At 35.6% G+C, this 144,179-nt stretch overlaps 1 long non-coding RNA gene across 1 annotated transcript; it reads right to left on the reverse strand.

The window, feature by feature from the left end:
* Positions 1 to 25,043: 25,043 nt before the first annotated feature.
* Positions 25,044 to 71,413, reverse strand: LOC119528768. Its single transcript, XR_005215763.1, has 4 exons — positions 71,328 to 71,413; positions 30,831 to 30,925; positions 30,517 to 30,623; positions 25,044 to 25,268 (listed from the first exon to the last, which is right to left on the reverse strand). It is a non-coding gene; the product is annotated as an uncharacterized LOC119528768 (long non-coding RNA).
* Between the last annotated feature and the right edge of the window lie 72,766 nt (positions 71,414 to 144,179).

The following is a 144,179-nucleotide window of genomic DNA, read 5'->3' on the forward strand; positions in this document are numbered from 1 at the left end:
TATACCAAATATAGTGGGCACTCTCCTACGTGATAGAGATACTAAACCAAACCAAACCAAACAAAACAAAAAACAAACAAACAAAAAACATACACATTGTGCATGTTTTTTGAAGATCTCACTATATGGCAATGGGTTATAGTCTTTGATCCTGTAGTGAATCAAACAAAGATGAGATCCTACTATGATGGTCTCATTAATTTGCAACTACCTTAATCTGAACCCTGGCCACAGTCCATTTAACCATGTCTGATTAAAACAATACCTTGGAATATTGAATGAACAGGAAAATTTTAATTCATAGAAGAGGAGCTTTTCTGACTTCAAAGTATAACTTCTAGTTTAATTCAACAAGCCATGATAATGCTACATGACACATGACCCCAAAACTCATTAATAATCCAATTATTATTGTTCACAAGATTGTAATCAACTAGAAGATTCTTCTAGTCTTAGCTAGGCTCCCCATTATCAGCTTGGTTGGGCAGGCAGCTCTGCTGATTTTGGGTAGGCTTTCTTACATATTTGGCAGTCATTTGGTTGATGGCTGGTCTAGAATAGCCTCAGCTCTTCTTCACATGTTCCCATGAAGAAACAGATGTGTAAGAGTGACAAGGCCCAACTGTTAAGAGTACAGCAGAAATACACATGTATTGTTTTAAGCCTTTGCTAACATACTGTTGGCCAAAGTAACTTACATGGTCAATCCCTGAGTCGGAATGGGAGGGACTATTAAATCACAGGCTGAAGGGTTTGGATTCAGGGGGGCCATTAATTACAAATATTATGTAATTAGTGTACCACAATGTATAATGTACTTTGATGAAAAGAGCTCATAATCTTCTGGGTAAAATGCTGAAGACAGATAATTGTGATGCAGTTAGAACATTCCATTGAATAAGAAATACTGACCAAAGGAAGAATATTGGAAGAGTGTAAGGGATAGAGATTAGCTAGTAAAAACAGGAATCAAATTGTAGATTTAGAAGAAATTTTGCATATCAGCAACTTTGAAGGAGAGAACTAAAATAAGGAGAGCAAACAAGCAGAATAGTGGGATGGTTTGCATTCTTTTAATCCCAAGAATTAAAATAGCCAAGAGCATCATGAGTCTCCAAATCAGTAGATTTAAATGTCCCTGTAATGAGGTTCACTCTAAGACTTTTTTTCAATTCAATTTTATTGAGATATGTTCACACACCATACAATCATCCAAAGTATACAATCAGTTTTTCACAGTACCATTATAAAGTTGTGCATTCATCACCACAATTTTTGAACATTTTCATTACCACAAAAAAAAGAATAAAAATTAAAGTAAAAAAGAATATCCCAAATATCCCAACCCCCATCCCTCCCTATTACTCATTTACATTTTGCACTGATTTTTCTACTCATCTGTCCATACACTGGATAAAGGGAGTATGAGCCACAAGGTTTTCAGCAACACATAGTCACACAATGTAAGCTATATAGTTATACAACTGTCTTCAGAATCAAGGTTGTAGTTCAACAGTTTCAAGTATTTCCTTCTAGCTATTCCAATACACTAAAAATTAAAAAGGTGTGTCTACATAATGCATAAAAATAACCTCCAGAGAAACCTCTCAACTCCTTTTGAAATCCTTCAGCCTCTGAAACTTAATTTTATGTCTTTCTCTTCCCGCTTTGGTCCAGAAGGCTTTCTCAATCCCTCGATGCCAGGTCCAGGCTCATCCACAGGAGTAATGTTTCATGTTGCCAGGGAGATTTACACCCCTGGAAGTCATTCCCACGTAGAGGGTAGGGCAGTGAGTTTACCTGCCAAATGGGCTTAGAGAGAAAGACCACATCTGAGCAACAAAAGAGTTTCTTTGGGGGTAACTCAGGCACAATTATAAGTAGGTTTAGCCTTTTCTTTGCAGTAAGAAGCTTCATAAGGGCTAACCCCAAGATAGAGGCCTCAGTCTTCTAAATTAGTAGTCTCCAGTGCTTGTGAGAATATCAGTAATTCCCCAGGTAGAGAAGTTTAATATTTCCACATTTCCTCCAATCCCTCAAGGGGGCTTTGCAAATACTGTTTTGTTCTCTGCCCACATTACTCTGGGATGTAATTGGGCATCACGCTAAACCATACAAACCAACCAGGTCTCACTCCCTCTTCAAAGTTCCATGTAATTCTGGTGTTTGAATAAACTGACCATAGAAGTTAAATTATATAATGTGCTACAGAAGCTATAGATTTTTCACCAAATAAACATCTCTTTCTTTTGGCTCACACAGAAGTTCATGTTTTAAAACACAGTAAATATCATCCTTTACCCTTTAATCTAACTCACTGTGCCAGTTTGAGTGTATTATGTCCCCCCAAATGCCACTATCTTTGATGTAATCTTGTGTGGGCAGACATTATCAGTGTTGATTAGATTTCTTTGAGTGTTTCTTTGGAGATGTGCTGCACCCAGCTGTGGGTGATGACTCTGATTAGATATTTCCATGGAGGTGTGGCCCCACCCATTCTGGGTGGGCCTTGATCAGTGGAGTCATATAAATAAATAATGGGCAGAGGGAACTCAGTGCAGCTGTGAGTGACATTTTGAAGAGGAGCAAGCTTGCTAGAGAGGAATGTCCTGGGAGAAAGCCATTTTGAAACCAGAACCTTGGAGCAGACACCAGCCACGTGCCTTCCCAGCTAACAGAGGTTTTCCAGACGCCATTGGCCATCCTCCAGCGAAGGTACCCAATTACTGATATGCTACCTTGGACACTTTATGGCCTTAAGACTGTAACTGTGTAGCCAAATAAACCTCCTTTTTATAAAAGCCAATCCATCTCTGGTGTTTTGCATTCCGCAGCATTAGCAAACTAGAACACTTACCAAATCCATTTCATTCATATCTCTAATTGAAGGCTGATCTCTTTTTCAACCTCTTTTTGCTGTATGGGGTAATGCTGACATTCATAGCTGCTGAATTCTGGCTCTGAGTCTTAGGTGTCACACAGATACCCAAAGTTCCAGGGACTGACCAGATTAAACACAAAGAGCTTAGCATTTCAGAATTTAGAAATAGCCATTACAACTCAGAAATAGATGTAACTGCTGTAAGAGCTTACAATCTAGGAAACTTTACCATAATGCTTCCCCTAATAACCCATGCTCTCAGATTCAATTCTCAGAATTTTCACATTACAACTAGTCCATATTAGTGAGTCATTATAATGGTTGTCTTTTCATTTCTTGTTTATTTCACTCAACATACCGTCCTCAAGGTCCATTTACCTAGTTGCATAACTCACAACTTCATTCCTTCTTGTAGACACTCAATATTCCATTGTATGAATACACCACAATTCACCATTCTGTTCATCAGTCAATGTACACTTAGGCCACCTCCATCCTTTGTGAATTGTGAATACTGTCACCATAGACCCTACTGTGCAAATGACGATTCATGTCCCTGTTCTCAGTTCTTCCAAGTTTATCTTCAATAATAGGGTTGCAGAACCATATGGCTACCCCATACTTAGCTTCTTGTGGAACCACCACACTGCCCTCCAGATGGGCTATACCTTTCTACTTCCCTACCAAGAGTGATTAGTTACATCCCTCTCTCCACCTTTTCTACAGCACTTGTATCTCTCTGTTTATTTATTTTTAATCATATTTTTATTGTAGAATATGACATATGTACATAGAAGTGATAACTTTCCAAATGCAATTTAACTAGTAGTTAGAAAGCAAATTTCAAAGAATATTATAGATTGCATTTCCATAGTTTCAGTTATTTCCTTAATGTGAAATATAAAATAAATTTAAAAAAGTAATATCTTTCAAAGTATGATTTAACAAGTAGTTATATAGGAAATTTCCAAAGTTATTATGAGATATATTACCAGTTTCAGTTATTTCCTTATTGTGAAGTATAACATATAAATAAAAATGTGGTAGCTTTCAACTTATGATTTAACAAGTAGCTATAGAACAAATTTCAAAGGATGCTGTGTGTTACAATTCCACCATTTCAATTCTTTAAACAGTTTTATTCACACACCATACATTCCCTCCTAAGTAAACAATCAAAGGTTCCTAGTATAATCACATAGTTATGCATTCACCACTACAATCTATATGAAGGCATTTCTATTTCTTCTGAAAAGACAGGGGAAGAGGAGTTAAAAAAAAAAAAGAAAAAGAAGAAAATGATGACTAAAAATAATAAAATAAAAAATAAAATAAAAATAAAATAAAATAAAAAGGTCAGAGAACAACACCAATACCAAAAATCCTATACCCCTCCCTTATATCCCCCTCTTACAGACATTTAGCTTTGATATATTGCCTTTATTATAAGCATATTACAATGTTACTGCTAACTATAGACTCCAGTTTGCATTGATTATATTTTTCCCAGTACCATCCCATTTTTAGTACCTTGTAAAGTTGACAATCATTTGTTCTCCATCATGTAAAAAGATTCTTATATTTGTACACTTAATCCAATCATTGACCACTCTAAGTTTCACTAAGTTATACAGTTCCAGTCTTTATCTTCTATCTTTCCTCCTCCTGTCATACATACCCCTAACCACCTTCTTTCAATCATACTTACAGTCATCTTTGTTCAGTGTACTTTCAATATTGTGCTGCCATCACACAGTATTGTAATATCACTTTTTGGATCTGTACAATCAATCCTCTTGAACATTCTCTACTCCTTCACCATTAAATGCCCAATTTGTACCTTCTCTCTGTCTCCTGATGTCTTCATTTATACACTCTTCTCCAAACTTGTCTCCTGTCTTTTCCTATCTCTCTATAGTACTCCCTTTAGTATTTCTTATAGAGGAGGTCTCCTGTTCACAAACTCTCTCAGCATCTGTTTATCTGCAAATATTTTAAACTCTCCCTCATATTTGAAGGACAGTTTTGCCAGATATAGGATTCTTGTTTGGCAGTTTTTCTCTTTCAGTTTCTTGAATATATTGTACCACTGCCTTCTCACTTCCATGGTTTCTGCTGAGAGATCTGCACGTAGTCTTTTTGAGCTTCCCTTGTATGTGATAGATTGTTTCTTGCTGCTTTCATATTTCTCTCTTTGTCTTTGACACTTGAAAATTTGATTAGTAAATGTCTTGGATTATGTCTATTTAGATCAATTCTGTTTGGGGTATGCTGCACTTCTTGGACCTGTAATTTTATGTCTTTGATAAGAGTTGAGAAATTTTCATTAATTATTCCCTCTATTAATTTTTCTGCCTCTTTTCCCTTCTCTTCTCTTTCTGGGACACCTATAACATGTATATTTGTTTGCTTCATGTTTTCATTCAGTTTCCTGAGACCCTGCTCATGTTTTCCCATTCTTTTCCCCATTTGTTCTTTTCTGTTTAGGATTTCAGGTGTACTATCCTCTAGCTCACTAATACTTTCTTCTGCCTCTCCAGTTCTGGTGTTGTGTGTCTCCATTGTGCTTTCCATTTCTTCATTTGTGACTGTCATTCCCATAAGTCCTACCATTTGTTTTTTCAGACTTACAAATTATTCCTTTTGGTCACCCATTGTCTTCTTTTTATCCTTCATATCTTTTGTCATATTTTCTTTCAACTCATTGATTTGATTTAGATTTATTTGAACATCTATAATCAGTTGTTTCAAAGTGTTAGCTTTTTCCTTTGACTGGGTCATATCTTTGTGCTTCCTGGTGTGGCTCATGATTTTTTGCTGTCTAGGCATCTGGTTTTCTTGATCAGTGTATTCTCTAGATTGTTTTCTCTCTTTTGCCAAGGGTTTTCTTGTTGGTTGTCTTTACTCGCTATCTTTTCTTCATTTCTCTTGCTGGTCAGTTGTCAGATTGGCTCTGCCCCCAAGTCTTCCCCCAAAGCTCAGGAGCCGACCATGGCCTGCTACAGGGATGGGAGGTAGACACTGGGCACCCCAGGATGTTCATTGTGGGGTAGTACAAATCTGCTGGTGTCCAGTGGTGCTCTGTTTTCCACTGGCCAGCAAGACCTATGTTTGTTTTAGAGCCCTGTTTTAACAGTTGGATCTTCCGTATTTCTCAGCCAAAACAGGACCAGGTTTCCATACAGGGCATGTAGACCAGCTCCTGTGATCCTAAGAAAGGGTCTGAAGCATCTTTTTAAGAGGGTTTCAATTCCCTTGCACCTTCTGGACTGTCCAACTGATGGCACTGTTTGGTAACTTAATTGTCCTCAGAAGCTGCTTTGCCTCCAAGAACAGGGTGTGTCTACACAAGTGAGCTGAAAGAGTGGGATTCCTATGCCCTCACTTTGCTGGCTAAAATTTGGCTCAATGTGGGGCTTTATCTGTGGCAAAGTACTCCCTCAGCTGACCCAGTACTCCAGCCATCCCCAAGGCAAGGAAATGGCTGCTAGTGGCTGCTTCCTTCAAGGGTGGGGGAAGGGCTTTCAGACCCAGGGCTGGAAACATAGTCTTTGTCCACTTTTTCTCAGTCTCTTTGTTCCTCACTGACCTTAGCCTTGAAATGTCCTCCCCTGTCCCCTGGGTCTTGAAACAATGGGGTATGTCTCACTGCTGTGACAGATTTTATAGTCTGTGTCCCTGGTGTGAGGGATCCCATCTGCTGATTCTGTGCCTTTACCACACTGATACCAAGTGAGGGGGGGAGGGCCAGCTGTCTAGGATGGAAGATTCCTACCTGATATTCCTCCCCTTCTTCAATTCAGCATTTGCAGGGTCACTCTACAGTCTGTATCCTCCTCCAGAGTTTCAAACAATTCAGAATTGTCCTTTTTATCACTGAATCTCTGGAGAGAAGTTTTCAGTAGTTGTTTATATCACCATGTTGGTAACATCACTTACTGCTAAGACTTTGTTTTCATTCATCCTGGTTTTAAAATTCCCATTTTACGTTAACAGAATTTGATGAATACAAACCACATGCAAAGGAGGCATTAAATACTGGTTAAGCCACAAATGGTTAGCCCTACTTTGGGCAAACTATATGGAAGGGTTTGAGAAATTTGTGCCACTGACAAGAATAAGTTCAGAAATATGATTCATGTATAAAAGGATCAATTTGAGCTTGACATTTTGAAAAAGAATGCAATATTCTCTGTATATTGCTGACAACTGCTTCTGAGGACTCAGAAATATTGGTAACTAAAATTATATAGGTCTATATTTTGTTTTTTCTCCCATCTTCTTCACAATGCTACTTGAAAGGACATCACAGAAATTAGGGGCCCAGGATAGGTAAAAGATGGACACTTACCCCCCAAGTTGCTCTATTTAGGAACGAGAGAAATCTTGTCATTCCCCTGGATACTTGGATCTTTCCAGAGTGGAAAAGGAGCAAACAGGGAGCCAATTGTCTCCTCAATACTAAAGTCATTTCTAAATCATTTGCTTTTTATGTTGTGTAAAAACGCCTCTTTGTGTGAAGTCCTTGCTCTCTTTCCATATATTTTTTACACCCCCCTGCCTCAGTCACTGCTAATTCCTCCACAGTGACCTTAGAATTTCACCCCAGGATTTGCCTTTCTCTCTAACCTCAGGGCTTTCATCATTAGTGTTTGCTTGAATGACCTACAAACATAATGACCTTAAAGTTTTTTGACTTGCTTTATTCTGATGACCTCCATTTCTATCTCTTTTAGCTATCCACATTCATCACCATGTTTTCAATCATGTTATTACCTGGAACAATTCGAACTCAAGAATTTTTCTTCTTAATATTCAACCCTTTGACCATAAATTCCTGGCCTTCTAGCTTGCTCACATCCTTAAAACCATCGTAATCTCAACTTTTTAAAATACACCATTCAGCAGACATTCATCAAGTGCCAAATATGTCCAGGCACTATGCTGGGCTTGAGAAATATATAGAAATATGACACAATGCAATGTGTAGAATTGTGTCCCCCAGAAAGATATGTCCAAATCCTAATCCATAGGATCCGTGATTGCAACTTATTTGGAAATAGGATCTTTGCAGATATAATTAAGCTAAGGAGCTCGAGATAAGATCATCATGGATTTAGGTTAGGTTCAATACCCCATGACTGGTGTTCTTATAAGAAAAAGGAGAGGAATATTTGTGACACAGAGACATAAAGAGGGAAGAAGGCTGTTTGAAGACCAAAGCAGAGACTGGAGTTATGCAGCCCCAAGGCAAGTACCAGAAACTAGGAGGGAAGAATGGTACAGATTCTTTCTCAGAACCTCCAGAAAGAACTACCCTCCTGATTCCTTGATTTCAGACTTCTGGCCTCTAGAACTGTGAAAGTGTAAATTTCTGTTGTTTTACCCCATAAAATTTATAATTTGTCTGGCAGCCCTAGGGAAATAATATGCACATCTTCGCCATTAAGAAGTTTGCAATCTCGTAGCAAAGAGAGAAAAGTACACACAATTCATTATGATAAGGACAGATAGATATGATCATAGGACACTAAGAGAACACCTTTAAAGGTAATGTAATTAATTTTGTGAGATGTAATTAAAATAAAGCTTCTTGGAGCAGATGATATGTTAACTGGAACTTGAAACACAAATAGGAAAAAAAAGTAAAAGGAGTAAGGGAGATTATTCTAGGGAACGAGAGCAATGTGTTCTAATGCATAGAAGACCAGCAATCCATTTTATAAGCAGGGAATAATAAATAACCTGATATGACTGAAGTTGAGAGAGCTAGATGATGGGATTGACAGAGAAGACAAAAGAGGTTGACAAGGGCCAGATCATGAATAGCTGTGTATGCTGTACTGAGGAACTTACACTAAAACGGTGGAATATTATTGAAGGAGTTTATAAAAGGGTGTAACATGATATGGTTGCATTTTACCTATTCTCTTAGTAGGTTAAAGTATGGTTTAGTGCCAGAGGGCAGGATGACTAGTTTAGAGGCTGTTGTCATAATTCAAACAAAATCAATGAGAATTTGACCAAAGTAGTGGCAGAGGGAGGGAGAGAAAAGTGTCAGATTTAATAAATATTAAGCAGGTGGGATCCACAGGTCTTGATGGTTGATTAGATTTAAAGAATGCAGAAGGGAAAATAGTTGATATTCACAGGTTTCTGGTAATTCGTTAGCTGGGAGAAAATGCATTCAGTTTGTGGGAAATATGAATGAATATATCCAAGAGGCAGTTAGCACATGGCTTTAAAGATCAGAAAATAGCTGGATAAGAAATTTCTTCCTACACCCTTCTGTGTGACTTGCCAGCAAAAGCCCAACCTGGGGCAATCACCAACTTACCAACCATATCTATTCCTACTGCAAGAGTAGCAAGCACTGCCAAGAAAAATAAAACAAAACAAAAGAATTTGCAGAATTGTGTGACTCAGTGATGCTGTTAATTCATGGTCTGAATCTCAGCTGGTCCCTAAATACCACTTGACCCATTCATTTATGTTTCTTGGGAAGCTCCTTCTCTTTTCCCCATCATCAAACAAGCTACCATCCAGCCAGCGGTCAAATGCCTTGTTATTAGAAGATAACCTCTCTTATTTTAGTAAACTAAACACAAACACAAATAAGAAAACTGGGAAGTAAGTCCTTCAAATCTATTGTGCTCCCCTTTCTGCTACTTACCAGCCAGTCCTATTTAACTTCATTTTTTACTTTCTTTGGGTTCCTTTTCCCCAGACCACGAGCATGGTCAAATCTCTCCCAGTTCTCCCCTTGATATTGACTGTCCTTTTAATTAACTCCTATGTAATGTGAAACTTCCTACCTGCTCTATGAAATCCACCTGTCCTTTCTAGGCAGTAACATCATACTATTGATTATCTCCTCTTGTTCTTGTATATTCCACTTCTCCCTGTTAACTAGATCCTATACATTAGCTTTTTGTAGAAGAATATTTTTATCGTGAAGTTTAACATATGTACACAACAATGACAACTTTCAAAGTACAATTTAACAGGTAGTTAGAGAGCAGATTTCAAAGAATATTATGGGATACAATTCCACAATTTCAGTTATTTCCTTACTGTGATATATAACATATATATAGAAAGGTGATAACTTTCAAAGTAAGATATAACAAACAGTTATGTAGGTAATTTCAAAGAAAGTTATGGGTTAAAGTCCCATAGTTTCATTATTTCCTTATTGTGAAATATATGATGTATACAGAAAGGTGATAACTTTCCAAGTACAGTTTAATTAGTAGCTGTAGAGCAAATTTCAAAGAATGTTAAGGGTTACATTTCCACCATTTCAGTTATTTCCTTCTAGCTATTTTAATACCTTAGCATCTAAAAATATTTATATAAAGATTCAGTATTTGTCATCCTTTGTAAATCCTATCTTGTCTGTTGCTACACCTTCCTCTTGTTTAATCACTTTCTAAATCTTCAGGGATGTCTAGACAATGACCACCCTAATTTGTTCATGTTGAAAAGGGATGTCAACATTATGTGGAAGGGGGCTGCATCTAGTTGTTGTCTTAAAGGTTTTAGGACTGTTGCCTCTGGGTTTTAGGACTTGTCTGGTAGGAACACTCTGGTGGATTTAAGTTTCTGAAAAATATACATAGTGAAACTTTTATAAAGTCACAGATAGGGACCTAGATACTTTGGGACTATTTGGTTAGGGATTGCATACTGTGGCCATTTGGAATATCTAGCTGGCACTTGCATAAGAGTAATATCCAGGTTAGCCTCTCAACTCTATTTGAAATCCCTTAACCACTGTAAGCTTATTTTTCACTTTCTTTTCCCCCTTTTGGTCAAGAAGGCATTTTCAATCCTTTAATGTCAGGACCAGGCCTCCATTTTACAGCCATAAGTTTCACAAGAGCATGCCTCAAGATCAAGTTCTCGGTTTATTAAGTAGGGGGTTCCTAATTTCACATAGCATATATTCTGTCCGAGATAAACAATCTGTACCTCACATTTTCTTCACTTAGTTGTACAATCATCATCGCTCTCAAATTTTAAGTAATTATCTTAACACAAAATATCCCAAAGCTCTTATCATCCCCTAATTATTCATCCCTAGAATTAGAGTAGTACTGGTAAGGTATTCCTATTTAATATAGTTTATAATATGTAATGAGTAGTTTTTCCATATACCACTCTGTTGTTAACTCTTTGTACCAGTGTCATATCTTATATCATATAAACACTTATTTATATTTGTAGTACTAATTGGTGTGATACATGCATTTAGACAACCACTTTCAGTCATGTTTGCATTCAATGCATCACTGATACTTCTAATCCCATTAACAAACAGTCATCACCCCTGTACATTCCCATACCTTTAAATTCCTCGTTATCATGTCTGTATAGATTAGGTCATCATTCACCCTTCACTAGCTTCTATCTATCTCTAGGCCCCCTAAATTCTACATTATAAGACCCTTATTTTACACTGTTTGCTGTGTTCATCTTAGTGGTAGCATACAATATCTCTCTTTTTGTGTCTAACTTATTTCAATCAGCATTATGTCTTCAAGCTTCATCCATGTTGTCATATGTTTCAGGACCTCATTCCTTCTTACTGCTGCGTAGTATTCCATTGTATGTATATAGAACATTTTGTTTATGCAGTCATCTGTTGAAGGACACATGGATTGTTTCCATCTCTTGGCAATTGTGAATAATTCTGCTATGAATATTGGTATGCAATTGTCTGCTCATGTTATTGCTTTCAGATATTCTGGGTATATACCAAGAAGTCAAATTACCACACCATAGGGTAATTCAATGTCTAGTTTTCTGATGAACTGCCAAACTGTCTTCCACAGTATCTGTATCATTATATTTTTCTAGCAACAATGAATAAGAATTCCAATTTCTCCACATCCTCTCCAGCATTTGTAGTTTCCTGTTTGTTTAATGGCAGCCATTCTTATTGGTGTGAAATGATATCACATTATGGTTTTGATTTGCATTTCCCTAATAGCCAGTGAAGATGAACTACTTTTTATGTGTTTTTAGTCATTTATATTTTGTCTTTGGAAAAATGTCTTTTCACATCGTTTGCCCATTTTAAAAATGGGCTGTTTGTACTATTTTCATTTAGTTGTAGGGCTTCTTTATATATGCAGGACATCAGCCTCTTATCAAACATATGGTTTCCAAATAATTTCTCCATGGCATTGACTGCCTCCTCACCTTTTTGACAAATTCCTTTGAGGTACAGAAGCTATTGATTTTGAGTAGTTCCCATTTAGCTATTTTTTCTTTCTTTGCTTTTGCTTCAGGTAAAAGGTCTTGAAGATGTTTCCTACATTCTTTTCTAGGAGTTTTGTAGTACTGTCTCTTATATTGAAGTCTTTGATTCACTTTGAGTTAGTTTTTGTATAGGGTTTGAGGTAGGGGCCCTCTTTCATTCTTTTGGATATGGATATCCAGTTTTCTCAGCCCCATTTGTTGAAGAGACTGTTCTGTCCCAGCTCTGTGGATTTGGATGCTTTATCAAAAATCAGTCAACCATAGATCTGGGGGTCTATTTGCAAACTCTTGATTTGATTCTGTTGATCAATATGCCTTTAGAGTCAGGAAGTGTACCTGACTTTACACTTTATCCACTCCATTAGTTTTGTATAGAATGTTTTTAGCAATTTGAGGCCCCTTTCCCTTCCAAATAAATTTGATAACTAGCTTTTCCAAGTTTGCAAAACAGGTTGTTGGAATTTTGATTGGAATTGCATTGAATCTGTAGATCAGTTTGGGTAGACGTGACATCTTAATGAGGTTTAACCTTCCTATTCAAAAACACAGAATATCTTTCCACCTCTTTGGTCCCTTTTGATTTCTTTTATTAAAGTTACATAATTTCCTGTGAAGAGATCTTTTACATCATTGATTAAGTTTATTCCTAGGTACTTGACTTTTTTAGTTTCTATTGTGAATGGAATTTTTTTTTCTTGAGTGTCTCCAACTAGGTCATTTCTATAGGAATATTGTTGACTTATGCACATTAATTTTGTATCTTGCCACTTTGCCAAATTTGTTTATTAGCTTAAGTAGCTGTGTCATCACTTTCTCAGGATTTTCCAATTATACAATCATATCATTTACAAATAATGACAGTTTTATTTCTTCCTTTCCAATTTGGATGCCTTTTATTTCTTTGTCTTACTGGATTGCTCTGGCTAGAAATTCCAGCACAATGTTGAATAATAATGGTGACAGTGGGGATCCATGTTTCATTCCCAATCTTAGCAGGAAGGCTTTCAGTCTCTCATCATTGAGTACCTTTTGAAGTGATTTTACCAAAAAAATGATGCTGAATTTTGTTGAATACTTTTTCAGCATCTATTGAGATGATAATTTGATTTTTCCCTTTTGATTTGTTTATGTGTTGCATTACATTTATTGATTTTCTTGTGTTGACACATCCTTGCATGCCTGGAATGAACCCCACTTGTTTGTGGTGTATGATTCTTTTAATATGTCTTTGGATTCAATTTGCCAATATTTTGTTGAGAATTTTTGTATCTATATTCATTAGGGAGATTGGCCTGTAATTTTCATTGTGTCTTTATCTGGTTTTGTTATTAAAGTGATGTTGGCCTCATAAAATGAGGTAGGTAGTATTCATTTTCTTCAATTTTTTGAAAGAGTTTGAGCAAGACTGGTGCCAGTTCTTTTTGGAAAGTTTGGTAAAATTCCCTTGTGAAGCCAATCTGGCCCTGGCCTTTTATTTGTAGGAAGCTTTTTGATGACTGATTGGATCTCTTTACTTGTGGTTAGTTTGTTGAGGTCTTCTATTTCTCCTTGGGTCAGTCTAGGCTGTTCACGTGTTTCCAGAAAATTATCCATTCCCTCTAAATTTTCTAGTTTGTTGGTGTACAGTTATTCATAGTATCTTCTTATGTTTTTTTTTTTTTTTTTTAATGTCTTCAGGGTGCACAGTAATGTCACTCCTCTCATTTTTTATTTTGTTTATTTGGGTCTTCTCTTTTTTATGACTTTGTCAATCTAGCTAAGGGTTTGTCAATCTTGTTGATCTTCTCAAAGAACCAACTTTTGGTTTTATTTATTCTCTATTATTTTTTGTTCTTCATATCCTTTATTTCTGCTTTAATCCTTGTTATTTCTTTTCTTCTACTTGCTTTCAAGTTAGTTTGCTGATCATTCTCTAGCTTCTTCAGTTATTCAGTTACATCTTTGATTTTAGCTTTCTTCCCTCAGCACTGCCTTCAGTAAATCCCACAGGTTTTGATATGTTGTGTTCTCATTTTCATTCATCTCTAGATATTTAACAATTTCTCTTGCAATTTCTTCTTTGACCCACTGATTGTTTAGGAGTGTGTTGTTTAACCCAACATATTTGTGAATGTTCTGATTCTTTGTTGGTTATTGACTTCTAGTTGCGTTGCATTATGCTCAGAGAATGTGTTTTAAATAATTTCAAACTTTTAAAATTTATTGAAGCTTGTTTTGTGCCCTGGCATATTATCTATCCTCAAGAATGTTCCATGAGTACTAGCGAAGAATGTGTATCCTGGTAATTTGGGATGTAATACTCTATATATGTCTATAAAGTCTTATTCATTTATCACATTGTTTAGGTTCTCAATTTCCTTATTGGTCCTGTGTCTGGCTGTTTTATCTATAGAAGAGAGTAGTGAATTGAAGTCTCCCACTATTATTGTAGAAATGTCTATTACTTCCTTCAGTTTTGCTAGTGTTTGTCTCATGTACTTTGTAGCACCTTGACTGAGTGCATAAGCATTTATTATTATTTCTTCTTGATGAATTGTCCCTTTTATTAATTTATAGTGCCCTTCTTTGTCTCTTAGGACATCTTTGCATTTAAAGTCTATTTTGTCTGATGTGAGTATTGCTACCCCTGCTTTCTTTTGGTTGTAGCTTGTGTGGAATATTTTTTTCCATCCTTTCACTTTCAGTCTCTTTGTGTTGCTGGGTCTAAGATGAGTCTCTTGTAATCAGCATAATAATGGTTCATACTTTTTAATCCATTCTGCCAATCTGTATCTTTTAACTGGGGAATTTCATCCATTCACATTCAGTGTTATTACTGTAAAGGCAGTTCCTGAATAAACCATCTTATTCTTCAGTTTTATTTTTAATCAGATCTGTTTTTTCCACCTCTCTCTCTTTTTTTCCCCTTTAAGTTACCCTTACTAATACTCCTCAGTTCTGTGCCCTTCTCCAGACCTCTCTCTCCTTTCTTTTTTTCTCAGCCAGTAGAACTCCCTTTAGTATTTCTTGCAGGTCTGGTGTCTTGTTAACAAATTCTCTCAGCATTTGTTTGTCTGTGAAAATTTTAAACTCTCCCTCAATTTTGAAGGAGAGCTTTGCTGGATAAAGAATTCTTGGCTGGTGATTTTTCTCTTTCAGAGTCTTAATTATGCCATACCACTGCCTTCTCACCATGCTCAATTTTCACATCTCTTTCCAGCTACTGTTGTATCTTTTCCGCCTTACAGCATTAATTATCATTGCTTCTAGCCCCTTCTTTCATGCTTCAATAATACAGAAATATACTGCTATTTGTGTGAATTAAATATGTCTTACTTCCTTGTCTTTACCCATGTTGTATCTGTAATGCCTGTCCTCCTTCAGTGGCCAAATTCCTAGTCTTTCAGACTCCAGTCAGGCAATATTTCCTCTGACCCTTGATTCCAGGCTAAGCTAAGTGTCTTTGTTCCCATAATTATGGTATACGGTTAATTACTTAAGCCTTGAGGTAAAAAATATATACATGAATATGGACAGAAACATTAATAGTTTTTACCAAATGCAGAAGACTGTTATGAAAATTAAATTAGTTAATATAAGTTCTTCTAATCTGTGCTTTCTAGAAAGCAGACCCTGATGGAAAATTTTACTTGTGAATGTTTTATTTGGAGGTACAGTCCTACGGAGGCAAGAGTGAGGGAAACAAAGAAAAGAAGAGGGCATGAGGCAGTCAAGGAGAGAAAGTGAAAATGAAACAGTGTAATGAGGTAACAACAGCTTTGCAATTACAGCCAGTAGCTCAGTCATGCAAGGTGAAACTGCTCTTCCATAAAACAGGGAGACAGGAAAAGACGAGTGAGAAATTTTCTTCTGGTTTCTTCTATATACTTGTCTTTTATTGGTGAAGGTATTTACTCCCTCACATAAAAGTGTTTTGTTACCCCTCCTTTATGCTAAAGGGAAAGCTGGAACCTCTGTGGGTTTAGTCTGAACCCCACACTGGTGGGATGGTCTCTTCTTGCCAGTTGGCAACCCTGTGGGGGAACTACTTGGTCTATTGCAGCACAGCCAGCAGGGTTTTATGACCATAGGAATGAAGAGCAGCTTTGAGTGCCACTCTGATCATGAGGCAGGGGAAATGATCAAGAAGGAAGCAAGAGTGGTATGTATCTGAGGAGGCACATACCAGCGTGCTTGGAAAGTACAAAGCCCAGTGCTTGACATATAAGGGTATCCAGTGAGACAGCCAACATTATGCAATTAATATTAAATAAAAATGATCTATTTACTTTTATCTCTCTATTCTACTCATCTGTAAATTTCTAGAGGGCATTTCTTTTTCATCTTTGTATCTCCAATTTCTATTCTATCACATATCAGGCACTAGTATATGTTGATCAGTTAATCTAAGTGCTATAAGGAAACTGGGTTCATTGGAGAAATGCTTTGTCCCCAGGGTTGAAGCACAGAAAAGAAAGATGAGGCTAGAGCATCTTGTGGTGCTGCAAGAATGATGTGGATATGCCAAAGAACTCAGAAGCCCAAATGAAGGGACCCCTACTGGATAAATAGGAGACAGTTTTAGTGTCAAAATAAATAATAATAACAGTAAATTATGTAATACATCAAATAAAACAGGAATCCATGAGTTTAAAAATAAGAAATTGAATGAATGAATGAATAAATAAGTTCCATTAAAATTTCAATGAGGAACAGGAATTAACACAGTTTCAAAATATCACCCCACAAAATACATGTTAATTACAAAAGGAAAACAGAATGTTTAGAGTGGCGACACCTAGCAGACGCAACAGTAATCAACTGAATGAAGTAAACATGCTTCGTATGGGACAAATTGAAATTGTGCACCACCTGATGGGTGGAAGGAAGAAGAATACAGTGCCACTTCTGTGATATTTCTGCCCAAGATGCATAACCTAAATATAAGCATGAGATAATATTAGACAAACCCCAAATCACTGGCCTGTTATCCTCAGAAGTGTCGAGGTTATGAAAGTCAAAAAAGAATGAGGGATTGTTGCATTTGAAGGAGAATAAGAGACATGACTAAGTGCCATGTGTTATTCTGAACTAAGTTGTTTCACTATAAAGGACATTACTGTAACAATGATGAAGTTTGAATAGGGTCTGAGAGTTTGAAGGTTGTAATGAATCAATATTATCTTCTTTCTTTTGATGGTTTGTTGTAGTTATGCTAAAAATGTATTTATTTTTAGGAATTGCAAATCAGTGTTTTGGGGGCTGGTGAAACTGAATTCCAAATGGTTCATCAAAAGTTCTTTGTACTAGGCATCCAACTTACTGCAATTATTTTGCAATTTAAACCCTCTCCCTCCAAAAATGCATAGATCTTAAAATCAGTGGTGCTTAATACTGCTACAAGCCCAAAATTGGGCTGATAATGAATATTTTCCTTGATTTTAATCTTAATGATTAAAATTGTATCTCTTTATTGAGAATTTGCTTTATGCCCATCAATGAACATATATTGTTACTAATCTTTACTAGTATTCACCACTAAAGTCTAGGAAAGTGTATTTCAGGAAAGTTAAGTCAAATTCTAGTAAACGGTACAGCTATGATTTAAAACTCCATCTGTCTGTCACCCTCTTCCTACTCAGCCTCTTCCTACTGTCATGCTGCCACCACTGTCTACAGGAATCTACAGCTTTCAGATGTCATAGATCTATATAGATGTTCCAAATTATTTCTTTTTAGTGCAAATATTTCCCCCATTAGTCTGACATATAACTGCATTTCCAGTGATAGAGTCAAGTCTTTGAAATAAGGTATTTTTTTTCCTAAAGCCCCTGGAGAGGTAACCACTAACAAATGGGATATATTTTGATGGAGAAATGTGGTAGAAGATCAGTAGTATTTTGGGTTTCTGGAAAAAACTAGGTCAAGGGGGCAGACTGAGGGCCTGGGAGTTAGAAGAATTGGAAGAGTGGGAGTAAATGTCCATAAGGGAAAGGACTTTGTGGTTAGAATAATGTCTAGCACATAATAGATACACTATAAGTAAATTTTGAATGAATGAATGGGTAAAATGGAAACGAGAGACTTCCAAAGACAAAATTTGGCCCCCTCTACAATTATGCCTAAAACTAATTTTACTTCCTGTCAATATATGTTACAGATATTTGGGAGAGTACAATGGGTACAATTAACTCCTCTTCTTAAGTATATACATATATATAATCATATATGTATATACATGTACATGTATGAATATATATATATATCCCATGATGTATGTGTATGTGTGTGTGTGTGTGTGTGTGTATATGTATCCCATGATGTGTATTAATCCTAATGTAAATTTTTGTGATGCTTCTCAATGAATGCTAATCATGGATAAAACATAGATAATGACTGTTAATTGCCCTATAATTTAATTTGGCATATCTAAAATATTTTGCCCTCTAAGAAACCTCTTATAATAAATGTCAAGATGTTCTGGCCAGAAGATAGCAACATGACAAATACAGAAAACTATCTAATGCAGGTCAAGAACAACTAAGTATGAAACAATTCCCAAGTGTCTCTGGGTAATGCAGCAGCAAAACAAGGTTCATCTCAGTGATCAGTATTCGTAAATCCGGTTATTGATGACAACAGGAAATATCACCATCAGTTTTTATGGATGGAGCCCAGCTTGCAAGTTTGCCCAGAATTTTGTGGGAATTAATTCTTTCTAGACACCATGTGTCAACCTAATTTGTGGATTCCTTCCCTCCTGAGTTATTGGCAGAGGAAATAATAGTGTCAGTTGCATTGTTTTCTCACCTGAGCTATGATTATTTCATGCTCACATTAATATTTTTAGTGAACAATGTGGAAATGGAGAAATGTTGATTAAAGTAAGCTAAAAATTTCAGAAATTTTGAAATCCTTCATTTAAAACTTTCTGCTAATGTGATAATACCTTTTTATTTATGAGTGAAAATAGAAGTGTTCTGATTCGGAAATTCTATTGTTGTATCATTAAGTGCTTCCTTTTTCTCTAGCACACTGAAGCTGCACAGCTGTATGTCCATACTTACTATAATCCTACAGGTAAGTGTAATTTATGTTTTTATAAATATATGCTATATATTTTGCCATGCTTTTTATATAGCAGTCATGTATAAGATTTACTCCTTTTTATGTGTTATTCATTTCAGTTGGTACGGTCACCATCCACTCAATAACCTAAAGTAGGAATAGAAAGTAGAAACCTAAAAAAGTCTTATCTTTTTGCTTCCCTCACGTCCACCAAGCTCCAATAATCATGTCCATTGTTTTTTCTGGAATTCATCTCTTCTGTCTGTTCCTGCTACCACTGTCAGTCTTTAGACCCTCCCAGATTTTCCTAGGTTACTTTAAGAGCCCCCTGACTTGTCTCTCTGCATCTAGTCTTGGCTGCATCAACTCCATCCTTCACATAACACCCACATGGTTTTTTGATCCTAATTAGATTCTCAAATTGTCCACCATCAATTTCTTCACAAAGAGAGATACCTTGATTCACTTGTTCAATCTTGTATCCTCAGTGACTAGAACACTGCCTGGCATACAGTAATCATTCAACAAATATTTGTTGAAAGAATTAATATTTGGTTCTGAACCACATATTGGGGCTCTTCTTCATACTGCACAGACCAGTCCTCAACTGGAGTCCCTAATAAATTCTTGACTTAGAGAACAGCATCCACATGTCTTAGCATTCTATGTCAGGACCTTCCTGATCTGATCACTGCCTAGGGCCCCAGTATCAGCACCTGCCACACTACTTAATTCTATATAGTCAAGTAATGACAATCTATAGCACTGACACACTGCCACCATTCTATGACCTGTCCATCTGATATATATTTTACCTCCTGTTGTCTTTTACCAGGAAACATTCCCTGATCAGCCCCCTTTCAGTACTCGCAGCCACACCAACATACACACTTCTTAGACTTAGGCAGAAACTCAGAACAATCTATGCATTTAACTGTTGTTGCCTTTATTACCTGTTTTGTGATTTTGTGACCATCTCTTCAAGCATCATTTACTCTCCAAGAATGATATTTTGTGGAATAAAGATCACTACATCTTCAACTTTGTATCTTTAACACAAAGCACCAGGCTTGGTACACTCAATATCACTGAATATTGAGTGAATACCTGCTATCCATATGAGAGAAAAAATTAGCAAAAGTAGGAACTATATTGCTAATTATGCTTCTATTGTGTTTATCCTTTTAAAATTAAGATGTTCTGTTGATTAAATCTTTTCTTCCAGTAAGCAGTGATACAACATATATTAAAATTTTAGCAGTCAGATCACATTTTAACATTTTTTGCCTCGCTCAGCAGGAACCCAGGCTTTTCTAACACTTTCTTTTCTGGCATCTGTAATCAAGATATTACCTCTCACTCATACCAATAAAATATTACCAATTATAATAGAAATGTAATGAGATCATTGCTTAAATTGTTGACTTTACCCTTATTTGCTAAGACTATTTCTATCTTTAGTGAACAGAGTTCATACAAGCATCTTTTGACCAAGTTGCTAACACTACATTTGAAAAGACTTGAACGAAGCTGCTTTCTGTGAGGCTGTGAAGTCTGTCCTGTAATTAACATTCCTATCTGTTGTTTGCAAAGCAGACTGTTTAATCCAATTTCTGTATTAAAAGTACACCTAAAAATAGTAGTACTCTTTGCACAAAGAGACAGTGACAAAAAAGCATGTTTGAATGTTTTCAACATTCAGTGGAATGTGAAATGCTTAGACTTGGACATTTATTGTCCGTGCAAGAGTTCCTATGGGCATAAGATCCAAGAGCAGTGAGGCTTGGGTGACATGTACTAAGGCTGGGGATGAAGATCCATCTGGATGTAGAGTGTCTTTCTGTGAAGCATGGTTGCTGTTTTTGTTGGAGGTAATTGATGGTCAATCAGGACAGGCTTTGTCACTTTCACTCTATTGAACTAAGCCTGATGGGTATCTTGTTATTCATGAAGAGGCAACCTCTACCCCCCACAGCACATTTCAATTAATTATTCCCTTTGGACAAGTGATTGAGTTCCCCTGTAATAGCTTTAACGGAAGCTGTGATGCTAGACCAAGAAAGCTTAGGATGGAAGAGACAGGTGTTTATTTTTAATGGGGCTTCCCTGTATCAGGTGAACCTCTGTGTTTATGGGTCAAATGCAAGTGTCAGACTAGGTGAATTTCCATGAGAGCAGCTGGGAGAGGAGCTTGCTTATGCTGTGGTTCCTTAGCCACCTGTCTTTGAAAGTATGTGCTGTTAACAGACTTGTAAGGATCCTTTTTGACAACTAGTGTCATAGAATAGTTAGACTCAAGGAAAGAAGTTTGGCAGTTTTTCAGATTACATATAAAGATTTTGTTTTTATGATATTTCAGACACTGATAATTCTATCAACTCAAGCCCTTGTTTGTCCACCATGGAGAAAGGACCTGGTAAAATGCTGGATTGCTCCTTCCACTTCTGAATAGGATTGAGCTAGTTTCTATGACAAGAAATCACTGTGTTGTGGAATTTATATCTTGTGAATCTTCTTACCCATCCTCAAGCTTTTCCCCTTCAAGATTTTGAAAAATATTATTAGTAAATTGAATCAAGGAAACCAATATTGCTATTCTACCTTTGATGTTGGAAGTGAGCATTGGAAATTAAAAACATAAAACTGTACTTTAGTAAGGTTTTATTCTGTCTTAGAAAAAAGTACAAGTAGCTCATATTGTACACTGATGCTTTCTTAATGTTCCTCATTGTTCTGTTCTATTTGTAACATTCAAAAAGAATCATTAAATTTTATATGTTTCAGTAAATATGAGTTTTGATCATGGTTCTGCTACTACCTAGCTGGATAAAGTGTGGGTAAGGTTTCTCTAATTTAGAAATAAAATAATGAGTTTAGATGCTAGTTTTTAAATATCCATTCCAGTTTTATGGGTTTATGATATTATGTTCTTTTGGAGCCCAGAAGATTTAGTATTTTGGGAGATTGAATGGTGCCCTCTACAGAAGATGTGTTCAGGTCTCAATCCCTGGTCCTGTGGATGTGAACCCAATTTTAAATAGGATCTTTGAATATATTATTACTGAAGGTGTGCCTATAAGGTGTGGCTGAAGTCCTTATAAACAAAGGAAATTGGACACAGAGGGAGAAACCATGGGAGAAGCAAGAAGCCAGAAGTCAATGTAACCTAGAAAAGAAAGGAGAGGATATCATGCTAGGATGGAAAAGTCAAGGAGCCCCAAGAATCGCTGGCAGCCAGCCCCAGAAGGCCACAGTCTTCAGAGAGAAAGCATAGCTTTACTGACACCTCGATTTTGGACTTCTAGCCTCAGAACCGTGAACCAATAAATTCCCATCCCTTAAGGCAATCCATTGATTGGTATTTGTTTTAGCAACTAGTTAAAAGAAGTCTCTATCATATCATGCCTACAATGTCTCTCTGCAGTAGCTGAATTTTTAATTGGTGTGAAATTTGGGCCTGCTTTTTCTGTTTTCTTAAACAGCTTCTTCTTAAAAAATAGTAAAATAAGGTAACTAACAAGGTTTTAAAAAACATCCAGGTTGTTAGCATCATTGTGACTATAATACATTTTCCCATCAAGTAGAGGTAATAATAAAAGAACTCATTCAACATACATTTATTGAATGCCTACAATGCACAGAACTTTTTAGAAGCAAGTAAAACAATCATACTCCTTGTGTTCACATTGAGCTTACAGTCTAGTACAACAATCTGCAAAGATGGTGATCTAGTTCTTAAAAATGCAGATTACCTAGTCCTTCTGAAATCTCTTAATCAATTTGAGGTGCAGGTCTCCAATGTTTTTCACATGTTCGCATCAGTCAAATTTCAAAAACATTAATTACTTGGAAATTAATAATTACAACAATGTTTCAAATTAAAGTAACATTATTGGATATTTAGTTTGTTTTGTGTTTCATCTATAATAAATAATTATAATAAAATGCACTTTGATCATTTCCAATAAAATCCTCCAACATAGATAGGATAGCAATACAGATGAAAAATAACGGCCTGATGGAGAGATCCACACATAAATCGAATTCATGAAAACAAATTACATTTGGTTTAAATAAACCATTCAGTATCTAACAGCAACATTTAGAAATTAAATAACTGTTTATTTTCATGACTCACTTAGATGAATAGTATGAATGAAACTGATATTGTTTTCTTGAGAATGTCTTAGCAATTTCAAAATGTTGGAGCTACGTGGGAAGAGGAATAAAACACGTTGATGTAACCATATAATAGGAAAGTACAGAACTTCTCAGCCAAGCAAATGGCAAATCTTTTCAATGAAAATTGTAGCCCCAGCAGTATACTATGTTTAGTTTTCTGAGTTTGTAATTCTATTTACTCTCAGGGATGGGAGAGCAGAATACCCAGGAGAGTGGACAAAAGGCACATGGTTATTGTGATTGGGTCCAACTATGAAGAGTTGGAATAACACATTAATACAAACCCATTCCCTTCATTAACATCACTACTACCTCAGCCTTTCCCAACTTAGTACATTTGTGACCTGGCTATCTGCATCCTGAAACTTGAAATGCCTTAATTGGCTTAAAAGAATATATACCCACAGAGAAAAAGGCAAATTTTATTTGAGTAAGACATAGTTGATCTCTTATCTCACATGAATATGCAAAGCTAGTCTTTTTAGAAAAAAATGAACAATTTCCAGAACTTAAGAATTAATGAAATAAAATATTCAAATAAATGTCGTGTACGTATAAGTATCTTGTTTCTTTTTACTATAAACTTTAAAAAGGTATGAAAGTGAGGAGTGGTAGGTTTACAAAATGTATACATTTTATCATAAAAATAAATTCAATATCTGGTTTCATATCACAATTACTAGATACTATAGGATACAACTTTTTAAATAATTATTTTCACCAGTTTCTAAGAACTTCATTCAAATATGTGAGCTCAACACTTCAGAAAGCACAAAAATATTTCCAGGCTTCTGCCTGCCAATTTTAATCCTTATTTGCCCCTTTGTCAGGACTAAAGAACAGCCCCATTTATCCATCACATTTCCACTGGTTCTTAAAAATATAAAGCTGTTCAACTAACCAGAAGGAAAGGAGAGAGCAGCTAACCACACTATATGCGGGGTACAAGCAGTTTTGCATGGTTCCTCTTATTTGATCCATTTGAGATAAGCATAAACATTATTTTAGGAATGATGGAAATGGGTAGCGTAATCCCAAAGTCACCCTTTTTACTTGATATCACATCGCCTCCCAAGATAACGCAAAAACTGATTCTGTTTTCATGGCGTGAGATCGGATGATCTCATGAATGTGTTATTAATTGATGTCAGAAATAAAATTATAAGAACATGCCACATCATTACAATACTCCTAGTCAACCTTTGAAAGATACTAAAATAATGAATATGATAATACATTCGCAAGATGAATGTATCTAGATGGTTGCTCATACCTCTTTAGAAAAAAACATGATCTCCTTATTACTTCAAGCATTTGTCCACAAATTAATCAATCTCTCTTTCTCTCTGAACACTTATCAGGCAAATATTATGCAACAGGCACTTTAATTCACATTATCGTTCTTTTAAACCAAACAGGATTTTGTGATTCCTGATTTACAAAAGGCATAAGATGTGAATTTGACACAGGCAGTCTGAAGATTGGAGGAAAGGAAGAATTTTATTTAGATCAGCTTGAGTCAAAATCCTTGACTTTGTGCAATTTCTTATCTAGATGGTTACCTACTTGCTCAATCTGCAACATATGCTTACACTTTCCACCATAAATTCTTACATTTTACCTCAAATTGATCATCCCAGAAATCCCACCCAAGGTTTACCTTTTCTTTTTATACCTGGCTCATCATTTTTCCTCCCCAAGCTGGTATCTGATTAAATCTCCCAGTTTTTCTTTAATTGGCATTGGCAACATGTGGTCTCTGATAAAAAGCATATTTTCTTTCGAGATTGCAATCATCAGTTGGGCTAATTTTTCTTGGCCCCTCCACCAAACTGACTTCTTCAAGAAAAGGAACAGCAGCTTGTGGTTTACTAAATGCCAGGGAGCTGAACTTAAAAAAAGAGAGAGAAAAAAGTCACACAGGAAAACAGCTTAGAAATACATTTAGAAAGCATGTGTGTGTATGCATAGACTGATCTGTGATGCAGAACTGATCTGTGTATGCAGAATTCTTAAAGGGCATGATTTTTTACCCATAGCCTATTTATTCCAAACATAGCTAAATGAGGAGGCCAAATATAGAAAGCGCTGCTCCAGGGGCCCTACGGCCTATATAAAATTTAAACTCAAATGATTTGCAAAATCACTACTAAGACAGCTTGCTCATACTGTCAGCGTGCCAGCACCAGAAGCTTGTCGTGTATTTTTGTCTTGGCAGATGCACATTCTGTTATAAAGGTCTGTTCATCTGATGCCTTCCTTGTTTTCAGGTATTGCTCAGGACCTTCTTGCAGAGGAAAGAGTGTTTTGAACCCATGTCGCTTCTCCATGTCCTGTAGGTGACACAGTCTCTGCATTCTGACTCTGATGGTGGGGCTGATGTCCTGGATTACCTCCTTTAAGAGTTCACTTCTGCTCCATGAAACCTTAGGTTATGGGTTTTCTTCATTCCTTCCTCTTTATATGATTTAATTTTTATTTCCAATGTTTGCCAAGGCAGAGGGAAGCAAGCTAGTGTTAAATAGATTATATGTCATTAAAAGTCACCTTAGGTTTGAGGAGAAGTTTTTTTGTTTTGTTTTTTTTTTAATAAGGATTAAAACATGGTTTCCTAAAATGATTAGCATAGTTTTTAAGCCACTCTGAAGTGTTTGTTAGGCTTTGCATGCTGGTCTCCATATGCCTCTTTTCAATTACATGTGCCGCCACAAGTATGGCTAAACGAAACGCTTCTTTAAAAACAGAAAGCAAACTGTTAGGCTTTGTGCAGTGTAACTAGTTAAGAGTGTGACATCTCAAACTGCCCTGATTTCATCACTAAACTACTAAATGTTCTGTTTGCAAAAATAGCCATTAAAATATATCTTTAAAATTAGATACTCTGTGGAATTAAAGGAAAGGTATAGGAATTAAAAGGAAGTAAAATAACCTGAAATGGAGTTTAAAACACCATTGTCCTGGACGCTATCTCTGAAGATGAGTTAAATGTTTGATGGTAGTAATAGTAATAATAATAATAATAATAACAACAACAACAACGAGAATACTATCTAGCCTTTATGGAGCACTTCTTACACGTCAAGCATAAATCTAAAATCTTTGTTATACATTATACTAAATTAGTAACACGGTTACTCATCAATACAACTCTATAGGATAGGAACTGTAATTTTGCATATTAGGAAACTGAGGCAGAGAACTTTAGTAATTTTCCTGAGAGCAAGCAGCTAGAAGGTGGCATGATTGAGATCAAGACCAGGTAGTCTGAGAGCTTGCATTTTAAGATCACCTGGAGAAACACATGCAAGGATTACACTAGGAAGCCCTTTGTTCATCTGTGCATGTGTTGCTATTATACTGGGTCATATTAGTAGATTGCAAATTTTTATCACCTATCAGAGTGCCTGTCACATATCTAGTACTCAGGAAATGTTTGTGGAATGAATGAATCATATCTTACTTTTTGGGACATGCTATAAAGAAACCAGTTAGAGCCCCAAACTAAGATATCCATTGGATAAAACGAAAAAGTAAACAAAACAACTTGGGAAAAATGTATTCAGTTTTTCATTTACTCATATAGTAGATTAAGAGGCATTGCGATATGGTAGGAAACACACACACACACACACACACACACACACACACACACACATACACACACACTCATTTGAGAATCAGAAACTCAAGTTCTAACCCTAGCTCCAGGGCAGCCACAAAGTTACCATCTGATTTTATTTGATCACTTCAGTTTGGGTATTAGTTTTCCACTTGTTAAATAAGGGCATTTGTTTAGAAGGCAACCACTTCTAATTCTGAAGTCCTGTGATGTTTTCAATCAATTGCAACAGAACTTGCAGTTCATTTTCCTTTCTTGAGAACAGCAGTTGCTGAGTGTTCATGGAATAGATCTGATTTACCTATTCATGAGCTTTGAAATGCTACTCTTATCAGTGTTAAAAAGGAAGATGACCTCTAAAAAAGAAGGACAGATGTTATCTTTTTTTTTGTAAATAAAAGTGGAGGAAGCTCCTTAGTGAATAGCAGAAGTCTTCAGCTCAATAGTTTCTAGGGCATTATAGAAGCTCTACAAAAATAGGTAGACAAAAGTTATTAATTTTGCACACCACAATATAATGCTTTAAAATCACCATCAAATTCAGTTGTCCTTCTCTTTATACATGATTGTGTTTCTGAAAACATTGTATATATTTAACTAATTATAAAATGAATGATATTTTGAACACATTAGGAATATTGATCATTTAATGGAAATATTAGATAATAATAATATAGAGAAGTCACTTTTGATAAATGCATTCTCAGACTTTAAGGGTTCATTTAAGTGAATTTCTACATAGCAAATAAACTGGGGTTCAGAATAATACAAAGTAAAATCCATAGGTTCTATATCTACAGAAAACATGGAAAGCAGCCCGAAGGTGGTTTTACCGATCTCTGGAACAAGATTTTGAGTTACAGGTATACCTGGCCACAGGAAATCCAGACACATGGAAAACCAGATTTATACATATGATAAATTATTTTAGGGATTCTCTGAACACCAATGCCTTCATCCATCAACCTGAAGCTGCTTCTACAAATGTGCACACATTTCATGAAAGGATTTATAATCCAGCCAATACGGTACATTTTGAATGTGTTACAGAAAGGACAGATTTACAGGAGACAATCTGCCTTCATGATGATTGCATATTGTGGCATTTCTAGTCCATATGGATCAGTAAGACTTGGATAGCAGGCATTTGACCTTCAAAATCATGCAAATGTGAAACCAGAATTCTACTCTTACAGCTGGGAACGTCAGTGGGACTTCTTCAGCTTATTCAGGAGGCATTGATTAAAACACAATTTGTCTTCTAAAATTATTGCATTCTTTTAAATGCTATTTTTCCCCTCGTGGAGAGTGAGTTAGTCTCTTGTTCCCCTCATTCATATTCCCTCTGGCTAACCTTTGCTCATTAGCACCCAGAACTCAAATACTGATCATTTAAGAGAGAACTTGCTAACTCAGAGCCACTGGCTAACTTTAAGCAAGACTTCAAACCTTTTTGTTCATGCCATACTCAATCTCATGTAATAACTTCTGAAAACCTTTGAAAAGGTCTGAGAGTGGCTTTCTGTCAGATGCCTAAGGATACTGTACATTTTCTTACTGTGAAACCTTGAGCATGCTGGATATAATCAGTCTGTTTATCTAGCAATGCTAATTTTCTGGGTTTACAGTATAACAATTCTCCAAGATTATTGGAACAGAATCACAAGAAGTTATATTTGTCTATCGGCCAATTTTTTTTTTCATTTAAGAATTCAGTGCAAAATGGTATCACATTTCCTTGAGTGCAGACGAGACTGTGCTTGAATAAATGCATTTTGCCAAATCAAAAGTAATATAAAAGAAGTAAAGATTGAGAGAAATAATTTCAACAGTTTCCCTCTTTTTGATGTAAGGCTCTGAGCATCCTGCAGGGAGAGGCAGACTGGAAGCAGCTATAGGCATCCTGCGACCATATTCTGCCAAGTTGAAAATAACAAGCTAAGCTCAATCGTAAAAGGGGGAAGAAACAGATCTGGGCAAAATCTCTTATTCTAAAGAAGCAAAATGGGATTTTCCTTCTCATCCTTGTACCTCCAACCACCTCAGTTATTCCAATACCATCCACAAAAGGATGGCTTATAAGATTCTGGTCTCCATATACTTTTGGCTTTTGGCTACAATCCTTAAATAATCTGTTTGCTATTTTGCTTATCCCTGCTTTGAGATAGTGCTTCTGTCATTTTAAACTTATTATGAACTCTTCATTGATAAAAAATCAATCTCCTCATATGACCCAGCTCTTGTCCCATAACTCAATTTAACCACTTCTAATATGTAAATTTCTTCCTGTCTAGCTTTCATCAGCTGTAAACTTTAGCAGTTCCAAAGTTTAGAGTCTCCATTTGCTTATGATTAGGGCAGTGTTTTTCAGTTTCACTTTTGAAGGGTATGAGTCTCCAGTATACTCAGATTCCAAAGCATAATAGCTAATATTTTTTAAGAACTTTATTATGTGCCATTTGCAAGTTTAAGTCCTTTACATGCATTTCTGCTCATTTAATCATCACAGCAACCCCATGATGAAGTAGATGCTATCGATCATTTTACAGCTGAAGAAACTGATGCCAAAAGAAGCTAAGCAATTGCCAAATATCCATCTTTAGTTACATTTGAGCCTGATGAGCTGGAGTTTGAACCCAAGCAGTCTTTCCCAAGAGCTGGCAATTTTTATCATTAAGCTTGTCCAGAGGGAAAAGAGACAATGCATCGATGGATGCTTACTCTCATTGTTTATGAACTTGCTGAATTGGTATCTTCATTTAAAAGGTACTAGTAGAGAATGGAAAATCCTTGTCAATTATAAATTCACCTTAATGAACAGGTAAATGATGGCCCAGCATCTTCATTTTCTAAGTATAGATACCAGCAACTGGAAATGTGATAAATGGAAGTGACTCCTAGTAGGCAAGTCATATTCTGTCATGAAGTCTCAGTTCCCCAATATGTAAAATAAGAGGTGGAATAGATAAATTCTAAGGTCCCTTCCAGAGCTGACATTTTGTGACCTTATGATGAATCTTTGGTGGTAGGGATCACAATTGTGGTTTAGAAAATTGTTTTTATTTATAAAATTTTGTATGTACAATCATAACTCAGGAAAAGAATATAGCTGCTCACTGTGTTTCATTTTAGATAGAGGATCCGTACTGGGAAGCTTTACTTTTAGCACCAGGTAATACAGTAGAGAAGCCAAGAGGCATGGCATATTAAAAAGGGCCATATAAAAGAAGTAGGAGATTCATTCCTGTAAGTTTTTTCCTACCTTTAGTAAACTCCTCTTTGTATACTTTATCAACCTAAAATTGTCTTGCCCATCACACATACACATTTTTGCACCCCCCAGGACAAATTGTTGTCTTAAGAGTTTTAATATCTAGGGCACTCACTATCTCTAAATATTTTGGGGTCTTGAACATTCACTTAAGAAACATACACCTGAACACATGCACACAACATTTAGCATGCAATTTTACTGTGTTCCAGGACCTTGTATTTGAAGTTTGATCAAACTATCACTTACTTGGAGACTTTTGAATGGCTTCTTCACTTAGCAAAGAATCAGGCATGACGAGAGCAAGGGTCGTTCCCATAGAGGTACATCATCATGCATGAGTGGGTGAGGGCATCCTGGAAAGAATATTCAAGATTTTTTTTTGCATGTGTATACTGAAAATAACCATCAGATTCGCAAAGGGATCTCTAACACAAAATGAAAGAAAAGTGTCCACTAAAATGAAAAGAGTCAGATGACCACTGACAAGCCAGGATCCAGGAAGGGCAACTACTTGCTAATGGTAAAAATATTTGTTCTAGAAAACATGTGTTACCCCTTACCTTTACTTCCAATAGCACTGGATTCCCAAAGGTTCTGGCCTTCTTCTGTCATTGGTAAACAGAGTCCTACCAATGCACTTAGGTTGGGAAAAGACCTAAAAATAAGTAAAAATTAAGGTCAATTCCTCTTCATGGGAAGGAAATTAAAATTTTTTTAATATACATAATTTTGTGTTAGGCAGAATCCTTTATTGGATGAGGTAAATAGTTGCTCAACTACCTGTTTGTTCTCAGATTCATCTTCTCCCTTCCTCTACTCTGTATTTAAGAAAACTATGTTTTCCAGATGGTTTTGCTTTCTAGCAAGGTGAGGCCCTGATGTAAGATGACAGTATGAGAAAGGGACGTCAAAACATATCCTCTCCAACCCCATCTCCTGTGGCATTTCCAGAAGTGGCTGTCCTCCTCATGGTGCCGACTTCTACTGGAAATATGCTCTTTGTGGCCAGCTGCCACAAAGCCCCTCACACAATTCTAGCTCCCATTAGATGGACCTGGCATCTGGGTTCTGGAAATAGCCCTTCCTTCTTGTGCTTCTTGCTGTAGGGTTGATACTTTCTGCTGTTACTGATCTCTCATTTGTCTTACCATCTCTTCCTTGATTTTAAGCACTTCCATAATCTGTGTAACCTTGAATTAAATTCCTTTATTGGAGAGACCTAAGATGGCTTTTATTTTCCTGGTGGGAACCTGATTCATACAGGTAAATTGGATGTAGGCTACTGCTGTTTCTGGGGCAGGAGACAAAGGGGGTCAGGACAAGTATCCTGGAAAGCGAATAGATCTGAAATGTTAGATGGAAAAGAGATACGTCATTTCTGATTAAAGACACAAATGTGAATTTTCTTAGGACAACCTGGAGAGTTTCTATGACAGTTTCAACAGAGCATGTAGAATATCTCATATCTTTTTATTGCTGTTCTCATGTTCAAAGTATTTTCTTGCTGCATTTTGCACTATGGACTCTACAGGTCTCTCTTTGTCAAGTTAAATAATCTCAGAATAATTCAAAAACATGAATTGCATGGGGGTGAGTAAAATTCTTTTTAACTGCTTTGAAATGAATGGACCATGACATGAGTGCAGATATCACTTTATATATGCACAGTTTCAGCCACAGAAAATATGTAGATAAATAGTTCTGCAGGTTTTCTTCATTTTCCTCTGCAAGGTTCAATGGGTAAGCAACAGCCTGGAACTCAAAAGCTTTTGAAATATCCTCTACTCTGCCCCCTCATGCTCAGTGACCTTGAGTAAGTCACCTAAATTGGAGGCAACTCAGGCTTTGGAGGAAATGATCTAGTGGCTAGGACAGAAATCCAGTTTGCAGATAAAACAGGCTGCAGAGATGATTTAGAGTAAAACTCAACAAACAAAAATAACATTTGGATGCATCATGTGCACAGAACCACCAGAGAGTTTTTCTATTATAATTGTTCATGTTTCTTTATCTCTGTTTATGTTGATGCATGGGAATTTATATTTCTAACACCCATTCCCATTAGCCTAGTAGGTTTCCTTGAGAGAAATTCATTTATAAATTAAAAACAATTGCTTGGTTTTAATTTGAATTAAATTTCCCATCATTTCCCTTTGCAATAAATGTCAGCTAGTTAATGCAGAAAACTCAGAAACTTAGGTTAAAACTGTTAGCAGGCTTTCAATTAGAAATTGACAAAAACAGTTTTCTAATTCTGAGTCTGATTAAAGCATCAAATACCATCGTCAGCACTTCATGATGATTTCTTAGCAAAAAGTTATTCTTTACCTAAAAGGGTCACTTCCCCCTGGGCCTGCCCTTGTTCCTTAAGAATGCTGAACAATGCAGTACTCACTCAGGAAATCTCATAACCTGAACCCAGCATAATCTGATTCAAAGTTCTATTAGAACAAGAATGGTAAAACACTCAGCACCAGTCCCAATCCTACTTCTCCTGTATTCATGGCACATACTGACTATCGTTCATAGCACTTTTTCCCACTGAACCAAGACACAGCCTCAAAATCCTTCTTAACCCAGTATGTCAGGGAGCCTGTACTATTCGATTGGCGCTCTCATAATTGACATATATTATTCTTCAGACCTGATTGGAAATACAATGCAAGCCCTTTAAAACAGCCTTGACATCAGTTATTTACCCTAATGTGAGGGTTTTAGGCAATTCTAGCAAATCCTGTCTGTAGGAAGTTATCACTGTGGAATTTTTAACATGACAGAGCCGGAATAGAATACTGCGAATTTTGTTGGAAGTAGCTAGTACTCAAAATTCACTGTGCATAAATTTCCTCTAGGAATAGGAAAAATGAAAGCTGAAAGCAATGGGAGAACAACTGAGAAGATTGTTTTTATTTGATAATGGTAGGTTTCTGAAAACTGGAAAGGACGTGCCTTGGGCATAATACCTAAATTGGAGCTGGGGTAGGGTGAGGATAGGATATGATTAGTGATGATGGGAAGATGATAAAGAATGTTTAGGTTTGACATGACTAAAGTACATATCATCTCACTTGATATTTATTTTCTCAACTTTAGAAGAGGTTTCTTTGTGGGGAAGATGTTTAAATTTAAAAAAATACAACATGCACATTCAAGAAAGCTTTAAAAATCACTTGTTTCTGGAATTCAGTCCATAAACATTTATTGAGTACTTATTGAACATGGCACTTTGTTTGGTACTTTCATTCCTTATCTATGGAACAGAGATAACGATGCTTGTCTTCTCTACCTCATAGGATTGCCAGGATGATTAATGAATAAATGTTCATGAAAGCATTATTTAAGTATCAAGTACTATTTTTATTATAGAAATATTTAATGATAATTATTATCACACAATAATGGAAAAGCTTATGGGAATATGAGGAAAGTAGAAAGTCAACAAGGGATTGTATGAGGTTACTGAAAACAGTCTCAAATTTAGGACCATCATACATGTTTGAAGATTAACGAAATGCCTGGCTATAGAGATACTCAGTAAATGTTGAAAGAATGAATAAATGCCATAAATTAAAGCTTCATGTGAACAAGACTCTCTCCTTTACTGACTCCCCTCCCTTCACCAAGTCATTACATTCCCATAAGCATTTTGCAAAGTCTCAAACTCCAGCATCTGTTCATGATATGAACATCTTCATGAGTGTTCTCTTTTCCCACAGCTTCAAGTCCCATTCCTATTTGAGAGACACTCAATCTCTATTTCTAGCCCTGACCCTAATCTCATGACCCACATTTCCAATGAGCTCTGGGTATATCCTCATATAGCTATTCTTTTGGTTTCCTCTTGTTTGCTTGTTCCTTGCTTCTTACTACCTCTGTTTTTTTCCTCTCTTTCTCCCCTTCTCCTTCTCTCATCAATATGAAGCCAATGATCCTAGCTAAGAATCTTGCAGTTATCATCATTTTGTTGTTCTCTTTTCCCCACCATCCTTCACTTATCCTTACTATCCAGTTCCTCACCATATAGAATTCTACATCTCCACTCCTGCAAACACCCCTCACCTTCTATCCCTGTTCCAACTCAGCTTAGCCCCAAGACTGAAGAACATGCCAGGCACGGAGTTAGACATGAGTTTAATGGGACTTACAGACAGGAGAAATGGTTCCATAGTGACAGCCAGCTGGGAAAGATGGCAGTTAGCACTTTGCAAAGAGAGGGGAGTGCCACGGGGTGGTTTTTAAGGTTTAGAACAAGGACATTCCATAGTGTGTGAGAACATTTCGGCAAGGTCTTGTGATACAGGAGTGTGGAGATTTGTTATCAACAGTGATCAGGGGAGGGGAGTTTCAGTGCTTTGTTTATGATACCATTTGTATATTCTTTCCCCCCTGGGGAGGTCTGATGACCTTTAATGGCTGTCCCAGTCAAGGGTCAAGTAGGTGGCTATGTGAAAAAATTCACTTTGACAACGGAGGTGAGGGGCCAGGCCCTGGGTCCCCACAATGCCTATTGCTTCTTCTTTGGGGCTGGTAATACCTCTTAGGATTTTTGTCATAGTTCTCTAATTGCTTTCCCCAACATCCCATCCCCAGGCTTTCCCTATTTCAGTATATCAAACCTGCTGGTACCAGGAGTAGCTCTCTGAAACATAGTCTGCTCAAGCCACATCTCTCTTGTCACCATACCCAGATCCATGTCCATCTTAGTCCTGTTCAAGTTTTCATAGTTGTGCCAGTTTGAATGTATTATGTCCCCCAAAATGCATCTTTGATGCAATCTTGTGTGGGCAGACATATTAGTGCTGATTAGATTGTAATTCTTTGATTGAGTGTTTCCGTGGAGATGCGACCCACCCAACTGTGGGTGATAACTCTGATTAGATAATTTCCATGGAGGTGTGGCCCTGTCCATTAGCTTGGGCCTTGATTAGTTTACTAGAGCACTATATAAGCTCAGACAGAAGTAGCAAGCTTGTTACAGCCAAGAGGGACACTTTGAAGAATGCACAGGAGCTGCAGATGAGAGAGAGTTTGAAGATGGCTGTTGAAAGCAGATTCTTGCTCTGGGGAAGCTAACAGAAGACAAACACCCCAAGAGCAACTGAGAGTGACATTTTGAAGAGGAGCTGCGGCCTAGAGAGGAACTTCCTGGGAGAAAGCCGTTTTGAAACCAGAACTTGGAGCAGACTCCAGCCATAAGCCTTCCCAGTTAACAGAGGTTTTCTGGATGCCATTGACCATCCTCAAGTGAAGCATTAGCAAACCAGAACAATAGTTTTAAGTCATCTACAGCATAAAAAGTGCAAATTCCTGAGTGTGTCTTTAGAGCCTTCCTCAATCTGATTCCTGCCTACTTTGAAGTGCCATCTTTGTTTCACTTTTAATTGCGCTATGTTCCAATAGCAGAACAACTTATATTTCCCAGCACATGCCTCATACCTTTGTGCTTTGTTCATGGTATTCCATCCATCTGGAATGCCTCTCTTCCTTTTAGACTTTAAAAATAACTACAGTAAATTACTCACTTCTTGGGGTTCTCGTTAAATTTGCTTATTTCAGTTGTAGTACCTATATCATGCTCTGTATTATAAGGAATTATTTATATGCCACCCCCAACTAGACTTTAAGCTCTTGAATAATAGGGATCATACTTTATTAATCTGTGATCATTGTCCCATCCCCAAATATCTGGTACTTGTATAATAATGGCTCATTAAATTTTTGTTTAGTTGAATTGAATTTTTGTAGGAAAAATTTTTGAAATTTTAACACTTAAATTAATAATACCTGAGGAAAGTGAGTATTGATATATTTGCTGTGGGGTCAAAATAAATTAATTAGTTGAGGAAATAAATTATCCCATTAAGATATAAAGAAGATTTATTAAATTCTGCTATTCATTTCAGTTTCATGTTAGTCTATATATCTGTGTGAGAAAATGTGTTATCTGTACACATGGCCCTGTGTGACTGATATGGATCAAGTGAAGGTGGTAAAATTAACTAACACCGAGCAGTAGGTAGTTGGAAAACAAATGATATTGCTAAATGGTTATGTCGACTATGCTTAATACCAAATAAGAATTTTGTAAGAGTAACAGCTTTGGATGAACTTCTTATAGGTGGACTTCTGTTTTTCTAAGTAATAAAATAATTCATAATTAAGGCTTGAACAATATTTTCACAATTAAGGTGAAAAGGAAAGAAAAAAATAAAACAATTTTTTTTTGTATATTCAGTATAGAGAAGAGAAAGTGAATTCTATTTTTCCAGGTGTTTGCCAAATAAGTGAGAATCATTAATTGAGAATATTTCTAATATTTGGCTTAAAATCCTGGGTAATCTGAATTTAAAAGTAGACAGTTCTTACCTAGCCTGCATATATATCTATATATATATATATATAGATATGTTTATATATATATGTATATATATATACCTATATGCAATATTAGACATGAAAATGGAAACTAGTCCACTTATTTAAAGATAAGCAAAATAACAAAAATAAACAACCTCTAAAATGGTTAAAGAAACACATTTGAGGTATCAATTTATCACAGTTTGCTTAACAAAAATTGAGAACTGCAGTATAGAAAACTTTAGAAACTATTAAAATCTTACTACTGATGGTGATATTTAAATGTTCTTTAATTCATTAGAACCTGGACATATTTTTATTGACTTTTCAAAAATACTCCTTGACACAACACAAATATCAGGAACCAATTTTCCAGAAGAGCAGTTAAAATAAAATGGAGTAGCCATAACTAGTATAAAAAGGCCAAGAAAATAACTTAGCTTATTTGGACCATAAGGTAGAATAAGACTATTCAAAATTTATATTGTTTTATATTGATTTTAGTAAAACCTATTCCGTGAGGGTGACAGTGGAACACGTTCCATGTCCCTGTGGCTCCAGCTTCCTAAGTATTCTAATAACTCAAGTAAACTGCCGGGACAAACAACTCAGCTATGAATGTGTCTGGAGATTCTGCATCTGCCTTCCTTAATCAACTTCCTTTCCTGAATATGAATTGCAATAACGAGTCAATTAACGTCCTCAAATGTCAATGAGATGCAAAAGAGATTGGTAGTGGTGGTGGTGGCTGTGCGTTTGCAGGAGCTGTTCCAGTGTCTGGATTTTAACGAGAATCACACACTGAGCTCACGACTGATTATTTATCTCGTGCAAACGTGACTGGCTGGCACTTTTCCCTTCAGCTTTCCTCATGACTCCCCCAGGAAAGTAGGGAAGACATATCTAACCTTGTTCCAAGAAAATCTCTTCAGTTTGGAGCCATCACTGCTAAGGCTTCACTTCTAACCATTTATCTCAGATGGAAACACAAGCTTTTGATAATTTTTCCTATCAAGGTTTCTTCATTGATGTTTTACAGATGTTCAGAAATTATGACCCTTTTTGGTATTTGATAACAAGCAACAATCAGTCTATTATTAACCCTCAGCCTCTAGGTGCTATTCCTTCAAGGTTCATTGAAACAGTTTTATTATTATTACCAGTTATTGCCTTCCATCTGCCAGGTGATTTGATTATAGTAGTGTAAATTAAAACACATGTTTTTCAAGAAAGGTGTTATTATTACCATTATTATTCCCATCTCACAGATTATAAAACTGAGGCTCAGAGAGCAGGTTATGCAACCTCTATGAACTTTGAAATTAGGCCTATTTGTCTTCTTTCTCATACTTTTTGCACCATGTAATAAGAGCTGTGGGAGATTAGATTTCCTACTTAGTAGTTTACATGGAACATTAGAGAATATTTACAAAAACTCCACATTTCAAAATGGGAATTCGCTATCTTTAAGATTTATTAAAAATCCTTCAGGTTTAATGAATATTAAATGTTCCAGTGCAATTTACCACTCAGGTTTTTCAGTTTTCTGATTTTAAAAGCCTGGACAGCTGGCTGACCACTTGGCAAACACAAGACCCCTAAAGTAAAATGATAACTCTGGCCGCATGGCCACTTTTCCCTGACAGATTGGGACCCCTAACTGGCCATATTTTAATGTAAAAACTGAACTACTGAAATTCAGTCATATGCTTTCTTCCCAGGGAGCTGAGAAGTGACTTTCTGAGGAGCACGTGGCATCTGTAATGAAATCTGCCTTGCCAGAGTGACCAATTTGAAGCTGTTCTTCTGAAAACTCTTTCCCAATTGTAGCACTAAGCACAGTAGACAGAAAGAGATAACAGTGAATTTCTATGAAACTCAATTTATTCCTAAGTAGGATGGGAAAAAATATGTAGAAAACCACTGTTAATGGCTTTGTTTACATCAATTATTGATGCTATGTTATCAATGCCTTTTATGGACTCATTCCAGTTTAATTTTACATCCAAGTTATGAAAAAATTCTATATTTTGGAATGAGAATCCTTTTATCCTAAACAATCTTTTTTTCTAAATGCTGATGCTTGTCTGTTTAGCAGCAGTTCTAGAATGAGTCTTTCTCATTAAGATGCATCCAGTAAAATAAAACAAAAAAAGGGAATATGAAATGTAGTTAAAAATGTGTATCTGTCATTATCTGTGCTGCTTTCACACATTTGATTACGAAAAAGAGTAAAGTGCAATGACCTTTCATTCACTAAGTGTTTTCTCTATCATACAAAAACCAAAAGTAACAATAAATTGTGGCCTTACCATCTTTCCTCTACCAAACAGAGGGATGTGCTAATACATGCACAGTGATTGTTAACCTCTCTGCAGTGTAACAGTTTAGGGGCTAAAGATATATTTTTATTTTTTTAATGTTGAAATTATTTGATACTTTTTCCCTCAAAAATTAGGTACCTAATGGGATTTTAGTGTAAATGCTTTATGAATGAAATTCTGCAGAGAAAAGAATGGCTTGCCATATTTAATTTACTTATGGAAACCCCTGAAGAAGAATTCTAAAACAAGATTATGTATGGGTAGTTCTTAAGGAAAACTATCATTATGGCCTTGGAATCTAGCATAAAACAAATGATTCACCTATTACCTGGTCTTGCAAAATCGCACACACAGAAAAGTAAATCCACAATGGAATTCCACAAGAACTCATTGCCACAAACAAATCACACTTTCACACGGTTCAGTTACTTTCAAGATTATTTTTTAAATTATGGAGCACAAAGTAAACTGAGAAATGGTCGTCTTGTATTTCAGTGATGTGGCTTGGAGGTGGAGGCTAAATAAGCTCTTTCTTCACGTTACTGAATAATCTATACACTCGAATAATTAAAAGCAACAATCCCAGTTTACTCATAAAAAGTTCTTCCAGAGTCCCCTTCAGAGTAGTTACAGATGTTCCTCAGCTTCCAATCTAAATGAGCTTCAATAAAATTTATTTTACAACCCTCCTTGGTACATTTAGTTTTCTAATGAATGTAAAAAGAAAAAAACTTCCCTTTCCTTCAACCTCATTTAAAAAAATTGGAAGCTTGGTTCTTTACCTTTTCTAGAAGTAACCTAATAATTTCATCTAAGAAAAACTTTTTATAAAAACTCTGTGGCCCAGCTTAGTTGCCTACAACCCTTAAAGCTTGGCTCCATTAAATAAGAGTTTAAGCAAGGTTCTTATTTTATGAGCCCACATGAAAATTGGCTCTGAGAGACTGAGGAATGAGTGGGACAGGGGAGTGGGTGGCTGGCAAAATGGATTTAAACTACTTTGTGATGTTTAACCTAATATCTCTGAGAGAACTCTTTCTTATCACATTTTGAATTTCTGATTTCTGAATTTCTTTGGGATTTTTGAAGCTCAAAGAATAAACTCAAGTGAGAAGACATGCTCACTAAACTAAAGACAGAGGTTTACAAAATCTCTGATTTAAGGACGAGTGGTTAAACTCAAGTTGCAGCAGTTAACTATCACAGACATCTCTGTGTGCTCAAAAAAGTTCAATATGGGACCTTTTGATAATATATTCAGTAGAATCTCACATTCTGCAAATTGGCTTTTTCCCAAATTCTGCCATCTGATCTGTTTTCTGCTGGTGCTGTTCATTCTCTCCTAAGGCAGGTGGTCAGAATTGAGCGGGCAAGTAGTCACCTCATGATCATAAAGATTCTATATCATGCTAAAGTGACCCCATGACTGCCAAGTGTGTTTTACTGTTCCTGGAGCACAATCAGTAGGATTTTTTTATTGTGCACTAAATTAACAATTAAAATAATGATTTATTTACTTAAGAAATATATGCACATGGGTTCTGTTATTAAGCTTAGCATGAAAGAAAACAAACACACAACAGAAAAGATTGCAAATTTCCATTCTTTCAGGAATCTTCATTTTTCTCAGTAAGATAAGGCCCAATACATACCACTTTTCAAAGAACTTGAATTAGCAAGCATTGAGGAAATGAGGCAAGAACTATGATGACCTCTGAGAGTTTGTAACGGCACTTTCTTGACTTATAAAAACAAAAACTTCTCTAATGAATTAGGAAGATCACTCATGGTTCACGGACAGTCAATTGAAATGCTATTTTATTCCTTGTTTTACAAATCACAGAAAGAATTGGCCATTAACTGAAACAAGTTCAGAATCGAAATGCATCTTTGAGTCTGTATGAACATACTGTAAACTAACCCAAATATCAATCTAAGTGTATTGTTTGAAAACATCTCAAGACAAACATTTTTTTCTTGATGGCGTTATTATTACTACTTTTGCTGTCACATGCAATTGAAGCATAAGGTCTTATTCACAAATGTATAATCATTCAGAATTATTGCTTAAAATTATTAAAATATTTAAATTTCAGCACTGTAACTAAAATGTAGCTATAATTGCTTGCCAATTAATTGCCAGATAATGACTTTTCTAGCCAGTACTTCATCACTAGTTCAGACTCCTTAATGATAGAAGAAGGGAGAAGAAAAATTTTGATAAAAGTAAAGGTCTCCTGAAATGCATTTACCTTTGGGATTAGCAGTATTCATGCTTTCATTTCAGATGGTAACTTCCTAAGAAGACCAGTGATAGTCTAGATGTGTCTAAAAAGGATATTTTCTATAGAACAAATTTCAAAGGATGCTATTGGTTACAGCTCTACCATTTCAATTCTTTCCTTCTAGCTATTCTAATACCCTAATAACTAAGAAAAAGAAAATTACATAGGGATTCAGTATTCATAATCCTTTGTTAAATACCATCTTTTCTGTTGCTAACCCTTCCTCTAGTTTAATCACTTTCCCGATCTTCAGGGATGTCTAGGCAGTGACCACTCTAACCTGTTCACGTTGAAAAGGTGTATCGACTTTATGAGAAATTTGAAATTTGTTCTATAGTTAAATCATACTTTGAAAGATATCTTTTTGTATACGTTATATTTCACAATGGTGAAGTGACTGAAACTGTGGAACTTAACTCATTCTTTGAAGTTTGCTCTTTAACTGCTTGTTAAATTGCCATTGGAAAGTTATTACTTTTATGTATATGTGTTATATTCTACAAGAAAAAATGATTTTAAAAAAGGGATATTTTCTGATTCTCTCGTCTTATACTCTGTTCCAGTCACTCTGGAATTCCTGTGTTTTGGACACACCAAGAGCATATGGCCTTGGATCCTTTGCCCTTGCTGCCCTTCTGATTACTTGCTCTTCCCTTTGATATCTGTATGCCTAACTCCCTCACTTTTTTTGCATTCCAGATCAAAAGTCTTCTCATCAGAAAGGCCTTTCCTGAGCATTTTATTAAAATGGCAAATACTCCTCTTCTAAAACCCATCCTCTTTAGCCATTTACCCTGTTTAGTTTCCCCCCATCCCCAGGCCCTTAATATCACGTTGCATATTATATCTTCATTGATTTATTGGTTTACTGTTTCTTCCACTAAAATTTAAGTTCCACAAAAGCAGGGGCTTTCTCTACTTTGTTTCTTATTGTAACCCAGCACCTATAACTCTGCTTGGTATCTGATTAGTGCTCAATAAATATTTTACCAAATGAATAAGTAAAATCAACATCACCTACTGTGAGTAGCTATCAATTATGGGTTGCCCATTTGAATCTCACTCCAGAGGGACCACTACGTGTTCTCAATTTTTAAAATGATGTGTGTACTTTAATACTTTAATTTTCAATTCCAATGGCTGCTTTGAGGATTCATTTTATTGTAAGGTGAGCTTCTGTTTGTGTGGGTGAATAGAGAGATGTGTTCTTCTGGAGTATAACCACATGACTCCCATAAGATTATTTGAACAACCCTTGGTTGCCAGGATGATAATCTCATTATCAATGCTCCATCTGTTGTCTTTGGATAATTGGACTTCCATTATAAAAAAATCAAAAGATTCCACATTTTTACCATTTTCCACCTTGTACATATGGGTCCTAAACCTACTGAGAGATACAACAACAGTAATAACAGATCCTTGCCAAGATTTTACAGGTTGTCTATACATACTAGATGCCTCCTTATTCTATTTGAGGAAATTAGGCAGTTTCCAAAAGATCTTTAATTTGTATGATTTGGAAAGAGTGGCTATGTTGGAAAAATCATTAGTATTCTCCTGCTTGTGTGATCATGGTTTATCTTCCTATTGTTGCTTCCCATAAACTTCCTCCTTCTTGTTTCACATTCACACAAGTTCGTGGGAGAATGCTTGAGATTACTGCCTCTATTTTTCAAATAATTCAAGACATACAATCTCAAGAAATGGTGAATTCTTTGGTCAGTTAGTAAACACTAACTGAGGTATTTAGTGCAATACTTGAAATTTTATAGTTTAGCCAAATTTGTGTTTGAATATTGCAATTGTGCAACCAGCTGTATGACTGAGTGAGTTCAATAATTTCTCTGTAGTGTGGATATAATAACTACTTCACAAGCCAGTTGTGAGAATTCAATGAGATAATATTTTTAAAAATTCAGTATGAGATGCAAATTACACACAAGTAATCTTTTAACATATGTTAATTACTTTCCATTTCCTTTGAAGAATTATTTGGAAAACCTTCAAACATCCACTTTTTTATTGATGATAAAAATACTAAGATTAGCATTTTTAATATTAATTGTAATATTAGTTAATATTTATTTGGTGCAAGGTACTATGCTAAGTACTTTATCTCCTTTAAACCACAAAACAACAGAAGGATATAGATAATTTATTATTGTCATGTTAAAGGTGAAGAAACTGATATTTAGAAAGGCTAAGTAACTTATCCAAGGTCACACAGATCCTAAATGACAGAGCAGGGATCTGAGTCAAGGTCTTTCTGATATTAAATCACATGCTTTTAACCACTACGCTATACTACCTATCTTATGAGTCTTTATGCCAATACAGTATTTGAGGGCACAAAGAGAGTTGTGGACATATATATATATATATATACACACACACACGTGTGTGCATACTCCATTAAAAAAGAACATTTACCGATGACTTATCATATGCCAGTTATTGTTAGATGCTGTCATATATACAACTATGGATGTAATATAACCCTTGTCTTCAAGGGTTTTATAAATATGTGTGTGTATACTTATACATATAATTAATAAATAATATTAAAATACTTATATATAAGAATGTAAAACATATTCTGTGGTGCCTGTAAATATCAGAATAAATAGTTGAACTGAGATTTTTAGATGTTTTAGCAAATATATTAATCATACAAAATTTGTAAATGGGGAACACTTCCTAGAAGTCAATTTGATGCCATCAAAAAAATGTTATTCTTTATGAAGTAGAGGACAAGTGTATAAAAAGTACATCAAATAGAAAACTTGGAAGCTAAAGAATGTTTGCAACTACAATGATTTCCATATGTAGACTCTTGATTCCTAGAATATTACAGTGGAAAGGAGGGGAGGTGCAATCTATGTGGGCTTTTTGCACTTTAACATGGAACTCTTTCGATTAACAAAGAATGAAATATCTATTCCAATCTTTCATTTAATAGATAAGGCAAAGGTGCACTAGAGTCATGAAGGAATCTGGCTGTATTCACACATTAAGTTAGAACAAAAACGCAGTGTATTGATTTTTCTCTCTTGCAATTTTCTTAGTATCTGTGTATTATTTCCATAGTTATAGAGAAGGGAATTAATTTCTGGTTAAACTCATAACTTTTGCAAAGGGTAGTATTACTCATGCCAATTAACTTATTTATTCCTCTTAGCAATCCTAGTAAAGACCTATATTACAGAGAGGAAAACTGAGGCCTGGAGCTGCTAAATAAAAATGTCTTAAATCCATGGTTTTCAACCTATGCTTTGGTTTTTCAGGGATGAGGTTGAGAGAGAGTGGTGAGGGCTCCAGGACCTTCACATTTTCCTATTTATATATTGGGGTCCCATGAAAGACCATATTTGAATAAGAAATTTAGTTACTACAAAAAAACAAACAAGTGAACAGTCAATTCACTATTTTAGGCCTTTACCATTCTAATTAATTCCATCTCTGGATTGCGTATCTCTTACTGGGCTAAGGAATGTGGAGGCCAGTTTTCATAATGCAGTCTACTGGGATTTGTGACAGTGACGTATGTAAACATGTATATTAAAGGCATACAGTTAAACTTGTGTATATAACCTACATAGGTGATATATTTATTTGTTCAATCTACTTTTCACCTGAGAAAACTGGACACATGAGGATCTGCTTCCTCTAAAATCTCATACTCCAAAATTACTGCTTCTGGAACCATTTTATTAGTACAGACATGGGTGAAAAGAACATTTAAACACAATCTGGTCAATTAGATTTTGTTTCTGCAAGAGAAGAAAATTGTAGTGGAGTAAGGGCAAACAGTGGCTTAAACTAAATCACTCCATCCTCTGTTCTTTAGAGCAATTAAATGACTCGACATTATCATTTTTGGGTTTTCAATAAAGAACCCTTAGAAGTGACCAGAATTAGATATTGCAAAGTTTTCATACCTATTGTTTACTTTGGGCACCCCACACTTTCCTCTACCAGCCTATTTTTAATGCTGTCTGCCCTGTCACTATTGCCCCTACCACTATGTTCAGAGCAGACATTACTAATTTATCATGATGTTCTTTGTTATTGGACTTACAAAATGCATCAAAATTCTTTTTAGCATGACATTCCTTAAGGATAAATGAGATTTGGTTGTGATCATCCTTGAAAGAAAATAAAATTTCCAAGAATACCTACACCAATGCAATGTATTATGATTATCTATGTATGGAAAATTCCCCCCAACAATATCTAAGTCCAAACTTCTTCTCTTTTTTGCTTCCTTTACCTCTAAAGTTCCCATTTCCCTTATCTATAAAATGTCAAAGGTAACACTTATGCAGTTATTATTGGGATTGAATGAAAAAAACATGCACAAGATGAACTTACTGCCCTCCCCCCATGTGGGACCTGACTCCCTGGCAATGCAGGATATGACTCCCAGGGATGAATCTGGACCAGGCATCGTGGGATTAAGAACATCTTCTTGAGCAAAAGGGGGATGCGAAATGTAACAAAATAAAGCTTCAGTGGCTGAGATTTCGAATGGAGTCGAGAGGTCACTCTGGTGGACATTCTTATGCACTATACAGGTAACACCTCTTACGTTTTAATGTATTGGAATAGCTAGAAGTAAATACCTGAAACTATCAAACTCCAATCCAGTAGTCTGGACTCCTGAAGATGATTGTATAACAATGTAGATTACAAGGGGTGACAATGTGATTGCGAAAACCTTGTGGATTGCACTCCCTTTATCTAGTGTATGGATGGATGAGTAGAAAAATGGGGACAAAAACTAAATGAAAAATGGGGTGGGATGGGGGGGTGATTTGGGTGTTCTTTTTTGCTTTTATTTTTTATTCTTATTCTGATTCTTTCTGATGAAAGGAAAATTTTCAGAAATCGATTGTGGTGATGAATACATGACTATATGATCGTATTGTGAACAGTTGGTCGTACACCATGGATGATTGTATGGTATGTGAATATATTTCAATAAAACTGAATCTAATTTAAAAAAAAAAGAATAATAAAAAAAAAACATGCACAAAAGAACCTTGTCCCGGCCCGCAGGACGTTCAACCGAAGCTCCGAGTCCTATGAGGGAGGAATGGTATGGGACAAGAGATATGAGGAATGACAGCAAGACAAAGATTCTGATCAAGCTGCAAATCTTTATTGAGGGGGCAGAGCATATATACTCTAGGAGAGAGGGGGAGTGGCTAGCAAGGACGGGTGGCGGTCTAGGATTGGTTGCTGCTGTTGCTAGGGCGGATGGCAGATGTAAGGCTAGCACAGGATTGGTGGCTACTGTTGCTGGGGTAGAAGGCAGATTGTAAAACTAGCACTCTAGGCGCGAATCTTAGGCGCGAACGGCTATCACTTCCGTAGAAGGCTGAGGGCAACTTAAGCTGTTATTGCATCAGCCCTAGTGGCCATGTTGCATATCTCCGGCATCGCTGAGGGTGGATTTTATACATGCTACCTTAATCGTCCCCAACAGAACCTAGCATAGTTTTTGGCAGAATTAAGACTCAATGAAGGGTCATTATTATCTTCCTCACTAGCCAGTTTTTCTAGCCACCGCTAACAATATTATGAGTATGCTTTGGCCACATCAACATTAAAAAAACAGGAAAAAAATTCTGGTGAAGATTTGGTGAGGTATGGGATTGGTTATATCAGTTTTGATGATTCATTCCAGAAAGGGTGGATGAAGCCATAAAGGTGATGGATTGTACACAGAAATGGAGGGTTAGATGAGGTCCATGATAAGTCAGAGAGCTACAATTTTACATAAATGAAAGCAACATCATCATCACCACCATCATTACCACCACCACCACAGCGAACACTTATTGCAAGCTTACAAATTGGTAGGCACTATACTAACTGTTTTGCATGTATTATCTTATTTACTCCTCCTAGCAATCCTTATCAGGTCTATTTTATAGAAAAGAAAGCTGAGGCCTCAAGAAGTTAAATGACTTTCACAAAGTCATAACTAGAAACTGAGAGCTGGGATTGAATTCAAACATAGCTGACTCTTATTCACATAATATAAAAGCCAATTAACCCAATATACTCCTCATGTTCGTTAACCCATTATACCCCTGCCAAATGAGAAGAAAAAGAAGATGGAAGAATGAGGAAAGAAGGCCTTTAGAAGAAGGTCTGCCAGGTAAAGTGCAGAATGCCTGGTTAAATTTGAATTTCTTTTAAAAATAATTTTTTAGAAAAAATATGTCCCAAATATTGTTTGCCTGATATTCAAATTTAACAAATATCCTGTATTCTTATTTGCTAAATCTGGCAACACTGTTTAAGAAGAAATGAGTAAATGAAGAAGTTTTAGCCAAAATATGTAGATAAGGAACATTTTCTGAAATGCATTTGGAGGACAAAATTTAAGATTATCTTGTCTAATGCAGCCTACTTGATCTCTTTATTTCAGAAGAAAAGAATGCCTACAGAAGATAAAGAATTTTTCATATAGAAATCTTGTCATTTTTAAGCATTTCTTTTGGATCATGGATCCTCTGAGAATCTAATAGAAGCTCTGGACTATCTCTCCAGAAAAAAAAAAAAAGCTTACATACATCCTCAAAGACCCTCTCCCAAAGCCAGTGGAGCCCATTTAAAAACTCATGCTTCAAACAATTCAAAAGGAGATAGTATGGCCTACAGAACAGGGTGCCTTGAAAGAAATATATGTGTTTCACACCGTGGTGTGCTGGTAGTTGTTGAACAACCACCTCCTGGGGCAGGAGAGTCCTGATTAACAGTATTTGCCAATTTCTATGGTATAAATACTCCCACTATGGCAAATTTCAATATATCTACATGGCATCAATGAACACAGAGTTGGGAAGAAATGTACAGTAGAACATTGTTATATGGTAATTCCACCATACACATACAATACAGATAAAAAAAAATCCCTCAAGAACATATATAATAGTGAAATGTAATAATTTGGATGTAATGAGTTTTTAGTAGTTATTACCTTTGTTTTTAGTACAATGTATATAATTGTAAGTTTATATCATTTAGTTTTTAATAATGGCCATGTTGAACAAACAGGTCACAAAATTACTGAAATTTTAACAACCAGTTCTTGCTGGCTCAGCATGCAATTGGCTTGCATCCTCTTTTTCTTCACTATGACTAGAATGGTAAATTAACCTCTGGTCCTCAGTTTTCTACTACAGAATATATAAAAAAGCTCCTCATAGTTGTCATAAAAATTGAAGAGAGGTACTGTATAAAAAGCAAGTAACAGTTGGTAGCATAAACTAAGTAATTATTTACAATAACTAATTTTTATTATTATTAATGAACAACTTTGCTTAAAGGAACTGTTTCTTATTTTAATCAGTGCAAGAGAGAATTAATACGCTTGTGTGATTTTCTATGTTACCCTTCAATAAGTGGAGAGGGGTGTACCCTCTTCCTTCCAGGGCCTCAGGCATTTTCTGATAGTACATTAAATTTTGAAAGGTACACTCACTTACTCACTAACTGATAAATGAGTCCAACAATAACACAGTAGAAACAGAACTTGGCAATTTCAATATGATATACTTTCATAAGGGATAGTATATTGTCAAACTTCTCTTGGAATAGCATCTTATTTTCTTCTAAGTATTTTAGGGGTTCACCCGGACACTGAAGATTACTTTTTTTCTTTTAACTGCACTAACTGCCAATTTTAGATGCTTATATAATAACTGGATCTCAATTTATGTCTAAATGCATTCGTAAGAAAAATATTTCTTTTTTTTTAGTTCATTAGTATATTTTCTTGTCTGATTCTGCTTCCCTTTGCTCTTCCTAAATGTAACAAGTCTATTAAAATAGCATTGTTACTGTATCTATAGGCTTCCTAATCATTCTGGCACAAGCAGAGAGCAGCAATATCAGTAAATGTATTTTCTTAAATTTCATAAATTGCTCCTTTGTTTCTATCATATGTTAGGATGGGTTGATAGACTGCAGAGACTGTGCATTTCTCTGTATCATTTTCCTACAGCAGGGTGAAATGGCCATGGCCCTTCTATAAGGTCATCATTTATGGAATAACTGCAAACGTGATCAATCAAGTCATTCCAATGGAGCAACAGCCAGTGACCTCAACAGACTTTGACTTTTGGAGCCAGATCACTTTAGTGACAGACATAACCCTTGTGGGTCGGCAGCATCCTTCACTGCTCACTCTGCCATCTGCCACTGTGGAAACTTCATCATTAAAAGCAGAGTTGGTGCTGGACAAATTTGCAAATGGTTTTGGGAGCATTATTATTGCACAGAATTTTACCATCTGTAAGTAGGAAAATCTGAATTACAATGTATGTCTACCTAACTCTCTTTCTCTATGTATATCTTAATAGAAAATATACATGCATTAGTTTCAAAACTGGGAACATTTTCCCTTTGCATTATGGAATTACAGCCTTGCAAAGGGCCTCCAGAATTTAAATTTCTGCTTTTAAGCACATCTGCATTGAAATCCTCACAGACCAAAGAATATCTATTTTATTTTAAGATATGGCATTCAGTTTTCTGTCCTTATTCACAAAGTATTTTAATTGTTTGATTTTACTCACATTATTATATTATATTATTATAATATATGCACATTTACCTGTATCTAGCTTTTTTTAGAATTGCAATTATGTCTGTGACATAGTACCATCTGACCTCTGGCAGCTTTCAATACCATAGCATACATTTTAAAGATCATAGAAACCACACAATGAAAACATTAAATCAGAATTTCCAATTTTGAAGCCAGGCATTGTTAACATATATGTCTGTGTGTGTATTTATGTGTATATATACACATATATTTGTATGTGTGTGTATGTATATACATATGCATGTGTATATGTGTGTGATTACTACTGCATAAGATTATTGCTATAATTGTAGTTATATAATATAATTAGTATTTTATAATTATTACTATTTTATAGACAAGTTAACTAAGTCACAAAGATACAAACTGCTCAAGTTTATATAGTTTGCTAAGCGGTAGATCAGGAATTCTGAATTTAACCAGTCAGGATCCTGAAACTGTGCTCTTACCTGGCTGTATCTGAGAATCGTTAGTGCTCAAGAAGATCTTAATGGTGGTGATGGGTGGTGATGGGGGCTATTCCATGGACAAAATGACTGGAGGATGGCATTATAGGGTTTTTCAGGGTCAAAGTTTTGATGCCCAAATATGATGTCCAAAGACATTACTCATTTCTCTCTGCTGAGTTTTAAAGACAGAAGGGAAATATCAAACAGGACACAAAGGACTGATTCATTTATTAATATAAGGGTAAATTCCTGACACTGCCCTAAGATGTCTGCATTGGAGAAAGGCCTTTGTAAATCTATTCTGTCAACTAATTTCTCTGGGGTTGATTTCTCATCCTCTACTCTAATCTGTTGGGTGCTTTATCCACCTAGTCTCAGGCACAGGAGCTTGAGCAGAGAGCCAAGAGGATGGCCTGGCCCACATAGAGGCCAGGAAGTAATAAATTAGGTGTGGAGTACAGAATCCTGTCTTTAGTCACAGTAAGCCTCCCCATTTGAAAATCTGACCCAATGACTGTCTCAGGGTCTAACAAATCAGATGATCCCCCTGCTTTTTTGGGGAGAGTTGCTGGTAAAGGGACATGGGCAAAAGCAGAAGCTTTGGCAGATGGTTCCCATGTAAGGGATAATGAAAAAGCTTGAGCAGATATAAAAAAAAAATCTCTCTTCAAAACTCACTATAGCCTCTCTCTAATATAAGAAACATCTTACCAAATTAAATTCTCAGCGATACTCTCTTGTAAAGTTATACCAATAAGACTAATATATGAATAATGGTAAAATTATATGAATAATGGTAAAATATGATCAATTCCAAATTATCTGTGCATTGAAGGTGATGGCACATCATTACTATGCCAAAATATAGTATGATAACATTTGACAATGATAAAAAAGGATGACTAATACAAATACTTTTCCATTTATCTTATAATGAAACCGTATATCATTGCTTAAAGATGTTTAAGCTCAGTAAATGTGAAAACATTTAAGGTTCTATCAGAGTGTATACTTATGTAACTTGGAGTTATATAAAAACTAGTTTGTATCTAATCTTGAAGATGTGGTTGTTGCTAAGGAGGTTGTTCTGAAGCAAATCAGAATTAAGCATAGTCGTTGTGCTGTCAAAGGTGGCAATGCACTGTAGTTCCTAAACTGCTTTTTGTTGTTGTTGCTTAGCTTCTTCTTCTGCTGTGATGGAAAAGGCTGAAGTCCAGGAGGGTCAAGAGTAAACCAGCCCATGGCAAAAATTTCTTCAGACAGAAACAATACAGGCCTGCCCTTGAATTGTTCCAAAATAGATAATTCTTTCACACTTTCTACATGAGGTAAAATAAAGCTATTAGGTTTTGACAACTTAAGAATTTTCTGAAAAAATACTCATTAGTAAAATAGGCAGACATAATTCCTAAAGCTATGGGTTTTCTTTTTTTATTATTATTATTATTAAATTCAGTTTTATTGAAATACATTCACACACCATACAATCATCCATGGTATGCAATCTACTGTCCACAGTATGATAACATAGTTATGCGTTCATCACCACAATCTATCTCTGAACATTTTCCTTACATCAGAAAGAACCAGAGAAAGAATAAAAAATAAAAATGAAAAAAGAACACCCAAATCATCCCCCCATCCCACCCCATTTGTCCTTTAGTTTTTATCCCCATTTTTCTACTCATCCATACACTAGATAAAGGGGGTGTGATCCACAAGGTCTTCACAATCACCTGTCACCCCTTGTAATCTACATTATTATATAATTGTCTTCAGGAGTCCAGACTGCTGGGTTGGAGTTTGGTAGTTTCAGGTATTTACTTCTAGCTATTCCAATACATTAAAACCTAGGATGTGTTCTATATAGTGCATAAGAATGTCCACCAGAGTGACCTCTCGACTCCATTTGAAATCTCTCAGCCACTGAAACTATTTCATCTCATTTTGCATCCCCCTTTTGGTCAAGAAGATACTCTCAGTCCCACGATGCCGGGTCCACATTCATCCCCGGGAGTCATATTCTGCATTGCCAGGGAGATTTGCAACCCAGGGAGTCGGGTCCCACGTAGGGGGGTGGGCAGCGAGTTCACCTGTCAAGATGGCTCAGTTAGAGAGAGAGAGGGCCACATCTGAGCAACAAAGAGATACTCAGGGGGAGACTCTTAGGCACAATTATATGCAAGTTTAGCCTCTCCTTTGCAATAACGAGCTTCCTAAGGGCAAGTCCCATGCTCGAGGGCTCAGCACATCAAACCACCAGTCCCAATGTTTGTGACAACATCAACACCAGTCCATGTGAGGATGTCCAACACATCCACACCTTCCCCCAGATCCTCGGGGCTGGGGAGGGGGAGGCTGTAAATATGTTTTTTATTATCTGCCCAAATTACTCTGGGATGTGGCACTATTTCATTCCAGCCTATGCTAACCTACCGTATCTCACTTCCTATTCAAAGTATGCTATGGGTATTCTTAAGTGAAGTATTTTATTTAGATATGGCAGTGAGTGAATAATATTGAAGGTTGCTTAAGGGACTACATGCTCTAATATGATGATCCAGGAAGAGGAGGAAGTATTTGCAAACATTCTGGTTGTACTGTCTATACAATATACAGTGAGATACTATTATGCTAAGAGTAGATCAGGGCCCCCCAGGTTATAGGGGCACATTAAAATGAAAAAGTATGAACTATAATAGTTTTGATTAATTCTTCTTTAAAATTAAGTTGAAAATATTATTCAGTTATCAAAGGTAATATGGAAATTTCTATACAGTGAAATGGAATGATCTTCTGGATATATTAAGTTACAAAATCAAGGTGCAAAATAGTCTTATATAGTAAGCTATCTTATGTAAAATGGTACTAAATATCAATATAGATGATACCTGCAAAAAAAAAATCTTGGAGAGATAAATTTATATTATAAACATGGTTACATACAATGAGAAAGAAGGTATAGGATGAAGGGGACAGCTAAGTTACCAAATAAGACTTCTCTAAATGTGCCTTTTTATTCAAAAAATAAATAAACAAATAAAACTAAATTAAAAAGAAAAATAAATAGCTAATCTTAAAAAAACTGAACCAAACAATTGAAAGAACCAACAGTAAATCAAGTTGGTGATGTAAACAGAGAGGACATGCTTATTTTAATTGATTTTAGATCCAGTATTTTGATTTTATATATTTGATGGAATATATTCTTTTAAAAAAATAGAGCTACAGAAAAGACTTACACTTTACTCAGTATTCCAATTGTTGGTAATATTACTGAAATTATTAATTTTAATATTTATGCGTGTGTACATCTTGTGAATGTTAGGATAACGCAAATAGTATGTTGTGTAGGAAACAATTTATGGGGTTCCCAGATTGTCTCTTCAAAAAAGATAATACTGTTACTTTTCCTTCCATTCATCTTATAATGAGACCATATAGCTTGGCTTAAAGATCTAAATTCAGTTTAAAATGTGATACCATTTGGGGTTCTATCAGAGCATACTCTTAGTCCTTGGTTCCTTGCTCAACAGAGAGCCCCAGCTCCTGCTGCCACTGCCTCATCTCCTAATCCTGCCCTTGGACACCTGTGAGGGAGGGCTTGGTCACTATCTTCCCTCCCATGGCAGGAGCCACCTCAGCTACCAGGCTCGCACCTCACCGACTAGACCAACAGAAAGAAGCTCTGGGTCTGCTCACTACTTAGTGCCTCAGGTGGTGCACAGTCTTATGGAGTGTAGGATTTCTTTTCCTTAGTGGTTTCTGGGAAGGTCCAGGTAGCACAATATGAAAGTGCAGGGCCATTAATAACTTTGGGGGAGAACTTTGATCAAAGATCTAGGAGTCAGAAGGAAGCCTGAAAATACCTTCCTTTCACTTGGTTCCCCACAAAGGACTGTTCTGAGGAATGGTGGTTTTTGAAAGCCTGATAGGAAATTACTTACATGCCTCTCTCCCTGCCTCAATTCTCTGTTACCCTTACTTTTCCTGCCTTGGGATTGTACCTGCCAATAAAGCTTTAACAAATAATCTTTGCCTCAAACTCTGTTTTCTAGACATTAGGGTTAAGAAAACACTTATGTTAATGATGTTAAGAATAAAGATTTTTAGTGTAAGAGCAAAAAAGGATACACCTATGAAAGGAAATAAGATAAGTAAAAAATCTTGGAATTCACTTTGAACTGCAAGTATCTGAATGAACCAACAATAAACACAACACATACATACACACACATGCACACACACACACACACACACACTTAATTTCCTAGTTTTGTCCACTGAAAAACAATAATAATCCAATTGCAGTTAGCATATTGATTACCTGGATTAGGTCTATAATTATTATTTCTCCATGAAAGCACCCAAGGAGTGCTAATTATAAGTCTGGGATAGAAAATATATCAGATGAGTCAGAGATATTTTGTTGGGAAAAAATACAAATTATCAAAGAATAAAATTTATATGAAAGGCCTTAGAAGCCAAAATTAAGATGCCAAAGATAGTAAAATTTGAGTATCAAAAAGAATAATACAATTTATTGGAACTCATGTATTAGGTAAAAATCCAGGAGTTTATAGTATATGAGAGAAAGAGAGAAAACCAATAAAACAAAACAAATCTCAACTCAGCCACCTTATTAAAAACAAAGTACTGAGAATAAAAATTTATTCTGCTTTTCCTTTATGAACTTAACTTGAAGATAATGAAATAGCCCTGGCTGATGAGGAAAATTCTTTGAGAATAATTCTTTCTAACAGATGTTGAAGGAATGATAACATTAGAAAACCACAGTTTTGCATCCTTTAATAAAATAATTGATTCTTATTCTGGATCTTATCATCAGAAAGTAAATTTCAAAGTTATTTCATTAAGAAGAGAAAAGAACCTTTCTATAATAATGAAAGGATTTTTAAATAGATCAAAAAATACTGATTTATAACCTTGAGACTAGGATGTTTCTAATAACAAATTATATTTATGAGAATAGTTCTTATATAAAATATTGTTCACATACACTTCTAAATTTTTTTCATAGAAGATTGATTTTATTCACCAGATTTGTTGTAATTTAACCACTGGCCATGACCTCATTGATCAAGTTCTCAATAATTGTAGTAGTCAAAAAGGAAAATGCAAAATCTTTTAGCAGTGGAACATTGCTAAAATAATTTCTCCTCACAAAATGTTGTTATAAAAGTAAAATAAAAAGTAGTTCTGGCAGATTAAATAAAAACCTAGAGCAGAAGCTTGATTGATTAGGTCAATATTCAGTGTTTCAGAAGTAACTCTAGCAGCCATGTGAAGGATAGATTGCAGATGGGTGACCAGTTAGGTGATATTTTAAACACATGAGCTCAGTCAGGAGCAGAGAAAGTGGGCATGATAATCTGAATTTAGGGGTGTATCAGAAGTAGAACCAACAGACTTGATCATTAATCAGAATAGGAGAGGGGAAGGGTTTAGGGGAAAGGGAAGTTTAATATAAAAGTCAAAGTATGAATTGTTCTCAATTCAGTGGCTTGGGCGAATGCTTACGTAGCTTTCCAATAAAAGACAACACTACTCAACCTTTAAGTATTAAAGAACTAAAGGGGGAAGAAAGATTCAAATAGGAGTATTCAACAAAGTCAGAGGCCAAGAAAACTGTATTTTATAAGATTAAGGAAGATTTGATAAGTGGCAGGTTGTTCCCAACGTTTGAGAGAGTTGTAGAATAGTGGGGTTGAATACAGATTATACTGTATTCAACTATGCCTAAGAGATGGGGAAATATTTTCTATAAGCTCTGCATTATTACATAATACATAAGTTTTTTTAAACATAATATTTAAAAGTCTAAACTTAACCCATCTTTACATTCTCATAAGTTTTTTTAAACATAATATTTAAAAGTCTAAATTTAACCCATCTTTACATTCTCATTTCTCATTACTTCTTAATAACTACTTCTTTACCCTAAGTACACCCTCCATGATCTAATAAGACTGGAATACTTTCAGTAGCACAAACAGATTATGTAGTTTCCCATCTTGTGTTTTTATTCATACTATTATTTTCTTTGTGAAATAACCATTCTTTCATATCTCTGCCAGTTTAAATCCCCCTGGTTCTTCATGGCTCAACTTCATCCCCCAGGTAAGATTAATTACATACTTTTCTATGTCACCATAAAACTTAGTTCATAACTTTATTACAGCCTTTGTAACATCAAATTATATTAACTTGCATGTGGCAGTCTATTCTACTAAAATAGAAGTGCTTAGAGGTTTGAGTTGCTTTGTTGCATGAACGACAGTCCCCTTATGTAAATTGCTATATGCTGTTGAACATTAATTTTTAAAAATTTGCCCACTCTTGTCGATCACTGTGCTAAGCGGGGTGAAGCAGCAATGAGACAGACTGTTATGGTCCTTGGCATCCCAAAGCTCTGACCTAGTAGAGGACACAGATAATCAAACAGACTATTTTAACAGTGGTATGAGCTTAGTAATCATGATGATGGTGGTGGTGATGATGTTAGCTACTCGTTATTGAGTACTTTTATGTGCCAGGCATGGTTCGAAGCACAGTTCATGTATTATCTAATCTAACCCTCCCAACAATTCTGTGACAGAGGAAGTACTGGATAATTTTAGAGTTGTGTAGGAGTCACCTAACCAAAACTCCAGCAGTCAAGGGAAGCTACCCTAACAAAGTACTCCTAAATTCATATTGAGACATTAAAAATGACTAAGGAATAGGCAAGTAGAAAAGATAGAGATAGAGAGAAGGTGTGTGTGTGTGTGTTGGGGTGAAAGGAAGAGAGTTTCTAACAAGAAACAAAGAACAATATATGTATTTAGCAGGTATTGGGCTTTCTACTTCTAAAGTCAGACTATCAGTATCATGGACCTTAATTCTGTTGGAAGCAATCACAAAAGCTAAAATCTGAAACAGATCCCTCATCCTTAGTTTGCAGATAGAAACACTGAATCCCAGTTAAAGGATATGAGTTGGCAAGAGTCAAGGTTTCCAAGCCAGGCTCTTTCCTTGACACCAGGCTGCTGTCTCTGTGGATTGTTAAATGGTTTCCACTTCAGCCAGTCAGCAGTAAATGCACTCAGACAAATAACATGTTTTATAATCCCTAACTACCACATTCTGGCTCACATGCATCTCTTGATTATAAATTTATAAGAAAAATATAAATTATGGAATAAAATAGTACATATCTGCACTTAATCTCTAGACAGATGTGATCTAAAAATGATTTATTTCTATCTTCCCCTCAAAGCACGAGCTCCACATTGAAAATATGCCCTGACTTTTTGTCTTGTAGGTTATAATTCCATCATAATCATATCTCTGAAGGGCAGCATCATGGTAAGAGCATGGCCTTGGGAGGCAGACTGGGTCCCCAGACCAGGTCCTGGGTCTGCCACTTACCAGCTCTGTGACCTTGGACCAGTTATATAACTTCTCTAGGTCAGTGCCTAACCTCATAGTGCTCCTGCAGGGATTAGGGGAGAACATGCATGAAAAGTGTGATGCACAACGCCCGGTATGTGACACATTTTGAAAACATTTGACCTCTGATACATATATATATATTTTTTTTAAAATAAAATCATAGAAAATTAAACTAAAAGCTCAGCTGCTCCAGCCCTTTCATCTTGCTGATAGGTTAAAGAGACCGATAAAATTCTCACTTGCCAAAAACGCACTATCCATTTAGTTCCCACCACGAGGTTGTAGACTTTGTGAAAGCAGGGATGATGAATTTCCTCTATATTCCAGCAGTTTTGCACTGTGACAAGCACATGGTAAACACATAAATATAGATTGATTTATAAAATTATTTAATGGCTGAGCCAAGGCCAAAACCGCAGACTTCCTAAAATCCAGTTCTGCATTTCTTTTCCTGCACCAAAAATAAAGGTAAATTTAAAATTCCCAATCCTTTATTTTGTAAAACCTATTCTGGGGAAAGTCTGGTCTTAGAAATTTTATTCTACGATTTTTTAATATGTTGCTTTTCATTCTGTCTGGATGACCTTACTGGTACAAATTCACATGAATATTAATAGTTGGGAAGGGAGTGAGAGCTTCGCTTGAGCAGTTAGGAAGTGAGGCCATGCATCCATGCTTTAATGTGAATACCCTGCTGGGTGGTGCCTGGCATGACTCAGGCATTGCGTTTATGCATTTTAAATTGCTTTCTTTATGACTTCAGTCTAGAGGAAATATACTCTTCGAGCCAAACTGGGGCAGGGCATTCCAAACCCATGGAGTGGTATTGAGAAAACTCAGTCGTGCACCATATCCCTTGAACTTGGCTACAGCTAAATATGTAGAAATAAATCCCAAAATGATCTCCTCTAACATACTGTAGTTACAAAAACAATAACCTTATAAAGAGAGAATGAACAAATGTTATATCCAAGTCCACTTAAGTTGCTTAAATTGTGAAGCTCCTGGCCCTAATTTTGGTAGCTGCATTAACAGCTGATGGAAATAATACTGTGGCTTGCAGATGTGAAATGCCATAGAAACCTGACCGGTTTCTTTTAGTGAGATGACATTGGAACCTGTCAATCAGTGAATGCAAGATTTCTTTTTTATTCACCTACTTAAATTTTTTAAAAAAATCCATTATTGCCTGTCAAAAATGTGAGCAGTAGTTTCCCCTGCCCCCTTTGCTTTTCCCTCTCAGGTCAATGATAAATATATGTGGAATACAGTACCTCTGTCTGCCAGTTGTAATTGGAAGTATAACATTATCCTTTAACTTAACATTTATGAAGCAATTTGCTATACAAATGGGGGACCTGATGGTTTTCAGATGGTAAACTGTGCTAACTGCTTGGAAATGCACACAATTTAGGAGCTGACAGGTTCAATTCTGAAGTAGAGGAGGTGCATTGTGATGTTTTGGCACTTGTTAAATATTCAATCATTCCACTACTCTGTCTGTGGGAAATATGTTAATAGCTTATTGTCACAGCCTTTGAACTCCCAGGGCAAGGGAAGCCCAGAATTCCATAGCCCTGATGCCAGTGGTTCTGATTGCTTTTGATGGATGCAGATAACCTTGGCTTTAATATCTTGATTGATCTGGAATGTATTAACAAGAAATTTTTATCATGCAAACAAAATCCTGCAGAATCTAATCTAACTCCAGGAGTCCATTCAATTTACTCTTACTGACACCTAGTCTCCTCTGTTACAAAAATGGTCTCCAAACTTTTCACAGTCCATGTTAACAGTGAATGTTTTAGCTCCAGCCATCACCCAACAAATTAAAATGAGTCCTTCTTAAAAAGCAGTATGTTACCATAATATCTCATTTTTCAACAAAGAAAACAAAAACCAAGTAAGAATAACAAGCCTCTCATTGAGGAAAATTTAAAAATCCCTTAATACTAGGAAAGCTTGTATTTTTAAAGAAAGGACAGGCAAAGATACGGTTTGGCATAGCTAATAAAAATGCAAGTTAAGCAATGGAAACTGACTATTTTTTCCCAATTACAAAAGTGAGAAAGAAATCGATGGCATGTGGTAAGGTGTCCATGTATCTAGTTTAAGAGGTTCATGACCCAGATGGGAAAGCTCAGTGAGGTACAAAAGTCATGTTTTGCTGGATGAGCCTTCTGGATATGTCTGGATGTGTGAACTGAATAAATATTTAAAACTATTCACATTGATTTTGGTACATTTAACACAATTGAAATTTGAACTTTATTACAGGGATTCCTAACAGAAAGGGATTTTCTCTTTCCTGTTCTGGAGTGTGCCCATGTTGCCTTTTTTTCTTCTTGGGTGGGATGGAAAACAAGAGGAAGGGAGGGTAGAAAAATTAGATCGAGAGAATGTACAAAATTTCTTTCATTAAATACAAGGAATGGCCTTTTCTGTTGTCATTTTTGTCAAATGGTGAATTTTTTGGCCACATGAGGATTTTGCTCATTTTCTCACTCTATTGCAATTTTACGGTACCACTGGATGCAAGGGATTTACCTTCTATAGATATAGATTGTCTTTCTCAGTCAGACAACGGAGGTGGATAAATATGTACATGCTGCTATACTGATAGATATCTACTATGACAGCCCATCTCTTGTTTGGATGGTTTTTGGTTGGTCTTCATTTGGGGTAATGTACCAAGCCAGTGCACAGGTATAAACATTAACCCTGGAACTGTAAACTTGTTGACTTGTACTGTGCCAAAAATGTATGCAGCACCTTCATACAATTAAGAACCCAGTAGTGATTTAACTAGATTAATGAAATTGGTCATATTATTTCAGTCCAACTGGTCAGTGATGCATTCACCAGAAATTAAAATGCGTACAAGAATATATATTGTTTTCTTGCTGACGGGCAAAACTAGTGTGACATAATTTAATTATCAAATTATTTGGAGTTTTAAACCAACCCTTAAATATTTAAAATATGTTTTGTAGTTAAGGTGCCAGAGCCTAGTTAAAAATATATACACAACATAAAGCAATTAATATTTATAAAAATATAGATACCTAAAAATTATTAATCATCTTTTTATTAAATATATTTTAAAGTACTTTGAAAATGATTTTTTACCCACAACTGGTAATTATTATGCAAACTAAATTATTCTCCTTTGTATTCTTCAAAACATCCAGCATAGGGATTAGTTTTTTATTAGAGAAATTATAGGTTTACAGAAAAATCATGCATAAAATACCATATACCACCCTATTATTAATATCATGTATTAGTGTGGTATATGTAGTAGAATTCATGAAAGAACATTTTTATAATTGTACTATCATTAACAATTCTATTGTTAACAATAGGGCTCACTGCTTGTGTTGTACAGTTCTGTTTTTTGTTCTTTGTTTCTTGTTTTAATTTTTATTCTAGTAACACATACATAACCTAAAATTTTTCCTTTTAAATACATAATATATAATCCAATGTTGTTAATTGAGATCACAATTGTTTTTATTTGGGTTGATGGAAAAGTTTTGGTAATGGCTGGTGCTGATTGTAGCACAACATTGTGAATGTAATTAACAGCACTGAATTATACATGTGAATGTGGTTAAAAGGGGAAGTTTTCAGTCATACATAGGTTACTAGAATAAACATTAAAAGAAAATACATAAGACTGTGCAACAAAATGGACCCTAATGGAAATGACAGACTATAGTGAATAGGACATTTATTAAAATGTTCTTCCATGAGTTACAATAAATATTCCTCACTAATGTGAGGTGTTAATAATAGGATGGTATATGGGAACAATTTAAGCATTAACTACCCCTTCCTTACCCCCACGACAGACCCCAGTAACCTATATTCTAGTTTCTGACTCCATGAATTTTCTTGTTCTAATTATTCCGTATCAGTGAGATCATACAATCTTTGTCCTTTTGTGTCTGGCTTATTTCACTCCATATCATGTCTTCTAGGTTCATCCTTGTATCAGAACTTCATTCCTTTTTCAACTAATTAACATTCCATCATATGTATACACAACATTTTATTTATCCATTCATTTGTTGATGGACACTAGGGTTGCTTCCATCTTTTGGCAACTGTGAATAATACCATTATGAATATTTGTGTGCAAATATCTGCTGAAGTCCCTGCTTTCTATTCTTTTGGGTACATACCTAAAGTGGCATTGCTGGGTCGTATGGTAATTCTATACTTAACTTTCTTAGGAACTGCCAAACTGCTCCACAGCAGCTACAAAGTTTTACATTCCCACAAACAAGTAATGACTGTTCCTATTTTTCCACATCCTCTCCAACACTTGTAACTTTCCATTTTTCTTAAATAGTAAAAGCCATTCTAGTGGGTTTTAAAGAGTATCTCATTTTGGTTTTGATTTGAATTTCCCTATTAGTTAATGATGTTGAGCATCATTTCATGACCTTTTTGAATATTTGTATATCTTCTTTGGAGATATACCTTTTGCCTATTTTTTAATTGGGTTGTTTTTTTTATTATTGAGTTGTAGAGTTTCTCTGTCTATATATATTCTGGATATTAAACGCTTATTGGATATGTGATTTCCAAATATTTTCTCAACTTGATTAGGTTTTTTGACTTTTATAATAAAGTGTTTTGATGAGCAAAAGTTTTTAATTTTGTGAGGTCTCATTTATCTATTTTTTTTTTCTTCTGTTGTTTGTGCCTTGGGTATAAAGCTTAAGAAACTATTTTCTAACACAAGGTCCTGAAGATGCTTCCCTCCATTTTCTTCTAGGAATTTTATAGTTCTGGTCCTTATATTTAGGTCTTTGATTCATTTTGTGTTGATGTTTGTATATGGTGTGAGGTACCTTTATTTTTTGCATAGGGTCATCTAATTTAACCAGTCCATTTGCATGCAACTTGGCACTCCTGTCAAAAATTACTTGGCAATAGCATGAAGGTTAATATTTGAGCACTCAATTCTATTTCATTGGTTTATATGTCTGCCCTTGCACCAGTACCATGCTGTTTTGATTATTATGGCTTTGTAACAAGTTTTCAGATCAGGAAGTGTGAGTCCTTCAAATTCATTCTTCTTTTTGAAGGTGGCTTTTGCTATTCAGGGCCACTTACCCTTCCACATAAATGTGATGATTATCTTTTCCAGTTCTGCAAAGAAAGCTGTTGGAATTTTGATTGGAATTGAATTGAATATATAGATCACTTGGGTGCAATTGACATCTAAACAATATTTAATCTTCCAATAAATGAAAACAGAATGAACCTCCATTTATTTAGGTCTTCTTTGATTTCTTTTAGCAATGTTTTGTAGTTTTCTGCATACAAGTCCTTTACATCCTTGGTTAGATTTTTTCCTAGTTATTTCCTTCTTTCAGCTATTATTATAAATGGAATTTTCTTTATTTCTTCTTCAGATTTTTCTTTACTCCTGTATAGAAACACTACTGATTTTTGCATGTTGATCTTGTACCTGTCCACTTTGCTGAATTCATTTATTAGTTCCAGGTAGCTTTGTTGTGGATTTTTCAGGATTTTTTTGTGTATAGGATCATGTCACCTATAATTATGGAAAGTGTCACTCCTTCCTTTCCAAATTGGATATCTTTTGTTTCTTTTCCTTGCCTAATTGCTCTGGCTAGAACTTGCAGTACAATGCTGAATAACAGTGGTGAGTGGACATCTTTGTCTTGTTCCTGAACTTACAGAGAAATTAGCTGTGTGTTTTTCATATATGCTCTTTATCATGTTGAGGAAATGTCCTTTTATTCATAGTTTTCTAAGTTTTTTTTTTTTTTTCAAGAAGGTATGCTGGATTTTGTCAAATGCCTTTTCTGCATCAGTTGAGATGATCATGCATTTTTCCTTTGTTCAGTTAATGTGGTGTATTACATTAATTAATTTTCTTATGTTGAACCAACCTTGTATACCTGGGATATATCCCTCTTGATCATGGTTTATAATTATTTTGATGTGTTGCTGGATTTGGTTTGCTAGCATTTTGTTTAGGAATTTTTTTTTGCTAGCATTTTGTTTAGGATTTTTTGCATTTAATTTCATAAGTTGTTTTATCTTCTTGTATCTTCATCTGGCTTTAGTAGGAAGGTGATGCTGGCATCTTAGAATGAGTTAGGAGGAGCATTCTTTCCTCTTCAATTTTTCAGAAGAGTTTGAGCAGGATTGGTGTTAATTATTCTTAGAATGTTTGTTAGAAATCTCCTGTGAAGCCATCTGGTCCTGGGCTTTTCTTAGAAGGTTTTTGATTGCTGATTCAATTTCTTTACTAGTTATTGATTTGGTGACAACTTCTAATCCTCCTTTAATCAGTGTAGATTGTTTGTGTATTTCTAGGAATTCTGTCCCATTTAGTTTATCTAATTTGTTGGTGTACAGTTGTTTGTAGTATCCTCTTATAGTCCATTTTGTTTTATGGGGTTAGGGTAATGTCCCCTTCTCATTTCTGATTTTTGTTATTTGCATATTCTTTCTTTTTATCTTTGGCAGTCTAGCTAAAGTTTGTAGATTTTATTGATCTTTTCAAAGATCCAATCTTGGTTTCATTGATTCTCTCCATTGATTTTCTATTATCTGTTTCATTTGTTTCTACTCCAATCTTTGTTATTTTCTTCCTTCTGCTCATTTGGTTTCTGATTTGAGATCTTTCTTCTTTTCAATGTAAGCATTTAGAGCTATAAATTTCCCTCTCAGCCCTGCCTTTGCTGCACCCCATAAGTTTTGATATGTTGTGTTTTAATTTTCCTTTGCCTCAAGATATTTCCTAATTTCCATTGTGATTTCTTTTTTTACTTATTTGTTGTTTACAGGTATGTTGCTTAATTTCCTCATATTGTGAATATTCCATTTCTCCCTTTGTTATTTATTTCTAACTTCATTCCATTGTGGTCTGAGAAGATACACTATATAATTTCAATGTTTCAATATTTTAAAATTTATTGGTATTTGTTTTGTGACCTAGCATATGTCTATACTGGGGAATGACACATGTGTACAAGAAAAGAATGTGTGTTCTGCTGCTGTTGGGTGCAGTGTTCTATACATGTCTGTTAGGTCTAACTGATTTGTATTAAAGTTTGTTCAGGTCTTCTGTTTCCTTATTGATCTTCTCTCTAAATTTTCTGTCCATTATTGAAAGTGAGGTATTGAAATCTCGTACTATTAATGTAGAACCATCTATTTTAAAGTATCTGTCCAGTAAGTCCAAAGCCTGGTCCTCTTTATTGATGATTTGAATTTTTATCTTGTTCCTTTGGATGCACCATCATTTCTTTTTTCTTTGTCTTGTAATCTTTTACTGCACACTATACATTTTAGTATTTTAAAGTTTTAACTCTGGGATTTAGTCCCTGATCTGTCTGTTGCTTAAGTTGGTTCCACCTACTGGATTTGACAGGGATTTTCTTGAATGCCAGGAGCTAATCAAAACAGAGATACCAAGTCAAAAAAACACCTTTTACTGCCTTTGCAAATTAGCTCTGCTTTGCCTAGTGGTCTTCAGAGCTTAGCCCTCCTATCGAGAAGATCAGCCCAAGGAAAATGGGAAGTGCAGTGTCCCCTCTGTCTTATCTGAGCCTTAGTGGAGCTGTAGTCCTGGACCCTGCTTCTTTTCCTGGGCTTGTGATTTCTAGAAGCCTTCGGAATTCCCCATTTACAGTTAACAGAAGTTCCGGTGAATGTCCCTCTACTTCCTTTGAAATAGACCTCCTCAAACTCCTGAGTGCTCTCTTAAGCGATTTAATGCAGGTAGTCCTTGGCTTCAGATGCTTCAACTTAATTGTTTCTCACACTGTCCCAGCTGCTTGTAAGCCCCCTCTCTGCCTTCATGAGAAACTCTGGTAGGGAACCTGAGATGCACTCCAGGCTCAGGCTCTCAGACTTTCACCAAGTAGATTGGCAGTAACATACGGCAGTAACATACATTCACTCCAGTAGCACACAAGGGCCAGTCTCCTCCCTCTGTAAGAGGGCCAGGGACCCACAGTGGGTGTGTTACCTGGCTCTACCCTGTGTTGTTGAGGTGTGGAGGTGGGGCCAGTAAGTGTGCCAGAAGCTTCTTGTATGGCTTTAGAAGCTGCATTTTCATGATTCAGCACTTGTCCAGTTAATGAAGCCCTTAACTCTTTTCTGTTTTGAGAAAGATTACTGGCTTTAAGACACCTCTGCCACATTGCCCTAGGGGGCTTGAAACAATGAGCTCCCTCAGCTTTGGCCTCCAGTGATCTGAAGTAGCTAATCAAAGGTAAAAATCTGTGATCAGACCACAGACACCCCAGCGTTCTTTATGACTTAACCTGGCACCAGCAAGCTGTACCAGGAGCCAAAGTTTTGGTCCCCACTGCTGCCTGCCATGATGCTTGGGGAAGAGGGATGGTAGCCTCTGTGGAGAGGGTGAAACTCATGGGTAAATATCACAATTTTCCTCCCGCTCCTCCTGGACGTTTAAAGTGTTACAGTAGACTTTGGAGTTTCAATGCAGCTGATTCAGACAGTTCCTATCAGTTCAAGAGTTGTTTTTGTGGGGGGACTGATTCCTGGAGCGTCCTAATCCACCATCTTCCCACAATCCTTTCCCAAGATAGAGACTTCTAATATTCGTACAAGGATAGATGACAATAGAGCTATTGGATTAAAACCATTTTAATCTAGATTTTAGCTTCCGTATCTGACAATTATTGCCACAGTAATGCTGTTTAACAAACCATCCCCAAAGTTAGTGACTTAAAACAACCATCATTTATTCCTGCTCACTGGTAAGTTCTTTTTTGACCCTATCTATTTTGGTACTTTATCAAATGTAGCTAGTAAAAATCAGTATATTTTCAACTTTTTGCCTCAAAATCTATACCCCTAATGCTAGGTATTAAATAGGTACTTTTAAATTTTTTTTTTTTTTGAGTTTCCAATGTTCACAGTTTTACCAAATATTTTACCACTGCATAACCTTTCTAAAGACTTGTCTAAAAGTTTCTTTGATGTTTGCTACCCAATCTCAAAGCTAATACCATATGTTTAAGTATTTGTTATGACAGCACCCTACTTCTACCTAGGTACCAATTTCTGTATTAATCAATATTGCCACAATAATATCAATAAACAAATCATTTCACAATCCAGTGGCTTAAAATAACAATCATTTATTCTCTTTTATGTGTTTGCAGTTTAGCTGCAGCTTGGCTAACTAGACTGGGCTCAAGTGTTCTTGGCTCCATACTCCAGGTTGGGTCTGGGTCTGCTCCAGTCTCTGCTACAGACTGGGCTCAGGTCTGCTACATCTGCTATAATTCTGGGGTCCAGGCAGAGGGGGCAATAGCTAACTCTTCTCATGGTAAATGCTGAAGAGGCATGTTCAAACACACAAGAACATTTCAGATCCCTGCTTGTGTCACATCAGCAAACATCTCTTTGGCCAAAGTGTTACATGGCAAAAGGACAGGAATGTATACTTTATCTACCCCAAGGCCATGGCAAAGTATACATGTATAATATCACTAGAGAGGACTAAACAATTGTGACCAATAATTTAATCTCCAACAGCACCCTCCCCCCGCCGTTGAAGTTTCATAGAAGTAACCCACGTTGTCATTACCATAGATTATGGAAAGTAATACTTAGTCTATTTTTCAATTCTACATTCAAAATTATTTTTATATTGTCTAAAAAATCATGTCCATATTAGTTCATATGAAGCCAGTTTAAGGTAATCCTATAATTGATCAGAGAGTTGAAAAGATTACCAAAACAAGGGAAGCAATAATGTCTTTTCTCATGTATTTTTGAGTTATGTGTTTTATGAAGCTAAATAATTTTCTTACAAAATAATGTTATAGAAGCCAAAGAAAATCATTGGATCTGACTTTACTCTCTTACTTATTTCACAAGATTCTTCTCAATACCATTAGAGAATATATGTTGTTAATTCCTCCTCTCAGATACACCAGACAAGCTTATATTAACGATAATTTTCTTAACTGGAATCTAATTCTTTATCCTATCATAGACTACCCAGATTCTTCTGGATCCTCAATGGGGAACTGGCAGTGAGACTAGAAAGTGGCCACAGCTCCAAATCACATTGTCCAAAGTGGAAAAAGGTACTCAGTCCAAATCCAAGTTGGATGGGCAGAACAATGGGACACTTTAGGCAGGGTTTAACTACAGGGAGTCAGATAAGGCAGCTTTGTTCCTAGGTGTGGAGGGAATGTGTCCATGTTAGAGCAGCCAGGCACAGAGGTGTAGAGGCATTTTCCCTTAGGCATGAGAGAGAAGAAAAATTGGACTCTGTATGCCAGGTTGAGGGCAACAGCAACAACTTCAGATCTCATTATTGACATGTAAGAAAGTTCTAAGAATCTGCCATCTTGTTAAGCATTGTCTTAAAACACTAGTCAGTGCGAAAACTGCAACTGCAATAACTGACCCTGGCGTGAGAAGAAGATAAGATAGCCAACACAGACTTTCTTGGGAAATCATCTTGTCTCCCTAGATAAAAAGAATTTTATTCTATTTTCTAATTACATATTATTTATGTGTATGCTTGTAATCAAAATTTCCTGTTACATGATACACTAGCCACAAGAATCAAATAATTATTTATGTTACTAATAAATGATATTACAGGTATAATTATTGTTTTAACTTTTATGTCTTTAAAGCATTTGGAAAACAAATAAAATAGTTACCTCTTCTATATATAAGATTGTGACATCATTTATTTGTTTCTTCTTCACTCTATTCCTAGCTTTCTGTGCTCTGTTCTGTGTGTTGGGAGCTAGAATCCTGGAAACTTTCACAGATCCCCTTGCTAGCTGGCTTCCTATTATCTATTATGTTCTACCAGGAGGGGGTGGGGAGAGCAGTGGCAAGAGCTTAGAAGGTTAAAGGAAAGGAGAAGGCATTTTTCTTTTCCTTTGACTTTTTAGGCTGCAACTCTGGCAGTGGTAGAAGCAACAGGGAAGGTGCAGCTTCCTCCCCAGGAGTAGACTCCAGGTCTCTGCTCAGGTTCCTGTTGTAGAGCGGGTGGAGGCAGTGGGTGCTCCAGGAGCCCCATCATACAGCGCTCTTGGGCTCTGGCTCCAGCAGCTATAGCCACAGGCCTTGGGGTTCTGCAGGGTTAGTTTTGTGGTTTCCTTCAACTGGTTCCAATGGCAGAAGTTACAGCAGTCTCAGCTGCACAGTGATAGTGATGTTGGGTAATTTCCCTCCTCTGTCCTAGGGGTTACAGCAGCTTTGTGCAGTTACTAAACTCTGAGTAACCTCACTATCCCCCTTTTTCTCCTCAAGGCATTCCATCACTTTTTTGTCCAATTCCTTATTACATTTTTCTGTTTGAAATATCAATATTTTCCTGAAAAGACACTGACTGATACAGAGGACATATATTCCTGAACAATTATGTCAAATGGAAATTTTACAGATCAAATAATATTTTAATTGTAGAGAGAAAAGCTTCTCTTTCATAGAAAAAATGAACCATTCTTTCTAATTCAAACACTCATTAAATAATTTATCTGCTATATAAAATCTTATTTTTATATTCTTTTTTTTCTTTTAAAAGTTGGTTTTATTTGTAACTTTATTTCTAATTTCTTCTGCTCCCATACAATTTGTAAATAATTTTGATATTTTTAGAGCAAAGTATACTGTGACTATGAAAATGTACTGTTGTCAAATTTAAGAACTACCTCAACCAGCCTGAGTGACAATGCGGTTTGACTTACTTTGTTTACTTTCTTTTAGAGTTTTGGTCTATACCATAAGAGCTGCATATGGGGTGATATAAAAAAGACCAAATGTCAATTTTCCTGAACAAGGATATACAAAATGAAGAGAATGATATGGGAATTTAATTACATAGGTAACTACTTGGCTTTTATTCTAAAATTGGCAGTGGCCTTGAAACTAAGATTACTTTTGAAGGTAAATTCCAGATGATGCCAAATGTATTCTGAAGGTGTGCATGTGTTGTGATACTACATCTCCTCAAGAATAAACTGGAAACAAGGCACAGAAAGTTCTGATCACATATAAGTAATTTACAGTTACTGTAATCAAATAATTGCATATTCAGGTGGCCATTATAATGCAAGCAATATGATTAATTATAATTAATATAGTACAAATATGATTAATTTCATATTTGTCTGAAACTGGATCCAAGAAGAGCTAGAATGATATTTTGATGTTTAAATTCAAGTCATAGACTTTAAAAAAGGATTCGTGGCTTTGTAAAACACAATTGAATAAAGAATTCCTGGAAATTTTTAGTTGCTGTTAGAAAATAATTTCCAATACTTTATTTTCTTCCTTTTTTTCATAGTCTTCCTAAAATAATAAAATTGGAATCATCATTTTTATGTTGATCTCAATGTTAGTTGGCATATTTATTTCAAATTTAATTTGTTTTAAGTTATGTAAACATCACAGGATGCTAGTCCCTATTTGGCAATTTACATTCTAGTTAAGAGTAAGGTATATTTTGCATAGTTTCAGAACATCAGGATGAAACATAAAAAAAAAAAAAACCTTTTCAGAAAAACCATTTGTCTACATCTATATATCCAGATGTTTGTATTATATGAAGTAACTACTTTTTAATCCAGATGTTTGGTAACACATGAACACAACCAAATTCCTTACATTGCTTTACACCTCAGTTTGCTTGTGTATACAATTAGAGTTTGTTTGGTGTTTAGCAGTAAGATAAGACCAGAATATACATATGATTTTGAAATTTGGGGAAGAAACCTCAACTGCAAATTACTATCACAATGTCATCTTTAGGGATGTGATTTTACATTTTATCTTCTGTTAGAACAAAATTAGAAAAAATCTAAATGTTTAAAATAGGAAATAATTTGGTAAAGTACAGCACATAGCAGAATGATTATTGTTATACTTATGAGGCTTATGTAAAAACACAGAAAGACAAACTTGATATAACATGGAAAGAAACTAAAAGCAGAATATATACACTATACAAAATCAGATGGCAGCTATGCAAAGATATATGCTTTTGGTTGAGTCAATGTGTAAAATGAAAATGAGGTTTGGATGACAGGGTTATGTTTTTGTTATGAAAATATTTGATTTTGTAGATACTTCATTCTAATTTAAATTAAAATGCTCCCTTTATTTTACAGTTCTCCATTTGGTAGGACCCCAAAGCTACAGGTAAGTGTGGAAGACCAGAGATGACGTTACTGTTCGTTAGAGCTAAAATAAGTAATTGAAACAAAAGGATCTTTCTGACTGGACTGAAATACCAAACCTGAGAAAAAATTTTAGGATTAAGATCAATAAAGAATACCTGTTACTTTCCATCTCGTGTTTAGAACTAGCTGAGATAAGGCACAGATGGTAGATAAGTGGAGATAAAAATATTAACTTTGCTCCTGAAAAGCTGACCAAAGGGCCTGGCTTTAGATTTTGGCCATAAGGTCTTGCTTTGTGTTAACACTCACTGCGTCCCTTGATATGGAAACTCAGAGATGGACCACTATAATGGAAGGTCAGACGAGATGTACTTACTTACCAAGAGTGTAGTCTACATCCATCCAAAATGGAAAAGGAAGGAAAAAGAACAGATCCCCGGACTTGAAGTTGTTCCTCAGACTATCTCCATTCACTGTGAAACATTGAGCAATGGTTGTCACCTGCTATGCAGGTCACTATTTGCCTCATCTGAAACCAAAGCTATCAAATGCAATCAGATGAAAATCAAATATGCTACAAATCTTTATTTCATTGCAAACTTGCAAATAAGATCTTGAAGGAAAAGAACACCAGAATGATTTTTTTCTCTGAAGCTTTATTTTACATAATTTCAGTGAAAGAAAAATATCTTTAAAATATCTGAGTTGTGCAGGACTGGTACTAGGTAAGGTAAGTACAGCACTTGCCTGTCAGGCAAAATTTAAGGGTCCAACAAAAAATCTCAGTAATCAACATAAACAATATTTTAATGCACTATTTCGAAAATAATAACGTTGCAAAAAATCCATGATGAACAAAATATAAAAAGGTTAAGTAAAGGCAGGCTCAATATTACTGATTTTTCCTTTTGCTTCATGTTCCAATATGGCTTACATGGCACTAGTTTGCTAACTAAAATTGATATATTTTAAAAGAGCATTTTTCAAGGTCCTCTTTTCAAATTCCAAAGTTTAGAACTGAGAAGTCATACAAAAGTGTTTATAAACTCCCAACGTCCAAGTTTGCTTACATTGTTATGCAGATTAGTCATTTTCCTTAGCAACAGTTGAAAGCAAAAGGCAATAATTTATTAACTCATTGCCCAGAAATATTTTCAGGCTCAAAAACTTAGAGCAAATAAGGTATTTTTGCAAAGGTCAAATTCGTCTCAAAGGCCTGTAAAACATCCTTGTTATTCAAAAAAAAGTATTGACTACAACACATCAGTGCTACTAGGTTCTAAGGATACAGAGATGCCTACGGTGATTCTTCTTAGTCCTCCATGGCACCACATTCAGTCCAGGGCTGTTATATCATAGACAAAACCCTGAAAAATAAATAGGAAAATGGTGCTCTTGTCTTATCAGCTTCTCAAACAACACATTTAGCAAACTGAAAGGAACCACCTTAACAATCTTAAAGTAGTTTCCTACCTTGTAAGATGGAAGCAACCTAACAGTTCTCTTCTATATGCCTAAGAAGCACTTGGTATCTAAAGTCTAGGAAGTGAGTTGAGCTACTAAACTCTTATGATTGTAAACCTCTTAGAGGCAGGAAATAAACCTGTCTTCCTCTCTGTTGCATCCCAGGGCCTGGTTTAGCACAATGATGGTTGCCCAATAAAGAGAGACACTGTACTAGGTCAGAAGATTAGTCTTTTATACCAACTTTGTCTTTTGGCAGCTGTGTGATTTTGGTCAGGGCACTTAACTTCTCTGGGCCTCAGCTACTCATTGATAAACACAGTGGGGTGTTATAAGGATTCACTGAGGTATAAAAAGTAAAATAGTCAGCTATTTTTTTCTGTAAAGGACCAGATAGTAAATATTTTAGGCTTTACAAGCCACATAGACACTGTCACAGCTACTCAATTCTGCTGTTGTACACAGACAGTTAAGTAAATGGGCATGGCTGTGCTCCAATAAAACTTAAACACACACACACATGAACAAAACAGGTGGCATATCTTATTTGGCTCTTAGGCCACAGTTTGCTAATCCCTGACCTAGTACCACATGTCATATATTTAGACATTTAGAATGTTTTCTCATGCTAAACATCACTAGACTAAACTCCCTAAGAACAGGAACTGTTTTTGTTTAATTCATCATTGGATCTCTAGAAGAGCCTAATCAGAGGTTTCTACTCTTTCCAGAAGTGTTAGTTTCTAAACTCAAGAGAAGTGCCTGGAACTTTTAGTGACACTGAATAACTGAAAGAAAAATGAGATAGATATTGTCTCAATCTAAAAACTCTGCAGAAACTCTACTCTTCCTTTGGTGTCTTCACATTTTTATTCTTTTAGAAGTCTTTTATAGGTAACATTGTTAGAAAGCCTTGTGTCTTTCCCTATAGATTAACGACCCACTGAATGCAGAATTGTCAGTGAATGGCAACTCTATTCAGAGACAACACTAACCTTGTAATTTGGTGCAGGTGTTTTGATACAATCCCTTCTGAACACATATAATAACTTCAGAAAAACTGTACCTAGAAAGAAACCACTCATAGAAAGAATGCAAGGAATGAAAAGGCAGGATGTTCAAGAAAAAAAGAAAGAAAAAATAATCTATGCCATTTTCCATTAAAATTATATATTAAGCCCTGTGCATATGTACAAGTTGCACAACATTCAGTGTATTCCCTGTAATACTGCTGTGGTTAGGCACTAGTACAAAAGTGAATCACAATCCCTTTGTTTCTAATAAACATAATGATATGTGTGTGGGGGGTGTGTGTGTACATTTTATATAAATCGAATCATACAATATGTAAAACTTTGTGTCTGGTTTCTTTAACTTAGCCTAATGTTTTATAAAATTTATTTTTAATTAAAGAAGTTGTACAGAATGGTTTCTGTAAACCATTAAGCCAGGTTTACAGAAAAGTCATATAAAAAGTACAGAGTTCCCTTATACCCTATTGTTGACACTTTGCATTATTGTGGTAACTTTGTTACAATTGATGAAAGAATATAAAAATAATACTGTTGATTATAGTCCATAGTTTACATTAGATGTATTTTTCCCTATATATGATCCTATTATTAACAACTTGTATTGGTGTCATACATTTGTTATAATTCATGAAAGGACATTTTATACTCATACTATCAACCCCAGTCCATTTTCTGCAACAGGGTTCACTGTGTTATACAATCCCATGCTTTATCTTCCTTCCAGTAACATACATGACCCAAAACTTCCCCTTTCAGCCACATCCACCAACATAATTTATCACAGTTATTTATACTTACAATTAATGTGCTACCATCCCCACTATCCATTGCCAAACCTTTACAATCAGTGTAAATAGAAATTGTGCATAAATCAATAATCAACTTCCCATTCTCTATCCACAATCTATCCCCTGGTAACCTATATTCTAGATTCTAACTCTATAAGTTTGCTTGTTATAATTAGTTCATAGTTCATATGAGATTATACAATATATTTCTTTTTGCACCTGGCTTATTTCACTCAGCATAATGTCCTCAAGTTTCTTCCATTTTGCTGCATGCATCAGGACTTCATTCCTTTTTACAGCTGAATAATAGTCCATCATTCCACATTGTGTTTATCCATTCATCAGTTGATGGACACTTGGGTTGCTTCCATCATTGGGCAATTGTGAATAATTCCACTATGGACATCAGTGTGAAAATATCTGTTTGAGTTCCTGCTTTCAATCCTCCTCGGTATATACCTAGCAGCCAGATTGTCAGGTCATATGGCAATTCTATATTTAGCTTCCTGAGGTACTGCCAAACTGTCTTCCTCAGCGGCCACACCATTTTATATTTCCACCAGCAAAGAATGAGTGTTCTTATTTCTTCACATCCTCTCCAACACTTGCAATTTTCTGTTTTTTTTTTTTTTCTTTTTAATAGTAGCCATCCTAGTGGGCTATTATTTTTTTTTAAGTGGAAAATAACAAGTGTGGAAGAAGAGAAATTGTATCCTGTCTTAGTTTGCTAATGTTGCCGGAATGCAAAACACCAGAGATGGACTGGCTTTTATAAAAGGGGGTTTATTTGGTTACACAGTTACAGTCTTAAGGCCATAAAGTGTCCAAGGTAACACATCAGCAATCAGCTACCTTCGCTGGAGGATGGCCAATGGTGTCTGGAAAACCTCTGTTAGCTGGGAAGGCACGTGACTGGCATCTGCTCCAAAGTTCTGGGTTCAAAATGGCTTTCTCCTGGTATGTTCCTCTCTAGGCTGCAGTTCCTCAAAAATGTCACTCTCAGTTGCTCTTGGGGCGTTTGTCCTCTCATAGCTTCTCTGAAGCAAAAATCTGCTTTCCACAGCCATCTTCAAACTGTTTCTCATCTGGAGCTACTCTCTCAGCTTCTGTGCATTCTTCAAAGCATCCCTCTTGGCTATAGCAAGCTCACTCCTTCTGTCTGAGCTTATATAGTGATCCAGTAAACTCATTATGGCCCATGCTGAATGGGCAGGGCCACACCTCCATGGTAATTATACAATGAAAGACCTTGCCCACAGTTCAGTGATTACATCTCCACGGAAACATCCAATCAAAAGTCTCCAACCCAATCAACACCAATATGTTTCCTGCCCACACAAGACTGCATCAAAGATGATGTTTTGGGGGAACAGAATACATCCAAACCAGCACATATCCGCAGTGCATTTTTTGGTGGAAATGTTAAATGGTGCAGTCAGTGTGGAATGTAATATGACAGATCCTCAAAAAATTAAATATAGAATTACCATTTGATCCAGCAACCCCACTTCTAAGTATATAACTAAAGAGAATGAATACAAGGTCAAGAACAGATACATGTATATCAATGTTTATTGCAGCATTATTCACAATAGCAAAAGCTGGAAACAACTTAAATGCCCATGAACAAATGAATAGATAAACAAAATGTGGTACATACACACAATGGAATATAATTTGTACATAAGAACAAAATGAAGTTATGAGAACTGCTGCATCATGCACAAACCTTGGAAACATGCTCAGTGAAATAAGCAAGACATATAGGACAAAAATTGTATGGTATCACTTATAAGAGATGACTAGAAATATAAATTTTGAAGAAATAGAAAACAGAAGAAGGGAGTGTAGGGGGAGGAGGGAAGAGAGAGTGTTTGAAAAAAGGAAAACAAAACTATTGCAAGGAATTCAGCAAGCAAGAATGAATAAGGTAAGAAAGAAGCAGCTATGCTGAAAGTCGCTAGATTAGGGCTAAGTGCAAAGGTGCCCAGCCTCAAGATTTCAGATGGAAATGATTCTATTTTAGAAAGAGCCCCCCCTTTCAAATCCCATCCAAACACACGGTTAATGGTAAAGAACCCCAGTGGGACATTAGCCAGAAGATCAGGTTAATTGAAGAGACTGCTCTTAGTTATTAATGATGAGAAAGGAGATCTATCAGCAAACATACTAACAGCCAGATTGGAATTAGAATTCAAAAGGTATTGCCTTTCCATTTCCTGATGTTTCTTATCTACATTGTAATAAAATCAAATCCAATATGTTACTATCTACAGGTGATACCATTTGAACTGCTCATTTTCTAATACCCATCTGTATTTCACTTGAAAACAAATTTGCCACCATTCTTATGGTGACTGTAGAGTATGGAAATCAAAGAAGGAACAGGAACTGAATTCCTAAATGAAGATTTCAAACAGAATATGAAAATGTCAAAAATGCACACCTGAAGTTAACCTCTCTTAAAAGTGCCCCAGCATTTTGTGACCAGAGTTTGAAAGTCCTATTTTCCTTTCTAAAAGGCTTGGATATTTCCTAAGCTGCTAGTTCAAGGCTTGGGAGTCCACAAATTTAAGGACCCTCCAGGGTACAATCCCTATGTCCTAATAATGTTCACAAAGAGAGAACCTACCAGTTAATTTTCACTTTGAGTACAAATACTGCACAGTTAAGACTGTCTGAGCTTCTAAAACACTCAAATGCTACTAGGGTAATAAAGTTCAGTGCTGTCTCTAGTTCAAGGTCATTTCAAAACCATATCCTATGTGGGTCAGTGACCACGTAAGTACAGAGTAAGGAGATGTTACACTGGACTGTAAATGGCTCTGCTCGCCTGAGACCAGAAGGGTGGGGGTGATTTTACTGCACAATAAAAGAAAAACCAAATATACACAGAATCTGAGCATTAGGAGAACATAAAGCAAGTTATGTGCCAGTTGGCAGTATCCTGAATAATGATGATGAATCTTTAAACAGTTTTTGGTGATAATGCATTTAATACTGATTGCAGGGGTCACATTGAAGAAACAGATTGTCTTTTTATTTTGGCTGAAGTTACCTATCCTTTCCCTGGATTGCCAGGTTGGGGCTGTTCATGCAAGTACAAGACCAGAAAGATAATAAAAACAAAATGAGTGCTTGGCACATTTCTCAGACTGTAATGAAACCAGAGTAATCAAGAGAGTCAGCAAATCAGTTATCAATCAAATGGTGAATGTGGTGGGCACAGATGCCAGGTCTGATTTGCTGTTGTGGTCTAGAGAACCTGTTTTGTTTTAGTTCTTGATTATTTTTTGTTTGGTGTTCATGTTATTTTTTTTACAACCAGAACATACGGACTGCCCTGGTCGGTCATACTTACACTTCAACTTGAGAATGTGGGTCAAAAGCTTCAATTTTTAAAAGGGATCTAGATGCCTAACAAACCCCGACTTAAAAGTCTAAAGGAAGCAGATGAGATAATTGCAAATATAAACAAAAGGAAAACAGGCACTTCAATTAGTGCATCAGTTAATCTGGATAGGTTGAAAACTCACCTCCCACTCAACCCTAAAATTAATCCTCTTTGATAATGGAAGGGATGTTATCGTTGCAGTTTTCAGAAATAAGGAATTTACCAAGAAAAGGTAACCAAAGGAAAAGGTAAATCCAAGAACTCTTGATTTAAGGAAAATGTTGTGCCTCTTGAATTTTCATTCACCTCCACTTTCCTCTGTATGTCTCTTTTTTATCTAGCAGACAAATTAAATTTTCTGTCTTTCTTCCTTTATTTCTAAATAAGAAATTGTTCCATGTAGTCAGACTGGATTCAGAACAAAGTAATCCTCCCCCTTGTTCTGACTTTTTTAAAATATGAAACTCAAAGGTTTTGGCATATTTGGTCCCAAACGTTGTACTAAATATAAATGTTCACAGAAGAATCATCCAACTCTCATTTTTTATCGTTTAGTTCCTAATGAAAAAAAGAAAAAAAAAAGAAGAAGAACTGGCTTTAACCACAATTCAATTGAAAGAACAGTTGCTTCTCTCCTAGTGATAAAAATTGCAGCACTATAGGGAAGTTCCCTGGTTGCTAATATAGATATGGTGGGCCCAACAGACAGGTGGAGTTGGCAAATAAATGTTCATTTCTTCCTTTTATGACTCGATGTTATCATGAGGGAAATTGAGAACATTTCCACAACACAGCTGTGTGGGTTTCTCCAGCTCGTCTATCAAGTTAACACAAAGTCTCTTACTTCCCTGCTGTTTGGCAACCAGTGGAGATTTGAGTAGGAGAAATAAGATTACCTGTAGTTCTTGGCTCTGCTGGAAATGCAGGTTGTGTTTCAGAGTTTGCTATGTATATCTATCAATTCTAAGAGTCTCTGGAGTTATGTGTAGGATACTCTGGTTCATAGATGCATATAAATGTAGGACCGGATAGGATTTTAGAAGTCATTTAGTCAATGTTTGAATCCCCTCTCTAGCTCCCTGACAAGTTATTTTCCAGCAGGTGCTTATAAACCACTAGTGACAGGAAACTCACTACTTTTCAGAGAGGCTTTTCTATTTTTGAAGACCTCTAAGTTTTAGAAGATTCTTTATTATGTTTATTCCTAAATCTGCCAAAATACACATTTTACCTATTATTCCTGATTTTGTACTCTGAGATCACCTATATTAAATAGATTCCATTTTATACAGAAACCTATTTAAATTCTTGGAAACAGTCACTCAAACTCAGGTTTTTGAGGCAGACACCCTAATCACTCTAATTCTTTTCATAATTCCTTCTCTGATAGGGTTTTAAGTCTTTTCTCCTTTGAATATCGTGCAGTTTGTCAACTTTCCTCTTAAGAAACATGGGCCCCAGCTCAATAGGTAAAATGTGATTAGATCATTGAGGAGTAAAGTGGGTCTCTCACCTTTGCTGAGCTGACCACTAGGCTTTGTAAAATACACTTCAGTTTTCCTCTGATCTCAGTCAAACATCAGAAAGAGAAATCAAAGATATTGCTAGCCATTCTTAGGAACCATACTCATTTCAGGAACAACATAGCTAATGCAAACAAATAGTAATAATTTACACTTTAAATTCCCTCCAAAATAAAGGATTTCAGAGGAAAAAAATTCGTTAATGAAAAGCCAAATTTATCATCTTCCCTCATCAGTCAGCGGCCTTTGCACTTTTCCACTTAACCAGACTCAGTAATTTATAAGCATCCTTACTCTCCTCCTTTTTTGCTATATTCAATGAGTTGTCTAATTTCACTTCATTCCTTTCACTCCTGCTATCCACCATTCTTGTACTTGGGACTTCTTGGCTAAATTAAAACCTTAGACTGTCATGTCATGTGGCCTTAGTGGCATCTAGCTCAATACCCCAGTTGCCTTAAATCCCCTCCATGTCTCCTTGATTCTCAAATCCACTTAAATTGAGTGGGAGCAACAGGGTGGTGGAGATTATAACAAAGAGAAAAACTCACACCCAGTTCAAAGTGGACTCAACTATCTCTCCAAAGATTCCTAGAGAGTAGAATTCAGGTTCAATATTGCCAAAGTCAGGTTTTTAAGAGAAGCACAGATCCATATATTTTTAAATAAACTCCGTTGAATTTTTTAAGGTTGGCTTTTTTGTTTTAATTTGTCTTTCCTACCTAATCTATCCCATGGGCCACCAGAATGGGACCTTTGTTCTACTTTCACATTTTCTGTTATTTCAGTAATTCTTGTATTAGCCTGAAAAGCATTAAAGACTCCAAAATGGTGTTCTACTTTACTTAGAACCTAAAAATGGTGTTTATAATAGAGTAAGCAACAATTTTGCAAATGCTTATGATACAATATTAAATAAAAAGATAATTATATGCATAATATGATTAACAGCTATATCTTTAAAACACTGATTTAGAGAAAAGAGACAGTGAAAATGGAATGGTGAGTTTGGATGGAAAGACTATAGGTGATTTAAAGTTTTTCTCCTTTTTCCTGTTCAACATTTTCTTAATGCTATTCTATGAGCCTATACAATTTCTAAAAAAGAAGAAGGTCATAAATATATCTCATTGATTTCAAGTAAGTAAAAGGCAAATAAGGACACAGGATGTATTGAGACTTGAGGAATTTCTTGATATGTTAACCTTCCCTTGTAGCATGTCTGTACTTTTTAGTCTTCTTAGGTTCTTTTTAAATGTTAACACATGCTCAAATTTTCTTTTTTTTTTTTCTGAAGCTATTTTGGTAGAAATGTGGTTACATCGAGTTGAAGGGAATAGAAATGGAAAATGAAAATGCTGTATTTGTTAATAAAAGTATGAAATAAGAAGGGAAATCATATACTATATTCAAGACTAATCAAATTTTCTCATGCTGGCTCTTTCTAATGGGGTTTGACTTACTGAAACCTAACATTTTTTAAGCACTTACCAAGGCGCTATTATTATCTCCATATTAATGATAAAGAAACTTAGGCCCGGTAAAGTCAAGTCAACATCATAGAGTTACTAAGTTCCAGAGCCAAGTCCAAGACTGGGTCTTTCAGCCTCCAAAACTGTCATGACTGCCTATTGCTTAGAAGTCAAATAATCTTAAGTCAAAATTGGGGAAAAAAAAACCCAAAAAAAACCCAAAAAACTCCCTGCTCCCTGAACACTCTCTCCCAACAAAGCAAAACAAAGCCAAATTAGGAGTTGGTGCTTTTCTAGTTTTCTAGTATTTCTCTTCTCTCCTCAGATTTGCAGCATGCTAAGTGATCCAGTCACCATGAAACACAGTGCTTCTGCTGAACAATTATGTTTCTGTAGTTTTTTTCTTTTTTTCTTTCATTATTTCCTTCCTTTTCCTTCCTCCCTCCCTCCCTCCCTCCCTTGCTTCCTTCCTTCCTTTTTCTTTTCTTCCTGTTCCTCTTCCTCCTCCTCCTCTTCTTCTTCTTCTCTCTCTCCTTCTTCCTCTACCTCTCTCTCTCCCTCCCTCCCCCATCTCTCTCTCTCTCTCTCTTTCCCTGTCTCTCTCTCTCCTTTTCCCTCCTCTCTCTGCACACTGCTGTGCAGACTGTGGCTGGCAACTTTGAACAACACAGGTCTCCATGCCCTTCCCAGCTGTACCTCAGTTATCAGAAAACTCAAAGGACTATTTGATTTGAGATTTCCTCAGTGAAGACCCTATATAAAAAGCAAATAAGCTTCAATCCTATTATAGCAAACCAGTGCAGCCTGATATTCTTCAGGCTGACTCACTCCAGAAAGACTCTCTCATAGCATGACTGACACTTCCTGAGATTCTTTGTTATGATGATTCTGTATATGCTGGGCAGTGGGAGCCCAGACTGGGCTAGGACTCCAGATGGGGCTGGTTTGGACAATAGCTCATAAATAGCTCTGAACTTTTAAAGAAACGATTGTTGAGGGTATTGACGATACATACCATGGCCTTTTATTTGTCAGACATATGGTTAAATGTATCAATAAATTGTTAGTGCTTAAAGCACTGGACTGGGTGAGGGCCCTGCCACTAGAAACCACTGTGACCCCACACAGCTTTGACCCTTCACATGCTAAGTAGGAAAGTCTAAGTTCTAGGCAAGAACTAAAAAGTAAAACCAAAAGAATGAAGAATTGCAAGACTATAGTATAAATGTTTAATTGCAATCTTATCTGAGGAAAGTTCTGAATGCCTAAAATGTATTCACACTAGATAGAGAATGCTCACAGCTACCTCATAAAGTGTTGTTTATTTTCTCTTATAAAGGCTCGCTCCCTCGGCATCTTTTTCTTGCCAACACATGACGTTCTGTGGGGCAATTTCCAACCACTGCTGCCGCCAGCCAGCTGATCACCGTAGTAGTCAACACAGTGACCCTGGAGAGCACTAAGATGCCCCACTGTCAGCTGGTTTGCATGACGCATCCTCAGCAATGTGAACCTCTGAATACCCCTCTGCTCTCTGGCTCGAACTTGGCAGTTTGCGGAGGTTACCAGGACAATGCCGGGAGGAGAGCCAGGGGAACTGCGTGCCAGAGCCAGCAGGTAGCAATAGCCAACAGCAGCTCAGAGAGGCAGACCAGTCTTTCCAGCATTAAGACAGCCAACAGAGATGGGAGCCAACGCCGCCCTTATTTTCCAATATATAGGCATTTTTATAAATGATATCGGAGCCCCCTGTACATTTCTCATTGGGCTTGTTAGCCAGGTGGCAGCTTTACCAGAGTCATCCTTGCTGCAAGCAAAGCGTATGCTATATCGTTTAACTTACATTTGAGGCTAGGGAATTACATTTCTTGCAATAATGTCTTGGAGACAAAAATAATAATGATTTCTGGTATTTATATTGTACTATCTTGTAAGGAGGTCAATGTACTTGAGAGACAGCACCTAAATCAGAATTAAAACACTGCTCCCAAGTAGATAAGAAAGAGCTAGCTATACAGCCATTTTAAAAATTAGAAGCCTAAGATGTATTTTGGGATTAGGGTGAGATACAATTTGAGACAGACTCAAGATGAAAATTTGGGAGTCCTGAATGACATTTTCATACAAAATTCAACATACAAGTTGAGGCAGTCAGTAAAATTCTGAGCAATGTCAGAGTTCATTTGTGTCAATTATATAATCACCGCAACTGACCAGGCTGAAAGACAATTAGAACACAGGCTTTTTTTCCTCTTAATTTTGATCTAGAATAGGATTAAATATATATTAGAGAAATGAAAATTGTTCCTTAAAAACCTGTTCTGAATCTTTTCAAGAACAGAGGTAATATGGAAAGCAGATGTTATAAGTGATGTTTTCCAAGTTGGAATATGTTTCAAAAACTTATAATGTTTCTGAAATGACCAAGGCCTATCAATCTGCAAATATTTATTGCTTGCACCTATTGGATTCAGCACTATTTTTGTACTTCAGTATTTCAGAAATACATAAAAAGTCGAAGACCAAGACTGTGTTTTTATGGGTACTATGATCTAGTTGACAAATCAAAACTAACAAAGAATTGCCAGCTAACATTAAAGGAGCCTATGCATTTGAGTACAGACTCTTCCTGCAATCAGACTAGGAGGAGGGGAGAGATTAGTGAGGCCAGGAGCAGGGCAGGGAAGCTGTGCAGAGGAGGGATTAACTGGTTTGGCATTAGCGTAAGTAAGATTGAGCTCCAAAGGCTTCATGATTTAAAGCCCTAGCCTAGGAGTCAGAGTTTATTTTGCCACAAGATGATGGTGGTTACCACACAAGTTTTAATCGCTGAGAATCAATGACATGCCAGGAGACATATCAGGGTACTGCTGAACAAGGAACTTCGTGACGGTTTTTAGAGTAGAGAAAGGAGTCTTGTAAATAGCTTCTAAATATGGCTAGGTCCACTCAGATCCACTGAGTCTTGCTAACCATGTATGTCCACCACATCAATTGCACTCAGAGGGAGAAGCCAACCATATTGCCTCACTTAAAACTTCCTTCTACCTCCTGTCTCTAGAAAGTCAATGCTCATTTTTATAGGTTTTTTAAACAGCAGACACTACTAGAAATAGGATGGGGAGCCCAATGTTTTTTCTCACCCTTTCAGTACACTTAGTTCCCAAGGGATAAATACCTAAAGCCTGAGAACTCACTCAGGTAATAGTGTATGAAAATCACTGTATGGGAAAATTTATCAAGAACTTTCTGAATCTACGACCCTGAGAACAAAGCTAAGAATATCAGGTGCTAATTTTAACTTCACGAGAGGTTAAAGATGCGTTGTCCCTAAAATACGGTACTAAACAACTGATACGCAAATTGTGGATCTGGATATAGGACCACTCCTTTTCCCACCACCATATCTAAGCCCCTTCCTCATCCCTTACATTGATTTATTTTTTCACATTTGCGTGGGCATTTTATAATTATGTTAACATACCCTACTTCCTTTTCTTTCTCTGTTATCAACTTTAAGTTGCTAACATAGGGACTGTTCACACTTTTATTCCAGGGTTGCGATGAAGGTAGGCTCCAGCCATTTCCTCTCTTGCAAAAAAGCAGAGAACATTTCAAAATGACAGTCATTTCACACATCTCCTTGCTGTTTCTAAGCAGCATCTAGCACAACTTGTTTAGAACTGCAACTTCCTGGCTTTGAATTTGTTTCATGTTAGTTTGGGGGAAAAAAAAGAACATTTTGAGCCGATTTCCTCTCTGATACCATTCTCAGCTTATTTTGTTTCATTCAGTTCTGAGGCATCTGGGCAAATTGGAAGGCTTTGCTTACAGCTTTCCCCTGACATTTGCTGGACCCATGTAAAATTCCCCATCACGGTTCATATTTCAATATACAACTGTTGTTGTTGGGAGGACAGTAAACCTGATGTGTCTGGACTGAGGTATTCACACTTCCTTGCCTCTCCCCCTCTGGAGATTGACATCAGTTTTGAGGATGCAGCCTCGAGTTGGGCAGGTGACGCCGACTATAGAGCACAGTCATGTAAGCAACCACTACTCAAGGGATCCCCAGGAGCTCACTGGCTCAACGGGGCCAAAGTTACAGTTCCTTCAGTATCCCCTCTTCCTCCAACTCTCTGCTTCAGGTAAGTCAACAAGGGAAATTTTTAACATACTATCGAGGCTTCTGTCTCCCGAGCACAATGTCTTCATTTGCCAGGGCTGCTATGATACATACCACAGACTGGTTGGCTTCAGTAACAGGAATTTATGGTCTCCCAATTTGAGAGGCTAGAAGTCCAAAATCAAGACACCAACAGGCCATACGTTCTCGGAAGTCTGTAGTGTTCTGCTGGTGGCTGACTGGTATCAGTCTTTACCTCCATCACATAGGAATGTCTCCTTCAGGCTCCTATGGCTTCTATTTCACTGTCCAGATTTCCTTTGCTTATAAGGACTCCAGTCAAATAGGATTAAGGCCCACTCTGATTTAATTTTGCCTCATCTTAATAGGGTCTTCGATGACTCTATTCACAAATCAGTCCACACTCGCAGGACTGGGAGTTAGGACTTAAACATGTCTTGGGGAAGACATGAGTCAATCCCTAACACAGAGCCAACTAAAATACTTTCTTTGTATTCCTCAAAGAGACCCAGCTTTTTTCAGCCACAGAAACCTTACCCTGATTGTCCTTCACCTGGGACCCTCATGCCTCCCATCTTCCCAGAGATAACTTCTTCTCAAAATTTAGCTCTCAGGACTCAAGTAGCTTCTCCTCAGAGAAACCTTCCCTTACCACTCTGTCTAAAGTGGCTTTCTATCCTGCAGGTATTCTCTAATACATTATCCCGTATTATTGTCTTTATAGCACTTACTAAAACCTAAAGTGACCTGATGTATTAATTGGTTTAAGTTTTTGTTTCATTTGTTTATTCATCAGTCATCCTGTATTAAAATGTAAGCTTCATGAGATCATGGATCTAATCAATATCTCTAACAGTGTTCTTGGAATAATGCTTAGCACATAGTATGTGTCTGGCAAACAAAACAAAACAAAACAAAACAAAATTTGTGAAATAAATAAATGAAATGCTTCTTGTTTTCCTATATCAAATTCCAGATGTGGCTCCAGTTACTTTCTCCCTTACCTACCTCTTCCTTTTCTTTTTTCTCTGTCCTGAAGTTGAAGCAGAGAACTTAGATGGTATAATATGCTGTAGCATAGTTATGATTAGGAAACATTTTCTTCTGAGAATCCATAAAAACTATTTCTATCCAACACCTCTCCCACTTCAGCTCAACTTGAAGGAATTATTCACTTGCTGGAGATCAATGTGTAAGTTCTTTAAGCATTAATTACCCAGGTGGCTCTAGTCTGTGTGGGGGAATTGGAAAGGCAAGAGTGCAAATCAGCCTGAGAAAAAGCAAGCTCAAATCACTGACTGCTTCTTTTCCCTTCAAAGGTGCAAATGCCATCTATGTAGTCTCTGCATTGCAAGAAATTAGAGGATCTGCTAATTTTGATCATGAACAAATTATAGTTATCACCCATAATGTTTGACATTTTGCTTTGCAGTCCTAAATTTCAGATTGTTCCAATGAACACAGAAAAAAAAACTGGAAGCCCTTATGTGTGTCAAACTGGCAATTGTAGACTCAGAAGCACCAAGTCTGATCCTATTGAATTAGGCAAGCAGAGGCGCAAGTTTGACATACTGGGATCTCAACTTATCCCAGGCCCAGAGACACATAATTCTATATATGTCATGCACAAACACACCATATCACAAGGTGAGAAAAGAAGGAACAAGTCACACGCTAGCACTGGCACAGTATCAATATCAAAATAGAGTAGACTAAAAGACATATGGAAATACATAGTATATCTACAAAAAGACTTGACAATTGACCATAGACACATCTTTTTTATGGGTAGACAATTTTGCATTAGAATCTTTTCATAAGATGGAGGCACTGCTTCACAGGGGCAACACTACTCCAAGGGGCCATCATTCTGCCCATCTGCTAAAGAACTGCGGGGAATAACGTCTGCCCTACCGGCCTCAGCAATCCACTGCATTAATAGAACATAAGTGCTTATGCAATGGCACTGGATCTGTGGCAGCTGTTTGTTCAATGTTTCATGATTTTAGCCACATCTGCTCCAAATGAGTGTTAATATTGCAGTGGCATCCACTAAGGATGGGCTCTGTCAGCTTTGCTGAGGATCAGCGTGACCCCAGTGAAAATGGAAAAGCACTTTGTCCCAAAGTACCGTCTTTTAAAAAATCCTTAGCTTCTTAACCTACAGGTTACACCATCTCTCCCCCTCTCCCTTCAGCTTTCTCCCCTTCCATTCCCCAACACCCCCACCCACCCAAATAAAAATCCAAGTCAGTGAATCTCAAGGAGAAAAATTGCATTTATTTCTGGCACCCTGTCCAGCAATGTCAGATAACAGTTTATTCATCCCCCGGCCCCTGGATGACATTGAAGCATATCAACAGTGACAAAAGTATATTGAATAATTATCTTGAAATTAATACATTATCCCAAACTTAAATAAATGTCAGCTGATCAATATATCTTGGAATGAAAAGGGAAGAGAATGTGAAGGGCATCGCTTCATTATTCATTAATTTTAGAGTAATGTAGGCAGATGAAATGGTTATTTCAGAGCACTGCTATTATACTCACTGGCATTTTAAATAACTCCCAATATTTAATGGTATATATTCTCTTGTTGAAGCAGCTTATAGAGTTAACACTTTGGCTTCCAGATTCTGCTGGTCTACAGAGTCAAGTGACATTATTCAAAGACCATTACTTTTATTTCTCTCTTTAAAAAATGCCTTTCCATTTTCATTGGTAACTGGTCACTATGGATATATTCATCTTAAGTCTTCATGAAATAGCCTATTAATGTAGCAGTCTTCAGGATTCTAATTGTTCCATTAATCATATTCCCAAGGATAAAATAAATAACTCAATTATATTTCTTGTTGTCTAGTATGTAAATAAGATGTATAAGATAATACCTCCCAGAATTTATATAAACTTACTGGGGGAACTTTTAAAGGAAAGTGTATATATACCATGAAGAAGTCAGTAGCTAAATTCAGTAGCTAAGTTACGAACATGGAAAATAGTTAATGCAAATGTATACTTTGAAATTTAAATAAATATTCTATTATAATTTTGTTGTCCCATTTAAAATTAGAAATCAGCATTTTTCCATATGATTTTTGTCATATATTATAAATATAGTATGGTAGTTATATTTGAACAGATTCCCCCTCAAAAATAAAAACACTGAAGAAATTACAAAAAATCTTAGAAATATGTCAATGTAAAGATAGCATATGTTAAACATTTTTTTAATTCAGCTCTATTAGTTAATTCTGAAATGATTTAATGATAGAATTCTTCATTTGTGATTAATAAAAAGGAATATCAGTAATCATAAAATCTACCAAAATAAAATTATCACTCTTTCTAACAAATTATTATTGGTAAAGTTATTTATTGATAGGTGGTAAAATTTGTAGAAAACAAACAAGCAATCATTCAAAAAAAGTTTTTGCCTTTTCAGACCATATTTTAAAGACAATAATTACTAGTGTTGCCCAAGCTCCCAAATATATGTGGAAGATAAATGGGAGAACACATTCGTTATTATGCTGCTTTGTAATTTCTGCCTTATATGAAGTCTTTGTTTTATGTCAATTCTCAAGCAGATGCCATGAGGGAGCTCTTCAGTTTGCCAGTGATCACCAATGTTCTATGACTTACCTTTCTGTTTTACAGGCTTAGTCGTGTCACACAGAGACTGGCCACCTGTGCTGAGATTCATGGCAGTTTATGACCTCAAAACAAAAAAAGAAACACAATTTTTAAAACCTCAGTTGTTCGATGACTTGATGGAAGTGAATTGAAAACACAGGGCTGATATTCTCTTATAGTACTAGTAACATGATTGTTATATATACTGGAATGTGGAACATTTTACACAACAGCTCAAGGGCGATATATCGTATGTGAGTAGTTCTGAAATTTTTCATGTTCTTTTAATGGTTTGCATATCCTTAATATTTTTTTCTTATTGATCTGCTGGCCATTATATTATGAAAGTCCTTACTCCCATGCTGTCCATTTGAAATAATATTCCTTTTTATTCATATCTCTCCATATTACCGCATCAAACTACCCCCAAAATCCCAGATTATAGAATTTCTCTTCCATGAAGCATTTCCTGCCCATTCAGCCATCATGGTCCTCCTCTTTTGAATGCCTAATGCCATATTTTTCAAAGCACAGTCCATGGATGATCTGCATCAGAATCACCAAAAGTAAATTAAATTAAAATTAATATTAAAATTAGAAATACCCTGACCAGCCTCAAGAACTACTGAGTCAAAATTTAATAACCATCACCAATAGTTATTTATTTTTGGCTTTCTTATACTGTTGTTATTCTATCCCAGGAACTTACTTTTTGTGTTATTTCTTCTACTAGATTATAAAATCTTGAATGTAGGGACACTGTCTTTTATTTTTATATGTTTTCACTCCCTGCTACACAGACAATCACACATACACAAAGATACCACACAGAGCCTTGCACAAGATATGCTCAATAAACATTCTGATTAATTATCTGAATGTATGAAGTAGAGATGTGAAGCTTTAAACATGAGAAGGTACTTTAATGAAATTTGGCTTAGAATGTGTGATCTTTCACCATATCATTAAAAAAAATACTTTGGCTACCCCTTTGAGAATCTTCAAACACCTACATCAGCCAGGAGCCCCACACAACACAGATGACACTCTCCAAATAAGGTAATTGGAGGAAGTTTTGTCTACAAAGGACCTATTTACAGAGGTGTGAGTATAGGGGAGGCTTGAGAGAGAGTGTGGTAATCTAAAGCTTAGTAAAGAGAAAAGGGGCAGGATTAGTTGCTAGAATATGTGGAGTCCATTAACCAGAGAAGAACAATAACCAGGATAAAGCCATCTTATTCTGCAGGGAGAGAACTAGGGAAATCTAAACCCTGACATCATTCTCCAATTTTCCTCTGACCTTCTCTGGGGCTCCCCATTGGCTGAACCCACAGGAAGTCAGAGGACATGACAAATGTAAAAATCCATTCAGGTCAGATTCCCAGGAAAGGTAGCAGGATAAAGAAGGGTAGAAAGGTGATCTAAAGGAGCCAGTGGATGGTGTCCAACAAAATATTCTTATTCAGCAATGATACAGAGATTTGAAATAAAGTATCTAATAAATGTTGCAAAAATTAGGATGATAAATGACAATCATCAGTCAACTGTAATGCTCATTATTTTATACAGACTTGGACAAAAAAACAAGGTAGAGAAACGTGTGTGTGTGTGTGTGTGTGTGTGTGTGTGTGTGTATGCATGTGTTTGACTTTGTTAAATAAGAAGAGGTTTAAAAAAATCAGATCATACCAAAGAGTATATAGGCACCATGTCTTAAAATATATTGTCAAATGTATTTTTCCTTATTTTATCTTGCTTTAATTTTCATTGGCTTTTTTGGTTATGGAGTGGACCCTTTGTACTAAGAGTAGAGACATAAGTTTATCCACCAAGAATAATGGAAAGCCCAAATAGGGTAAGAATTATTAAGTGGGAGACTTCTAGAGAAGATGATGGAGTAGGGAGCACCAGGACACAGTCCTTCCACCACTATTAAGAAGGCAGAAATAGTCTGAAACAACTATTTTGAAAGTCCAGAGGCCAGAAGAACACTGAACAGCACTCGGGGAAGAGTGATAGGAAGAGGCAGACAAATTAAAGAACTGTAAGTTGCTCTCCCAACACAGTGGGTACCAGCACCCATCCCCACTCTCTCAGCAGATTCCTGTGGGGGTCCAGTCCCTAGCTATCTGGGAGTCCCACAGCAGAAGAGATACAGAAAGAGGAAGAGCAATATAAAAGAAATACTAACAGAGAGTTTCCCAAACTTAGCACATGAATATGCACATCCAAGAAGCTCAGAGAATGCCAAACAGGATAAACAAGAAGAAAAATACACACCATCATATGTTGATTACACTATCAAATGCAATGGACAAGGAGAAAGTTCTGAAAGTTGCAAGAGGAAAGCAGTGTGTTATGTACAAGGAAGTCCCAATTAGATTGAGTGCAAATTTCTCATCAGAAACATGGAGGCAGGAAGGCAGTGAGTTGAAAATGTGAAGTGCTGAAGGAAAACAACTGCCAGCCAAAAGTTTAATATCAGATGAGATTCTTTTTCAAAAATGAGGGGAAGTTTAATACATTCTCAGATAAACAAAAGCTAAGGGAGTTCATCACCACTAGGCTGGCCCTACAAACAATAGTAACAGGAGTTCTCCAAACTGAAAGGAAAGAACAATGGCAGTGGTTCCAAGCAGCATAAAGAAATAAAGACATGCAGCAAAGGTAACCATTTGGGTAATTATAAACACCAGTATTGTATTGTATTGTTTGGTATGTAACTCCGCTTCTTTATTCCTACGGGTGCTAAAATGCAAATGCACAACACTAATTATAAATCTAGGTTTTTGGAATACAATGCACAGAGATATAAGTGATAACAAGTACAAAAAGAAGCATAAATATGCATACTATTTAAGTTAAGTAGGTATCAAGCCAAATACAATTGTTATATATTTGGGATGTTAAATTTTAACCCCATGGTAACCACAAGAAAAAAAAGGTAAAAATTATCTAGATAGAATTGAGAAGGCACACAATAGGTACAACACAAAAAAAGCGAATAAATATAAAATAGGCTTTCATGGAAGTGGGGGATAAAAAAAGATAGAAGACTTACAAAGGCTAAAGCAAAACAACAAAAGAAATTCCTTTATTATCAGTAGTGACTTTAAATGTAAATGGATTAAACTCTCCAGTCAAAAGGTAGAGATTGGCAGAATGCATGCACAAGCATGACCCAAATATATGCTGTCTGAAGGAGACATGTTAAAGTTGAAGATACAAGTAAGTTGATGGTGAAAGGATGGAAAAAAATATACCAAAAGAAAGCTGGGGTGGCTATACTAATATCAGATAAAATAGGCTTGAAGTCAAAAACAGTTATGAGAACAAAAGATGGTCATTATATATGGATAAGGGGATAATTCAACAGGAAGATAAGATAATTCAACAGGAAGATAAGAAAATTCTAAATATGTATGCGCCTATCAGCAGAACTACAAAATACATGAAGCAAATACAGATTTGAAGGAAGAAACTGATGATTCTACATTAATAATAGGAGACCTTAACACATGACTCTCAACAGAGGATAGAACATCATGTCAAAAATCAATAAGGAAGTACAGGACTTGAATGATACACTAAAGCAACCAGACTTAACAGACATATATGGAACACTGCACACAACAAAAAGAGAATGCACATTCTTCTCTAGTGGACACAGATCATTCTCCAGGATAGAAATTATGTTCAGTCATAAAACAATTCTTAAAAATTCAAAAATATTGAAATACTGCAGTGTATATTCTCCAACCATAATGCAATGAAGCTAGAAATCAATAACAAGGAGAAACAGAAAATTCACAATTATGTAGAAATTAAACAATATCTCTTAACCAAAGAGTTAAAGAGGAAATCAGAAGTAAAATTAGGAAATTTCTTGTGGCAAATGAAAATGAAAATACAGCATACCAAAACTTATGGAATACAGTGAAAGCAGTGCTGAGAAGGGAATTTATAGCTCTAAAGCTTACATTTAAGAAGAAGAAAGACTTCAAATCAGAAAGCTCATCTTAAAACTGGAAGAACTAGGAAAAGAAGAGCAGACTAAGCCAAAGTGAGTAGAAGGAAGGAAATAACAAAAGTTAAAGTGGAGATAAAAGAAATAGAAAAAAAAATAGAAAAAAATCAACACAACCAAAAGTTGGTTCTTGGAAAAGATTGATAAAATTGACAAATGTTCCCCTAGACTGACAAAGAAAAAAAAAAAGAGCGGATACAAATAACAAAAATCAGAAATGTAACAGGGGGCATTATTAATGACCCCACTGAAATAAAAAGGACTGTAAAAGGATATTACTACATGCTGATAAATTAGATAACCTTGATGAAATGGGAAAATTCTTAGCAACACACAGACTACCTATATTGACTCAAGAAGAAAGAGAAGATCCCAACAAACAAATTACTAATAAAGAGATTGAATCAGTCATCAAAAGCCTCCCAACAAAGAAAAGCCAAAGACAGGTAATTTCACAGGTAAATTCTACCAAACATTCCAAGACTTAATTCCAATTCTGCTCAAACACTTACAAAAACTTGAAGAAGAGGGAACACATCCTAACTCATTCTACCAGGCCAACATCACCCTCATACCAAGGCCAGATAAAGATACTTCAAGAAAAAACTACAGATTAGTGTCTCTTATGAATATAGATGCAAGAATCCTTAACAGAATGTTATCAAACCAAGACAAACAACATATTAAAAGAATTATATACCATGGTCAAGTGGGATTTATCCCTGGTATGCAAAGTTGATTCAACATAAGAAAATCAATTACCATAAAATACCACATTTACAGATGAAAGGAAAAAAAAACACATGATCACCTCAATTGATGGAGAGGAAGCATTTGACAAAATATAGCACCATTTCTTGATAAGAATACTTAGAACACTTGGAATACAAGGAAACTACCTCAACAGGCTAAAGGGCATGTATGAAAAGACCACGGCTAACATCCTACTTAATGGTGAAAGAATGAAAGCATTCTCTTTTAAGATCAGGGAGAAGACAACAATGTCCAATGTCACTACTGTTATTCAACATTATACTGGAAGTTCTTGCCAGAGCAACTAGGCAAGAAAAAAAAAATATCCAAACTGGAAAGGAAGAAGTAAAACTTTCTCTATTTGTAGATGGTATGATCCTATATGCAGAAAAATCCTGAACAATCTATAATAAAGCTCCTAGAGTTAAAAATAAATTCAGCAAAATGCTGGGATACAAGATCAACACCCAAAAATCAGTAGTGTTTCTATATACAAGCAATAAACAATTGGAAGAAGAAATCAAGAAAAAAATTCCATTTACAATAGCACATAAAAAATCAAGTTAAGGCTTAAAATGTACAAGTCTGCTATTTGGAATGACGGAAATGTTTAGGTAATGGATGGTGATCATATCACAATGTGAATGCAATTAACAGCATTAAAATATATGTCTGAATATGATTAAAGGGGGAAAATGTTAGATTGTATATATGGTAACAGAATAAATTTTTTAAAAATCCATGGAACTGCACCACACAAACAGTGAATCCTAAGTTAAAACGTGGACTTTAATTAACAGTACAAGTATAAAAATGTACTATCATCAATTGTAACAAATGTTCCACACCAATGGAAGGCATTGGCGTGGGATGATAAAAAACAAACAAAAAAGGAGTTATTAAGAGAAATATGTATAAGGTACATAGGAATAAATCTAAAAAAAATCCAAAAGAACTGTTTGCAAACATTATTAAATTATGAGGGAGGTATTAAAATATTTAAAATGAAGAGGTGTATCAAATTCATGTTTAGGAAAATTCAGGATGACAAAACTGCCAGTTATCCCCCCAAAAATGTAAAATCTCAGTATAATTACAATGACTCTCTCAAAGGATTTTTCATGAAAATTGAAAAGCTAAAAGGAGAAGGAGAGAGCTGTCATTCAAAACATTTCTGAAATGACAATCGAGGTGGGGGATTTCCTTAAAAGATGACAAGACTTACTGTAAAGCTATAGTCATTAAGAAGTCTAACCAATGGAAATGAGAAAAAAATAATGAATAAAAAGGATAGAAAGTCTATAAACAAGCCACAAAGACCTGGACATGTGATTGCTACAGACTAGAAAAAGTATTGCCACTGGGATAACCGCACTTCCAGTATGGCTGGTAGGGACAATTCAAAAATGGTGCTAGAGCAATCAATAACAATACAGAACAATTTAATTGGATCTCTACCTCATACTACACATAAGAATCAACTATAGGTGTATTAAGCACATAAATATGAAAAGTAAAATTTAAAGTATTAGAGGACAATGTAGAAGTATATCATTTTGAGCTTAGATTGGGGGAAGATTTGTTAAATAAATAAAAAGAAATGCTAACCATTACAGAAAAGACTATTTGAAATTTAACAAAACTATTCATTAAAAGATGCCATTCAAGTCCAGTCAACTAAGATGGTGGCATAAGGTGCTTCAGGGTGACATCCCCCCATCGAATCTGTGAACAACTAACAAAAACTGGCAGTCATCTTGCTCAAAACTCCAGAAAACAGTTAAAGGGTTGCAGTAACTGAGCAAGTGCTGAATGAAGAAAATGCAGCATTGAAAATGATAGGAGAAGTTCATGGCACCCTTGCCAGTCCCTTCCCCACCACTTCACCATAATTATGCAGAGCCAGCCTGTGCTCCAATAGTGGGTCCCTAGCACTGTCCCAGAAGAAGCAGAGTATACTCTCTTTGCATACTGGAATGCCTGTATGTCAGTGCTAATCTATCAGTGGCAGCCTGAAAGATAACCAAGAAAGTCTTCTTTGGCTTCCTTTCCCAGAATCTGCCCTGCATGCATAAGCAGCATGCAGACAGCTAAAGTAGTAGAAGAAACTATTGTCAAAGTGGCCTGGGACAAAAGATTACCTGCTTTGAGTCATATAATAGAACATCTGGGAGGGGAGAAGTCTATTATATAGGGAATAGAGAAGGCATTCATGTTCCTGTAAATGGGGGAATTCCTAAGGCCACAAGCCCAGGGCAAGACTCAGGTTCAGAAATGACAGAGAGGACCCTGAACTTCACTTTCACCTTGGGCTGATCTTTTTGATAGGAGAGCTGAACTCTGAAGGAGAGCAACAGTCAACACAGAGCCAATTTGCAATGACTGTGAAAGTGGTTGTGTGTGTGTGTGTGTGTGTGTTGGTTTGCTTGTTTTTGTTAGCTTTAGACACTCAAGGAAATCTCTGTCAGGTCACTAGCTTGATACAAATTAAGGAACAGACAGCTCAAGGACTAAGTCCCAGAGTTAACACTACAACATATTAAAATGTATAGTGTGTAACAAAATACTACAAGACAAAGAAACAGGAAATTGTGACCCATCCAAAGGAACAAAATATAAATTAAGAAGCCATCAAGGAAGAAGACCAGACTTTGGAAATACTGGACAAAGACATTAGGAAAATGAACTTCCACATGGTCAAGGAGATAAAAGATGACACAGAGAAAGAACTAAAGGATATTATGAAAATAATGAATGAACAATATGAGACTCTCAGTAAAGAGATAGACATTTTTAAAGGGACCAACTAGAAATACTGGAATTGAAGAGCAAAATAACTTAAGGGAATATTTCCTGTGGGGTTCTGAAGCTGGCAGAAGGAAGACTCAGTAAGCTCAAATACAGGACAGTTGAAGTGATTCAGGCAGAAAGAAAAAGTTAATAGAGCCTGAGAGATCTGTGGGATATCATCAAGCATAGCAATGTTGGAGTTCCAGAAGGAAAAGATAGAATGGAACAGAAAGAAAATTCAAAGAAATTATGCCAGACAACATCCCAAATTTAACAAAATAGATGAATATGCACATTCAGGAAGCTCAAAGCACCCCAAACAGAATAAACTCCAAGAAAACCACACCCAGATACAAAGTAATCAAAATTTCTAATGTCAAGGACAAGGACGGACTTATGCAAGTAGCAAGAGAAAAGCAACATGGTACATACAAGAGAATCCCAATAAGATAAAGTACTGACTTCTCATCAAAAACCTTGCAGGCAAGAAGCAATGGTATGAAATATTTAAAGTGCTTAAAGAAAACAATTGCCAACCAAGAATTTTATATCTAGTGAGACTTTCTTTCAAAAATGAGGGAGAAATTAAGAAATTCCCAGTTAAACAAAAGCTGAGGGAATTTATCACCACTAAATCTGCCCTTCAAGCAATGCTGAAGGGATTTCTTCAGACAGAAAGCAAAGGATACTAGATCAGACCACTAATGCTCCTCAATTAAGCCTAAAGACTCCAAATTACTTACATTGCATCCTTTGTGCAGACGCTTGAGAGTAATGAGTTATATATCTGCAATGTGTTCCAATGACCATTTTCCACTTTCTGTTGAATAACCAATTGATTAGATCAGGAACAAAATACAATGTGCCTTGTACTATATATAGTTAATGCAATATGGTTAATTTAAGCAAGGGTTTATAATTGTCACTTCTGACTGTTCTTTTACCAGCTGATCATATATTATTAGTACACATCATAACAAAGCCTATTTCAGGTATATTAAAAACACAAGAATTTGTGTTTGTATGTATGAATATATAATCATTTATTTTGCTTTGTTTCCAAATTATTTTTTTATAATTAAACATTTTTATTTTCAGATAATTGTAGTTCACATGCAGTCGCAAGAAGTACTAACCCTTACCCAGTAACCTGCAATGGTAACATCTTGAAAAACTGGAATACCATATCACAACCAGGATATTGACATTATTACAGTCAAGATACAGAACATTTCAATCACCACAAAGGGTCCCCAATGTTGCTATTTTATAGTCACACCCACTACCTTCCATCCTATCCTTTTCTTACCTCTAGCAAATGGTTATCCATTTCTATATTTTTATCATTTCAAGAATTTTATGTATATAGAATCATATCATATATAACATTTTGGGAATTTTTTTTCAATCAGTATAATTCTCTGAAGATCCATATAGTTGTTGCATATGTCAGTACTTTGGTCCCTTCTTTTGCTGAATAGTACTCCATAGTATGGAGGTACCACAATTTGTTCACAATTTGTTCCCTGAAGGACATCTGAATTGTTTCCAAGTTCTACCCATTACAAATATGGCTGCAAAAAATATTTGTGTACAAGTATTTTTATAAATATAAGTCTTCATTCTTCTGGGATACATGTGCATGAGTGTAACTCCTAAGCTGGATGGTAGCTGTATGTTTAAGAAACTGCCAACTGTTTTCCAAAATGACCACACGTTTTACATTCACACCATCAATGTATGAGCGATCCAGCATTTACATCCTCAGTTGCATTTGGTGTTGCCACCATTTTTCTTAGCCAATCTTATAAGTATGTGGTACATCACATTGTGATTTTAATTTGCATTTCCCTAATGGCTGATGATATAAAACATCACTTCATGTCCACATTTTCCAACTGTATATCTTCTTCCGTGAAATGTCTCTTCATATTTTTGTCCATACTCTAATTGGATTGTTTGCTCTTTTACTGTTGGATTTTGAGAGTTCTTAATATAGTCTGGACGTTAGCTTTTTGTCAGATATGTAGTTTGCAAATATTTTCTCCCACTCTATACTGCATCTGTAGCTCAAAAGACTCTTAACAGGGTCTTTTGCAGAGCAAAACTATTTTTTTCATTTTGGTGAAATTCAATTTATCAAATTTTCCTTTTATGGACTGTGCTTTTATCATCAAGTTTAATAATTCTTGGCCTACCCATATCAAGATTTTCTCTTATTTTTTTCTAAAAGTTTTATAGTTTTACATTTTACATTATGCCTGTAGTCATTTTGAAATAACTTTTGTATAAGGTGTAAGACAGGTTAGAGTTCACATTTCACCTATTCATTGCTGTAACACCATTTTTTATAAAGGTTATCTTTCCCCCACTGAATTTCTTTTGTATCTTTGTAAAAACTCAGTAATACTTGTTTGAGTCTATTTCTTGGTTGTCTACTTTGTTACACTGATGTCATGATTTTACATGTTTGAATGAAGTATAGACAGCTTATCTCCCTTTTTGTCCCTTTACCCTCTCCTATTTATAATTGTCTTAAATATTTCCCCTACGTACACTTAGAACACATCAGAAATTGTTATAAATTTTGCTTCAAACATCAAACATAATTTAGAAGATTCAAAAGGAGAAAGCTATTGTATTTACCCATATTTTTGCTTATTCTGTTCTTCCTTCCTTCCTGATATTCCTAATTTCTTTATTTTTTAAAAAATTTCCATTTTGTTTAGAGAAATTAGCCATCCCATCACTTTACAGTAGGACTGTGTCAAATTCTCTTAATTTCCCCTCATCTGAAAATGTCTTGATTTCCCCCTCCTTCCTGACAGATATTGTTTTGCTGGGTATAGGATTCTGGGTTGACAGTTTTTTTCTTTTAGCACTTGAAAAATGCTGTTCCACTTTTCCACAATTTCTTAAGAGAAATCCTCTCCCTTTCTAAAATTGTTTTTCACCTATAAGGTATCATTTCTATCTTGCTGCTTTTAAGAATTTTTTTGTCTTTAGTTTTCAAAATTTTAATTATGTCTTAATTTGGATTTCTTTGGGTTTATCCTGTTTGGGTGCACTCAACCTCTTGAATCTGTAAATTTATGTGTCTTGCCAATTTGGGAAGTTTTCAGCCAATTTTTTTTTCACAATTTTTTCTACCCCATCCTCTTTTCCATTCCTTCTGGAACACTGTTGATGTTCATGTTATAGTCCCACAGGTCCCTGAGACACTGTTAAATTTTTTGGTCTATTTTCTTTCTGTTGTTTAGATCAGATAATTTCTATGTTCTGTCTTCCAGTTCACTGATTCTTCCTTCTTTGTACTCCATTCTGCTATTGTGCCTATACAATGAGCTTTTCATTTTGGATATTATATTTTTTCAGTTCTAAAATTTCCACTTGGTTCTTCTTTATATCTTCTATTTCTTTGCTGAGAATTTATATATATTTTCTGAGGCTTTAAATTTTTCTATTTGTTTCAAGCGTGTTCATAATTGCTCATTGAAGCATGTTTATCATGGATGCTTTAAAACCTTTGTCAGAGAATTATAAAATCTCTGTCATCTCAGTATTGTCATATATTTACTGATATTTTTAGTTTGGGATTTTCCTAGTTATTGATATTATAAGTTATTTTCAATTAAATATGGACATTTTAGTATGGTTGTGATAATCTGGATCATATTTAAACTTTTTGTTTTAACTGGTTTTCTTTGACACCACTCTGGCAGAGGAATGGGAAAGGCTTGCTGCCTCACTACTGCTAGGTGGAGATAGAACTACAGGTTTCCCACTTGTTCTTCTCTGATGGTGGTAAGAGGAGGCGGTGAGGCTGAGGGAGAACTCCTCATTACTTCTCTGTGGAAGTGGGCGTTCCAGCACTCCATGTGATCCCCTTGACACAGCAGTGGCCTCATTGCCTCTTGGAGATGATGAAAGTCATGATTCTCCATTAGACTTTCTATGATACCACCCCATGGGGTTAGGGGGGAAGTATCTTATTACTGCCAGGTGGGCATGGAAGGTCAGGCTCCTCACAAGGTCTCCACTGGGGTTGGGTTGGGGTGGAGAATGCTCATTACCAGTTGGAGGGCTGAACATTCCAGCTCCCTGCTTTGCTTCTGTTACAAAACCCTGGCAGCAGATTTTGCCTCATTACAGTATTGTAAAGGTGGAAGTCTATCCATCCAAGCTGGGTTTTGGCTAGACAGAGCAGGCTTTTGTTGTAGTGGTTTGGGTCTGTGCCTACTGGCATTTCTGAATTTCCAGTTTCTTCAGCTCAACTCCAGAATGTTTGAAGCAAAAAGAAAACCAAGAAAACTCACTGTCTTGTTATTGCTTGGGTCCTGAGGCCCCTGGACAGTCTTACTTTTATTTCCACCTCTCAGAGTCTTCTAATGTTTGTTTTCTATACAATGTGCACAGATTTTTACATGTACTTAGCAGGAAGAATGGGGAAAATTTGTCTAGTCTATCTTTCCAGAACTGGAAATCCCCTATGCTTATTTTTATATTATATTTAAATTTTCTATTGAAAGAAAAGTCATAAAGCTTTTTCAAGAAAATATAACCAGTTTTAATATATCCTTTGTGGTGGGTCTGAAAATGCTTCATGTCTCTATTTTTAAAGACCCAAAGTAACAATAATTTAATGCTAAACTAATTTAGTTTGGATTTTAGGGATTTAGGGACATTGTGGAATCCAAATATTTGAATGAGTTCTAGATTTATTGCCTGTCAGCTTTGTGACTGTGGCCAACTGATTTGACCTCTCTAATCCAGATTTCCTCAACAGAAACTTGGTAAAATAACAGCCCTCATCCCATAGGTCTGTTACAATGATTAAATGAGATAATATTTAGCATAAAAACTATCATATTGAGTGCTTACCAAGAGGCAGGCTGTGCTGGTTTGGATGTATTAGGTCCCCCAAAATGCCATGTTCTTTGATGCAATCTCGTGGAGGCAGACATATTAGTGTTGATTAGGTTGGAATACTTTGAGTGTTTCCATGGAGATGTGACTTAACTGTGAGTGAAATGTTTGATTGGATAATTTCCATGGAAATGTGGCCCCGCCTATCAACATGCCCTTTAAAAGTTCAGACAGAAGGAACTCAGCAGCTGCAGCTTAAAGAAACATTTTGAAGACAGCTGTTGAAAGCTAAGGTTGACATTTTGGGAAACGCCATTTTGAAACACAACCTGGGAGCAAGCAGACACCAGCCATGTGCCTTCCCAGCTAACAGAGGTTTCCCAGACACCATTAGTCACCTTTCAGCGAAGGTACCCTATTGTTGATGCCTTAGCTTGGACACTATTATGGCCTTAAGACTGTAATTTTGTAACCAAATAAAAATTCCCCTTTTTAAAAGCCGATCCATTTCTGGTGTTTTGCAAAATGGAAGCATTAGCAAACTGGAACACAGGCACTCTGCTATGTGCTTTCATGTTGCATTGTTAAGGTAAAAAGTGCTGATATCATAGTTCTTAGCATTCACCATTTTAGTTGATTTCTAGTTTGTGTTATTTTGGTTCTATCAAATATATAAGAAAAACAAATTCTGTAGAATTTTATGAGGTATTAGAAAGATTGGAGGTCAGATGCCTCTATTTATATGATTCTGTGTCCCTTAAGTATGGATTAAAAATGTAAATACCCATATACCACAAACTCAAATCATGGTGTGAAAGGAACTCTGAGCTTGGGAGAGAGGATTGCACTAGCAACCACAGGGTCTGATCTTTGGTCAAAACGGAACCAACAGAATATATATACATACATATATATATTTACACACATACACACATATTTAAGTATTATTAGATTTATTACAGGTATTAGCTCATGTGCCAGTGAGGCTTGACAAGTCTGAATTCCATAGGGCAGGCCAAAAGTTGGGCACTCTGATGAAGAGTTTGATGAATTCCCAAGGAGTAACTGAGCAAAGGAAGCAGAGAAGGAATGGTCAGTGAGGTAGAGTATGCAAAGACAGTATAGAATCTTCTTGGAATTCAGAGGAAGAAGGTATTTCAAAGAGAGGAGAGTAATCAACTGTGTCAAAATTTGCCAAGAAGTCAAGAAAGATGCAGACTTGACAAACAAAATATGAGGTACAATGGGATATTACTCAGCTTTAAAAAAGGAATGAAGTTGTGACACATGTGATAGCATAGATGAACCTAGTAGACATCATGTTGAGTGAAATAAGCCAGAAACAAAAGGGCAAATATTGTATGATCTCATTTCAATGAAATAAGTAGAATATGCACAATCATGGAGTCATAAACTAGAATACAATTTACCAGGGGCCAGGATGGGTTAGGGAATGGGGAGTTAATGCTTAATTGGTAGAGTGTCTTTTTGAGATGATGGAAAAGTTTCGGTAATGGATGATGGTGATGGTAGTACAACTTCATGAATGTAATTAACACCGCTGAGTTGTATATTTGAAAATGGTCAAAATGGGAAATTTTAAGTTGTATATATGTTACCAGAATAAAAATTTTGAAAAATCATAGAATTGAACCACACAAACAATGAATCGTAAAGTAAACTACAGACTATAGTCGATAGTATAATTATTATAATATTGTTTCAACAATTGTAACAAAGGCACCACATTAATGGAAACTGTTAATAATAGGTAAAACTATGGGTGTGTGAGTATATAGGATGAACGTATGTGGGAACTCTATTTTCTGCATGATTTTCTTGTAAACCTACAGCTTCTGTAATAAAAAATATTTAAGAAGAAAGATGCAAGCTGAGAATTCAATATTAGATTTAGCAGCACAGAGGTCAAGGGTAAGACTGACAAAAGGAGTTTCAGTAATGTGGTGGTGGCGAAAGCTTGATTGGAGTGGGATTAGGAGAGAACGTAGAAGTATTCAAGAATGTAAGTATTGGCAACTTCACTCTTAGTGTATTCTCTTTATCAGTCCCATTTGAGGAAAAATAATGAAATTATAATAATATCTGACAGAAATCATAAATATTCATAAAATTTAAAAATCATTTCTTTATCTGTGATTAAGTCTCCTGTCTCTAGCTATTTTCTTTGTTGTTCCTTCAGATTTCCTCCTGTAAAGGATTTATTTGCATCCCCCTAAAAATATGCTTAACTTCAGTGAACGTGATCTTACTTGGAAATAGGATCTTTGAAGAAGTTATTAGTGAAGATGAAGCCAAACAGGATCAGAGTGGGTCCTAATCCAATATGTCTGGTGTCCTTATAAAAACAGGAAATTGGACACAGACAGAGAGACAGAGGGGAGAACCCCACATGATAAGTGAGAAGACCATGTATTGCCAGCAAACCACCAGAAGCTACCAGTTGCATGGAACAGACTCTAGCCTGTGAACTTCAATGGCAACATGGCTCTGCTAACACCTTGATTTCTGACTTCTGGACTCCAGAACTATGAGACAATAAATCTCAGTTGTTTTAAGCCACCCAGTCTATGGGACATTGTTACAGCTACCCTAGGAAATGAAGACATCCCCTGAGGCATTTTTTTGTTGTTTTAACAATCTTATCAAAGAATTAATTATATTTTAGATGTATTTATTCCTTCTATTTTTAAAATTTTTAAATTAGTTTCAGTTTTATCTTTAATAATTCCATCTTCTGAGTTTCTTTCAACATGTTTTGCTGTTCTTTTTCTATGTTTGTCCATAGCATTCAGTTTCTTCCTCTTGGCCATCTTTAATAATGAAAGTATAAATTTTCTTGTGAATATAGCTTGGGTCATTAACGTATTTTTCATTTTAATATTTTACTTATATCTATATTATTTATTTTTCATTTCACCTCTGGTTTAAGTGTATTTTTTAAATTTCTATGTAGATAAGATTTTTTTGCTGTTTAATTTCTTATTTCTAATATTATTGAATTATGACTACAATTTCTATTTTTTCTTTAACTTACTGAGTTTTTTTTTTTTTTAGATAATAAGATGATGAATACAGATATCAAGAGGGACCACTCTCTCCTTCATTTCATCTACTGAAGTTTTAGTTCCCATGCCCCTCCCCGCATACATTAGCTTCAGGAAATCTTGCATGTGTGGGCATGTGTGTGGACATATGCTGTACTCAACCTCCTTGACCTCCCTTGCTACTTTTTCTTTCGTTTTTCCAGTTCAAGGATTTCATCTATGTTCCCCAAGCTGTTCTGTTTCACTGAACCTGACCCTGATTGGTTAAACTATTCTCTCTGAGTGCTGAGCCACTTTAGGAGGTTTGTAATTTTTCTCTGTAGGCTTAATGAGGTTGGTTCTATTTTCTGGGGTGTCTTAAGGGGCATGGATCTCACAGAAGGCCTCCAGTTTCATGAACCTGTGCAGGCTGCTGAGTCACGTGGAAGGAACTTCCTACTTTTTGATATCCCCGTTCTCCCTCAGCCTCAGGAGTCAGGGAAACCTGGTACTCTCATCTGTGGATGTTGGCCTTCTTCTAGGGGTGATGGTGTCTCAGAGCATTGCCAGCAGAACTGGATGCTATTTTCCAGGTCCTGTTCTCCACATGTTTTCCCAGAGCACTGCCAGTGGACTGGTGGTGGGTGGCTGGACTTCTGGAAGGGACTCAGCAACAAAGGGATTGGAAGCTCATCACCAGTTTTCTTGTTCTCGTATTTTTGTGTTGGACCCCAAGGCAGCCTCAGGACTCACCCCCTGATATCCCTAGGTCCCAGCACCTCCTAGGCAAAAGAGGCAGAGAGTTAGAAGTAGAAGGAAAGGAAATTTCATTCAAGTTACCTTTTCCAGCAATCACCTGCTGACAGATGTCTTAGTTTATAGTATTTTCCAGATTCAATTTCAAAAATGAAATATACAGATGACTATTTTTATGAGCCATAAGTTTTGACAGGGGAGATATACTTCAACAGTAATGACATTTAAATAAAAATAATGTATTTCCAAAAATAAAATTTGGTATAAGTTCAACTTTGGGAGACCAAACTCTGAGCAGCTACTCCAAATGAAATTTAAGGAAGGATTCTGGGGTTACATTAATAGATAGCAACATTTATGAAATTTATTAATTGTATTATTTTTTAGAAAGCTACTTCAGAAGAGAAGTTGAAATGAGCAGTATAGATCATTTCATAATATAGTTATCATATAAGGATAGGACATTTAAAATATAAAGAATCAATACACTAGTTTGTAATAAAATGGGGACTAACCATGAAACTTTTTCAGCCACAGACTTTCACTGGATAAAGCACAAATATGTGTTGGAATTAAAAAATGAGTTACTTGTTTTTTCCTCTATGAAAAGTAAAACACTCCAAATTTACTGGCCTTTGCCCTAATAACAAGTGGCTGTCAGGAATATGCTGCATAGCAGATATTTGGGGGAAAAATAATACTTAGTATGTCTCCTCAAGGTAAAGGTAACACTTTAACAATAAGTAGGAAAACCACTTAGACTATAGAGAATGTATCTCAAAAACCAATATTTCCAAATGTTCCCATATTCTGTGATTTTGTAGCCCAAACAAATAAACCTATATAACATTTTCAAATCTGTGAATTTGAAAACCTTGAAAATAGAATTTTCAGTGGATTTTGAGCCCATTTGTTAACATTAATGCCACAACTTTTGATTAGTTTGTAAGAAAAATGGATTGACATCAGGGAAGATGGAAATTTATTAGTCAAATTCAACAAACATAATTTTACTTAATTGGGAGAAGGGATTTTTAAGTGAATATCATGATTTAGTAATCACAGCCAAATATGTCCTTCTCCCATTTGGTTCAACATATTTCTATAAAGCATCTTTCTCAGCTATGACAGTTATTATAACTAAGAATGGAAATGATCTACACTTAGAACCAGATCTTCAAATTTCTGTATTATAAGGGTTAAGTCAGATTGAAAAGCACATTTAATCACATCGATCACATTACTCTCAGTCATTTTATAACTTTACTGCAAAATAAAATTATAATTCAAGAGGGCTCTTAAACTAATTGTGATAAAATAAAAATTGCCTTTAAAATTTTATTTCTACCTCATGCTTATAATTTTTATTTTTTTGTGTACTTTACCATGCATATATTGTTATAATAATGCATGTATATAATTCATAAGCCAATAAACATATATTTTGGATGTATGCTTACAATATTGATGTGTGCATCATTAGAAAAGTAATAAGGGCATTGTGATGAAGAGAGCAGAAAAGAACACAAATATAAGGAGTATAAGGCATAGGGTAAAAATGTCTGCCTGTTATACCCAAGGCATAATACTTATATACAAGATGGTAGAAGATGGTGGACAGGACTCCTAAAACTTTTAAAACAGGTTTTCATTATATATGACTACCACCATAAATTTCCTGTTAGGACCAAGACAATATTGCTGACAGAGAATAAGGAGATATTTTTTGGTCTTTGAACATCTCCCCCTCGGTGGGATTCAACTGTATTTTGTTTTTAAAACTATTTCAAAACAGGTTTTCACAAACACTGTTTAGATCCAAAATCACAGTAACATCCCCAATCCCAAACTGCCCTTCCCAATCAAATCCTAGCCTATCCTTTTCAATCATGGGACACAATGGGGGAACAGGGGAATCTCTCTTTTGAGTAAATATTTTAAATAGTCCATAATGAATGTCAGTGCAATTCTAAGCCACATAAAAGAAATCATAAACACCTATTCTTCATTTTTTGCAGCTTTGTTTTTGTTTCTAGAAAAATGCATCTGAGTCCCAGGAATGTTTGTTTAGTAGAGATATTCTATTGCAATTAGCAGAGAAAGAAAAGGAACAAAGGAAGACAAATAAAGCTGTCTGGTCATTTGGAACCACCCGGCATTAACTGTCAGCTGATGGAAGAGACTAGAAACTTTTCCTTCCTCAGATCTTACAGTTAATGTGGTTATTAATATTATATCTTACAGGTAGAAATCAAAAAATCACTGACAAGAAAGGCACTGCTTAAGAGGCATGTGAAATTTAGTTATGCTCTAAAACTCAAAACATCTCAACTGACATCCTCAGATCATGTGCATATACTTCTGCACACAAGCAAAAGAACTAGTTCAATGTTTTCACACTTCTTTCATCAGGAAATACAATTTTTTTAAAAACAGCAGAATCAGTCCTTTTAAACAACGTCCACAGCTGCAAGGTAAGATAATGTTAGGGTACGTAAGGAGGCAATATCCTTTACAGAGCTGCACATCCCCTCATGCACCATCTCCTCTTAGCCAGTTGCCTGTGTATGGAACATCTGTGTTTATTTTGCATGACAAAGTTATTTCTTGGCTTTGCCAAAATGAGCTTAGTTGTGGGACTCTGGGTTTGTGGATTTTCCGTAGGGTAGTGATAAAGCTCAAGTGGCAGGACATTGTTTTTGTATATAATGCATATTACATGAAATCATCCATATTTAATGACAAGTGTGCTATATTTTTAATCTTTATAGCTTTAATGTGTGCAAGAGGTTTTAATAATTGGTGCTGGGATGATGGTAACTTCCAAGAAATGCTCAGCACAACTGCTGTGGCTCTCAGCCCACTGTTTGCACAGGTCGTAAATTATAAAACTTGATTAGTGGTAGATTTGGCAATATCTCTTGTCCTTTGAAGATGCCAATCTGTAGCATCACGGGTACAAAATATTTCTATTCACACTTTTAACATTCACCTAAATAACCCCAGAAGACAAAAGATGAACTATTCCTGGAAATGAAATTGTTTGTCTAAAGAATTTCTTAAAGTTCTATTCTTATTGGAAGTGATACTTAGAATTCTGCATGTAAAAACTAAGCAGGGTCATCTTAGAGATTATCCATTTAAGATTCTAATATTTCTGCTTATAACAGCAGAGTTTTAAATATTGTGGATATAAATTTTGTAATGTTTCTTTAAAAAGAGGACTTGTTAAGAGAATCATACATCCATAACTAATGGGTACCAGTTGGAAATTTCAAGGATTCAACAATTACAATAAAACTTTCGTTTCCAACAGAATCAATTTGTTCTTGCTTGAACTTTTCCTGTACCCCTTCTGTCTAAATTATCTGCTCCTCCGTTCAGTATTCAGTCCACTAATGCTGAAGGACAAGATCAGTCAATCAATTAGTAAGCATTTACTGAGACTTTATTTGAAGGCAATAAAGACCATCATTGGAGACCTCAGACACTGTCCCTTCACCACAGAGCAAAGAAGCTATCTCCCTCCCCATCATTATATCCACCCCAGAAGAAGACAGGGGAGTTACTCTCTGTTGAACCAGAGAAACCCTGGGTATAGGACCATCCAGTTCAGTTGAGGTCAGAGGAGCCATAGTGAAAGCATCAGGGGTTATATGAAAATTGAGGCTTCCATCCATCCATCCAACCACAGCAACCCTTACAACCATATGATTGTTGGCAACCAGGCTTATGCCACATAGACAGGTTAGAGATTTCCTCTTAGAACAGCCTAAGAGAAAAATGCTCCCCGATATTGACATGTGGGACGCTGCAAACAAATAGCTGTATTCCCTCAGAATAATTCTACAGTGAAGCTACTACACAGCAAGTTCTGTTCACATACAGTTTCCAAGCAGTTTTGTACTGCCTGCTGTATTATATGAATAGAAACCATGCATCACCAGACACCCAAGGAAAACTCTTAATATTAAAGATACAGAATTAAAGAAAAAAAAGCCACACTGAAAAAGGAATTCAGCAGAATTTGACGTTATGCAGGAAACTGAAGAAAGCTTTAAAAAAAGGAGACAAATTATCATTGCCAAAGATATTGAATATATAAACAAAAACAGGGTGTATTCAAAGGAAAATTCAAAGGAAAAAAGTGCCCCCACAAAAAATAAAAATTCAGTAGAAGAACTGGAAGATAAATTTGAGGATACCTCTAGAAATTAAAATAAAAGCACCACACTGTCAGTTGGTGGAGAATAAAGAGATCATTCAAGCATGCAATTCTTCAAAAACTTCAGCTGTGCTGCACCATTTCAGAGTGTAAGAGGTGTTCAGCGGCTGTAAGAGATGCTCCATACTAAGTAAAAGGAAGATATAGGATGCAGGAAACAGAAAATTCTAACCTGAAACAGGGCATAAATGAAGAGGATTCCCAGAGTTGTAGGCATGGAAAATTCTAGAATGGCAGCTATACCTCAGACTTAGAGAGGAAACATTACTAATTAGGACAGGAGTGTGGAGGTATAATAATGGCATACCTGAACATATTGGAAAGAGATTTGAATACCAGGCATGGAGTTAAGGAAGATTAGAGAGCTGCAAACAAGGTTAAACAAACCGAAATATGAGGCAAATGATAACTTCTAAAAAAATTTTAGAAGAAATATAATATGAATCATTATAAAGCACATGGATCACTTGTAAATAATATTGTAGCCTTATAATAACTGCAACAATAAACTGAATACCGATTTAACCAAAAAATTTAAAAAATAGTGGAATAAAGCACCGCATATGGTGAGTTGATTTTTAACAAGGTGCCAAAGTAACTTAATGGAAAAGAATAGCTTTTTCAACAAATGGTGCTAAATCAATTCAATATTAGTTCAGAAAAAATGATCTTTGGCCTTACCTCCCACTATACATAAAATTTAATTTGAAATGCATCAGAGTCCTAAATGAAAAAGCCAAAACTTTTAAATGAGAGCAGGGTAGATGATCTTTGTAATCTTGGAGTACACAGACAATATATGAAGGACCAATAAGCACCTGAAATGATGCTCAAACTCATTACTCTTCAATCAAATACAAATTAAAACAATAAGATATGATTACATCTTCAGGAGAATGACTAAAGTTAAAAATACTAACAGAAACAAGTGTTAGTAAAATGTAAAACTGAAACTCTTACACATTGCTAGTGAGAATGTGAAGTGGTACAACTAAGGAAAATTTTTTGGCAGTTTATTATAAAGTTAAATTTACCAACTACCTCATGACTAATCACCTCACTTTGTAAAGATAAATGAAACCTATGTCCACACAAGGCATGTGTAAAAAAGTTCATAGAAACTTTAGTCCTAATGGCCAAACACGGGAAATAACTCAAATATCCAACAACAGGGGAATGAATTCTTAAACAAGTTCTTGTGTAGACATACAATAGAATACTATTCTGTGATTAAAAAGGAACAAAATAATGGATGCATGTAACAATGTGATAAAGTTCAATATTATTTTGCCAAGAAAAAAAAATCCAGATGCAAAAGATTACCTACTATAAATGAAGTTTTAGGATATGTAAAACTAATATCTGTAAATATATTTTCATAAATACATGCTAATAAAAATCAGATGCATGCCTCAGGTCAGAGTGGTAGAGGACTGACAGAAAACAGTATAAGGGAACTTCCTGGGGTGATGACAATATTCTATCTCTGATTATATAGGGGTATACATTTACCTAAACTCTTCGAGTTGTACATCTTTTGTTATGTAAATTATAGCACAATGAATTTGATTTAGCAAAATAATTGGAATAAACTTTGTTATTTAGAAATATGAAGGTAAATGACCAAATAACACAGGTAACATAATTTGAAGTTATGTTATATCTGGGGAGTAGGACTCAGAGCTAGGGTAACTGATTGCTTGTTAAATTATTTGAGTTTTTAAATTAGGTTCATATGTTATTTCAATAAAATTAAAAATAATAATAACAACAACCACAATAATATACTTCCAAGTTTCTAAACCATATAAGTTTCTGTTCAAATTCTATCTCTGCTATTAACAAGCTCTTTGATCTTGGAAAAGATATTTTACTTCTCTAAGCTTCATTTCTCATTCACAAGATTGGGGATAATAATGTCAGCTGCCTCAAAAACTTGTTTCTAGGCTGAAAACTATACTCTATGCTAAACACTACAGTGACTGGCAAATAGAAAATAGTAAACCTTAACCATAAATATTGTTATGTATTTTTATCTCTCTATCCTTCTTTTTGTACCTCACAAATCCCTTTATCATTTGCAATATTCCTTTCCATTTCATTCTTCTTCTTCCACGTATCTTTCCATATATCCAGTATGGAATATTTCAGCTAATCAGACAAGCTCAAAGTGTGACCATATACCTTGATTATCAGTGCCAGAAATGATGTTTATCGAATATATCTAATTACCATTTTTGTTTCTTTTCTTTGATCACCTTATTTAAAACTTCAGGTCACTTTTTATAAAATTATTATAATGTGAAAATTGTTTCTACTGGTGAGAATTTCCGACAATAAGACTAAACATATAGACTGTAATTTCCAAGATATTACAATGGGTTTCGAAGAGAAATAACTCACTTGGGTTTCATTTAGATTTCAATACAAGGAGGAAAACAGTAAACTGTATGTTTTCAATAGGGAGAGGACTTTCTATTCAATAATGCATGTGATATGCATAATACAAGATATCCAAAGAATTTTGTGGGGGAGAGTATTAATTTTTCACTAGTATTTTTTGGTATCTTATCTAGTCATTCTTATGTTAGGTTCTGAAATAGAATGGTGAGTAAGATATAGATCCTGATCTTGAAGGCTGATAGGATCCTTTGAGAAATAACAATTAAACAAGGAAATAAAATACAGAAGTACTATGGAAGAAACAAGTGCATAGAGTTATGAGGGTGCATAGGAGGACATATTGAACACATATTGAGGTATCAGGGCTTCTCAGGAGAAATAACGTCAAATACAGATCTGAAAAATAAGTAGACATAAGTCACATAACAGCAGTATCACATACTAGCTGTGTTATCTTATGAATATAATAATAGTGCCTATCTCACAGTGTTTGTGAAGATTAAATGACATGGATAAAGTCAGGCACAATGTAAGGGTCCAATAAATGTTAGGTTTTATTATTCTGAAAGATAATCTCTAGTCCCAGAAGTTATTTCTGATATTTTTCATTGCACTAGTTAAGCAGAATGTGGCTGCTATTCAGATGGAGGAACTTTATTTCACACTAGAATTTTGGGGAAACTCATTGTGCATCTATCAGGAAAAAAAAAGACATGGAAGTTTGCCTTTGCTTCAAAAGAGCAACATGGCTCATGTAACCTGTAATATGAAATGAAGGATATTGCTGTACTTGGGCTAACATTACTTTATCATTTGTTAAGTACTTTCTCACTTGTCATTTCAGTTTAAAGTTGTGAATAATAAAAAAATGCAAAACGATGTGATATTTATGTAAATTAATAAAGCAATCCTAAAGGTTAACTAAAGTACCTCTTTTTATAGTACAAACACTGACTGTGAATTATTTGTATCTAAAGTGTGTTTCTTTTCCCCAGACAAAATAAATTAACATAGATATTCCATGGCTACTTTGTACTTCATGAATTTTCTGAAATGAATATTTTCATGAATTTTCTGAAATGAAAATTTTCATGAATTTTCTGAAATGAAAATTTTCTGAATTTTAAATAAATGAAATTACACCCATGTGTCCTTAGCAAGCCAAAGTAAATATGTCTACTAAAGCCTTGGCAGACTTGCATTTCTTACTATCAATGGAGCTATATCAATATTAATTTTATACATTATTTGGAGATGTTTTAAAATGATTATTCATTTTATCTAAAAATTTTCCATTCAACTATTTAAGAATATTTCTCCTTCCAAGGGTATAGTTTCAGGTTGAATCATGTCACTGTTTTGAAGTTTTTTTGTTTGTTTGTTTGTTTGTTTGTTTGATAACCAAAGACTGATTTTATTCTTTACTTCAATATTTATAACTTATATGGATATGCACTGTGGCGGTTTGAGCTGAATGTACCCCAGAAAAACATGTTCTTAAGTCTAATCCATTCCTGGGGGTGTAAATCCATTGTAAGTAGGATCTTTTGATGGGACTGCTTCAGTTATGTGTGACCCATCTCATTTCAGGATGGGACTTAATCCTGTTAACTAGTGTCCTAGGAAACTCGGAAGAGAAGGGAGAGAACAGCAAATGCCTCCATGTACCTTGCCATATGGAAGAGGAGTCAAGGATGGCTGGCAGCCAGTTTTTGGGAAGAAAGCATCACCCTGATGATGTCTTGATTTGGGCTTTTTCTTGCCCTCAAAATTATAAGCTAATAATATCCCATTGTTCAAGCCAACCCATTTCAACAGTATTTGCTAGAACAGCCTAGGAAACTAAAACATGTACTTTATTGCAAAGAAATAAACTTAACTTAAAACAATTCAGAAAGTCAGAAACAAAGAATTTAAAAAACCACAATAATACCATAATTCGGAGATATTATTATTAACATTTTTATGAAGAATGGAGAACCTCAGAGCACAATTCTTCCCTACCAACAATCTACACAGAGTGGCCACTGGGTAATCTTTTTAAACCTGTCGGATCATGCCACACTGCTACTGTAGTGTTTACATAAGTTATATGTAAGGAGGAAGCAGAATTTCTAAGTCATAGGGTACATATTGCATCTTCAACCTTTCTGAATTTTGACAAATTTTCCACACAGTTTGTTATGAGAGGTTCCCAATGCTCTACAGCCTTTTCAATACTTAATTCTGACACACTTTTTCATTTTCAACAATCTGATATTTTAATTTTTGTTTGTCTATTGCAAATGAGATTGAGCATCTTTTAATAAATGTATTGGACATACAGTTTTCTATTTCTGGAATTGCTTATCCTTTTCTATTTTTTTGTTGTTTGTCATTTTATTTCTGATTTGTAGGAATTGTTTGTAGTGTAACTTTCATGATAAATCTTTATTAGTTATACTAATTGCAAGTATCTTTCCCAAGCTGTGGCTTATCTTTCCATTATTTTATCTTTTGATATGTAAAAGTTTTCCATTTTAATCTCAGCAATGTTCATAGAGTAACTGGTTCTTTCTTTCATCACTCCTGTTCTTATCATATTCTGAACATAGACAATAAAGAGGAATGCATGGTCATTTTCCATTACATTCTATCATGTATCTTTAATCACTCTTGGTTTATATTTTATTTCAATATCTTGCACAGCAAGACTTTTCACTTCCCCCATTATTCTCAGTTTTTCAAAACTTTTGTCATGTTCATTCGTAAAGTTTTATACTTCTTTTTAATTGGCCCTACATATGTCTTGTTACCTCTGTTCAATTAGTTTTCTAGCCATAGTAAGTGAGATGCTTCTTAATTTTAATTTGAATAGATTATTTTTGATATATAAAAAAGGGTTGATTTTTCTGTTTTGATTATGGTCACCATATGTAATTCTCATCATTTCTAATTTTTTTTCATTGATTCCCTTAATTTAAACATATGTCTTTACATTTTAAAATGATCTTTTTTATCTCCTGTTTCTAATGATTTTATGTCATTTCTTTTTCTTGGCATATTGCGGTGACTAGCTTTTTTAAACAATATTATTTAATGAAGGTGATAGCTGGCACCTTTGTTTTCTTTCTGATAGTCATGAGATTATTTTCATGAGATAATATAAAAATTAAGCATTTTTTCTATAATTATATAAACATAGGTTGTGTATAGCAGTTGGTCAAGAGGCAAGTGTCAAACAAGGAGTTGAATGCTGCCCACTTTATATCTTTTCAACCTATTGACTCAAATCTCAAGGTCAGAGTCTTCATGGGAAGCATTTTCTTAAGGCAAGGTTTCCCAAACTGTGTTTTTAGAACAAGAGAAATGATATTAGATGTTTTGCGGAGAAAATTATTCCACAGTCAATTAAGTTTGGAAAAAGATGAGTTCAATAAAGGTATCTTTATTATACTTCACCAGCTTCAATAGAAACTTTTATATACTAATACGCATTGTGCAATTTTCAGAAATGTAAATTGCAGTTTTTATCAAAATAGTTGTACTATGGAAACTGTTTTATTTTTCAAAGACAATATATTTTGCTGAAGGCAGCTCATATGGTACTGCATCCAGATGTTTTTGCAAGTGAGTGTACCCAAACCCTAATACACTCTTGAATTTTCAGGAAGATGATGTAGCAGCAACCACCGTAACATTTTCCTTCTCTTCCCTTATTTTCACAAAGGAATAAATAAGTAAAATTATAATTTAATATACCACCACTGAAAAGTAGCTGACTTCTGCTATAGACGTGAAACTTGCAGTTTCCTACCTTTTACAAATCCCGTTACTCTCACTTGACAAATTTACATGCTCAATTTTTTTAAAATCCCTTTATCAGGAATTCTCTTCTCACATAATAACTTGGAAAGATGATGGTAACAATTTGTGAATGGAAAGAGATCTGTAAGGAAATGAGCTGAGACACTGCTTCAAAAATTTCATTTACAAGGGTTCTACTCCCAGGATACTCTTCAAGAAACAAGAATGTCCTGATCTCTGTCTGCAATTCAACAGACTGGGCTTCTGACAACTGATAGAACATTAGAAACATAATTAGGCTTTTAAACTTTGAGTGGGTTGCATTGTCCAATTATTTCCCCCTGGCATTTCAAACTCACACACCATTGAACAAGCACAAATCCGAATGTTCAAAACAAATATGTGAGGGTGTAAGAAGCAAACAAGGCAGGGGAAATTCTTTTCTCAGAGGTAAACTGAAAATCACTGCTTGTGAAGCCATGACAATTAAATAGAACAGAAAGTTAAAATGTCAAGTGTTCATGCCTAGAAATACAAATGAAAAAATGAGACCGGAGTGCCCACAGAGACTCCTACTATTAAATGAGACCACAATGAAAGTAAGAGGATGAAATAAAATAATTTTTCAAAAGAAAATTATTGAAACTATGTGAAAAGTCAAGCAGCTTTTCTTTCCTCAACTGGAATTTCCAGTCATCAAACTGGGAGCTGCTGTGGGGTACAGTTGTTAGCCTATTTATTGCTGAATCCCTACTTCTTAGCACACTGCCCAAAATAGGCTAAATACTCAATTTATCTTGGGGGTGTAAATTAACCAATCATGATGTGTGGTATGAAAAGAGTAGCAGGAATTGTTGAATATCTTTAAATATGAAGTTAAGGCTATTGTTCAGGCAACTATCTAACAAATTACAATAATGTACTAGGTAAAATATATTGGGGAAAAAATCTCGGTGCATGCTAGGAACACTTGGAAAATAGATAAAAGAGGGAGAAAATAAAAGTGCCTGTAAGAAAATAAAGTGCCTGTAAGAAAATAAAGTGCCTGTACGTGTGTTAATTAATTCTTATTTTGTAGTGACTATTCATTAGGTATTGACTCATTTCTGAGGATGACAAATTAAGAAATATTAAATTTTAGCATTATTATTTATTTATAAAAGTAACCACTACCACTAGAATTAAAAACAGAACTCCACCTTTTCCCAATTACCTGAAACAGATAAGCATAAAATAATAAATTGAAGAAACAAACATTTACACACAAAAAATAAAATGGGATGCAGAAATAAAATGAAAATATTCATTATAGTGATTAATCTAAATGTAAGAAACGTAATTAATTAGAAAAGACTCTTCGATTAAAATTCAGTAAAACTCCATGATAAGTATATATGACAGACCTACCTAAAAGAAGTTGACTCAGAATGATTCATGGTAATGAAATGATTAATGATATAAAAGAAAATGCCACAAAAAGAAAAGAAAGGTTACAGCACAAATGCCTGACAAAGATGACTTCATGTAAAATGTGACAGTCATTTTTCAGTGACTAGGAGTATAACGCATAATAAAAATATGAGGAAACTGAGTGCACCAAATTGCATATTATTTAAATATCAATATATAAGTAAAAGTTAATAGAAGCACTTCTTCCAATCATTACCTTCTGTATTGGTTTGAATCTATTATGTGCCCCACAAAAGCCATGTTCTTTTAATCCAATCTTGTGGGATCAGATTTATTGTGGGTGGGAACTTTTGATTAGATTATTTCCATGGAGATGTGATGCCATCCATTCAATGTGGGTCTTAATTACTTTACTGGTGTCCTCTATGAAAGGATAAAAGGCAGACACATTTTGAAGAGAGTTCAGAGATGCTTAGAGAGAAAACACCCAGAGATATTTTGGAGAGAACTGACACAGACCCAGATGTTTGGAGATGCTAAGCTAAGAGAGGAAGGCCAGAGTTTGCCCTGGAGAAGCTAAGTGAGAATGCACAGATGCTTAAAGAGAAGCCATTGGAATCAGAAACTGAAAGTAATGCAACCCTGGAGTAAAGGATCAGGAAATGCCAGCCATGTACTTTCCCAGCTGACAAACTGACAGTAGTGTACTGGATGCAATCAGCCTTTCTTCAGTAAAGGTATCCTCTTGTTGATGCCTTAGTTTGGACATTTTCAAGGCTTAGAACTGCAAATTTGTGAAAAATAATCAGTAAGATACAGAATATCTGAATACCAGAACCTACTGATTTTATAGAAAACTATACCCAAGAATTGTATAATGTAATGTTTTTCAAGTAAACCTAGAATGTTCAAAATAGAACATATTCTAGACCATAAAATAAGTATCAGTTTCAAAAGATGGAAATAAGTATCAGTTTCAAAATACTTACAGAGTATTTTGTCTTATCACAACAGAATCAAACTAGAAATGAATAAGAGTAAGATACTTAGAATATCAAGAAATATTTGAAAATTAAGTAACACATCTAAATAATCCATAAATTGTCAAATCACAAGGGAATTTTTAAAAGGAATGATAATTAAATCACAATGTTAAAATTTGGAGGATGGATACAACTAAACCTGTTTTGGAAGGAAAGTTATAGCTTCTATAGTCCATATTAGAAAACAAGTTTTGATTAAAATCAATAATCTAGTTTTCATCTTAAAAATTTAGAAGGGAAAAGCAAACTAAGCCAAAAGAAAGTGAAAGGAAGAAAATAATGAATATAATAGCATAAATTTATCAAATAGAAAACAGGCTAACAATAGATACATGAACACTTATTTGAGAAGATTAATAAAATTGATAACCCTCTATCAAGAATAATCATGTAAACAAAGAAAGAAAATACAAATCAGCACAATAAGTGAAAGAGGAGATATCGCTACAGAACCTACACCAATTGCAAAAATAATGGTAGATTATTTTGAAAAACTTTAAACCAGTAATTCACTACCTCAGATGAAACAGAAAAATTCCTTGGAAAATACAATTCACCAATACAAAATCAAGACAATAAAACAAATTTGAATAGCCCTTTATCTAGCAAAGACATTAAATTAGTAATCAGAAATCTTCTTACAAAGAAAACTCCAGGCCCAAATGGTTACACTTGTAAATTCTGCCAAATATTTAATGAGGAAATATTTCCGATATTAAACTAATTCATAAAACACTAGAAGAGTTACCATTGTAAAATCATTTTAAGAAGCTTCCATAACCCTATTACAAAGAAAGCAATAACAGCATAGTGTTATTCAAAGAAAGAAAGAAAGAAAGAAAGAAAGAGAGAGAGAAAGAAAAAATTTGAACCTTTTCTGGGAAACTTAGATATATATTATTTCACAATGTTATAGTGTCAAATAGCCAAAGTGTGTTTGGCTTTTCATATGATGATAAGCCAATTAGACAAAAAGTGAAATTACTAAAAAAAAATCATATACGTTTCTTTCTCATAAATAAGTAGACAGGCTGTTTTTATTATTTGAGTGATTAACTTCCATATCATTGTGAGTTTATTTATTGCTTTCATCAAAATCTTGAAATAACAGGTGAGGCCTCACACAAAAATATTTTACACTAAAATCTGGCTTAATAATTTGGATTTAAGAAGTAATCTAGTTACAAAATTATATTTGCTTTTATAGCGTGTAATTGGTTTAAAAAATAATTTACCTCAATAACCACCAAACAGTTCCCCCAACTTCAACCTTTGCCTCCTAATATCTATGCAGTCCTGTTAAAGGGTCTGTTTCAGTTCACTAAAGCTGCTAGAATGTAATATACCAGAAATGGGTTGGCTTTTTCAATGAGGCTTTATTAGGTTATAAATTCAAACGTCTAAGGACATGAAAAGGCCCAAATTAGGACACAAGAGGAAGATACCTTCTCTGAGGAAAGGCTGCTGACATCTAGGGTTCCTTTGTCACATGTGAAGGCACATGGGGATGTCTGCTGGTCCTTCTGTCCTGGGTTCTGGTTTCAATGGCTCATTCTATCAGCTCCTGTGGGTCCTTTTTGCTTCTCTGGGCATTTCACTTCTTTCTGCCATCTTTGTGTTTCTTTCTGTCTTTCATCCTCTCATAAAGAGCTCCGGTAAAGGTTTAAAACCCACCTTAAATTTGGAGGGTCACATCCCTATTAAAATGGCCTAACCAAAAGGTCCCACCCACAATAGGACTGCACCCACAAAAATGGATTAAAAGAACATGGCATTTTCTAGGGAACATAACAGTTCCAAACCAGCACAGGATCCATTTCTGACTTGATTACTTTCCCCCTCCTTTACTGGGCTGTAACCAGACTGAACTGCTGTTCCTGGAAGACTAAGCAAGCTTTCACATTTGGCACTTGGCACTGGCTATTTATTCTTCTTAGAACACTCTTCCCTGAATATTTGCAGAGCTAACTCTCTTACCTTCTTCAAGCTTTTTCCCAATGCCACCTTCTCAATTAAGCCTATTCTGAAAATTTTGTTTAATATTACAACCTCTGCTGCCATACCCCGTATACTTTCAATCTCCTTTAACCTGCCCTAGCACTCATCACCTTCTAACACATTAAATAATTTACTTATGTATCATGTTTATTGATTATTTTCTTTCTCTCTTCCTCACACTTGGAATATAAGCTCCAGTAAGGTAGGCGTTTTTGTTCATTGGTGAATCCCCACTGTCCAGGGCTGTGTCTGGCACAAATAGCAATGCATTCAGTATGAATTTGTTGAGTAAATAAACACCATTAGGAGATTTAAAAGAAAATGCCATAGCCAAAATTTTTATGTTCATATAAATTCCAGGAAAATGACTGTTTTATTCAACAGCAAATGAAATTTTTCAAAGCATATACATTTGAGCTCTCTAAAATATATTTTTGTAAAAAAGACAAAGTAGAGTTACTATGGCTAAGAGATTTAAAATGGAGGTCATCCTGGAGGTTACTCTTTTGTAAATTTCAGCCAAAGTATGCATGCCTCAAGCAACAATGTTCCTCAAAACTCTAAGGACATCCAGACACCATAAAAAACCCACAAGATAAGGAACTCAGTAAACCATCTAACCTGAAGGACATTTGGAGCACCTCAAATATCCACCAACCACAAAAAATTTATGTAATCTTTTTTTATTGAAACTCTTGTCTGGAAGTGCCAAGACAGGACACAGTTTGAGTTGCTACCTGAATCTGTGCTCTCTGAATTACAATTCTAAAACCTGAAATAAATGCCTTTATTGTCTTGCAGCTTAGTTTGTTATTTCTCAGTTGACACTTTCCACCCATAGACCTGTTACAAAGAAAGTCTGGAATTCCCATTCTAGAATTGGCTCTTTGGGCTAGATAACAAGGTCAATGAATTGGCTTCCAAAAAGCTCTCACTGGGTAGTACTCTTTGGAGTGAATGAAAGGATCTTTTATAGTCCTTAGAAACAATTCATCATATAAGCTACAACAAATATCATGCTGCAAGGCAGACTCAGAAGAAAACCCAAGCTATAAACCCATATTAGTTAAAAGCATAATTATTGTCCAACTATATGAATAGGAATACTTGAGATCCATTATGACCACCTTATTCATACTTTTCTTGATTTCATATACTGAGGTACAATTATGTATTCATATATTTATTTATTTTTGTCAGTAATGGATTAACAATTGTGTTATCCATCATATTGTTTTATACATAGCTTATCAATAACACAGATTCTAATAAAATTAAGGAGTTGGTGTTATGTGATCCCAAATGGGGAGATGTGGAACAGACAAAATTCACTCAAGTGGTAAGGTATGGTAGTAAAATGATCTGGATGAAAGAATTACAGTAGAGGAAACTTTGAGGATAATTAGGTCCAGGAAGGGTATGTTTGGATCTTGAGAGTTTTGGAGACCATAAAGTATGGGTCCCAATATCAGAGAATTTACATCAGGATGACTTTTTGAGCAAAGCATTGAATTAGAGATTTGATTTTAGGTAGACTGTTAAAAGTTCTTGTTATTGAATAGTAAAATACAAAAAAAAAAAAAATGCAGTATATTTCCATTCAGGAGGGCTCTAAAGCAATTAGAATTTAGGTTAATGTTAAAGAGCATAGGTTTCTTAAACTAAATGGAGTTTGAATGGCAGCTTTGCTACTTTTTAACTGAATGAGGAAATTAGTCAACCTTTCTGAATCTCAGGTTTTTCATCATTAAAATGGGGATAGCAATAATCAACTCAGAAAGTTGTTTCTAGGGCTAAATGAGAAAATGTTATGTAATGTATATCTGGCATATACCAAGTCCCCAATAAATAGTAAATATAAATATTTACTTAATGACTGACCTTATTATGGGCTGGGGGGATATAGGATTTTAATTTCTACTTCAAAGATCTCCCAGGTTTCCTGGAATCAAATACATGATCAGGAATACGTTTTTCAATTTAACAATATTCATTGAGACTCTAATACTTGCTAGGCACCCTTCTAAACTTTGGGGATATAGCAGTGATCAGTACAAACAAGAACCCCGTCCTTCACAGATTTTACCTTCTAGTGATAAATGTTTAATTTCTGGTAATGATAAATGATAGCAATAACTTTTAAAAAAAAGAATGCAGAAGTGATTTTATCAACATGGTTTCTGACTTAAGGCATACCCTAGAAAATTCTCCCCTCAGAATCAACTAATATAAGGACAAATCCCTCTTGCATGGAGCTCTGGAGTATGATAAGGATGGGAGAATGATGCCACAAATGCTGAATCTATGCAAAGGAAAACAAACGCAGAATTCATGTTGGAGATTTCTGTCTCAACCCAGCAATCTGGACCCCTACCCCTCACTTGACCCCACAGAGCTTGAGAGTTGCACAGAGGCAGCACAGCCCAGGTCCCTACCACCACAGATGCAGATCCTAGAGCCTCTCATAGCAGGGAGTTAGAACCCATATATCTCCAGGCACAGAACCCAAGTCTGCAGACACCCAGGATGAAACACAAGTGGCCAAGGAGTGCCACATGCAAAAGTGCCCCCATGGAAAAAAGTAGCAGAACTGTTGGCAAGAAGTGCACACACTCAATCTAGTCTCTGAGGGGCCAGCTAAACAAAAAGTTGATTTTCTGGATTGACCTCATCTAGCTCCACAGGATGGGATACATGAATGGGGAAGACACAAAGATAGAAATTTCTCACAATAAAAGAGGGAAGGTTGAGACTGAACTGTTGTAAGACATGAAGGGTCCCAGAACCAAAAAGTATAATGAAAAGAGGACACTGAATGAGGGAGATAATTTAAACAAATCATAGGAGCTGAGGAGAAAATTCCTGCCAAAACAAAAAGAACAGATCAAGATTCCTGGAGAAGGAACAGAGGAAAGAAAGCTTTCTCATAGAGGTGCAACTGTACACAAAAAGGGCAATCTTAGAAAGTGTACTGCACATCCAGAGCATGAATCACATGCAGAAGAGCTGAGAAAAGCTGAAAGGTAAAACATAGGTTTCTGGAAATGTCCAAAATAAGCTGGACCAAGCATTAAACAAGAGCCTTAATGTGAAACCAAACAACAATAAAACCCTAGACAAGAGGGAGAAACAGTCATTCACAGTTAATACATTAAAATAATCAGATGCACAGACATCAAAAAACAACTACAAGCCATACTAAAAAACAGGAATATATGGCTCAGTTAAGGGAAGAAATTAAAACTTCAGAGGAGACAGAATTTGGAACATCTAATCAAATAAGTCCAAACAAATCTCCTAATTCAATTCAAGGAGAAGAAAGAATATATGAATAGAAAAAAATTAATTGTAGATACAAGGCTAAAGGATATGAAGAAGACAACACGTAAGCATAAAGAAGAACTTGAAAATTTAAAAAGCATAATAGAAATTATGGTAATGAAAGATACAATAATGGAGCTTAAAAATACACAAGAGGAACACAATATCAAATTTGAACAGGCTGAAGAAAGAATCAGTGAATTACAAGACAGGACAATCAAAATCATAGTCAGAAGAACAGTGTTCTACTTTGCTAATGCTGCCAGAATGCAAAACACCAGAAATGGATTGGCTTTTATAAAAGGGGGTTTATTTGGTTACACAGTTACAGTCTTAAGACCATAAAGTGTCCAAGGTAACACATCAGCAATCAGGTACCTTCACTAGATGATGGCCAATGTGTGTCCAGAAAACCTCTGTTAGCTGGGAAGGCACATGGCTGGCGTCTGCTCCAAAGTTGTTGTTTCAAAATGGCTTTCTCCCAGGACATTCCTCTCTAGACTGCAGTTCCTAAAAAATGCCACTCTCAGTTGCTCTTGGGGTGTTTGTCCTCCTTTAGCTTCTCCGGGAGCAATAGTCTGCTCTCAACAGCCATCTTCAAACTGTCTCTCATCTGCAGCCACTCTCTCAGCTTCTGTTTATTCTTCAAAGTGTCGCTCTTTGCTGTGGCTCCTCTTCCAAATGTCACTCTCAGCTGCACTGACTTCCCTCTGCCTGTCAGCTCATTTATATGTCTCCACTGATCAAGTCCCACCCTGAATGGGTGGGCCATGCCTCCATGGAAATACCTAATCAGACTATCACCTACAGTTGGGTGGGACGCATTTCCATGCAAACAACCTAATCCAAACATTCCAACTTAATCCCCACTAATATGTCTGCCCCACAAGATTGCATCAAAGAATATGGCTTTTTCTGGGGGACATAATACATTCAAACCAGCACAAACAGGTAAAGAAAAAAATAGAAAAATCTGAGCAATATCTCAAGGATTTGAGGGACAGCATAAAGTGCACAAACATACCTGTCAGAGGTGTTCCAGAAGGAGAAGAGAAGGAAAAGAAGGTGGAAGGAATATTTGAGGAAATAATAACCAAAATTTCCCAACTCTTAGGAAAGACATTGTACTCCACACAGAATAAACCCTAATAGACTACTCTGAGACACTTACTAATAAGAACATCAAATGCCAAAGACAAAGAGACAATTCTAGAAGCAGCAAGAGAAAAGCAATTCGTCACATACAAGGCTCCTCAATAAGAGTAAGTGCTGATTTCTCATCAGAAACCATATAAGTGAAAAGGCAGTAGTATTATATATTTACATTAATGAAAGAGAAAAACTGCCAGTCAAAAATTATCTGGCAAAACTCTCCTTCAAAAATGAGAATAAGTTTAAAATATTCACAGATAAATAGAGTTCATTAACCAAAGATTTGCCCTACAAGAATTGCTAAAGGGAGTTCTACAGGTTGAAAGGAAAAGGCAAAAGAGAGTAACTTGGAGTAGTATAAACAAATGAAGGACTTTAGTAAGGGTAAATAAAAGGATAAATGCAAAACCCAATAGTACTCAATAAACAAATCTACTCTTTAATTCCTATATGGGTCAGAATACAGTTGAACAGCAAAAAGTCATATTTCCTGATAATGGACATGCAAAATACAAAAGATGATATAGGACAAGTACAATATACTGAGTGGAAATGGAGGGATATGGGAGCAGAGAATGTGTATGCTGTTGAAACTAAGTTGGCATCTTTTCAAATTAGGAGGTTATGTACATAGGTTGCAAAATACAAATCCAGGGTGACCAGAAAGAAAGTATTTTAAAAATATAAAGAAACATAAATGAGAAAGGAATCAGGCAGATACATAATACAAGATCAATTATACAGAAAAGGGGACTGCAATAAAGGAAAAGAGACCAAAAAAGACACATAAAAAGTAAAGAACAAAATGGCTGAAGTAATTGCTGCCTTTACAGTAGCAACACTGAGTGTTAATGGATTAAACTCCTCAATCAAAAGACATAGGTTGGCAGAATGGATAAAAAAGCACAATCCAACTATATGTTGTTTACAAGAGACTCATCTAACACCCAAAGATGTAAAGATTGGAAAAAGACAATCCATGTAAATTGTAGCCAAAAAAGAGCCAGGGTAATTATATAAATAATGGACAAAATAGACTTTAAATCAAAACCTGTTATAAGAGACAAAGAAGGACACTATATATTAATAAAAGGGTCAACCTACTAAGAATAAACAACAATCATAAATATTTATGCACCTAACCACAATGCTCCAAAATACATGAAGCAAAATCTATCAAACTGAAGGGAGAAATAGACACCTCTACAATAATTGTTGGATACTTCAATACACCGCTCTCATCAATAGCTAGAATGTCAGGACAGGAGATCCATAAGAAAACAGAGAACTTAAATGAGAAGTGAACTACACCTAACAGATATATACAGAACATTACACCCCCAAAAAGGAGGATATACATTCTTTTCAAGTCTAAATGGGTCATAATCCAGGTTAGATCACATGCTGGGCCACAAAACAAGTCCCAATAAATTTAAAGATACTGAAATTATACAAAGCATCTTCTCTAACCATATGGAATAAAGCTGGAAATCAATAACAGGAAGAGACCTGGAAAAGTCACAAATATATGGAAGTTAACAAACTCTTCAACAATCAGTATGTCAAAGAAGAAACTACAAAGGAAATTAGTAAATAATTTGAGTTGAATGAAAACAAAAACATAACACTTAAAAATTTATGAGGTGCAGTGAAGGCAGTGCTAAGAGAGAAATATATAGTCCTAAATGCTTACATTAAAAAAACAGAGAGATAAAATCAAAGACATAACCTCAAACTTACAGGAACTAGAAAAAGGGAAGCAAACCATAACAATCAACAGGAAAGAAATAACAAAGATTAAAGGAGAAATAAATGAAATAGAGAATAAAAAACAATAGACAGCATTAACAAAATGAAAAATTGATTCTTCAAAAAGATCAATAAAATTGACAAACATTTAGCTAGACTGAGAAAGGAAAAAGGAAAGAAGATTCAAAGAAATAAATCAGAATGGGAGTGGGACATTACTAGTGACCCCACACAAATGAAAAGAATCATAAAAGAATACTATGAACAACTGTATGCCAACAAATTAGATAACTCAGATGAAATGGACAAATTCCTAGAAGCAGATGAATAAATAACACTGACTCTAGAAGGAAAAAAAGAGCTCAATGGGCAAATTACAAGTAAAGAGATTGAATCAGTCATTAGAAACCTCCTGATAATGAAAAACTCAGGACCAGATGGCTTCACAGATGGATTGTACCATTCAAGAAGAATTAATACCAATCCTGCTCAAACTCTTCAGAAAATTTGAAGATGGACACTACCTAACTCATTCTGTGAGGTCAACATCACCCTAATACGAAAGCCAGATAAAGATACTACAAGAAAAGAAAACTATAGACCAATTTATCTTATGAATATTAATGTAAAAATCCTCAAAAAAATACTAAAAAACCAAATCCTTAACAAAATGGAGGGAAACAGAACACATAATCATCTCAATACAGAAAAGGTATTTGACAAAATCCAGCATCCTTTCTTGGTACAACACTTAGGAAACTAGGAACAACTTCCTTAACATGATAAAGGGCATATATGAAAAACCAATGTTAACATCATACTCAATGGTGAAACACTGAAAGCTTTCACTCTAAGATCTGGAACAAGACAAGATGCCAGAGCATCCAAATTGGAAAGGAAGAATTTAAACTTTCATTATTTGCAGATGACATGTTGTTGATCCCGAACAACAACAACAACAACAAAATACAACAAAGCTCCTAGAGCTAATAAGTGAATTCAGCAAAGTGGCAGGGTACTAGATCAATATCCACACAGTAGTGTTTCTGTACACTGGTAATGAGCAATCTAAGGAGGGAATGAAGGGAAAAATTCCATTCACAATAACAACTAAAGGAGCTAAATATCTAGGAATAAATTTAACCAAGGATGTAAAGGAGTAATACATTGCAAACTACAAAACTATACTAAAAGAAATCAAATATCTAAATAAGTGGCAGGGCATTCCATGCTCATGGATTGGAAGACTAATTATTGTCAAGATGTTAATTTTTCCCAAATGATTTGCAGATTCAATGCAATCTCAATCAAAATTCCAACAGCCTAATTTGCAGAAATGGAAAAGCCAACAATTGAATTTATCCAGAAGGGTAAAAGGCACTGAATAGCAAAAACCTATCTTGAAAAGAAAAATGTAGTTGGAGAACTCACACTTCCTGACCTTAAAACATATTACTAAGCTACAGGCTTCAAAACAGCATGGTACTGGAACAAAGATAGATATGTAGACGAATGGGATAGAATTGAGAGTTCATAAATAGACTCTTACATCTATGACTTTACATCCAAAGCATAAGCAACAAAAGAAAAAATAAATAGGACCTCATCAAAATTGAAAACTTATGCCCATCAAAGGACTTCATCACAAAAGTGAAAAGACAACTTGCTCAATGGGAGAAAATATTTGGTAACCACATAACTGGTATGTGTTTAATATCCAAAATTTATAAAGAAATCCTACAATAAAACAATAAAAAGGTATACAACCCAATTTACAAAAAGGGAAAATAAGACTTGAACAGTAATGTTTCCAAAGAGGACATAAAAATGGCAAAAAAAAGCACATGAAAAGATGCTCAACATCAATAGCTTTTAGGGAAATGCAAATCAATAACACAATGATTCACACCGATGTTTATAGCAGCATTATTCATGATTGCCAATAGATGGAAACAGCCCAAATATCCATCGACTAACAAGTGGATAAACAAACTGCGGTACATACATACAATAGAATATTTTGCAGCTGTAAGATGAAATAAGATCATGATGCATACAACAATGTAGATGAACCTTGAGAACATTATGTTGCTCTAAATAAGCCAGAAAGAAAATGACAGATACTGTATGGTCTCACTAATAGGAACTATTAACTCCAAGAGTTAAATTTGAGAACACAGGTTATCAGGAGATAGAAAGAGGGGAGAGATTGGGCATTTGATGAGTAATGAGTAGAGAATATTTAAAAGGATTGATTGTAAAGGTTCAGAAATGGATAGCACAATTCTGTGTGATGGTGTCACAGTATTGTAAGTGTAATGAACAAAATTGAGTGTGAATACAGTTGAAAGGGGAAGACTAGGGGCATGTGTGACACCAGAAGGAAAGACAGATGATAAAAACTGGGACTGTATAACTTAGAGAAACCTAGAGTGGACAATGATGGTGGTTAACTGTACAAATATAAGAAAGTTTTTACATGAATGAAAACAAATGTATGTTACTATTACAAGGTGTTAAAAATGGGATAGGATATGGAAAAAAATACAATTAATGAAAACTAGTGTGTATAGTTAACAGTAACATTGTAACTTTTTTTCATTAATTTAACAAAGGCAATATAGCAAAACTAAATATCAATAAGATCCCCCCTCCTTATACAAAGGAGGGGCATGGGGTTTTCTGTTTCTTTTCTTCTTTCTTTTCAGAATAAATGGAAATGTTTTCATATAGACTGTGGTGGTGAATGCATAACTGTGATTATACCAGGAGCTATTGATTGTACACTTAGGATGGATTGTATGGTGTGTGAATAAAACTCTTTAAAAAATAAATAGAAAACTACAAATGCTGGAGAAGATGTAGAGAAAGAGTTATACCTATTCACAGTTGGTAGGGAAGTAGAATTGTACAGCCCCTTTAAAGGACAGTGTGGTGTTTCCACAGGAAGCTAAGTATAGGGTTGCCATATGTGACAGTTTGAATGTATTATGTCCCCCAGAAAAAGCCATATTCATTGATGCAATCTTGTGGGGCAGACATATTAGTGGGGATTAAGTTGGAACATTTGGATTAGGTTGTTTGCATGGAAATGAGCCCTACCCAACTGTGGGTGATGACTCTAATTGGATAATTTCCATAGAGGTGTTACCCTACCTATTCAGGTTGGGTCTAAATTAAATCACTGGAACCATATAAATGAGCTGACAAACAGAAGAATCTCAGTGCAGCTAAGAGTGACATTTTGAAGAGGAGCTACAGCCAAAAGGGACACTTTGAAGAATGCACTGGAACTAAGAGAGGAGCTTCAGCTTACAGAGACATTTTGGAGATGGCCGTTGAAAGCAGACTCTTGCTCCGGAGAAGCTAAGAGAGGACAAATGCCCCAAGAGCAACTGAGAGTGCCATTTTGGAGAGAAGCTGAATTACAGAGTAATGTCCTGGGAGAAAGCCATTTTGAAACCAGAACTTTGGAGCAGATGCCAGCCACGTGCCTTCCCAGCTAACAGAGGTTTTCTGGACACCATTGGCCATCCTACAGTGAAGGTATCTGATTGTTGATGCATTACCTTGGACACTTTATGGCCTTAAGACCGTAACTGTGTAAACAAATAAACCCCTTTTATAAAAGCCAATCCATTTCTGGTGTTTTGCATTCTGGCAGCATTAGCAAACTAGAACACCATATGATCCTGCAATCCTATTACTAGGTATATACTCAGAGGAAGTGAAAGCAGGGACATGAATAGACGTTTGCACACCGATTTTTATGGTGGCATTATTCATCATTGTTAATGGATGGAGGTGGCCCAAGGATCCATTGACTGATGAGAAGGGTGAATTGCATGACTGCAGAAAGGAATTAATGTGAAGTAGGTCTATAGCTAAGAGTAACATTGTAATATTTTTTCATTAATTGTAACAAAGACACTGTACCAAAACTAAACTTCAATAATAGAGGGATATACGGGGCATGGTATTTTTTTCTTTGGAAGAAATGAAAATGTTCTCTTAATGACTATAGTAGTGAATGCATAACTATGTGATTATACCAAAAGCCACTGATTGTACACTTAGGACGGATGTATGGTGTGTAAACAAAACTGTTAAAAAATTTTACTGAAAGACAAAAAAGACTAAATAAGTGGAAAAACAAAGCACAATTGGATCCATTTCACACCCCCTAGAATGGCTACTATATATAAAAAAAGAAAATTACAAGTGTTGAAAAGGATGTGAAGAAATAGGAACACTCAGTTGCTGGTAGAAATGTGAAATGGTGCAGCTGCTATGGAAGACAGTTTGGCAGTTCAAGAAGCTAAGGAAAGAATTACCATATGACTTGTCATTCCCACTACTAGGTACATGCCCCAAAGAATTCAAAGCAAGGATTCAAAGAGATATTTGCACACCAATGTTCATAGGAACATTATTCACTATTGATAAAAGATGGAAGCAATCCAAGCGTCCATTATCTGACAAATGGATAAACACAATATGGTATATAAATACAATAGAATATTATTCAGCAGTAAAGAGGAATGAAGTTCTGATTCATGCGACAACATGAACGAACCTTGAAGACATGATGTTGTGTGAAATAAGCCAGTAACAACAGGACAAATATTGTATGTTCTCACTGATATGAAACAATTAGAATAAGAGATCTTATGTCAGAATCCAGAATATAGGTTACCAGAGGCTGTGTTGGAGGTAGTGAATGGGGAGATAATGTTTAAATTGTACAGAATTTCTATTGGGATAGATTGCCTATTTTTGGAAATGGATGGTGGTGATACAACATCATGAATGTAATTAACAGCACAGAATTATATATGTGAATGTGGTTAAAAGGGTAAGTTTTCGGTCATATATAAGTTACTAGAATAAAAATTAAAAGAAAATAGATAAGATTGTACAACACAATGAACCCTATTGTAAGTGATGGACTATAGTGAACAATACATTTATAAAAATGTTCTTCCATGAATTATGATAAGTATTCCTCACTAATGCAAGGTGTTTAATAATAGGATGGTGTTTGGAAACTCGGTATCACATATAGTTTATGTATGATATTACTGTAAAACCCTCAACTTGACTAACAAAAAGTAAAAAAAAAAAGAAAGATCATTAAGAATTTCAAGATAGTCACAACAGAGCATTAAAAAAATAAAAGGACACAGGGATTTATAATAGGGGACAAGATAGGGAGAGGCTATTTAAATAGGGTGGCCAAGGAAAGACCTTTTGAAGGACAGTTGAGCAGTGACTTGAACAAAGTAAGGGACCAAACTAAATAAACATCTTTGTGGAAAGAGCACTCATTTCAGAAGGACTATTTAGGGTAAAGTCCCAAGGTAGGAGAAGGTTGGCATGTTCAAAAACAGCAGGAATCTAGTGAACAAGTGGTTACTTTCTGGATTAGTAAGAAAGAAACCCTGAATTGCAGGAAATAATACTTGTGAAATCTTTGTGAAAATGGTCTGCACACAACATTCATTAATTCAAAAAATAAGCTTTGATGGATGATTTCTATGCTAGATCTTGTGAATATAATATTAAAAATATCAGGCATTGCCATTGCTTTCATGAAATCTTAGTATTATGCTTTCATCAATTTTAATCTCTACAGTTTATTTGTACTAGATTTGAACTGGAATCTAGCCCAATCTATTAGCATATCATAATATGGGACTTGACTGTATCTGATAGAAAAGAAAGAAATACCTTTTCTGGGACTATATAATTATATATAGTCATCCATAAGAGCATCCAAGAAATAATCATGGTTTTCAGGTTTTGAGTTTTTAAGACAAGCCTCCAAATCAATTTTGAATATTTTACAGTAAAGGAAAATGTTAGAAGGCAAATACAATTTAGTAGACCATAAAAAAATCATGGCTGAAAGAGAACTTAACTAAATGATAGCCTTCTATGGTTTCTGTACATTTATGTTTAGTTTTATAGAGTATTTTAGATGTTTTTATGTTCTTTGTGTATAGCTGAGCACTGAATGAAAAATATTTCCAGAAATAGGGAAATCAAAATTACTGAAAAGTCAGAATCAAAAAAGGAAAATGTAACTATTATTGTTAGCATAATTTAATAATCATATTATATACATTTTGTATACTAATTTAATAAATTTGTTATTTAAGATAAAGCCAACATAACAAAAAATACAGGAGAATATTAAGAACATACTTAGTGCCATAAATCCTGGCAGCTACAAATGCCTAAAGAAACAATTTTATAGAGACTGACAGATCTATAGGGACAGATCCAAGAATCCTTGATAGAGGTGATCATTCATTCAACAAACATTTATTGAGTATGCCAGACAGCAAGGGAAAACCTAATATTTGCACAGCACTCTACATAACACATCCACATACATCATTCTACTAAACCCTTGCTACAATCCTGTGACATGTGTATTCTCATGAGGAATAGAGAGATTCAAAGGGGATAACACATATTGTTAATAAATTGAAACGCTGGACTTGAAGCCCAGGTTTGCGACACTATATCCCCTGATCTTTCCTGTTTACTATGATAACCTTCCTGTTCATCTATGCAAGGTTGATGCAAGTCCTTCCTCCTATAACCTTAATTTTCTCTGATTAAAAGTTATTTTTACTACCATAGGAAACGGAAAGGTTGAATATCTTATAAAGTGCCCTTACAACTAAATGAGAGTAGTATGCATGTGGAGAAAAGACAGAACGAGTTTGAAGAGAAGGCAGGGGGAGAATTAATTTGAATTAAAAAAAAAATGCATGGTAAGAGGGTGAAGCATGATCAAAAGAGGGGAGGAGAAAAGAGGTAATGGGGTAGCAAAAGATGAGGACACCCTCCAGGGAAATTTCTTTTATTGACTGTATTTTGTAAGTGGCTTTGGTGCTTATTATTTTCATCTCTAAAGGGAAAGCATGAGAATCACAGTTTTTTCCTATTGCATACTACACACCTATTCCCCTTAAGTTTTGCAACATCATCTTCAATTCACTCCTGTGGTTTCAGTTAGCACATCTAAGCTGCTAACTCCTTGATTTTTCTCTCCAGACCCAATTGCTCTTAGGAATATTAAATTTCCAGATGCCTACTAAAAAACTATCTACTTGGATAGTGCCACAAGTCTCTTAAGTTCTATAGGTCCAAAACCAAATTTATCATCTCTGGGGGAAAAATCATATTCCTCTGTGTGGCTCCTGCTGTATCTGTCTGACTAGGAGAGCCATCTTACACAAGCTAGCAAACCCAGCCACTGTGTAGCTCATCATCTTCCTCATATTCTACATCTATTCACTAATACTGTCACTGTCCCTATATTCCACAAATAGTTCATGATCTATTCCTTATTGCCCTTCTTCATCCTCATTGCTTCGGTCATTTCCTCATTATTTTCTGAATTCCCACAAGAACTTCCTAATTTCTCTTTGGACTTCTTGTGCCTTCCCTTTCCTTCCAGTCTCCATACTGTCAGTAGAAAGAAGTGTCTTAAACACATATTTAATCATGTAATTTTCTTGGAAAAAAATCTTTTTAGGTTTCCCCACTATCTGCAAGATCAATACCAAATTCTTAAGCATGGCTTTCATGGGTCTCAAGAAACCATCCTCAGTCCCTTTCATTCTTACAGTTTTGTTTTTTTTTTTTTTTTTCACTTAAAAGTGAAAATGGCTTTGTTTGAATTCTAGCTCTGCCAAAACAGAAGCCAGTTTCCATCATTTCACACAATTGTTCTCTCTCTCTCCCTCTATATTTTCATTTCAATAAATGTCATTATTTTTCACTCTTCTAATTAGAAGTCAACCTTGATTCCTTTCTTTTCTTCTCCCTCCAAATGAAAATATCTTTTCAAAATATTTTCCTCAATCAATTGCTACTCCACCCCAAGTATAAACTCCTCGATCCATCTCTTGATTTCAGGAGGTTCCTAACTGTTCTCCATGACTCTGATTTTCCTCTCTGTTACTGAATGATCATTCAAAGAGAAAATAAGATTTCTGGTTTCTCCCCTACTTGAGCTCCTCCAAAGCCTTCCCATAGTAATCGGAATAGATCCACACTCCTTGCTATGGCCTATAGGATGCTAAACGATCTGGCCCCAGATTACATGTTGAATACCACCACATTTCATATTTCCTTCATGTACTACCTTTAGCCACACTTCCCATCCTGTGGACCTACCAGGGACGGTCTCATCCAGAGCCTTTGCTGTTTCTCCAACTAGGAATGATTTTTCCCAGACCTTCTTAGGCTAAACTTGCACATTCACATCTTGAATCAGATGAGCACCCTTTAGAAAGCGTTTCCGTGACACCTTTCTAAAGCTGCCCCAAAGTCACTCCCCATGACATTACCTATTTTATGTTCTCCATACTTGATATTAGCCAAAAGTCTGAGAAGTGATCATTTTCTATTCTTCAAAGCATTTATCAATGCCTGAAATTTTCTTATTTATGCTGACTGTTGGTCTCCTCCAGCTTCTCCTACTGGAAGGTAAGCTTTCTAAGGGCAAGAACTCTATTTACTATGGTTATTTCTGTATTTGCCTAGAACATACACAATACATATGATACTTAATACATAATACATAATACATAATACATGCCCAGTAGATATTTATTGATTGCCTGGCTAACTGACAAAGAACTATCCAGAAAACTGCCTTTGAAAGCCAAATCCATATTATCTAAGAGTAACAATAAATTGTCAAGCTTCTTCACAGCGTATCAATTCCTCACCTCTCACTTCATCTTTCACTCTAAGTAGTGAAGTAAGATCTGTGTTATATTGGAGGAAAGCACAGTTCTGGGCCCCAAGAGACTTGAATTCTAGCCCTGCATCAACAAAGTTACCTCATTTAGAAAATGAGGAAATAATTCTTTTTTTCATTGTCTGATACATAGTGTACGCTGTAAATATCCCCTTATCCCTCCCTTCTATTCTTTCTTCCTCCTTCTCTTCCTCTTTGGTAAGGAGCCTGTTTTATATTATGAAAACTCTTATGAAAGAAGAGAAAGAAAGGGAAACATTTCCACATGTTGCTTTAAAACTATTCCCCTTATAGCTTAAAAATCACAAATTCTGGTTTGGAAAAGGACCTTAGAGTTCATCTGATCCATTCTCCTCTAAGACCTTTCAATCTCCTCTGGAATTTCCCAGCCAAGTGATTTCCAGCCTGTGTTTAAACAGCTCTAACAAGGAAAATCCTACCTTCTAAGACTCCTTAGACATCAAAATACCTTAAAAATTACTTACTACAACCACGTAAAATTGTGGCATCAGCTAATATTAAAGATAGCTTACAAAGTGCAATAAATTAATTAAATTATCTTTAGTGAGTCTATTTGAATGGAAACTTCAATTTCAAGTTTCCTGCAATTTCTTTACTGAGATCTCTAAAGTCGTATTTTTACTGATATTTTAAAAATAAATTCCTATAACATCAGACCTATAAAAGGTTCATCACAGACCAAATACCTCTCTAACCTTTTAAGCTTTCACAGTAAAAACTGTCTATTTTATTTATATAAGTTTGGAAAAGATACAAATGTAATCAAAACCCCCAAGGCAAAATTTTATGGCAGTTTTCAGGACTCCTCACTGTAAAAACTACTCAAACCTACAAACATAAAAGTTTCCAATAAAATTTGTTTAGATACTGGCAATAAAACATTCTTTGCTTGCCTCTTAACTCCAAAATTTGGAGCCACAGCTGTCCAAATGCCAAAGATATATTCCATATTCCCTCACCACACATTTGCCAAACTTTTTTCTCTTTCCCAATTGAAAAACATCTATATTTACTTATTAAGTATTATTTATATATTATTTATATATACCATTTATGTGTCTACTTAAGGAATCTGTGTTAATGGGAATAAAAGACAAAATAGGCCATAGTAAATAAATCACAAAGAGAGAATTACATAAATCACTAAGGCACCTTTAAGCAACTATGTTTTACTTTTAAAATAGTCTTCATGCTTCACTTGAAAACATCGGTGCATTTTTAACCCTAAACACATTTCATAATAAAAATTAAAATAAAATTAAGGGAGAAAAGTATTCAATATAAACATATAAGTGATTCATATTGGAAAGTCTGCTGGCAGCATGTGTATGTTCTACTATTAACAACATTTGGAAAGCTGATTTCCTGCTCTGGCCCTTTCGGTGCTACTGGGAGATGCTACAAATGGCTTCAGCATCCAGCAAGCACCTGGAAGCCTCCCAATTCTGGAATTAACCAACCTTATCAAGAGTTCCTTTTTGGCCTTAGAACTAGAAGTCAGTTGATTCCATCCATTGCTCTGATCTCTGTTTCTGAGGCAACACGTATACTGACTGAGCATCTTCCTATATCATCAACATATTGGTCACTGTGTGGATGAAGCTCAGTGGTCCATTTGTTCAAAGGACCCTGCACTCAATCAGTCCCTTATATGAGTGTGTTACTCTGCCATTGAGAGGTCGTGTGGTATGTGGACATGTACAAAGTCTCTGGTACCAGACTGACTAACAGTTGAATATCAGCACTACCACTTTCTAACTGTATTAGCATGGCATGTCCTAAAATGTTCCAAGTGACAATTTCCTCATTTGTAAAACTGAGGCAGTTTTCCTTCCCTTTTCCTCCTTCCTGACTCATGTTGTCATTGTTGACCACTCTTCAAACTTTTTCAATTGTATATTCAGTATTTTTTTTAAATAAACTCTCCATTGTGGTTTAGATTCTGCAGAAGTAAACCCTGAAACAAGGATTGGTGTGAAAGTGACTCATGAAGGCAGAGCTACCAGAAGAAACTTGTAAGGGTGTTGGGGCACTAGAATAGGGGAAAGGAAGAAGTCAAGCATAGGTCCATTTTCAGGCAAAGATCTGGCCTCATCTCCTCTCACAGAGTTACTTTGGAGCTTAAGTTGCACCTATAAATTTGTCTCCCCCATAGTGTTTCCAGATAAAATACAGAATTTTATCAACTTTCAGTGTAAACAATGGATTTTTTTTTTCCATTAAATCTCAAATATTGCATGGGGCACACTTATACTGAAAAAAAAAAAATAGTTTATCTGAAATTAAAATTTCATTGGGTGACCTGTATTTTACATTTATTTGTAAATCTGGAAACTCTACAAAGGCAAGTTTGCTAGGCTTTCCTACTGCCATACTGACCAAAGGCTTTAGGGTTGGGTGAATGGGGTTGGCAGCGTGAGTAGTGGGAGCTCACAGTAATGGTGAGAGGGATTGAATGGAATCTGACTGGAGCACTGACAGGGTCTGCTATCGTAATCCAAACTCTCATTTTCCTCACAGAATGCTACTTTAACCTCCTCTCCATTATGAAACTTGGCCCATCCCTAAGGAACCCACATTTCTTTACAGCATTCACAAATGCAGCCTGCTTCTCTGTCTGTGACAAAACTGGCTTCCTACAGTCCTTCACTGTGGCTTCCAGATCACAAGCCCATGACTTCAACTTCACAGAGCTAAAGATCCCTTCTCTGTGAGCTCTGGCTATTTTCCTTCTACCCTCTCAAAATTTTACCTATAACCAAGGGACTTTTGCCCAGTTCACTGATACTTGTGGCACCCAGGTCACAGGCACCCGCAAACCCCAAATCCTGCCACTAGTTGAGTACCACCTCATCAATGAAGTAGTCTTACATTTCCATCCATGATCTCTTCCCCATTTCCATAGCCCATTCTTACCATTTCACTCTGAGCTGATCATCACTGAGAACTGCTCCACCCCAGAAAACTTAACTACGTTTGCCACTTTGAACCCGCTCATCCACTTTTTACTCCTTACTCCTTAAGCTTAATGGAGACCCCTTCCCAGTCCATCAACCCCTTCCTGAATTTACTTTCTCCTACTACCATTCACACACTTCATCATTTTATCAATATTGATAAGCATTCTCAACAGGCTCAGCCCCTTGTCATTCTGCTATATTCTCTCTGAAATCCCTCAACCCAGATCTATACAAATACCTTCCTTCTCCATCCTTCCAGAACTTGAGTTAAGGGTTACCATGTCATCCTGTTTATAGGGATAGCAAAACTTTTACTAATAATGACAGGTGCAAATTTAAATCCTACTGAAATTAACTACATTATATTGTTGTAACATACATGCAATGTATAATATTTTAAGCACAAAGACACTGTTATATAATGCAATTTACCTTCAAAAATCATTAGACATTTAATATGAAACAAATTATAGAAGCCTGAGTCTATATACCCATTTCTCATGCTTCAGTGTAAATTGGATACACTGCTTTTTAAAGTACTGTATCAATATTTAAGTATTACATACCAAAAAAGACATAAGGAAAAAGATATAGTAAATTACATTCCTTAAAATTAGATGTGTGTTTGACCCCTATTTCCGAGAATTATTTATTACCTTTACCAATTTTGCAATCTAAAGGGACACTAGACAGAAGGTGAAAGAAAAGAGTAATTATCCCACACATGTAACACACATGCATAAATAAACATGAAAATGAAATATACACCAAATTTAGAATTTTTCTTAGAAATAAATAAAAACGACTTGAGAAATCTAAGCACCCTAAAACCTTTTAAAATTTAACATTGTAAAATTAAATATAAATGCTTATTGCAAAACAAGGTTAATAAAATGTTTTACAGCAGCTCCTTAATTCATTATGATATCATTGTTCAAAACCATGAACAGCGAAAAGTTGGAACCTACATCAAGAGCTTTTCCCTGAACAGTGTAATTGAAGTAAAGATTAATGGTATTTTAAACCTATTTTTTCCCTTCCTTGTCTTATTTTACTGTTCTAAGTCATAAAATGTTTAGTATTCATGAATGTGAACATTAATTTTGGTTTTTATATTCTTGTTTCAGACATACTTAAACTGAAATAGTTAGATTGCTACACAAAGTATTAGGTAATAAATCACTATGTGTCTTCAATTAGTAGAATTGGATTTTACATCTTTTGTCTTAAACTTTATTTGCTGGAGTATAACATCCTCAAACATGCATTTATATGTGACAGATCCTCTCAGCCTGTTTCCTGAGTCTCTGAGTAAGTTGTTTGGTGGAAATAGTCTAATATGATTAGGAAAATTATTACTACAGATAGCTGGAAAGAGGTGGGCCAAGGGATGAGTTCCAGATTAATAATAATTACTTGGGTTCTTTTCAAGTCTAAAACTGAGTTTAAAATTTCAGGAGATCAAAGCGAGAACTGGAACTTAAAGCAACTCAGAGAAAGGTATCTTTCACATATGACTCTATAGGAATTTAAGTATCTCAATACAAGAAACTCTGGGGGATACAACCTTAACTTTGACCTGTAATCACACACACACACACACACACACACACACACACACACACACACACTGATTAAATGGGTTGAGCACTACTATGACAGACATGTCTTCGAGTCCCATATCTAATACAAGATACTTTCACCAACTTTAATCAGAATAAAGTTCTACAGATTAAAAAGTGTCTCTAAATGCATCTTCCTAGTTGATACACATAAAATATCATCTAAAGATCTCTACTTAGTTTAGGGTGGTACTGTAACAATTGTATATTACCATTTTAGCTCTTCATTCATTCACTTGCCCATTCTTTTAGCAAATATTGACTATCTACCATGTGCCATGCATTCCACTGTGTAGTTAGAAAAATGTAACTGTGCCAAAGATATATGCTGTCCTGGCACTCTGGGTACATACATAGGATGAGGGTTATTATCCAGGAAATATATATGGCCATGGAGCTTTCTGTGTCTAATAGTCAGGAAGGCTTCTTTGAGCAAGTGCCATTTGGGATGAGACCTGATTTGAGTGGCCAGGAGGGGTTAAGGAAGGATAGATGAAATCTGAAAGATAAGATAGTGCTCTCCTCTTAGAAGGATTAGCTTTGTATTTAGCCTTCATTTTCACCTGATCAAATAACTAAAATATAAAAATATAAAACCTAAAACATGACGGCATGGTGAAATCTGGCATTCTCCATGGTCATTATTGATATTTGAAGGGCTCATTCATATGAGTTTGACTTGGAAACAGATGGCATGACGTTGTGACTTGATGAGATAAATACTCCTCCCCAAGTTAGGATCCCTGGCTGGGTCATTCTCGTATTACTAAAGAATAAAATCAGTTGCTTGGGTACTAGTGATTCTTAAACTAAAAACATTTTATCTTTCTTTTATCCAATATTAGAATTTATGAGCTGGGATATGGCTATCCTATCAACCCAGTCAGTACTTTTACTTCTTTTCGTTTATCTTAAATAGGACTTCTGTATAATTGCTTTTGTGCTTTCCCATTTGTTTTTTTTTTTTTTTTCTTGTTAAAAAAAAAAGACTGAGAATATTAACAAGCCAGCTGTTAGCACTTCTTTGATATTTCCCTGTGGTCTGCTCCATTAGAGGGGGCTAAGTTCTTAATATCAGTTGGATTTGTTAATTATTGGTAAACAGTGCTTTATGAGTATTGGAAAATGGATTCATTTTGTATATTTATTTTTTACCATGGCAATTTGGGAGTTCTCTTGTCTTTAATAGGTTTGTTAAAAAATACTTAAAAGCATAATCCGGGCTTCCAAGCCTTCAACCAAATTAAAGGAAATAATACTTTCCTCTAATTACAAGGCCAAATAAGATATAATTTCCAGTTTTTATTCAAGAATTTACTTCAGAAGGTTTTGGATTAAATTCTCTATACCAAACACCATGAGGGAAAGAAATATAAAAGGCCACTGCATTCATAACATGAACTAGAATTTTATTCAATTATTCATTTACTCAGGGTCTACTTTATACCAGATTTCATGTTAAGCTTTGTGGAGATGAAAGCAGGGTAATGATAGAAAAAATTTCACCCTAGAGACTCCTAAATAGTTGATCCTTTCATATAAAGTTCAAGGGCATTTGGTATGGCATTTGCCGTTCTATAGAATACAAAGACGAAGCTCTATTAAATTAGGCCACAGACAGCCAACAAATGCCAGTCCATCTCCTTGGTAGTAGCCCAACTCTGGGAAAGATCAATTTATGTCCTTACATCACATCATAAGAGATATCCATGGGGAAACCAAGAGACATAGATCTGTATGCTTAGCCCTAAGGCATAGAGCTAATAGGAATAATTTATTTGACTGGGAGTATTTTTAAAAAGAAGAAAGGTCCCTACACAGTGATCCCATTCAGAAAACAGCTCTGGGACAAACCCTCTACCGTCCAGTGGTCCCTGCTTCATGGATCTCATCTTGGAGTTCTCATCCTCTTCCATGAGGCAGTCTTCATGAAGTATGTGATAACTGGAAACACTGAGAGAGCAAAACTGAGGGAACTTAAGCATGGTGTGCTTTTAGAATCCTACAGACCAGGTTCCCAATTTATCTGGGACAGAATCAAGCTTTGTTCATACTTCTCACTGAGGCAGAAGCATCAATGACATGCAAACTGATTCACAATTTGCCTACTGATGACTGTTTTCCAGAAATGACAGCTAGCATTTAGTCATTTAGTCCCAAGAACATCCTAAAGAAGTTGACCAATTCCCTGACTGGCAGATTTACAAGGCAGGAGACTTCCCTCCTCCTCCTTGTGCGTATAGGTCCACGGGGGACAACAAACCAAATTGATCCTCCCTCCCTGGAATCAATATAGAGGCGATATGAAGTACAGGCATATCCCCTGAGTCCTAAATGGCCTTCAACAGACATGTCCTAATGAAGCAAAGTTAAAAATCAGTAATAAATTGATGAGAATGTGCCTCTTAGTGGCAATCATCCATCCATTCCCTCTTACAGCACCTTTTAATTATTGTTACTAATGACAGAGTTTGGGGGTCACTGATTTCAAAAAAGAAGAAAACTCTTCTGCTTTCAGTGCAGTCATGTGCAGTCTCTGCATTCTGCATATTTAAAATATCCAATGTTTGTTACTTGTGATTGCCTTTTTCTTTAAATTCTGGACAACGAAATTGCTTCACTGGACTGAAAAGACACTTTCTGAGTTTGGTCTTTTTTCTTCATAAGGAGATTCATTTTAGGTTGTTTTTGCTTCATCATTTATATAGAGTAATAACAAGAATAATAATCCCTACACACCTTTGTTTCTAAAGGATGCCTCACTACACACCAAGGAGTAATAGAGATAGGAAAAAATGCTCATCTTTCTGTTAACTGGGCTGACACCCAATTTATGCAGAGAATCATTCAGCTGCTCACTGGTGAACTCCACAGCTTCTGGATAACACTGCCTCTTGAACATCTCTAAAAGCCTCTAAAATTTGCTTAGGAATTTGTCAGTGACATGTGTTGGCAGCAATTGCATTTCCCGAAGAACCATGGAGTGCTTGCATTGTCTACTTTTTCTTCCTCCTTGCTTCCCCCACGATACATTCCAAATGACCTTCTGGAGTCACCACTGATAGAATATAACTTACCAGTTTGGAAAAGGTGCATAATAAAATGTGTCTTAAAGTAAATGAAAAGCAATCAACATGTCAATAATTGGTCATCATTTTTATAGGCAAAAATGCTGTGATTGGGAAATAGATCATTCAGCTGGACAGCAGCAGAGCTCGGAATAGCAGCCGTCAGTTCCAGAGGTCTCGGCTTGGCCGGCCTTAGAGGCTCATGCCTGCTGATTTCCCCTCAGCCACTTCAGATCTGTCTGGTCTCTCCCCTATCTTCAAACTTCCAGATTCAGAAATGGTGGGGAGTGCAGAAAAGCAGACAAGGGAAAATAGATGGGCATAATTTGGTAATGACTTTTGTGAAACCATGGCCTTCCCCATTTTCCTATTTACTATTCTAACTGTAGTTTGCCCCTTCCTGCTTGAGGAAGGTGGAAGAAATTATAGGCAATGCTAGAAAGCGCATGTGTAGGACAAGAAGGATGAAAATAGATACATAATCTTTAGGATTTTATTGAACTTTGTATTTTCAAAGCTTCTCCTACAGCATTACTTTTTTTTCCTTCAAGTTTGTTACTATGGGATCTACCACTCAAGAGAAAATAATATGGGGCTTTTTAATAAACAAGCTTAAGTAGAGGAAAATTGTAAAATCAACATTTTAAAATGGATTGTAGGGTCTGTAGGTACAACTTTCTTTAGTGATTATTGTTGAAAGACTAAAGCATTGACCCCAATCCAATGTGAAAATTCCCCAACAAAATGAAAATTAGAATTTGATAGAGGCAGAGATCTTTAGATTGAGTAAGCTGCTTGTGAGAGATTTATTTTAACTAAAGTGCATCCATTGCCAGAAGATTTCAGTTCCCCCTTCCCAGTCCTTCTCACCACAAGCCTAGCAAGTTTCAGACCTCTCTTCTCATCTACTCTAATTTTAGATTCTGTTTGAATTGAAAGGTGAACACTCTATGTGCTTCAAAGACCTTTTCAAGAATTGAACCCTAACCTGAATCACTGTCACTTTTGCAAGGTCTCCTAACTGGCTAATGCAGCTCCCTTTAGGGAGAAATCCATTGGGGAACAAAAGAAAATGCATCCAAAAATATACACCCAATCTCAAAATATCACTGATAATGAAGTGAGTTCAACAAAATTTCTTTCAATTTGATAAACTCTGAAAATTCTTTTACTCAGAAATTAAAGCCTAAGTTCCTCTTTTCCCTTCACAGGAATAAAACATTTTAATGCCACCAGTTCCTAAGAGGCTGGTAAAGGATGCTTCCATTTATTTGCATAAACATATGTTTTAAAAGACTTTTTCTTATTTTTCTTATTATTTTATGATTTAACTTTCTCTAAGTCCTAGGTATGGAGAAGAAAGCCACAAATTTAAGGCACTGTGGTTCAGATGTTAAATTTGCAGCAACTGTTAAGAATTAATTGTTGAGTTAATACTCAGGGGTTTACCCAGCCTTACAGACATATCACTTAGATTTTGCCAGAGTTTCATCATTATTTGCACCTATCAGAGTAACAAAAACTCTTCCATTTTTCCTGTATGGTTCATCTCAATTAGACATTTATCCTTTGGCCAATAGGTGGGAAACATTAATTTTACTGGTGTGACCCAGGATTAATGGGCAAAACCGGAAAATGTCACATATATTAATTTGTTTATTCAAGTTTCTGTGATTAAGATATCATATAAAAATAAACTTGTATGGTATCTCTATGTCCTCAAAAGAGAACTTGAATTGCTTTCCATAATTCAAACCCCAATGATCTATTGCTCTTCAATATTAACAGTCATTGGTAGTCTGCCCCTTACAGCACATGCAATTTAAACTCCAAATCTCAAGGTCTAAAGACCATAGTCATTTATCTAATGGGCCCCAGGAGGACCTAGGGTAGCTCAGCCCACTAAGCAAGTTGAGTCTAAAGTAGGGGCTGATGAATGTTGACCTGAAACTGCCAAAATTCTCCTTTGTGGGGTTTTGTTATGAGTCATAA

This window comes from Choloepus didactylus, chromosome 3 (genome assembly GCF_015220235.1).
Source record: "Choloepus didactylus isolate mChoDid1 chromosome 3, mChoDid1.pri, whole genome shotgun sequence".
Lineage (NCBI taxonomy): Eukaryota > Metazoa > Chordata > Mammalia > Pilosa > Megalonychidae > Choloepus > Choloepus didactylus.